At 36.7% G+C, this 138,882-nt stretch overlaps 6 protein-coding genes across 11 annotated transcripts; 4 read left to right on the top strand and 2 right to left on the bottom strand.

Annotated features, from left to right (window-relative positions):
- The first annotated feature begins 4,403 nt into the window (after nt 1-4,403).
- On the top strand, nt 4,404-9,142 carry slc24a5 (solute carrier family 24 member 5). Its single transcript, XM_034048790.3, has 9 exons — nt 4,404-4,726; nt 5,112-5,291; nt 5,504-5,587; nt 5,685-5,788; nt 6,167-6,267; nt 6,845-7,128; nt 7,268-7,474; nt 8,422-8,523; nt 8,751-9,142. Exons 1-9 carry the CDS (start codon nt 4,567-4,569, stop codon nt 9,071-9,073), a joined length of 1,545 nt encoding a protein of 514 aa, XP_033904681.3. The 5' UTR covers nt 4,404-4,566; the 3' UTR covers nt 9,074-9,142.
- Nucleotides 9,143-9,239: 97 nt separating this feature from the next.
- myef2 (myelin expression factor 2) lies at nt 9,240-18,189 on the bottom strand. Its single transcript, XM_034049762.3, has 18 exons — nt 17,962-18,189; nt 17,044-17,252; nt 15,978-16,030; nt 14,549-14,556; nt 14,311-14,404; nt 13,804-13,992; nt 13,125-13,278; nt 12,880-12,929; nt 12,384-12,444; nt 11,855-11,971; nt 11,352-11,405; nt 11,153-11,251; nt 10,926-11,021; nt 10,731-10,826; nt 10,403-10,471; nt 9,909-10,102; nt 9,779-9,830; nt 9,240-9,627 (listed from the first exon to the last, which is right to left on the bottom strand). Exons 1-18 carry the CDS (start codon nt 18,075-18,077, stop codon nt 9,464-9,466), a joined length of 1,875 nt encoding a protein of 624 aa, XP_033905653.3. The 5' UTR covers nt 18,078-18,189; the 3' UTR covers nt 9,240-9,463.
- Nucleotides 18,190-18,197: 8 nt separating this feature from the next.
- ctxn2 (cortexin 2) lies at nt 18,198-26,200 on the top strand. Of its 2 annotated transcripts, none has more exons than XM_058998696.1 (2): nt 18,198-18,250; nt 24,907-26,200. In XM_058998696.1, exon 2 carries the CDS (start codon nt 24,962-24,964, stop codon nt 25,205-25,207), a length of 246 nt encoding a protein of 81 aa, XP_058854679.1. In that variant the 5' UTR covers nt 18,198-18,250; nt 24,907-24,961; the 3' UTR covers nt 25,208-26,200. The 2 variants fall into 2 exon arrangements, with proteins under 2 accessions (XP_058854679.1, XP_058854680.1); XM_058998697.1 differs by lacking the exon at nt 18,198-18,250 and adding an exon at nt 18,591-18,893.
- A 3,278-nt stretch (nt 26,201-29,478) lies between these two features.
- LOC117429741 (solute carrier family 12 member 1-like) lies at nt 29,479-49,434 on the top strand. Of its 2 annotated transcripts, none has more exons than XM_058998691.1 (26): nt 29,479-30,081; nt 31,354-31,488; nt 31,941-32,016; nt 34,360-34,455; nt 34,995-35,134; nt 35,531-35,641; nt 36,682-36,793; nt 37,285-37,412; nt 37,650-37,734; nt 37,989-38,140; nt 38,671-38,778; nt 38,878-39,001; nt 39,313-39,414; nt 39,654-39,809; nt 40,162-40,261; nt 40,506-40,617; nt 41,589-41,729; nt 42,104-42,210; nt 42,297-42,379; nt 43,045-43,185; nt 44,577-44,708; nt 45,872-45,983; nt 46,596-46,682; nt 47,297-47,432; nt 47,532-47,599; nt 48,522-49,434. In XM_058998691.1, the coding sequence occupies exons 1-26, from the start codon at nt 29,710-29,712 to the stop codon at nt 48,655-48,657; spliced, it is 3,252 nt and encodes a 1,083-aa protein (XP_058854674.1). In that variant the 5' UTR covers nt 29,479-29,709; the 3' UTR covers nt 48,658-49,434. The 2 variants fall into 2 exon arrangements, with proteins under 2 accessions (XP_058854674.1, XP_058854675.1); XM_058998692.1 differs by lacking the exon at nt 34,360-34,455 and adding an exon at nt 33,755-33,850.
- A 1,732-nt stretch (nt 49,435-51,166) lies between these two features.
- Nucleotides 51,167-53,939, top strand: LOC131696673 (deoxyuridine 5'-triphosphate nucleotidohydrolase-like). 2 transcript variants are annotated; one of them, XM_058998688.1, is made up of 7 exons: nt 51,167-51,353; nt 51,928-52,075; nt 52,363-52,454; nt 52,821-52,865; nt 53,258-53,332; nt 53,545-53,615; nt 53,696-53,939. In XM_058998688.1, exons 1-7 carry the CDS (start codon nt 51,206-51,208, stop codon nt 53,750-53,752), a joined length of 636 nt encoding a protein of 211 aa, XP_058854671.1. In that variant the 5' UTR covers nt 51,167-51,205; the 3' UTR covers nt 53,753-53,939. The 2 variants fall into 2 exon arrangements, with proteins under 2 accessions (XP_058854671.1, XP_058854673.1); XM_058998690.1 differs by lacking the exon at nt 53,545-53,615.
- A 7,537-nt stretch (nt 53,940-61,476) lies between these two features.
- Nucleotides 61,477-133,091, bottom strand: LOC117429415 (fibrillin-1). 3 transcript variants are annotated; one of them, XM_058998685.1, is made up of 66 exons: nt 132,687-133,057; nt 131,985-132,273; nt 127,633-127,715; nt 127,227-127,325; nt 125,202-125,297; nt 124,860-124,955; nt 116,452-116,649; nt 114,103-114,228; nt 111,723-111,848; nt 107,254-107,406; nt 106,390-106,563; nt 106,000-106,149; nt 105,513-105,632; nt 105,074-105,199; nt 104,256-104,378; nt 103,003-103,125; nt 102,418-102,570; nt 101,185-101,238; nt 100,165-100,290; nt 99,645-99,770; nt 99,188-99,307; nt 98,747-98,884; nt 98,391-98,441; nt 97,883-98,008; nt 97,105-97,332; nt 96,389-96,514; nt 96,102-96,230; nt 95,642-95,767; nt 95,423-95,548; nt 94,975-95,097; nt 92,609-92,734; nt 92,151-92,276; nt 86,530-86,652; nt 86,116-86,238; nt 85,236-85,361; nt 84,619-84,741; nt 83,168-83,290; nt 82,482-82,649; nt 82,296-82,364; nt 81,765-81,890; nt 81,097-81,219; nt 80,614-80,772; nt 80,254-80,325; nt 79,651-79,776; nt 79,289-79,411; nt 78,537-78,662; nt 78,245-78,361; nt 77,929-78,054; nt 77,099-77,218; nt 76,580-76,705; nt 76,187-76,339; nt 75,961-76,026; nt 75,547-75,672; nt 75,267-75,386; nt 74,345-74,467; nt 73,597-73,728; nt 72,814-72,939; nt 72,291-72,497; nt 71,121-71,246; nt 69,723-69,845; nt 68,835-68,951; nt 66,884-67,012; nt 65,275-65,394; nt 63,577-63,808; nt 63,252-63,444; nt 61,477-62,797 (listed from the first exon to the last, which is right to left on the bottom strand). In XM_058998685.1, exons 2-66 carry the CDS (start codon nt 132,149-132,151, stop codon nt 62,417-62,419), a joined length of 8,637 nt encoding a protein of 2,878 aa, XP_058854668.1. In that variant the 5' UTR covers nt 132,152-132,273; nt 132,687-133,057; the 3' UTR covers nt 61,477-62,416. The 3 variants fall into 3 exon arrangements, with proteins under 3 accessions (XP_058854668.1, XP_058854669.1, XP_058854670.1); XM_058998686.1 differs by having other exon boundaries at nt 131,985-132,261; XM_058998687.1 differs by lacking the exons at nt 61,477-62,797; nt 63,252-63,444; nt 63,577-63,808; ... (29 more) ...; nt 86,116-86,238; nt 86,530-86,652 and adding an exon at nt 88,080-88,180 and having other exon boundaries at nt 132,687-133,091.
- Nucleotides 133,092-138,882: the final 5,791 nt, after the last annotated feature.

The following is a 138,882-nucleotide window of genomic DNA, read 5'->3' as shown; positions in this document are numbered from 1 at the left end:
AATAGCCACAGGAATCACATTAAGGGGGCCAGGTGTGACTGAGAAAGCTGGCTTTAATGTATTAAATTGCGTACAGATGGCTGTGTCACATTGGCTTTTCCATTAAACAGACTCCAGAAAGGATTTAGCTAAAAGAAAGTACCTTTGAGGGACAAAGGTTGTTTTAATCATTATATTTAAGCGAAAATTTCTCATTTCACATAATCAATTCTTAAAGCAATGGAGCATGAAATATAATACTCTCGTAAAGCACTCCGCCTCTTCTTTAGGCTCCGCTTTGCATGAAAATTAAAACTTTTCACTTAAAACCATTTATTAAAAAAAAAACACGGATGCAATTTGTTAATTGTTTTCCCATGGTTCACGTCTCACATAGTTATCTGGCACAGCTGGGCTTGTATTGTTGCCTTACGATTCTCAGGCAGGTCTCATCGAGAAAAAAGCTCAAGGAGCTGTTGTAGGCTAATCCGATCCTGGCTTTCCATTACGGGGCCCCCCTTCTTGAACTCTAAACAAAGAACAAGCTCTTAGGGCTCTGTCTGCTTCAGGTTAGAACAGTGCCAGGATAATTGCTGTAGGAAAATATTTATTTAGTCTCAGCTTAAAAACTGCTATCCTTCAATACCATTTAAAAAATAAAAATAATCTTTTTTTTGGTAGAAGTTAACTGTAGTACTTGTTTTACACAAGTACTTCAGTCATGTATAGATTAAAGTAACTAAGTAAATAAATAAACCACAATTTCTTGCTAATCTGGCAAGGCTCATTTCACAGAAATGCATATGCTTTGCACCTTCTGTGTGTTTTTACACACATACACACATTTTTAGTTCCTTCACAATGCACATTTAGCTAGGAAATCCCCAAGTTTATTTTTTTCTGTCACTACACTTTTTCCTCCTGTTTCAATTCAAGCTTCCACTAACAAATCATTTTCCTGCTTATTTGGTTTTGCCTCCTTCCCAGTTCTGCCCTGACCGGCTGGCCCCCTTACTGCAGTGTTTCGCTCACATGTATTCTGGAAGCTTTTTTGCCCTACAGCGGCTTCACACTGATATCTGGGAAAAAAATATTTTACTGATAAAAACAGTGTCCTAGGCTTTACCTCAAGCAAATACATTTACTACGCAGTATATCACATTACCTGAATATATATATGAAATAAAATCAATACCAAAGTCTTCCAGTGCTGCAAAATGGACCTTTGAATCGAAAAAAAGTGAACACCAGACTGTGGAACGGGGCAATGGGAATCTAAATCCAGGCCCTCAATTCAATTCTGTGAAAGGCATAGCTGTGTCTTAAAGACAACAATCAAAAGTAGTACATTGCTGCCATCTGCTGGTGAAGGTAGAATATTTTTCCAATTAGCCAGATGCAGTATAACAGGTGTATGTGGTGATTAAGGGTAGAAGAGTCATGGGTTTCATTATTTGTATCTTGTTTTATTCGACTGCATAGTTGGGCGTTATCCACTTTTTTTAAATGAAACCCTAAATCAGAATCAGGAATCTCCCCCAAGACACTTAAATGCAGAATACAAATGAAAACAGGCCTTAATAAAACATATACAACCCAAAACCCTATGTTTTTTGTGTTTGTTTTAATATTAACCATGTTACTTTATATTAACCATATTTTGTTAGAAGATAACAAATAAATAACTATTCTGCATTACCTACAGAGGTCGTCTTACAAATCAAAGTTATGTATTTTTCCTATAGAATCAATGTTACTTCAATGCTTCCCAGCCAATTATAAAGCACAATGCCACAACAAAAAAATAAAACAGATACAAGCATCAAATTATTATGTTCTAGGATGTTCTATCAATCTTTAATTCCGGAATTGTTATTTTTCAAACCAGCACTGAGTCAAAAAAGGCCTTATTGAAACATGCTTTCATTTCAAAGAACTGTACAAAAGCACAGCAGTTCTGTCCCAGTATGATACCCTTAACATAATAATAGGCTTTAGGTACATTGTAAAGGGGATGCCAGCATGTTAGTTAAACCATTTGTACCGTTTATAAAACACCGTCGTTTTTAATAACAAAAAATAAGCATGGTAATGCAATACGCACACACAATTGCTGCTCAGCCACTAACAATACAAATAGTTTAGTCATGTATCTGAGTGTAGCTCAGTGGGACAGAGCAAGAGATTCTGTCTACTCTTGTTAGAATTCTGCAATCCAGTGGTTTTTCCACCATTTACTTCTGAGACTGCAGAATTCCACCAGGATGTGTAGCTGTTACAGTCTTTTCCTGGGCAAGGTTGTTAATCACGTTCTCTCTCCAAACCCCACAGTTATCTAAGGCTGTATCAGCAGAACAGTAAAAAGACCTTCCCTACCCTAATAAGAACCTTTCTTATCGATTCAACTACTAAGAAGTGGTCCTACAAGCATTCCACCTAATTCTGAAAAATAATACACTTGCTTATTTACTGTTATATTTAATAATAATAAAAAATATTGGATCAACAGTTATACCTATTACTTTTGTATTTTTTTATGTCATTATTAATACCGGTAATAACAATAAAAACCACTAAATTGGCAACATATGGTAAAACACGAGATAAAGCGTTTCTTTAAATGTTAACTGGTATACATCGATTAAACACAAGAGGTCACTGCAACAAAGCCAAATTGGGGACAACTTTATTTAGAAACTCAACAGGAATTCCACAAAATGTGTGTGTTTAAGGTTGTCACTTCATAATTCCCTGTTGAAAATATCAGCTTTTTAATATGATTTTAAAAAAAAAAAAAACACCATGGGGGGGGGGGGAGGCATGTCCCGCAGTTATACCTTTTTGAAGTACACTAACGGGATTGTAAAAAGGCATGTCCCGCAGTTATACCTATTTGAAGTACACTAACGGGATTGTAAAAAGGGTATTTTTTGTTTGGAGTGCCAGTGTACATAGGTAAAAACATACAGGAAGTAAAACTACAATAAACACAGACAAACACACCATAATAGTATAACATTTACATACCTGAGTGACGCTAACTTAACAAGCAGCTTTCACGTTTCACAAATGGAGCCTTGCATGTGGTGTTTGGTGTTTATTTTAAACAATGGATCCTACCAGTCCAATACATTAAGGTGCCTGTATATGACTTTATATAGTTGTTCGTGCTTAATGAACGAGTTTCTAATCACAGAAATAAATGGTTTGGTTAATTTAAACTGATGCAATTACTTTGTTGTACTTACCTGTGCAATGCTGGTGGTGCAGCCCCTGTATAGCACGTGTTAAATGTTTCACAATATCACTATCAAAACCCGTTATCAAAACAGGCAATTCATACATAAATAAATAAATACATACATAAATAGTACATTAATCACGTAGAACAAACGTGCAAATTACCAGAGGCACACCAAGCCGAAAGTTTTAACAGTAGCCATTTAGGCTATATAAAATTAAACAGAAAACTTAAAAACACATAAACAAACACCTAGCCGTTAATACAATCTAAAATTAAAACAAAACCAACTAAAAAGTTTTAACCGCTTTACAGAAGTTTAAAAAGCATGCATAAATGCCAAAACTCACCTAGCTGCGTGACGTGAATAAAGTTTATTGAGACTTCTGTTTTGCTGATTGAGAATGTCCATAAAGATTTAACGGGTCTAGCTTGCAAAAATGATACAGTAACTAATTAATGAGCAATAAATTAGCACACACATTGCTGTGTCTACATCTGCAAACTATTTAAAGTTCTAAAGAGGACATGAACATGCCCCAACATGATACTGGGTATCAGTGCACCGACGACCAATTACAAGGGACTAAACAGCTGTCACATCACCCCAGCGTTGTGAATGTGTCTCGAGGAAGACACGGCGTGGATGCTGTATCTAACGTGCTCATTCAAACAGCGTAATTATGTATTGATCATAAACTCGGCAGTGATCATTTAGTTAGGTTAACACATTGACATTAGCTGTTTATGTCGGAGCTTGGTGTAATTGTGAACTGTAGCAATAGCCTTGGATTACTAATACAATTAGCACTTTCAGACACGTTTATTGACCTTTTCATCCAGTAGAAAGTTGGCAGTAAAATGCACAAAATGCTACATTATGGAAACATGTAGTGAAGGCATAAGCTGCAGCATTAACATGTGGCTTATAAAACCATAGCCTGTGCCAGGTTATATAGGCTATAACAAGTGTACACAGTTAATACCAAAGGTAGATCACAATAACTCACATCAACAGAAAATAGAATAGACTCTTATAACAAATGTCATTTTACAGAAGTTGTTCTTCCTTCCCCAAGCCTGTTCTTCTTTCCCATACTGTACTAGCGACTGTATTGAACAACAGCCTGATTGGTTACCTAATTGGCCCCTGGCACAGAGCTCATTAACTGGGAATGCTTCCATCTCGTGATCCCTGCTCGTCCGAGTAAAGCCAGCTCTGATCATGTTTTGTGAACACAGTCTATCCTGAAGTATAAGAAAGACGAACTACCTTTCCTCATATTATCAAGACCTGCTCTAGAGTGGGGAGAAAGACGCACATTTCTAGATTTTTGAAAACAACAATGGTTACATCTACATTTCTGGAAAGGAGGAAGAAAAGAAGAGAAATTGTGTTTTACATTACTGGGCTATTCCTCGTTCTCTACGGCACGGTTCACCTCATTTACAGAGTTTCTGCATCCTCTGTTTCCGCAAGTGGAGCAAGAGTTCGACGGGATGTAGGTCAGTTTAATTTACAAGTTTTGTCTCAGTTAAACCGACAACCGCAAATGTTGTGCCCACTTTGAAATAACGAGGTAGTGATAAAGCGAGAAGTGATTGCGCCAGTGAACGTGTTAATGCAATTAAAATGCGTATTAAACGGATACAGCCCGGATCAAAGGCTGCTTTTAAGAACAACAACTGCACTTTGATAGTCTAGATAGTGGTTGTTTTGTGCAGTATTATTCATGGTTTTATAAGCAGTGGGTGGTAAGGGCACCGTTGTGATTTACATACGGGAAAAACGCAGGACACTTTTTTATTAAAAAATACTTCTAATGTTTTATCAATTGTTCAGTTACAAAATGTTGTAATTGTATCGGCTGTGTATCTTTTTTTTTTGCAGAGAATGAAACTCGCTGCGTGCCTCCCCCATCTTCAGAGTTTCCAGAAGCGTTTTTCACACCGCAAGAAAGAAAGGATGGGGGCATTGTTATTTATTTCATGATCATCTTTTACATGCTATTAGCAGTCGCTATTGTTTGTGAAGACTACTTCTTACCTTCCTTGGAAATGATCAGTGAACGTAAGTTAACGCATGAACTCTATATATTCAATGTTTTTAAGTGCCATAACGAACTAATGTCATGTACCTTGCTTTGTTATGCTGGTGGTGATCATGCAGTAGCTTAAATACTTTGACACTGTTGCACAGTGCACTTATGTAAAATAACAGTACCAAGCTTCGTTGTTTTAATAGCTTGTATCGTGATTTACACAACAGTACTTGTTTTACAGGTCTTGGTCTGTCCCAGGATGTTGCTGGAGCAACTTTCATGGCCGCTGGTAGCTCAGCCCCAGAACTGGTCACCACATTTCTAGGTGCTGTGATATAAAAAAGAAACATTTCAATCACCTTACTCTAATTATCATTTTTAAAAGCAACACTTTATTTTGTTACCTTTTTATTTGTTTCTAGGTGTATTTGTTACAAAGGGAGACATTGGTGTCAGTACTATAGTTGGATCAGCAGTTTACAATTTACTAGCTATTTGTGCTGCATGTGGATTATTATCATCTGTGGTATGTACAATGCTAATGAATATATGCTCTGTTTTACACATTGTATTGGTTAAAAACAAAGGGTGTGCCTTGGTTTGATCTTTCATATACTTTAAATGTATATAACAATAGGATTGTTGAGTAAGGAGGTTTACAGCTACTGTATGTACTGTTACAGTACTGGAATTAACAGTTAAGTAGCTAGAGCTTTATTTGGGTTTAATAATACTGTTAAGAGTTATAAAATTCCAGAAATGTGGTTGATCTCTTCAAGAATTTAAAAGTCAAACACGTGAAAGTTGTGTTAAAATATAATGGTTGAATAATAAATAATAATAATAATAGCTTTGCTCAATTTAATGTAAATATATACAGTGTAATTTGTATTACCTTTTACAGGTGTCAAGGCTAACGTGTTGGCCATTGTTCAGAGACTGTGTGGCATACGCGATAAGTGTATCAGCAATTATTGCAATTATCTCTGACAGCAAAATATACTGGTAAGAACACGTATTTAGGTATGTATTCTTTCAAATACAACTACATTTCTACGTCTAAGTGCTTTTTGATATTATGTAAAACAAATGAACACAAGATCCATACTGTAAAGCCATGCAGAGGTTCTGTTGAAAGGCTCTCCTGAATGCTTACACATGTAACATCTGGAGAACAATAGCAGCTTCTCATGGACGCTCACTCGTGCACGATGAGAATGTCACAATGCTGGTCATGCTGATATACTGGGCTAATAAAGGTCAGATGGTGTGCTATACACATTATTTAGTGACCTACTGTGTGCTTGACTTTTGTGAATGGTAACTATTATATATACATGATGTTTGCATGGATAATTGTTATTTATTAAATATACAAGAAGCAAGTGTTCCGATTCACTCTTTTGTAAAATGTCCTGTTTCTTATCAATGTTATGATGCTACCTGCATAGATTTTCAGGTTTCATTGTTTGCCTTAAAACTTAAAGGCATGTCATTAAAAAAAAAAAAAAAAAAAAAAAAAAAAAAAGTGGATCGAAACTTCACAAATGGCATGTTACATTTTTTGTTGTCTTTTGCAAAGGTATGAAGCTGCTTCTCTGTTGCTGATTTATGGGGTGTACATTGTGGTTCTGTGCTTTGACATCCATATCAACCAGTACATGTTAAAGAAGTTTAGTCCATGCTGTCATTGCCTGACTCAAGCAATGGAGCATAGTAGTGAACAGCAGCCATTAGTTGGATGGAAGGAAGACAGTGGATTGTTGTTGCACAGGCATTCCAGAACTGACAGTGGGATCTTTCAGGAAGACTCGGGTTACTCGCAGCTTTCACTTAGTTTACACGGACTAAATGAAATATCTGGTGGTAAGAGAACATTCTGTAGTCAATTTTTTTTTACAGTGTTAATATTCATGTTTTTGAATGTGTGCCACAGGCAAAATGAACCGTTTGTGGTATATTGAAAGGATGTGAGGTAGTGGGTACTCTTTGCATTTCCTAATAGGTCATCCAAGTGTCTTTATGATACCTGAAGCAGACCTGAAGAGAATTCTGTGGGTACTTTCCCTACCCGTCACATTATTACTGTTCTTAACCACTCCCGACTGTCGAAGGCAGTTCTGGAAAAGATGGTTCTTGATCACCTTCTTCATGGCTGCAGTGTGGATTTCTGCATTCACATATATCCTGGTCTGGATGGTCACAGTAGTAGGTATGATTCGTTATTTATTTTTTTACTTTTAAGCACAGTATTTGGAGTTATTGCATTAAGAACCACTCCAAATGACTGGAAACTTAATGAAAAGCTAAGAGGGCAGTAAAAACATTCTTTTTAGATTTAGACTCAGCTATAATAAATACTTGCATTCATTTTTCAATACAACTGCAGAATCACATGTTCTCGTAAGATTTGAAATTCCTCTATTTTGTCCTAAGGGATTAGTGTATCCCCTTGTCTGAAGTCAGACGTGACTCTCAGCCAGTGGAGGAGTAAGGGCTGCTTTGCCCTGTGGGATACTCTGAGAAATCATGTGATGTCAACTGACATTGTAGAGCATAAGAGGATTATTATCCTACCACTAGTTACTCACATGCTAGAACTAGCCAATGTTTTCATGTTTGGCTGAACTATCCAGGTATAACAAAATACATTGCAGATAGCAAGTGAAAACCCATTAAGTGAAATTAGCTCAACACATTTCACGCTGTTAACCAGTATCTACATTTTTACAAAAACTTGTATCCATGTGATGGTGTTATAAAACAAGCCTTCCTAGTATGCTTCTTTTTTTATCTAGTACTTTAGAGGGGAAAAGCAAGCTAGTTGCAGAATTAAATAGATAGACCTAATAGAGTTAAGTTAGTGGCAAGTTTTTTAGTAGAAATCCTCAAAGTTAACATGGCTGCCAAAAAGAGGTTGCAATGGTGAATAGTATTTAGAGCTGATCAATAAAGGGTTACTGTGTAACTTAACCAGACATGTTCGCTTGCAGAATCCATCTTTGAGTTAGAACTGTCTCTTCAGTATGCAATAGGTTTTTAAAACTATACCCATTGAAATCAGCCCATTTTCAGTAACAGATATAACTGCTGTTATTTACGACTTGTAAAACCTACTGTATTTGAACAGAATTGTAACATTACCTAATTCTACTGTAGGAGAAACCTTGGGGGTCCCAGACACTGTGATGGGCCTCACCCTTTTGGCAGCAGGAACAAGCATTCCTGACACTGTGGCAAGTGTACTGGTCGCTAGAGAAGGTATTACATTTTTATTGATGCATTATATTTGTATAGAAAGAAATGTGTCATTGTGTAGCACCAAAACCATTTTCAGTTCTGTCATTTTAGAAGTATTGGAAAAATCATTAGATTTGGAAACCTATGTGTCAAAGTGAACCAACAACCTATACCATTATTATAATATTTTGTTTTGTGTAGATTTAGTTTCTGTACATTAAAAGCTATATCTTTTGTTTGTCTTTCAGGAAAGGGAGATATGGCAATGTCTAATATTGTTGGATCCAATGTATTTGATATGCTTTGTCTTGGTTTACCATGGTTCATTAAGACAGTATTTGTGGACACAACTTCACCTGTGGAAGTAAACAGCACAGGTTTGTTGTACACAGCTTCCGCCCTTCTCCTGTCCATTGTATTTATATTCCTGGCTGTACATCTGAACAGGTGGAAATTAGATAAGAAGCTTGGTACTGTATGCTTGTTTTTCTACATTCTCTTTGCAACATTATCTGTTTTGTATGAACTTGGAATTATTGGAAGCAATCCAATAAGAGCATGCAATGACTGAATCACTCTCTTCTACAGCAAATGTATTTTCATTAAGAGAGATGTAAACCATTAAAAGGGTAAAATACAATTTCATGTCCTACCATGTTTCCTTACATGACTGATGTGTGGAAAGATGCAACGCGCCATGTTATTTACATAGTATTTTACTTAATAAAACACTGCAATAAATTTTTTTTTTTTTTTTTTTTTTTTTTAAAAACCACCATTTATTCATTCAATTAAACTGCCACAAAACAAAAAAAATCTAAGGGTTTTAACAAGTCACAGACAGCCCTATACGTTCATCCAGTTTTAAAAGCTGGTGAGCACTGAGACATTTCTTATGGTACAACAGAGAAGACTTGCAGGAAATGCATTAAGAAAAAAAAAAGACAGCATCTCTAAATGTTTATGCGTTTCGATCCATCCGAACATCTACTTCTCTTCCGTTGATCCTTGTGCCATTCATAATTCTACAAGCATTTTCTGCACTTTCTGGCGAATCAAAACGAACCGTACCACAACCTTTAGATCTTCCATTCTCCATTTTAATTTCTGCAAACATAACTTGACCTGTGAAGTACAGACAACAAAAAGTAATAACCCTCTTTCGAATCAACTGAGTAGGTGCGAGAAATCAAATTCACCACCACCAAAACCTTCATAAAGAATCTGTAAAATTGCAATCTCAGACATAGATGAAATTAAGTCTTAAAAAGCTTACCACAATGGATGAAATTTTCCTTCAACTTCTGCCAGGTAAGATCAAATGGAAGCTGAAAAAGAACATCTGTTACTATAACCCTTCTAAGAAATACATAATGCTCAAATATATGTGCAGGTCTTTTACTTACATTTCTGACAAAAATCTGGCAACCCTTGGTACCAGATCCTCTGTCTGACTTTCCTCCTCCCATAGGGCCAGATCCAAAACCACCGAAGCCGCGATTCATATCCATACCACCACCACCACCACCACCCATTCGATCATAACTGGAGCTCATGCGGTCCATTCCCATTCCAACTCCCATGCTGTTCATTCCACTACCTAAAAGCAAAAACACGTGCATTACACATTTCCTTGTATTGTAAATGCTTTAATTCAAGAAAAAGACTTTCTGGTTTCTCACACATATTATATTGCATGGCAATATAATATCACTTTCCCAAAGTCATAATGCCTCTACGTACATATAAAAATGTGAGTGCTTTATTATTTCAATGCAGGTATATGTTAAGGGTTTTATAAAGACTAATCTACATTACACAAAAGGGAAGAAAAAAAAAAAAAGATGTGAGAAAGCAAAAAAGCGTATTAACATTAAAAATGGGAAAAATGAAGGGATACCTAATCCATGTCCCATTAGACTCATGCCAGCACTACCCATTCCACCTCCAAATCCTCCCATTCCTCCTCCTGATGAAGAAAATGAACTAACAGTCAATTCAGGGTAGATAATTAAAATACTCCCCAAAACCTATAATTTTGATGGATCAGATAAAAAACAAAATGTTTAGGTGTGCTAGCACCAATTAATACATACATATAATTTAATAATCAAAACAAGAAAGCTAGCAACAATCTATGAGAAAACAACTTGATGCTGAAATGTATGTCAAATGAAAATAATGTTGGTGTGAATCAATGAGGAGTTTTAATACCAACATTTTCTTACCCATTGCTCCAAAAGAATCTCCGTACCCTCGGTTCATTGGCAAATCACTTCTGCTGAAGTCTCTATCCATGCCACTTATTCCTGAACGATGCATATCTGAAAGACAAAATTATTTATATAAAAAATAATAATAATAATAATAATAATAATAATAATAATAATAACAACAAAATCTTTAACAGGGATACATCTTACCTCCCATGCCACTGCCCATTCTGCCACTCATTCCTCCCATACCACTGCCCAGTCCACCCATACCAGTGCCCAGGTTTCCTCTATAATCATCCATTCCTGTAAACACACAGTAATTGTTATTCAACCACTAGCTCTACAGATACTTCTAGTCGAAACATGCAGGGTACTTTCTTGTTCAATAAAGTAGCAATAGCATGATTTTATCAAACAAAAGCCCTGGAACTTACCCCCCATCCTTCCAATAGGCGCCAAGTCCCTGCCTCCATAGCCTCCCATGTTGCTTATCCCGTCCATTCCACCGCCATATCCACCACTGCCACTAACTCCTACAAAAGGCAGGATTTCATACTTAGATGTGTGGAATACAAATGATCAAATAAAAATACTTAAATAAATGCAACTTGAATATAAACAATGGTAACCCACCTGTTCCCATCCTGCTCATACCACCAAAACCAGGTCTATCCATTCCACTCATAGCTTTAAACATAGAAATTAAAAAAAAATAATAATGAAAAAGATTGAATTAGCACACAATAATTACCTTGATAAATAAGCGCTAGGAAGCAGTAAAATCTGTCATGAACTACAAAACAAGTAAACAACCTGATTCATCAGAAGACAAACATTTATTCCCCAAATCATCCTCTATGGTGACCAGTATAAAAGTTATAAAGAATAGCCCCAACATATGTGAAAACTTCATATTTGATATGTTCTTACAGATCATTCATCTAATTCAAATAGAGTATCTCAAAGCACTGGGTCAAAGTCACATGACTAATACAGAAGTGGTTATGTTTGCAAAATGAAATATGAAAGTGTGGCAGCATTTATATTAGCATATACCAGCACCTGCTATATGAAAACCATTTCAAGTCTGTAAATACATTTGTATTCCAATGTATTCTAATTTCGAATATACCTACCTCCAGGGCCCATATTTCCCATTCCTCCTCCTCCTCCTCCACTTCCTCCACTCAATCTGTTTGCATTAATTGGTTGACCTCCAGGTCCAAGACCCAATCCAATACCACTGAGCCCACCTAAGACAGCATTATTATTTTATTTGTACTTCATTTACATCAACAAAAAACCATCACCCCACAACTATCATGGGAAGAAGGACCGCGCAAAGCATATACCATTATAGCAAAAGACAATGCCCCCTTGATTACTGACCACAAAATACAGGTATGTTTCCCGAACTCCCCCACACTTACTCTCAAGAGTATAGTTTTTAAGAATGTTTTTAACAAATAAAACTATATTACTGGTAAATTGTGCTGATGCTCTGACAAAGGTCTGACGACCGAAAAGTAAGCTCTTTTCTATTTTTATTTATTTTAAACAATAAAGTGAGATTTTGCATAATGCAGCGTGCAGGATTTTTCTATTACTTCTGTTGTGCTGAAAGATAACAGCCAAGCTAAATCAAAGGAAGGCAATAATACTTACGAGGCAACTGAGGCGTCTTTTCTATTGGACGGAAGTCATCATGAGGAATAGACTTGTCATCCTAAAATCCAGAATTAAATGTGAAGGTTAAAGTTAGTAACCCCAGGCGTATAACTTTCTGGGATCAGTATTTAGTAATCTCACACTGCCTGCATACATGATTTCAGGACATTCTAAAGTACTTGGCACTGTGTTAATTTATTGTGAAATAGAGAAGAAAGGGTTTAATGGTTTTAAAAATGTGTCTGAAGATGGAAAATAAGTAAGGGAAAAGCAAAAGGGGTATACAAGGTATGATGTAAGGAACAAAAAAATAAGAATCGAAGTAGTATTAAGATTAGGGAAAAATGTATGAAAGTAACCATTTATTGAAATGTAATATTGTTGTACTATGTATGTTGTTCAAAGAGGTGAAGGGTTTAGAGTACTGTCATAGAACCTGAAAAAAGTGCGATATCTTAAGGTTTTTAAGTTATATAAAAAAAATAAAACTTACCATTTTTACATGCATAGGCCTATCAAATAAAAACTGTCCATTTAACATTGCTGAAATCATAACATTAAGGAAAAACAAATTAAACAATAACTTCATTGTACAACGACATAATCTCATTTCTATATCCGTATGAAAGAGAAAAGGTGTACTCTGATTAGGAGCTAGTCTCAATCATTGTTACTTCAAATAATGTTATTCATACACACTAATTTCTTCTGAATTCTACAAAAGAAAAGAAAGGATACAGATGGCCTGCACTGCTTCTAGGGCTTGATCAAATGTAACAGTTCCCATGCCGCGACTTTTGCCCTCCTTGTCTTCTTTGACATCTGCTCTTTTAACTGTTCCAGCCATGCTAAACACCTCCTTAAGCTTTTTCCATCCAACTTTGAAATCGAGCTTTAAAAAATAAAGAATATTTTAGTTTGATTAGTGACAAATATCACCCACCAAGTAATTCACCAAGACCTTCACTACTCAAAAGTATGGAAACAAATGGTTTAAAGAATGACTGGGAGTGGGCCAGTGCTCCCTAAATATCTTGCTATCCCTTGGTATTACCTCCAACAAATGGGTTTCTGCAATGGGTTGCTCAAAAGACTGTTTCTACAATAAACACTGCAGAAATGTATTGGGGGTAAAATGAAGAACACATCTCTCATCCAGACATTCTTCATGTTATTTCAGTGTACCAGACAGTTAGCTCATTAAAATATTTTGCCTATTTTTGAAGAGGGGACTATTACTGATTTGAGGATACCAAGATATCTGGAAAGCAAGGGGTGTGTGAGGGGTACAAAATCGGCAATAAATGCCCCACTGCCAGTCATCCCACATACAAGTTGGAAATACAGGTAGTTATTCCAAACATAAGAGATAAATGCTTAAGTTAAACGATATGAGAGGTTGAACGCATTTGCTTACATTGGCAACAAACACTGTTGTTCCAAGCCTTCCATCTTGTAATCCATTGATAATTTCAGGAGGAATATTTGGATTATTAGCAATAGAAGGTGGCAGGTTCATTACACCAGGTCCCCCATCTTGCCCACGTCCACCTGGGAACATTCCAGTTCGCTGTAGCATCCTACGAGCATGCTCGCCATCAGGATCCTGCAAAATTCAGTGCAGATCAGAGTCCAGTACTGTTAGATTTGTATTGAATTCAGCCATAGGGATCTTTTCTACAGCTCAGAAGTATTTAATATTCTGTTTAGCTGTTAAGCTACTTGCTTGTAAGTTTTTGACAGCTCAAGATGACATATTCTTGTACAACAGGACTAGAAAAGCCTCAGAAATAATGATTTGTGTAGCCAATGGAAAAAAAACACATCTGTAGTAGTAACGCAAGATCTGTGTAAACAATTTAAAATCTATGCAATATGTACTCTTGATTTATTCTATTTTCAAACAATAAGACAATTTCCGTACCTCTTTGATGTTGAGTGGTCTTCCACTGAGATCATATTTGTTCATAACATCTATTGCCTTCTTTACAAACTCTTCATCTTTGAACTCTACAACACTAAACAGGCAATATTTATTTTAGATACATACAATAAACATATTTTGACATTAAAAACTCCAAGAAACCCTAAACACTATCAACAGACTATTAGTTTAGTTAAATAATAAACACAGAAACAATTAGAAGTATATTCAAACTTACCCACAACCCTGCAGCATTATGGTGTGTTCACAAGGGTACAGAAAGAAAGAAAAAGAGAAAGTCATTTTTGTAAGCGTGAACTAACCATGTTTCTCCAAATTTGAACAGAAAATGTACCCAATTTGGAAATTTCTACAAACCATTTGAAGAACTTAGTGTACCACCCACTTTATTCTGATGTGTAGCAAACCCAGTTCATAATTCTTTCCTACATGACAAACTGTTTAACAGAGCTTTTAAACATCTTGTTCAACAGTCTTAAAAGTGCTCTCTTTTCCCTTATATTTGTGGGACATTCTGGACATTTACTTTTTTTTTTCTTTTATGGACTAACAAGATGTAAACATTTCTCAAACAGTTATATAACCAAGGCAATTGTTAGCATTAAACCCTAATTCTTGCACACTAGGCCTTACAATGGATGGCTAAAACAATGTACATGTATCAATGGAGGAGTGTGAACCATGGTTACCTTACCTCTTATTAGCATTATTATCATTGGTCACTATTCATCAAATGAATAGTTGCTGTTATTTTATTTGTTTTTTATGCAGATGTGTGAAAGACAACACTATAGTTGCTGCTGCTTATAATGGTATCTAATCACTTCAGGTGTTGTAGTTCAAACTTACAACATTGATCTAGTGCAATCAGACCATAAGATCTAATTCAGGTATCACAAATGTTTAATGTGGTATTTGAGATATTTGCATATGCAAAATGTGAAATAAGTGAAGAATCTACAGAATGTTAGTTTAACAGATGACCAGTAATAATGTCAATAACACAAAGCATATTTTAAAGCACTGGTTAACACTCCTTTAAAAAGTATAAATATTCTCATAAAACTTTCAAATGTTACTAAGAATAATAAAAAATAAAAATAATAGTAATAAAACACACACACACACACACACAGAATGCTTAATCACACACTTCCTATATCTGACATTCAAAATGATTTTTTGCTTTTAAGAACGTACACAAGTCCAACTTTTAAAAATCTAAAAGCATGACAAGATTTGTAAATTAAAAAAGTTTGTCTTATTTAAACTATGAAACAAGTTCTGACAAATTAAAACATCCATTGGAAAAATGTAACTGTAGAAGCCAACTGAACCACTAATTGAAAACTGCAACAACAAAGACTTGAATGTGCTTAATGGAAAAAACGAAATGCTTTCTATGTTGGCAAGGTTTTCTAGAATCCAATTATACAGCATCAACCAGCCAGCCCTGCTGACAAAAGCTCACAAAATACAGCCAACTATAACAGTCCCAATACCTTACCAGTGTATAAAGCAATTCACAAAATAACATGTTATACAAATAAAACCAGAAGTGTCATTACCTTGTACAGAACACGTGATAAAATGAAAACTGCCGAGGACATTAAACCCTCCAGCAGCATGTTGTCCATATCACTTACCCTTGACTTTCCTTCAGCATCCTTAAAGAGTTCCACGTATGTAACCTCACCAACTACATGAGACATACAAAGGGAAAATACCAAAAAACAATGCATTTAAAAACACCAGACTTCACTTCACTGTTGCCCTTGGCACAACTCTACAGAGAGAAAAGCCTACATTATTCACCAACAATCAATCCAGACCAACATACCACCTGACAGTAACCATGACATTCGGTTTATTTTCTGGGAAATTTATCAGCCATGGACTCTGAATATGGAAGAAAAACAGCTATATTCAGCCTTAAACATAAAAACATTTCTCTCAATGTGTCCAGCATGATATAGTTGGTGAACAAGTTACCACAGTTAAACTGCTCATTAGCTTTTAAGACACATTTTAACCCTTAACTGTTTTAAAGGTGACCTTTCACCATAAACAGTTTGCAGAAAGCTCCTTTTAAAATGACCAAATATTAGTGTAGTGCCCAGCAAGGCACACAATTCATAATTTATTTTCAGTGAAGTACATCTGTCACCTTACAACAGATACAACAAGATTTGATCAAATTACCAATTGATGCTGTTCATGTTCTGTATTGATGTTCAGTGAACATTTAGGGGTTACATTGTTATGAACCTGTCAGTACTGTAGACAAAAACCAATTTACAAAATAAACTCCAAAACACACTTAACAAAAGTACATATGCAAAAAGAAAATTAAATCCATATAATACAACCATTTTTCCCTACAGTCTAAGGTATGTACATCAACAATCACACCCCTAATAGAAAAAGTTACTAAATGAATTTCCCTAAAGAACACAATTATCCTCTGATGATCTTCTAAACACTAGCAATTTAAATACCCTCAAAATCTTTTTATTTTACTAATCCTTTGCACAAATGAATTTATTGTGAACATCAAATTTCACCTTGTTTCTTTTGAACCACTGCACTGTTCACATTTTGAACCAGGAGTAATACCAACAGAAACACCTTTAGTTAAGTGATGGACAAATACCACCTGTAGTAAGTCCCCAAAGTCCATAAATCTTTGGTTCTTTGGCCTTGGAAAGTTACCTTTCTCTCTCATAAGATCTTTAATGGCTTGCCATTTCATGTCATATGGGATATTGCTAATAAACACTCTGTTTCGAGGAGACCCCTTCTTGTCTCCAGAGCCTGCATTCTTGTCTTTGGAATAGGGTTGAAATCTGCTTTTCTTGTTCAGATTTGATTTTTCTTTCAGTGTCGACTGCTCCTTGGGGGTTTCCTCGCTCTCAGTAGTTCTGGGGAAAAAAGAAAAAAAAAAAAACATTTAGGCCATCTCTCTACACATATAGTATACACACACACACACTGTACAAATTACAGCCTTGCAGCCCATTCCCTGAACTGCAAAGAAAAAAAAAACGGACTTTATCCTGACATAGCACTGTGGGGGTTTTGTTTACAAAGCCTCATCCATAAACACTGCACAGAGGTCCTTGACCTACATTTGTACTGAACCAGTTCCTCTTGATCTGTCTTGTTCGGCGAGCACGTCAAATGTCGTAATAAATACATTAACCTAGACATATGCTTTATCTTCTATTTAAATATACATGAAGCGTAAAAAATACAGCTCCCGACACAAAACCCTAACCAAAACCACTGGATTAACCGGCTATGTAAAGAAAGCCACTCAAATTTAGATTATTCTGATATAAACATTGTGATATTAATGATATAAATGTCAAAATACAACCCGGGTCACAGCGTGCACTAGCATTACGGTACCCAATGTTACTTGAGAAAATACCAAACAATAATTTCGTCTCCTCCAGAAGTTTCGCATTGTATCAATGGCAAAGTTTTAAAAGAACAGACCATTGTATATTCATTACTAATAGTAATCACATACTATAGGCCTAAACTATCTCCTTAGAATCCACCTGAAATGCCCCCCATCACCCACTTGCTCGTAAATAAGTGCTATAAGAAAGAAGAGAAAGTTACGTTTTAACGCCATTGGTGTTGTTTTCCGGTTCCTCGTCGTTTTTTATCTCGGTTACGGTTATTTGTGTTTCTTCTTCTTGCTGTTCTTGTTGTTCGACTTCTACAATCGCAGCCATTGTCGTTTTTTTCTCTCCAGTTCTGCGCGTCTCTCTCCTTTTTCCTGCGCAGTTTGAATCGGCTTCCTAGGCTGAAATGGTTTTTATCGCGAGAGTTAGCGAGAACTTTCATAAACCAAACTCGAACAAGGCAAACAGATCTACGGATCTTTTTTCACGGAGGCGCCATTTGCGTAAGTCTGAGAGTTACGTCACCTGTCTTGACGTGTGGTTTTTAAACAAATTAAACAGCGTTGAATTTATCTTTTTTTCCCCCTTTGCATAGTTTTTTACTCTTTTATATTAAATGTTAGAAATGTATGCAAACTTTCATTGTAATAAACTACAAAATAGATTTAAGCATCATAACGTTATATTACCCTCCCTGGCTTCTGTCTTAATTTGTTTTTCCCATATTCCTCTCGTAGGGCACTTTCTACAACTGGTGTGTGTATGTTATTGCAAAAAAAAAAATAGGGGTAATATCAGTGCCAGTTTATTTAATCCACTTAAAAATAGACTGTTAAAATAGTAACAGTGGCTTTAAACAGGTTGTGTTTTTTATATTTGTTCTCGGACATTGTTTGTGCAAAATTGTTAATATCGTAAACTACCTGTTCTTTAAAATTCTGCATTAGACAGTGTATGTGTCAAAATACCACACACTGGTAGTGTTTATAGCCTATACCGATTTGGAGAACTTTATTGTAATTATTTAGTAAACCTTTGGAGTTGTAGGATATTTAAACTAGACTGTTGAGCAAAGATCTTTCAATAGAACATTTTTAGATGGGTCAAATCTGGAGAGGTGTTTTCATGGAGAAAATGCGTTCAGAGGTATGTGTTTTGTAGATCTCATTTCTTGAACAACCCTCAAAGATTTGCATAACTGTTTTATGTTGATTTAAAAAAGATATATATTTTTTAATTCCTAATTTTTTTAGAAGTAGGTCACATTTTCATTGTTAGGTCTATATTATTATTATTATTATTATTATTATTATTATTATTATTATTATTATTATTAAGACTAGTGCATTTACTATTTAATATCTGTTTTTTTTTTTTTTTTTCGAAACCTCCTCCCAGTAGATGGCACCTATTAGACACCCCACAGATATTTTCAAAATTTATAGGGGGCAAACCTACCCATTCAAACACATGCAGGTGACATTTATTAGTAATGTTACTGCAGCTCAAGATCTTAGAGTAACAGGTACAAATTACATCCTATTCGGAAAATACACAGACGTTTCCAAAGCACTTGTTCATAAGGTCATGATCACATGTCAACATGGAACCATAAGCTAAAAACAAATAACTAAATAATGGGGGCATATACAACAAAGCAACTGTACCAAATGTCATTACCAGGTGTGGATTTTAAGCAAGTACTCTGTGTAAAACTGACCTTGCTGCAGTGAATAGTAGATTACTGAATCCAAAGACTTCCAAAGGGGTTGCCTCTATCTACATGCAGTGTTTAATTATATACTACTCAACTAACACTATACAATTATGTCAAAATGAAGTCAAATGGACAAACTGCTGGGCTACTGAATAGAAACCAGTAGCACTTTGAATGATTAAATAATAATGATGCCTCAGCATGGGTCTAATTGGGCATCCTGCAGACTGAGCTTTTATGAACCTAATTCCTTACTGAGTCAATAGCTCACTTATAGCATTTCTGTAATGGTTCATTTGGAATGGCTCCAGCAAAATGTTATTTAATTTCTGAAGAAAGGCACGACGGTGTTGCTGGGCAGGGCTCTAAAGGACACTAGTGGTTCGCCAGTCCTTTTGTATTTTATTTACAAAATGAAACTGGAACTTCAGTGCGTTCGTAATACTGTTACCTAATTATAACACCATATCCTGCTCCTAATTTAAGGTAATGCAAATTTCACAACTTAAGTGTGGATAGAAGAAGGTTTGGTTTCTATCCCGCTGTTTAATATACAAAGTGACAAGCATTGCATTATGTGTATTTCCTGCTGGAGTGAAATTTATAGGAACAGCCTTGCCAGTTGCCAAAGTTAATTTATGTTAATGTACAGAGAGGATCTTTCCCAAATCATTAATTGCAGTACTAGTTTCGATTATTGGATATTGCATAGCCCTTTTAATAAAATGTCTTTTGTAGGTTCTTCTAATACAGTTTGTGTTGCATATTGTGGGTTTATTGTTATAGGCCAGTCAGGATGTGTTTATATCATACTGCAGCACAGTGCCCCCTAGGGCCATACTGGTGCATTGGTTCTGTCTAAGAGGGAAGGGATTTCTAATGAAACACAGACAGCACTCCATGCACTGCTACTCTGCAATTCTCAGCCTCAACCTTGATTACCTTCTGAGATTTTACAAGACTTTTAGAAGAGATTTTACAAGATTTTACAAGGGGGTATTTGTGTTAGCAAAAATATATGATACATGTATATCAGGCAGGGTAACATTTAAGGTATCCAGATCTGGTAAAGTGTTGTCTTTGCTGGGTGTAGTGTATGTCTGGATACTTGTCCTCTAGAGTCTGTCCCTGGATTCAGGTTTATATAAAATGGGATACATGCCAATCTGCCTAAATGCCAGTATGCTTTCAAATTCTGAACGCACAGCTGCTTATTGCTTAACTGGAGTAAACAAGGAATCTGAAACAGCTTTTGAACATGGGCTCAGCTGTTAAATGTACCTTTTAACATATTTTAGATGGAAGAGTATGTAATGTCTATTGGGTTTACGTGAAGTTCATAGTATTATGTGTACAGCAAAACTCAAACTGTTAACATGGCTTTCTTTGTAATGCACAAATAAATAAATAAATAAATATACCATTTTTCTATGACAGGTAATGTATCTATTTCAATGATAAAGTTCCCCATTTAATATATATATATATATATATATATATATATATATATATAGAGAGAGAGAGAGAGAGAGAGAGAGAGAGAGAGAGAGAGAGAGAGATAAGTGCAACTCCATCTAGTACTATACTGAACAAATATATGTCTAATGGTTCAAATCCCTGATGGAATGCTACCGACCCATAGTGCTGCACTGGCTTCATTCTCCCTCGGGAGATTAGTAGGAAAGTCAGTTAGGATACTTTCACCTTCTACACTTCAGCACTGAGGTGACATTTGAATAAGGCTTTCAAAACTGTTGAAAAAACAAGGGTAAAGTTGCATTAACAATTCAATTTCAATTTTGCATTAACATGACATCTCACTCTACTGTTTCATAAGCATTTAAATTACATAGCCGTAAGAAACAAAGCAAAGTAATGTTGACATTTGGAAATGTAACCTTTAGCACAATAAGTGGACTACTGCACAGCCTCAAGTTGTGAGCAAAAGAACCATGTTATTAATTATATTAACAATTATAGAATATGATTTAAAAAAATAACACTATTCTACACATTTGCCATTGTTTTTTTGTTATTGTTTATAATCAGTTATAATTCTTTAATCTTGTTTGTGTGTGTGTGTGTGTGTGTGTGTATATAAAATTATGGATTACAGAGAGGTTAACTCACTGGTTGACAGGAGTTTCTTAGGCTTTCAGATGGCAGCTTATTGATTGCAAGGGGCATCTGCTAATGAGCTTTTAACTAGAAATCACAATTCAGTATAAAAAGTGACTGATTGATGAAAACAACCAAATAAACAACATAAACTAGAAAAAAGCTGTAGTGCTAGTGCAGGGGTAAGTAAACACATTGGAGTGGCTGATTGTCAGCTTGCTGCTCACAGTTGATGAAAGGTGAGGGCTAGATAGAATGGCTGAATCATAATGAAGTTGAATGAGACAGGCTGTGAATCCAGAGCATCATTCGCTTGACTCTGGGATTTCTGACTTTGTGAACACAGCCAGCAAGCTGCGTCTCATCTCATTGCACGAAACACCCTTTTATCCTCCCCTGAGCACTGAAGCTCAGACTCTGAATGCCAAACTACCACAAGATTGGATCGGACAGATATTACACAACTGATGACAAGGCTATACAAGGATCAATTTAAGAGCTCATTCATTCTATTGCCTTGGAACTAATGTTTAGTGTGGTTTGCAACAAGTCTGTAGGAATTAAACCAAAATTAAGGTAAGCTGCATGCCATTTGTATCAATGAAACCAGCCATTTATATCAGATTATTTGTAAGCATTTGCTGTTACAAAAAAGCATGGCCATTTTTACATTTTCCAGTACCATTTCTAGCTTGCCATTTGCTTACAAGCAACAGGTACAGTACTTAAATCGCGTCATTTCTCATATCACATATTTGCAAAATCTTATTATTTTACTTTATTTGCATTAGCAGTCTAAAGGGGAGGAGGTTAAGATTGGAAGTTAACATTTGACTTCATTATGAGAGTTAAAGAATTACAATCACTTTTTAGAAAACATCTGTAAATGCAGTCTACACACAGATGCTACTGGTAAGTAATTTGCAGTAACAGTTTGTATTGCGTACTATAAGTAGTAGTTTGAAAGTTTTAACAGGGTTAAAACTTGATGAAATATAACACAAATTTAAAGCTAATCCATACATAAATGGTTTACCATGGCATGTCACAATTTGCACAGGCATTTCAGTTTAAAATTACATGTAACTCTTTATGTTACAAGAAACAGTCTAAAGATACTGTAAAACAAGATATATTTAATAGGTACAATTTGAAACAGGTAATTTGCAATTGTAAGCTACAGTACAGTATTATATATATATATCTATATATATATATATATATATATATATATATATATATATATATATATATATATATATATATACAGTGCCTTGCAAAAGTATTCAGACCCCTGACCAATTCTCTCATAATACTGAATTACAAATGGTACATTGAAATTTCGTTCTGTTTGATATTTTATTTTAAAACACTGAAACTCAAAATCAATTATTGTAAGGTGACATTGGTTTTATGTTGGGAAATATTTTTAAGAAAAATAAAAAACTGAAATATCTTGCTTGCATAAGTATTCAACCCCTGTGCTGTGGAAGCTTCCAGTTTACACCGATGAAAAAAATTGCCCTAACAAGGACACAATTACGTTACCATTGGCCTCCACCTGTGAACCATTAAAGTTGCTGTCACATTTTCTAGATAAAAACCCCACTGTTGAAGGATCATTGGTCAGGCTGTGAATCTGAAGGAAAATGACCAAAGAGCATTCTACAGAAGTTAGAGATAAAGTAATACAAATGCATAGATTAGGGAAAGGGTACAAAATAATATCCAAGTGTTTGGATATCCCAGTGAGCACAGTTGGATCAATAATCAGGAAGTGGAAGCTGCATCACACCACCCAGGCACTGCCAAGAAAAGGCCGTCCCTCAAAACTCAGCGCTCAAACAAGAAGGAGACTTGTGAAAGAAGCCACAGAGAGGCCAACAATCACTTTGAAGGAGCTACAGAGTTCAGTGGCTGGGAGTGGAGTAATGGTGCACCAGTCAACCATATCAAGAGCTCTGCATAACACTGGCCTGTATGGGAGGGTGGCAAGAAAGAAGCCGTTACTCAAGAAGTACCATCTGAAAGATCATCTGGAGTTTGCCAGAAAGCATGAGAGTGACCCAGCTGTGATGTGGAAAAAGGTTTTGTGGTCAGATGAGACCAAGATAGAGCTTTTTGGCCAAAACTCAAAGCGCTATGTGTGGCGCAAACCTAACACTGCCCATGCCTCAAGACACACCATCCCTACAGTGAAGTATGGTGGTGGCAGCATCATGCTGTGGGGATGCTTCTCATCAACAGGGACTGGGCATCTTGTTAAAATTGAAGGAAGAATGGATGGAGCAAAATACAGGGAAATACTGCAAGAGAACCTGCTTCAGTCCGCTAAAAAACTGAAGCTTTGGAGGAAATTCACCTTTCAGCAGGACAATGATCCCAAGCACAAGGCCAAAGCAACATTGGAGTGGCTCAAGAACAAAAAGGTGAATGTCCTACAGTGGCCCAGTCAAAGTCCTGATCTCAATCCCATTGAGAATCTGTGGCACTATTTGAAAATTGCGGTCCACAAGCGTCGTCCAACCAACCTGAACAACCTGGAGCAAATCTGCCAAGAAGAATGGGCCAAAATCACTCCGACACTGTGTGCAAAGCTGGTACATACTTACCCCAAAAGACTTAAAGCTGTTATTGTAGCGAAAGGTGGCTCTACCAAATATTAATGTGTGGGGGTTGAATACTTATGCAAGCAAGATATTTCAGTTTTTTATTTTTCTTAAAAATATTTCCCAACATAAAACCAATGTCACCTTACAATAATTGATTTTGAGTTTCAGTATTTTAAAATAAAATATCAAACAGAACGAAATTTCAATGTACCATTTGAAATTCAGTAATATGAGAGAATTGGTCAGGGGTCTGAATACTTTTGCAAGGCACTGTATATATATTAAAGTAATCCAGCCAACACTGGTATGGTTACTCCTAGAATTATCCAGGAAATTCTACTAGAGGTTATAATTAACTACATGATCAACAAGTATTAGCCTGTGTCTAACCTGAATTGTCTGAATATTTATTCTGGTCAGGACAGTGATGTAAATAAACAATGCTAATGGTTTGTTATCAAGTTTGTCCACCTAAATTTAGTAAACTGAAGTAAACATACCTAATTAGCAAATAGTAGGACAAATTAATTTCTTGTGACATTTTTTACATTTATCAGCAAGTAGAAATTGTAAAAACATTCTTACTTCTAAAACATAGAGTGAAGATGTCTTGCTTCATAAATGTCCACAATTACTTTTTGTTATACAGCAACAGCTTTGCTAATTGCCAGCTTTTGGTAAAACCTGCTCTCTTTTTTTGTTCTTTTTTTAGGTGAAGCAACAACATTACCCCACCCTAAGCATCATGAAGAGGCTTCACTCTCACTATGTGTAGCAGATACTTGAACTACTCCACGCCCATTATGAACAGCAATGAAATGACAGCTTCTTCGTTGACAATGGAGCAGAAGGCAGCCTTTGCATTTGTGGGGATGCTCTTCGTTTTCCTGGGACTCCTGATTGTCCGATGCTTTAAGATCTTGCTTGACCCCTACAGCAGCATGCCTTCATCGACATGGGCAGACGGGGTGGAAGGACTTGAGAAGGGGACATTTGAGTATGTCCTTACATAACACAATGGAAACAAACAAAACAACATTGCTGATTTACAGATCATGTTTCGGCCATTAGCTACAATAAAACACAATGCTGCAGGTTCATTAGGCTTTTAATGGACTGTGAGCTTACAACTGTATCACCATTTATCTATTTACTCACAAATCACTGGTAAGGCATACATATGCATCCCTTGTTACAGAAAACCAGGCACTATCATTCTAAGTATCTATTATGTAAAACTATCAGTACTAGTTACAGTATTTAATAGTATTCTCAGGAAAATGTTTGCTGTATTAAACAAAACAAAGAACAAAAACACAAATAATACTTAATACCTTATGGACATATGTTTATTGTGTATTGGTGTGAGGGTAAACTTAAAGGCTCAATATCTCGTATGAGTAAAAAAAAGCTTCAAACCAATGTTGAAATTATCATCTGTAGGTGTTTCCTGATATATATAAATATATATATATATATAGAGAGAGAGAGAGAGAGAGAGAGAGAGAGAGAGAGAGAGAGAATTACAGGAACATGCCTATTTGTCTCAAGTAAAATAGTGAAAAGTAGGTTTCAAGATGGGGAATAGGAATACGTGCTTATAGCTAAAACTACCTGTAAGGGATTTAAACAAACTGGACTGTCAACAAGGTTTACCTAAAAAAAAGGCTATCTTGTAACATTCATCATGATTGTGTGGCACTGCAGCTTTAACTGTTTAAAGTCTACAAAAATTGCAATCATTCTTAGAAGTGAATTCTCATCAGATTACAACTTTAATGATGACAAGTTTTTATTTGTTTTATTTTCACAGACCCCTCAATGCATGACCTTGAGAGTGGCTGCGGGTTGGGTGGGAAAGCACATTGTATTTAGATTTGGATTTCATTATGACTTGTAATATATTAGCAAACTACTTTGCAATTACCTACACTCTCCTATTTCAACAGACGATATTAGGAGCGTGTTGAAGATATATGTACTGTACTTTGCTACCGGTTTTGATGGGGCGGGGGGGGGGGGGGGGGGGGGGGGTGCCTTACTGTGAACCTGGGTTGGATGACGTGCCTTTATTATATGGTTACAAAATGTTTTCATAAGAATTGTATACCAGAAGTGTCTGGCATGTAATGGTGAAAATTATTTCTAGCTTTTCATGTATTACTTCAACAAGAAAGAACTATGTGGCTGTTGTACATTTGTATTAACTTTCGATATGTCCAATTAGATATGACTGATTTCTAAAATAAAGTACTCATCATATGCTTTATTCATGATTCAGAAAGTGCGTTTTTTTTTTCTTTTCCCAACGGTCACATTCAACTAGTCATAAAAAATTCAGTTAAATCAAATATCTTAATTATCAAAACTTAAAACTGGACCATACTAATCAATTTTATACATTTTTATTGATTTTTGTTTCCGTTAATTATAATGCGCAATGCTCTTCAGTGTTAACATTTACGAGTGGACTGTAAATCAGACTGATAACGTAAACTGCGCTGTAACGTCTGAGATGGCAGGCCATGCAATGTGTCTGGTACAGAAGTAGATTGCAGCGCATTCTTTGAGGCATTCCTCAGCCTGTCAATCATGTAATAACCAGCCTGTGTTGTTTAGTCAAGTTACACATTTTCAGTTGTCGTTTTAAAGCGTTTAATATTGATACGAAAATGTTTGCAGTTTCTTCGAGCAAAAACGTATACACCTGTACACCTGGTTTATATATTATTTAGTTTAATCCCGTTGATAAATACATTTGAAATTAAAAGATATTTAAAATATATTCGCCTACAAATAATTATTATATCAGAATCCGTTCAAAAACCTTTTAGAGGTCATATATATAGTGCAGTAAAACATTGCATTTTATAGTGTAATTAGTCAGTATGAATATACAATAATGACCTTAAAAGAAACTCATTAGAAATCTCCTCAGGCAGAAATTTCCGGTTATTTGTAGTATCATATTAACTTTTCAGAACACTCACAAACTCTTTGTACAGCACGATTTCACATAAGTACTGAGTGAACCATTAGGTCGGCTGGTTTTTTAAGCCAATGAGTCAAGAAAAGGACCTTGGGGTAAACAGGGCCTTCAGTTGGATTTGTGTATTTAAAAATACTAATGAACATGTTGGCAAATAAAGCAATACATTGTGGCCCAGGTTAACTAGCGCCCTAGGCAGAAATGAGGTGGCGCTCCCGAGAAAAAACGAAATAGCCTAATTATCTGCTGGGTGTTAAGGCAAATCACAGCGAACAGCTTTAAACTAAAATGCAGTCCATGTTTATATTAATAACTGTAATGTAATTTTCGTAGACGCATTTCAACCCCACCCTAGTATTTTCGAATTGCTACCCGACTTACTTTAAAACGAAACATCCTATGTACAAACGGCAATGCTATGGTTCTATTCAGATGTCTGGACGGACACAAGCAGAATAAATATTATCATCATATAGCATAAAATAGTAATAACAACAATAAAAAAAATAAAATAAAAACGATTAGTTCACTCATTGCTTTGCTTTTCTCTGAAACACTGAAAGCACACGTCCAGTGAGACATGCAAACTTACTGGGCATAAAAAAAAAAGTAAAATAAAATAATTACAGCTATATAAACTCCTGGTAACCCCGTTCTTTTTACTTTCGTAGGTGGTCTGCATCACCAGAGTCTGTAAATACATCAAGGACGTAATCCCCTAATACAAGGAATCCGGTTTTAGGAAATAAATAGGCTTAATAATGACGGACAGACATCTTCAAAGTCAAACAGAACAAAAGTAACAGCACGTAATGGAGATTTACAGCAGAGACTGGGATTTACTGATTGATTAAACTAGCTATATATCTAACACTATCGTAGGACAGTATTATTCATACATTGCTGTATGAGAGGCCGTTCAATTCTAAATTAGTGCTTGAATAGCTAAAACATATACAACGTTACATGCAACACGCTGCGGAATCCTTGAAGCAGAATGAATGTGCATACAAAAAACATGGTTAACTTAAGCACATAGTAAAATTGACTTAAGATATTGTAATATATATTATATGTAATACATACTAAATTAGATAAAGCCTATACTGAAATATGTACTACAATCGAATGGATATACCAATTAATGACATAAACAGAATGAATATACCATATGGCAGAATATATTTACAGTGCAATACATAGCAGAATGGATATAAAACATGACCAGAAAAGGTATATTAAAATGGATATAACATGTAGCACTGTGGATATAATATATAGCAAAATAGATATATCATATAAGAAAATGATTGAACATGAAGTAAAATGGCCATAACAGGTAGCACAGTCAGTGACTATAATACATAGCAAAATATATAGCGTCTACAATGAAATGGATCAATCAAATAGCAGAATTAATATAACACATTTTAAAATAGATCTTTTTAAAAAGTATACAAGTTTGAAAGCACTTTTTCTGTACAGGCAGAAAGGTAATAATTTCCGCCATTACTGTAATCTAACTTCAACCAGCAACCAGCTAAGTTCTTCTCCACTCTGACAGACATGCTGAAGCGACACATCAGGTGCTTGGTGACATGGCAAAACTGACATATCCAACAATGTGACACCTCTTGACAAAGCTGATAGACAAGGTGGTTTAACTTTGCTGTATGCCACATGTAGTTTGTTATACTTTCTACCCATCCCACTGTGTGCTGTACACAACGTGGTGTATGTTTTATTCTTTCAAGCACTCATTTTCAATTGAACTGCCCATTATAGTGCTGAATTATTGTGTTTTCTTTTGGTGCCCCCATTGTTTGTTGCCCTAGACAGCCACCTATGTCACTTACCCTGATCGTGGACCTAATTCAATTCACATTGGTCTGAAATTTACCAGTTCAATCAAATAAAATATCCAACCCACATTGCATGATTTTATTATCTTTGGTAATAAAAACTTTAAAACACAAAATAACATCCAATATCCATATAAACTAACCTGGTTCACTATATTAAACTAGTATCATATATACTGTATATTTGTATTATTTACATGGACTTACACAGTAATGATATTCTCAGAAGAGGTCATTTTGACTTTGTTAATCTTTAAACTGCAAGCCTGGTGTATCTATTAAATGCAGGTTGGTCATGCCCTTTCTATGAATTGTTAATTTTGGGTGTGCACCAATGGTATTTTCCAAAATCTCCTTATACAGCGGCCTCTGGATACTATAAAAGACAGTTGTTGAATAGCCTTGCCTCCCAATTCTACTTGTGTAGCACACACAAAAGAAAAAAAACACATTTTAAGGAGACGAATAGTGACCGAAGTCTAGGACAGGCTGGCACAGAACACGGTACCAAATCTTAAACAGGTATAGGATCAAGATAATGTCTTCTAGATAAACACTGCAGTAAGTTAGGAAGTGTCTGAAGTAGGCAAAGTTGTAATATATATAGATAGATATCGCATCTGTACATCAATCTAGAAAGAGAAATTTAAACACAAATTTAGTAATGGATGGAAATCATCAGAGTCCCACACGATTTCATGTTAACAGAGTGACCGACAACCATGACACAAATGCAGCTTTTCAAGAAACCAGTGATGCCCCTCCACATTATGAAGAAACTTCATTTGCAGATGGAAGAAGTGTGCACAGGATAAGTTTCAGACCTGATGAAAGAGCTGTATACAACAGCATCATTCACAATGAGGGTGGATTCCATCCTTATGACACCATTTCCAATCCCTATTATCTGCAAACATTTGGTCACAACACCATGGACCCAGTGCCCAGGATTGATTTCTACAGGAACACAGGCAGTGTCAGTGGAGACAAAATCACCAGGCCGACCCTGGAAGATCTTCATGAAGTATTCAAAAAAGTAAGTGCCTTATAAAAGTAATGTCATTTTAATTTCCACAAAATTAAGCAGAAATGCCACAATTAAGCAGAAATGCCACAATGCTGATATATAACAGTAATAGTCAATTGAAGTGCATGTAAACAACATACATAAATGCTGTTAAAGCAAACAGAAGAGGTACTGTGTTGCTTAAGAGAATGAGACCGGGGCCAGATTTATTAAGATACTTATAAAAATAAAAATAAAATTGTTAGTGCTACAGAACTTGTGACAAGCTACTTAGAAGGTTAATTGGTTTGAATCAATTTTATACTATAAACAATTGTATTTCCTTTCACAAAAGGGAGTTTAGGGCAAAATAAAAGACAATCTAAAAGTGCTACAAATATATATAAATGGGTGAAAATACAATAAATGTACTGCATATATCAATGCTAACCTTTGTCTAATCTGATAAATTCTAACAAAGTGATCTTCAACTGTAATTCATTTAATGGGTCATATTGGTCAATACTTACAGTCATGAGGACAGATCAATAGATAGACTCCATATTCACCGCTCTCCATGGTAATGTAGCTAACAAAAGAAACTCTTAGTAAATGAATAATTATCCCCTTAAGCATGGACATTGATTGCTTTTTATGGGACAATTTATGCTAATGTGGTGTGAAAACTCACATTAAATCAAAGGGCATGAGGTTCAAAGTGGTTTAGTTGAGTTTTCACATTAGTCTTCAATATTTGTCCAAAAAAAAAATCCTCATTAGAATTGAACTTCATTATATTATGTTCATACTTGAACAAACCTTCTTGAATCTATTATTCAATGTATTTCTGGTGAGACACAGTATACCTTCAAGACAGGGCTCAATCAGACTTCTGAATTAAAATAAAGACCCTTTAAACCGGTGGGGGTCTTTTTTATCCTTTTATTTTTTTTTTAAGAAAAGCTGCTTTTACCAAATACAAAATAAAGATCCGTCCGGCAACGCAGAATGTACTGAATTTAAAAATGTTGGCTTTTGACTTAGATTATAAACACAATAGGTTATTGAATACTCAAAAGTGTTGAATCACATTTGCTACACCAATAAGCATTACAGAGTTCATGATCCGAACAGCGACACATCTAAATGACACTACCCTTAAACTCATAACCCGGCTCAATCACAGGCCTTTTTCTACCATAATATTTAGTAATATTTGGCTTACTACTTATTGTACATCGTTTAAAAAGAGAAGTAGTTACTGCAAAAATCTGTCATACAAATCCCTTTTTATTACTCTAGAATGTCGCAGCTGCAGCCCCAGGTTGTCCAGATGGGGCAGCCAACAGGGATGGAGAGCCTGCTGATGAAGAAGCAGCAAAGAAGGAAGAAACCCAAGGAGGATTTGTGAAGTTCGGCTGGGTGAAGGGGGTGTTGGTGAGTAAAAATACACCTTGTGTGCTAAAAAAAATGAACTGAGCCTCAAAAACATTAAGAAAAGGTGAGCCTACCTCAAGAAGTGCATGAAGCCTGAGCAGGTGCATTCAATATGTACTAAAATCATCACTACAAGTTCTAGGAAGCAGAAGAAGATCTGTGTCAGTTTTGGGCAAACTGCCAGTGTATCAGAGTCAAGATTCAAGTGGAAAATATGGGAGTATCGTTAGCAGTGTCAGCATCATCAGCGGCCATATTAAAACTTTGTAATATAAATAGCTATAATCTAATCATGAGTTGAGGCTATTTCTAACAAGACAGCTAGGCTACCCTTTTCTTTTTTTTTTACTTGCCTACACATATTAATCAAATAACTATTGCAAGTTGAAACACTGATCTCTTGTCGTATACATTTAGTTCCACTGTATATTTTCCTAATTTATCCAATCTAGGTAAGATGTATGCTGAACATCTGGGGAGTGATGCTCTTTATTCGTCTCTCATGGATTTTCGGCCAAGCTGGTATAGGTAATTATTTTAATGTTTAAACAAAGTTACATTTGAATACATGTAAATGAATTGGTTAATGATGGTACCAATTCCAAATGTGATTTTATATTCATGGTACTATAAAATGAAATAACAAATGTATTATTTAAATATCATAATTTTGGAAATGTATTATTCAACCTATAAATACTGTAAGAATTGTTCTAAAAGGGTAGCCATAAAGGTGTCCCACACTTATGTAAACCCTGCTCCCTTAGATTTTGTTATCATGTTTGCAATGATTCTAATGGGTTTTTTTTGGGAAAGTAAGTGTTACATGGTTGTGACTGTGAGTTCTGGAGCTGCTCACATTGACTGCCATAGACATATCTAATGTAGGGTATATCAGCTAAAGTGTCTTATGTACGGCAGTATACTGCCAGCAAAAAATTAAAAAAAAGGAACAAAAATGTCTCTATGACACTGGCTCTAAGATCTGTAAAGACACTGGTGGTCTACATAAGAACATAAGAAAGTTTACAAACGAGAGGAGGCCATTCAGCCCATCTTGCTCATTTGGTTGTTAGTAGCTTATTGATCCCAGAATCTCATCAAGCAGCTTCTTGAAGGATCCCAGGGTGTCAGCTTCAACAACATTACTGGGGAGCTAGTTCCATACCCTCACAATTCTCTGTGTAATACTCTGTCTAGACTATGTTACATATATCTATGATTGCCAAGTATACCTGAATAGCAACTCCTGAACTCAGGTGAAAGAACCTCATTTTCAGACTTATGAAAAATAAAGCAACAGGATTTTAGTAATTACTAAATGTCAGAAAGCGATTGTTCGGTTGTTCGTGTAGGTAGATGTGACTCACCGACATGGGATCCAGCCAGACCCAAATAAAGCTGGGTATGTCCTGTTAATTATGAAATATTCTCAATGTTCTTCACTGGATACTTATAAAGTACTATGCAAAAAGTGACCCCTAAGCCGTTATTTAATGTTTCTTAACCTTGGAGGTTGGTTAAAGAGTAAGGTGCTGTTTAGTGGTATAATTACATTTTCTTGTGAACATTGTAGATTATTTATGCATGTGGCTTATTTGGCACAAACTCTGTTCCTGACAAAATAGCACTAAAAGATTTTTATGATGCATATCTAATCACTGTTTAGAGCCAGAGGGTGCAAGCTAGTATTGGAAGTTTCGGATTTCTCCACTGCAAAGTCTTTGCTCTAGGCTTCTGTGTACAATTAGTTCTCTAAACGGTCTATTTGGTGACCATTAATGACTTTGTTTTTAAAGTATAAGTACAATAATAGCTTATGGCATAGGCAAATTAACTCATTTAAGTGCTGTGAACTTGGGCAATGCGGCCAAAAGATTATTAACTATTTTTATATTACATATTTCAGCTCCAATGACTGTTCTCATAAAACCTAAAGTACAGTACAGTTGTAATGACTGTAAACGAGCTGCAGTTAAATTCCAAGTGAATTTCTTTCAGCCATTTTTATTTATTTATTTTTTTCTGAGGTTACAGGCTGTTGCACCAAAAACCCCTCATTATCATCCTGGTCCACAGCCATACACTGTGCTACTGCCCGTTTAATAGATACAGCTAGTAAAGCTTCCTATTTTAATTTTCTACAGGAGTAGCCTAAAAATATTCAATTTATAGTAAGGCTTACGAAGCTGTTGAGAAAGACAAAAAAAGGACGCCCCAAAATCATTAAGATGTAACTGTTTGTCTCTTACTTCATCACTGACAGGTCTTGGAGTTATTATTGTTCTTCTGGCTACCATGGTAACTTCAATTACAGGGTTGTCAACCTCAGCTATTTCCACTAATGGATGTGTCAGTGGAGGTAATATATTTAGCATGGATCCTTGCAATATTTGGAGGTCCTCTCCAAATTTTTGTTTTACTTTACAACAGTAAAGTGAGTATAAAGTCAAGCTTTCCCAAGGTATTAAAATCCAATAGAAGTGGAATAATGTACAGGTACGGTACTATACCAACTTTCTACTTTATTTCTTGTGAGTGCATTCCAACAGCAAAGCTGGGCTACCTTTCTGAAGAAAAAAAAAGAAAGGATTTTGAGGAATCAGGTCGTCACCTCTTTCTCAAACCAAAGGCATCAGTTCAAAGGCATCAGTTGGTATCTTTCCCAGGTTCCTTGGACTCCAGCAGGAGCACAGCAAGTCCCCACTATCAACAAGGAGAAATGATGTATTTCTTCCACAGCATGATGAGGGAGCATTTTACTTTAGAACAGGTATCCTAGTGACACGGAGGACACCAGGGCATGTCTGTGCACCTCATATTCCATGTATGAGGGGACTTTATCATTTGAAACACTTTTGATTTTTTCAGGTCTGGGAGTCATCGCCATTGGCTTAAGCGTGGTAGTCACTACCCTAACAGGTTTATCTATGTCTGCTATTTGCACCAATGGAGTTGTCAGAGGAGGTAATGTACTACATATGCATTTTCGAAGTGGGTATAAAAGTGACTCATCCAGTAAAAGCACAACCACTTGAAGTTCACCAAGTGGCCAGTCTTGGTTTGGGACCCACAAGGAGTGCCGCATTGGCCTTTACACTTGTGGGGTTAGAGGGTAAGAAAGTCAGCCAGTTGATGCCTATTGATCTTCAGTCCTCTAGATCGGTATGTAGGTCACAGCGGTCAGGCAAAATTCGAATAGAGCATTTTAACTTGAAACTTGAATCAAAGCATAATATACTGTCATTGATACTGCATGATTATACTACGTAATATCCTCAATGCTAGTAATAGATACAGTCGCCTGTCCATTTACTAAAGGAAAGCGCTTCATAGTTTTAGTAAATTGAAAAAGTTATCCTTAATGATTAATAAGATACAGTAATAATAAAATGTGGTGCTACAGAATTGTAATTATGATTTATTTATTTATTTTGAACTGCAAACAGTATATATCTTGACAGATTTGAAAAAGTAAAAATGGATTGTATTTGGTCTTTTTACAGGCGGTGCTTATTATCTCATATCCAGAAGTTTAGGACCAGAGTTTGGTGGGTCTATAGGTCTGATTTTTGCATTTGCAAATGCAGTGGCTGTAGCCATGTATGTCGTGGGGTTCGCTGAAACTGTTGTGGACCTTCTTAAAGTAAGTTTAAACATTGCTAAATGCATGGCTTATGTGTCTCGGCTTATAATTAGGAAAAATGAGTTGGGGTAAATAAAAAAAACATGGTACAGTAAATGGAGAGAACACAAAAGATACACATTTGGGATAGTGCCTTCATCAGTTTGTCAGAAAATATAAAGCAATATTTTATTTTTATCTAAAAAAAAAAATCAACATTATCATGAACATTATTTACTGCACACATGTTTCTTTTTTTTCCCCCAGAAATGCATTTTGATAGCAAATATATAATGCATTGGTTCCTATGCAATTACAGCTTATATTTTAAAGTTACCACTAAAAAATGTGGTCCTTTATTTAAACAATCAAGGACCTGATGAATCCTTCATAATGTATATTATTGTTATTTTGCAGGAGAGTGATGCATTGATGGTGGACGTGACAAATGATATCAGAATCGTTGGATGCATTACAGTGGTGTTGCTGCTTGGGATCTCTTTAGCTGGAATGGAATGGGAGGCAAAGGTACACTCCTCTTTCATTTGAAACTTTGGACCACTACAGAACTGGAACCATTTTCTTCTTTTGAAGTTACCTTGAAAGTCATTCAAATTTTAAGGATAATCTGTATTTTTCCCTCTTAGACAAACTCACAAACTAGGGCATGTGCAAAGAAAAATCCTTCACCGTTTGTCTGAATAAGGGATCAATTGAATAAACTTTGGACTGGGAAAAGGGGTTTAAGAAATTACTTTGACTTAGTTTTCTTTTAGTTTGACCTCAGCATTGAAAATTTGAAAGTTTGTTTTTTTTTTTCTTTGAGAAAATGTATGCTGTCTGTACAGCGCCTTAGGGATTATAACTCAATTACAGCTTGAGCTCATAATATTTCTTTATTTTAGTACAATATGCAAAATTATAATACACCAATCCACAAATGGTATGCATAATACCATACTTGTAAGAACTGTGTCAGTTCATATTAGGTTGCCTACACTCTGTGAAAACCTATTTAAAATGTGCCCATTTCTGAAACTTTTTGGATGGTACTGTATAAAAAAAAAAATAGTACAAAATGAATCATAAGCAGACATATTATTGGAACTCATTGAGAAGGTTGTCTGATCCAACAGGCTTACTATTCTTAAGTGACAGCTTCTTTTATCTTGGCCATTGCAATACCTGCACATATTTCTTCCAATAACTTCCATTACCAGTAATTGCCTAGGCCCCAGTCTAGATTTCCAAAAAGTCATTTTGGAAAGTCATTTTTTATTTCACTATAATAAGTTTGCTTGCCACACATTTTATTATCTGTATAAATACCTCTTATACATTTTCTTTGTCACCTTGACACAGTTTCTAAAGCCTCGGCAGAACTCTTGTTATCACCCTGATGGTGAGAGCTCTCTGTTTTTTTGCTTTTCCTACCTATCGTGCCCTTAATCTTCAAACTAATTTTATGTCTCAGAATGTTCTCATCCTCAATCTCTTGTTTCTTTGGTTCCTTGTTCTATAGCAAGGAAAGCAGCATTCCTGAGCTGTCTTTTCTTTTTTAATACCAGGCTCAGGTCCTTCTACTGGTAATTCTGCTAGTGGCTATTTTTAACTTCTTCGTTGGATCAGTCATCCCCACCAACGAAGAAAAGAAAGCCAGAGGATTTTATAATTATGACGGTTAGTACATATAATATTTGTTTCTATCAAGGGCACAATAGTGTTGTGACAGTACACATCAAGAAACACGCTCAGCATTTCAAAGCCCAAACAGTTAATGTTGTATGAGAATGCAGTGTGATACATATCTGAAAACATCCCTGAAAATGGGTGAAAAAATGTATAGATCACATAATGGAAATATGTTTAAATACCACATGAATTAGTACGATGTATGAAGTGTTAACAGTAATGCAAAAACGCATTCTGTAAACTACTGTATAATCCACAGGCAACGTGCATTGTCTGAGCACCTGGTCAGTCAAACTGCAGTCATTACATTGATAGGATGGTCTATTGAGTGTATAAGAGTGGGGTCTATTTTACTGATCAAAAGTTCAAAAAAGCAGTGGATTCTACACAACCCTAAAACTCATAACCGTGCTCTATTGTGGGCATTAAGATGTTCACTTCTGGACTTCACATCTGAAATAAGTGGATTTTTCCTGCAGGTGCTATATTTGCAGAAAACTTTGGACCCGACTTTAGAGATGGAGAAGGCTTCTTTTCTGTTTTTGCCATCTTCTTCCCAGCAGCTACAGGCATTCTTGCTGGAGCCAACATCTCTGGTGATCTAGAGGTAAGTTTATACAGCGCCTTATCTAGCTTTATAAAATACTGTACTCGATATCAAATAAACAAATTTAGCTTGAATAAAACATTTTCAGAAATTGTATAGAACATGCAATCACCAACTACATTTTGACCATCCACATTTCATAAGACAGAACTGGCTAGTTTTATAATATATCCTATAATCATAATATGTTCTTCCATTTCCAATTTTAACATTTATTTTTATTTTTTTACATTTAAGGATCCACAAGTCGCTATCCCCAAAGGAACAATGTTGGCTATTTTCATAACAACCATTACCTACCTTGCTGTTGGGATTTGCGTATGTAAGTATAAGTCTCTTTAGTGCCTAATCATTCAGAAAATGTTTTTAGAATATGTTTATGTCTGTTAAGTTTGTATAATACATGTATGATTACTATTGCATTCAAATAAAGTTTAAGGCAGATGGAAATTACTGGTGCATACCTCAAGTGCATCCTCATGGTCATTTTATATGCCTCATTACAGAAATTCCTCCTTGCTAAGACTTACCTTAGGGTTAATACATCTCTCATCCTTCTGCTTGGTCCTTATGTAGCTGCCACTGTTGTGCGAGATGCAACTGGCAGTCTTAATGACACCATCACCCCTGGGATGGCCTGTAATGGATCAGCAGCCTGTTCTCTGGGATACGACTTCTCATCTTGCAAGACTGAACATTGTGACTTTGGTCTAATGAACAACTTCCAGGTAAAAAAACAAACAAAAAAAAAACAGTATGAACAAAATAAGGTGGTTTACAAATGATTACACTTTATACTTTTACTATCATTTCAAAATTAGATCTTTGCTAAATATTTGAAACCTTTACTTACGCCTTTAAAGCATAAAGCAAGACCAGGCTAATACAGTGACCTTTTAAAGCCTATTAAGACCACATTCTGTCAGAGCTTTTCAATTTGGAGAGCCGAAGGTCTCTCTCTTATAAGACCACCTCTGATGTCCTTTTATTGAGTCACATGTGATGGTTGAAACAGAGAGACTCCGTTGTATGGAACTCTTATCAGCTTGGCTGAAGGAGCAGGTTCTTCTGCTGCCCTGGTAGAGTCCTAGTTTTGGAGGAAGATGGTCGTGAGTTCAGATATGAGACCCCTTGTGAAGAACTCCTACCCAGGTTGGCTGATGGAGCTGCTCCTTTAGCTCATCTGGTGAGTCCTATCTTTGAAGCCAGAGAGTAGTGAGTTTAAATACTGACCTTCTCTGTCTCCCTGCTCCTCTAGGTGATGAGCATGGTGTCTGGATTTGGTCCTCTTATAACTGCAGGGATTTTTTCCGCCACCCTGTCCTCAGCCTTGGCTTCACTCGTTAGTGCACCAAAGGTGTTTCAGGTCAGCCAAACTGCAATGCAAAAAAAAAGAAATAAATACATCTCAAGTTTGCAAGATTTAGCTGTGGTTCTGATTAGTTGCACTTTTTTTTACATGTAGGCTCTTTGTAAAGACAACATCTACAAGGCACTCCACTTCTTTGCTAAAGGGCACGGCAAGAACAACGAGCCTCTCAGAGGATATGTTCTGACCTTCATTATTGCTGTTGCATTTATTCTGATTGGTAAGTGTTTAGGTTTTCAAATGTACCTTTTAAATAGATATACTGACCCCATATCTGATCAAAGCTGTTTACTATAAATAGAAAAAATAGCGAGAAACAATAAGGACTCTGAAGAGCACAACAGCTGTGACAACTGTGACCAATAGGGCCCATAGAATTACTGATTCAAATACCAGCTAGAATAAAGTATTATTTTTTAACATTACATTTTACATTTCATATATTGAAATACATTTACTGTGGATATATTTAATCTTCATTAAAAAAATATATATATGTAATATGTTTTTTTTTCATTATTGTGTCTTTAGCTGAACTGAACACAATTGCACCCATCATCTCCAACTTTTTCTTGGCTTCATATGCCCTCATCAACTTCTCCTGCTTCCATGCTTCCTATGCCAAATCACCAGGTCAGTATTGTAATCTAAAAGATGTATATTCAGTATGTTAGAAAGAAAATATCCCATTTAAAAGTAGTTATCCTAAAGAATGCCAGGAGTGGAAAGTGGAAAGTGAAAATGGTGAGGGCGTGGGAATTGATTTCATTACAAAATATACATTTGTCTTGTTTTATTTATATAAAATCTTATTTTAAAATGATTTCAGAATTCCAGTGTTTGCATGACATGATCTACCACATGTCCCACAGGTTGGAGACCGGCTTATAAGTATTACAATATGTGGGTGTCGCTGTTTGGGGCCATGCTGTGCTGTGGTGTGATGTTTGTCATCAATTGGTGGGCAGCTTTGATCACCTATGCCATTGAGATCCTCCTCTATATTTATGTAACAGTCAAGAAGCCAGGTGAGATACTGTTTAGTTAGCATGCTGTAGTAAAAATATCATAACACTGAATCATTGAACGTTTTGTATAATATAATGTTCACAGTCCTTTACAATATATACAGTATTATACCACATTTTTCAAAAGGGCAGTAACAATATTAAGACCTGTTTTTGTTCACACGAGTAGACTGTAAAAAAAATATCATAATCAGTGACTAAGTTTAGAATTCATATTTAAATGTTTAAAATATATAAAGCCTGCACACTTGTGATCCCAAGTAGGCGGTAGATATGTGCATTAACCTTCATTATGCATGATAGATTGTTTTACTGTGTCAAGTTATGTTAACTGTGTACTTGTTTCTGATAGATGTGAACTGGGGGTCATCCTCCCAGGCTATTACTTTTGTTAATGCTCTGAATGACGCACTGGTTTTAACTGCGGTGGACGACCATGTGAAAAACTTCAGGTAGGAACTGCAACAAATCCAAAGAATACCTGGAGCTCATTTCACCTCAATGTACACCTTGATAGAAAAAGAATGTGTCTCAAAATTCTGCAGAGCTCTTTCTAGACCTTCTTATCTTGTAATGAATAGTGGCTCAGCATTTTAAGATGTTCGATAAAGAACCGCTGCTGCCCTTGTCAGGATGTATGGGTGATATATCTGAATGGCTGTGTTCTTCTAATATCTGGTCCATTTTGTTTTTCAGACCGCAGTGTATCGTGTTGACAGGAGATCCAAAGACTAGACCGGCTCTGCTTGATATTGCCCATTCATTCACCAAGAACTATGGGCTGTGCATCACCAGCAAAGTGTTTGTTGTAAGTGTCCTTTGCAAATCATCCTAAAAAAAAAAAAAAAAAAGATTATTCTGTAGTTATTGTCAATTTGTCAGACACACGTCTAGAAAATGCAACAGAAGTAAAACATTTTTAGTTAAATTAATAAACTCTTGTTATGTCTTTGCAAAGGTTCAAGAACATTCTTAATTTAGAAGTTTGAACCGGCTCCAAATGTACTTATTTGGTTGTTTCATATCTTTAGGACATTCTCATAAATCAAATTCTAAATAATAGGAGCTTTCAAAGCTTGATGTAAATGCTGAATTAATTGTTCCACAAGGACTGTTGAAATGTATCAATAAAAGGCTTTTCAATGTAATTTGAAAGTCAGTCCTGCAATGTACTGTGTAAGGAAACCTGGGGGTTTAAATTCAGATTAGCTGTTCAAGGTAAAAAACCTTAGAGGTGAATTTCTGATAGTTTCCAAACATGTATCCCTCATGTTTACATTTTCAATGTTGTTTTATCATTGCTTCGTCTGTTTGGGTATTTGCTTTTTTGTTTTTTTCACTGCCCTTTTGTTCTGCGCATTCGACTCTGGATTATAATTGTTTTGAAGCTAACTTTATACTCAGTATAGTGACAACTTTATGAGTACTAGTACAGTTACATAAATTATATGACCTACAGAAAAAGTTGTATTTTTTTATTAGCCACATCAGCAGACAAGTAAGTCAATGTACAGAATACTGCAAAGAGAATGTTGTGTGATAGAAGTTTGTGTGACAGAATGCTCCACTAATGCATTAATATTCATGTAAAGCCACTTTGCAGTAAACTATCGTAGCTAACCTATCCTTGTTGTTTACTAAAAACTGAAATAATAATTACTGGGACATTCTTTATGAAGGAAATAAGAAAACACATGTACACATTATTAAGTTGAACTATTAGCTATACTGTAATCTTCTACTGTAAGTTTATTTGTCACTTTTGTTTATCATAAACAGGGGCCACGAATACAGACGGTGAAAGAAATGAACAGCTCCATGGAAAAGAACCAGACCTGGCTGAACAGCAAAAAAAGGAAAGCTTTCTATGCAGCAGTGGCCTGTGATAACTTCCGTGAGGGAGTTAGGAGTCTTCTTCAAGTAGGTTGACATGGTTACAGAGTCTCAAATGAAATAGCAGTAAAGCTTTATATTCATGTTTATTCAAAGAATAGCATTAAAATGAATGGGTTTTTTTTCACAGACTCAAGCATTTTCTTCATTTTGGAGAGTGTTTGTAATTGTATTTCCTTTGTAATATTCTGAATCAACGCAGAGGCTGGAGAAAATATATGGTCACAAATGTATGCAATTATCTTTTCCTCTGCCTGTAAGGTAATCTGTTCTGTACAATGTGATATCAGAGGGGCTCAGCTTTTCTTTACTTCCCAGAATAATGTAATTCCAGTTTCACTGGTAGTTTCATGATTACATTTATATATATTTATATATCATTGTATGTTTTTGTTTATTAGGCTTCAGGTGTTGGTCGCATGAGGCCTAACACACTGGTGATTGGATTCAAAAAAGACTGGAGAGATTCCAGACCCAAGGATATAGAGAACTATGTTGGTGTTTTACAGTAAGTCCTTGTTTCTTTTGATTTTTTTTCAAGTGGGTGAGTTTGCCACAGTGTTGAATGAAATATTTGTTTTGTTTGTTTTTCAGCGATTCATTTGATTTTGAGTATGGAGTAGTGATGGTAAGGATCAGCCAAGGGTTTGACATCTCTCAGGTTCTGCAGGTGCAAGGTAGGTGCCCATCTGCAGTCAGATATAGTATGATATAATAAAGTTTGTCTGCATCTGAGAGAGACTCCTCGTTAAAAAAAAATGTCAGCAGCAAGTGCATATTTCAAATGTAGGTTGATGAAAGTATTCTCAATTAAAAGATTGTAATCCAGCAGTGTTATTAAATATATCAAATTTGTGCTGGTCTTCATTTGTTTTGAAAGCCTCAACATAGTGTGAGAATGTATCATCCTATTGCTATTTGTATTAATTATATGCAAATGAGGGAAGTGCTTTGTTGCTTTGTCTGGGTCATGAAGAGTTACCAACTAATTGTGGCTTCTTCAGTGTACAGTATATGGTGACATCAATTGTAAATGGTAATAACTGAAATAGCGTAACTAAATAAACTGCATAAATAATAATAATGAAATACATTTCTGCACTGTATACACCTGGTCTGAATTTTTATTACTGAGGGGATGTTAAAAGAATAACATAAAGAACAAGGAGCCGTGCTATGTTATGATGAAAAAAGAAATGTAACCACCCCACTTATTTTTATCATGAAAATTCCTTGAATGAAGATGCTTCCTGTTTAGACTGGAACACGTTTTGCCATGTTATACCACTGCCCTTTTACTCAGTTTAATCATGCATTTATACTCCATTTATATTTATTGCAGAAGAGCTGGAGAGGCTGGAGCTGGAGCGGCAGGCACTTGAGGCTGCCATTAAAGAGGAGGAATTTAAAGAGGGGAAGCATGGAATCCGTGGCCTGTTCAACAAAGCCAGCAAGTTTAAAATGTCTAAGCCAGATTCAAAAGGTACTTCAAACACAAACAGTACAACCCAGTGCTTGCGGCAGTTTTGTGGTATTGACTTCACTTAAATGGCTATTAAACTTATGATATGCAAGTGTTAGTTCTATGACCAGGGTTTGAAGCCACATTCTCCTATACAACAGGACAATGCAGCTAGAGATACTTACTCATTTACTGTATTCATCCTTCACATATGGTTTGTCCAGATGGAACAAACAGCAGTTGGTTTTGTCATTTGAATTCCCTTTGCAAAAGACTGACGGAATCAATGAGGTATGGCACTCAGCAGGTTGTCTGGTAATTGTTAAAAGAGTATTCTCTCAGGCTGCATTGCAGCTTTGTAAAAGATAGCATGCAGTAGTGTTGCCTGTGAGCCTTTTAGAACTCAAAAGGGTGTCTCAGGAGAGAGCTGTCTAGCTTCTCTTATCTTGGCTTGCTCATTGAAAGTCTAATACAAGAATACAGCAGGGAGACAGTTTTGTGGCCTTCAATTTCATGTCCAGACGCTGACGAACGATGAATGAAGCCAGTAATGAATTTATCTTTTTTGGAAGCAAATCTACATTTAGAAAAACTAAAACAAAATCACTTAACCTTTTTTTTTTAAATGGCACATTTAATTCAATGTTCTACATAATACTGTTTCTGCTATAGACAAATCATGTAGATTAACTTAATTTAAAGCAAATGGTCTGGCTTACTATGAAGCGTGTCCAATATATCCCTTATTGTACAATTAAAGTGCTTTAATTATTGATGGAGCTGGTCGAATGGATTGTTTAACTCGATTGGCTAAAATAATCAGACAGGAGGACACAACACTTAAAACACAATAGTTACGCCTAGTCCCACATAAAGAGAAATCCATGTGTATGTCAAGCTGAGTGAGATGCAGCATCTTGTTGGTGCAGCTTATTCCCTGTTTTACAGATGATTGTCTGTGGTACTTTGGGAACTTTTAGGGATCTATGAGGTACACTGCATTTACAGTGATCGAAAGATAGAACATGCCCAGTTCATCTTAACCAGACTCTCAGAAAATGACAAAGAGCTCCATTTCTCCTGAGCTAATCAATGGTAGCTTTCTCAGATATATATACTGGTATTGCTTCTGTGTTAAAAATATGTTCATTTGTGTATTAACGTTATGAAACCATAATCTATAGTAGCGCTTGTGATTGTCTGTATTGTTTTTATTAAAGACATAAGAGAGGACCCTATTTTAATTGTTTCAAATGCTGTCTGTATTTAGATCTGCTGCTGTTCAGATCAACTGAATAGAGCCCAATGTCTTTGTTTATCCTCCAGCTACATATGCTTATTACAACAATCCCTCGGCAACACCAGAACAGATTTGTTGTCTGTCTTTACTGTACATTTTCTTTTTTATATAGAGACCACCATGAACTCAGCTCAATCAATGCATGTGGGAGACATTAACCAAAGGCTTATGGAGGCAAGCACCCAGTTCAAAAAGAAGCAAGGCAAAGGCACCATTGATGTGTGGTGGCTGTTTGATGATGGTGGTAAGAGATGAACTATATCTTATAACAATCTTCTACCATGGATGCAGCATCCCTCAATGGGGCTGTGAACTATTTTATGATTCAGAAAGAATCGTATTCTGTAACCATTTTGTCAAAAAACAAATCCTTTGTGAAGTTAAGGATTTTGAAACGTGCAGTCTTTAGTAACTTTCACAAAACAGGTAGGAATCGTTTAAGATTCAATCTTGTATTAACAAACACTGGGTTTTGCTAACAAGAAGTTTTGAGACTTCTTAAACCGGTTAATCAACTCCAAACAGGTTACAATGCGTAAATGAAATCAGGATTCTCATTACCCATCTGTCTGTGACTTATAGGTCAATGGTATGAACTGGTAGTACTCATTCATTTGATAACTAGCTTTAAGATTAATTTCCTTTTTCAAATTTGCTGAGTTTTGGGAGCTCTGCTAAAGTGAATAGCTGAGTCGAGTATTCTCTTACACATAATTATCTTATTAGTTATGCACTTTATTGATTGCATGGTTATCTCTGTATCAACAATAAAGTACCTTCACAAGATTCATCATTGATAGTTTAACGCCTTTATGCCAAGACTTGCATTTGATTCCAGCAGAATAATTGTATAGGAGGAAAATTATGCTTTTAAATTGCCATAGAGCAAACATATATTTTCTAGTATAATACGACAGCATCCCCAGCTTGTATGCCACTCAGTAAGTACACTGTACAATACAAAAAGCCTTCTACAGACATCTGGGGTCGCAAGAGGATGTAACAGTAGTTTCTAAAAGGTCTGAATTACTGGACAGATAACAGTGTTCTGTATTCTCCGATAAAGGCAATTGTGCTGAAACATTAAATTGTCAGTGTGCTTGTAAAATAAAATCCTTTCTGTATAATATCTTCAATCAATCACATTTATACTCCTTTGCAAGGTTCATATATACAAGTGGGCTCCAGCACGTTGTCGACTCTTCCACAGCTAAATACTCCAGGAACATCCACACTCCCGAAAGCATCTACACATAAATCAAGTGTGATATCATCCCTAGTGAATGTCTGATGAGTGGCATACAGACTTATCAATATAAACTTGTAATATAACACATATTTATGTTTAGTTGTTATTATAAAAGACAGCAAACCAGTTGGCTATTGTAATTTGTTCTGCTATTTCAGGCTTGACATTGCTGATCCCTTACATCCTAACAACAAGAAAGAAGTGGAAAGACTGCAAGATTAGGGTCTTTATGGGTGGAAAGGCCAATCGTATTGATGAAGACAAGGCAGCGTACGCAACAAACATTTATTATTAGTATCATATTATCCTATCAGCTTTTGGTTACCAAACTTGTAAGGATTTGGTAAATCTGTTGCCACAGCATTATTGGAATTACATTGAGAAATCTTTATATGCTTGGTTCAGTTCGGGGTGGTTGGGAGTTTGACACTGACTAAATATTTCATTCTGCAATACTGTAAAATAATACCAGCAGGCCTGCTGTATGTTTCATTTTCATAACTTAATTTAGACTTGAATTAGCAAGGGGAAAGAGTTACTGACTAATGCAAAATATCCATTAAGTTGTGATGTATATTATTTTAATTAAAACTGAATAAAAATGTTCTGGTAGCTAGATAAATAAAAATGCTCTTAGCTGCTGGCTAACGTTTTTTTTTTTTTTTTTTTACAAAATGTAATTGTAGTTATGTTGTATTCGGTCACGCAGTTTCAAATATTTATTAATCCTTAAGACCACTGGAGCAGCCATAAGAGATAAGATGGAACAGGATTATGCTAAAATATGAATGTGTAATTGTTTGAAATATTTCTGAACAGTAAATACAGGCCAGTCAATATCAGAAGCTTCACATTTGAACTATTCTTGTCATTTTCTCCTAGAATGATTTCACTCCTGAGCAAATTCAGAATACAGTTTGTTGACCTTTATGTTGTTGGAGACATCAACACTAAACCAACTAAGGAGAGGTAAGAAACGAGTGAATTATTCTACGAACAAAAAAATCACATTCAAATGACAAAACAAAACTCAACCACACCTGCTGTAGAGCTCTACCTTGCATTCTACCTCCAATTAATTGCCTCATCTTGCATTCTAATATTTGTAAAATACATTACTGTTGACACTTTTTTGTAATAACTACCCTGTATACTGTTAAAGTTTAATTATACTGTTATTCTTTTAAACCTAAGTAAGTGATATATTAGCAGGTATACGTGGGCTACTTTATAGTTTACAGAAATGAATCAGATCTCCTGACTATATTTCTTATTTTCTACATAAAATATATGAACAATATTCCAAGACTGTGAGATTTGCTTACAATAACATAATTGTATATCATATTTGGGGATCTATAAATAGGCATGTATAAGACATTATCAAAAATGTGTTTTACAATATGAGATGTATAAACTGAAAATGCTACTTTTAGAAAGCTTCATATAGAAGGGTCCAATGGTGAACGACATCTAAAAGTATCCCCAGTTTACGATGATAAAAAATAAACCGTACATGTTTTAACTTAGAAGTTTCGCACCGCCTCAGTTATAAAATGTATTTGTACACCTTCGCTTTGCAGCTGGAAATTCTTTGAAGAAATGATTGAGCCCTATTGTCTCCATGAATGCTCCAAAGACCCTGCAACAGCTGACATGCTGAAGAAGGAAAGCCCTTGGAAAATCAAGGATGCAGAGCTGGAAATGTGCAAGGAAAAGGTAAACCATTGTCTAATGAATAACTATTTGTAAATGTAGTTTATCATAACCATTGCAACAATGCTTTTGTTTTTTTGGGGTTTTTTTTTTTCAATACAGAATTACCGGCAGGTTCGTCTCAATGAACTGCTCCAGGAGAACTCCAGAGCAGCTAACCTCATCATTATGTAAGTACAGGCACGGAGAAGGTTTATAAACTTCATGGTCAAAACGGAGAAGCAGACATTCAGTCAAAATAAATATTATAGGACCCAAAGGACTACATACCACTTTAGAGGTATATACAGCAAGAGGTGTAATTTTACATTATTTAATACTGTTCCTGAATGGATGTTTATTAAAGCATTTATAACAACAACATATTTGCTTTGTCTTGAACTCGCCATCAATCACGAGAGCTGGGCTCCCCTTCCATAGCCAAATTAAAGAAAGTTTATTCAACAACTTGCAACTTCTTTTATATATATATATAAAAAAAACTTTTTAAAGCTAAATAAAATACAGATTTTAAAAAGCATCCTTTATACTGCTTAAAAACAGGTCTCAACAGATGTTCAGTGCTCATGTGTTTTTCTTAATTCAATGTAAATGTATGTCATGTAAAGAAACTACGGGTCCTTTTTTCATGGCCTCTTTTAAAAAAGGGTAAGTAGGTTTAAAAGTCATTGTATTTATTTTTGAACTTTTCCAATACCTTTTTATGATGTTTACATACATAGCTCAGATATATCATTTTTATAAAGTCTCTCTGTATCAGAATCGACCTGTCATTATCTGTGTCTGTAGAAACCAATAGCCAGCTCATTATAAGAATTTTAAAAATATATATTAAAAAATCACACGATACAGTGACCTTTCAACTATGCTGGCCCCACATACCAGCCCAGACAACACCATGTGGATTCTGATATAGACAACACGTATTTAAATGCCATATTAGAGGAACAGTTAAGGTAATGAAAAGGTGGCTTAAATTTGAAGCTACTTAACCTTTAAACCTTGTTTTGATGAACTTCTAGGTTGGTATTGCTCACAGTGTATGTATATATGTAATAACTATGGTAACACATCATTTTCTTCTATTCCCAGGAGCTTGCCTATAGCAAGAAAGGGGTCTGTCTCTGATTACCTGTACATGGCCTGGCTGGAAATTCTTACGAAGAACCTGCCTCCCATCATGCTGGTCAGAGGCAACCACAAGAGTGTGCTGACATTCTATTCTTAACAAATGCACAACACATTTAGACACATTTTTAATGTTTAAAACAAAATCTAATCAGCTGTAATAATAAAAAGAATTCTGACAACAAAGTGAACAACTGGCATCTACTGCCATCTAGTGATAACCCTGTTTTATGCACTGTATTGAAAACTAAATTGTCAAAAAAAAAAAACTGGTGCTGCAAAGATTATTATTATTTGTTTATTTAGCAGACACCTTTATCCAAGGCGACTTACAAAGACTAAGGTATGTGAACTATGCATTAGCTGCAGAGTCTCTTACAACAATGTCTCACCTGAAAGACAAGGAGCACAAGGAGAGGAAGTGACTTGCTTGGGGTCACACAGTAAATCAGTGAGGCAGGATTTGAACCAGGGACCACCTGGTTACAAGCTATTTTCTTTAACCACTGGACCACACCTTATACCAACACACAATTGTATTGATCTTCTCTACACTTTTGTAATTTATCATATTAAAATTACTGAGGTGATGTTCCAAACAAACTCTTGAAATGTATTACTTGTTCAAATCCTATTATTATACATAGAGGCTAACTCCATAACTGGTGAGCAAAAAAAATGACTTTGTTCCATTTGAACTAATATTTTCTTCAAGCCTTTTTTTTATTCCTTGTAATATTCCTCCTCTAAACGTGTCCAGACATAACTTATAAAATCAATGTATATCAAAAATTGTCTTCAAATATGCCAAGCCATGTTGTGCAACTTTTCTTTCAATAATATTTCTGCAGTGTGATTTTTAAATACTTTAAATACTTTGTACCAAATATATATATATATATATATATATATATATATATATATATATATATATATATATATATATAAATCAGATTTTATTTTTTGTTTAACCCTTTCAGTCCTGAATTATTTATGCCGAGCTTAATAATAAACTCCTTTATTAAATATACATGAGAACAGGACAAAAAAAAACCAAACATGTACATATATTTATACAGTACCTCAAACTGGGACCTAGGAGTCCCGTGAGGTTCCAGCATGATTTCCCACCACAGCATATGTTAACACACAGCGCTAAGGTAAGACTGGACCTTGAGGTCCTGCCAGGACTGAAATGGTTAATTATTGCATTACATTGGATGGCATATGATGACTAGGATGCACTCTACCTTTTCAGATGCTTGCAATTATGTATGGGTAATAAACATTTCATATATTACATTTGCATGTCTTGTTTTGCTCAATTCTTAGTAGTTTGTTATTATTTTTATGTTCCATACTGCCCAGCCCTTGTACAGTTTACCTGGCTAAAGGATGTATTTATTCTGTTTGCATTTAAACTTCACTTGGTTATGCCACTATAGCTGTACAGATTCAAAATAGACCCATTTAAGTTTATTCTAGCTGCTTTATATACAAGTTGAAAAAAAAAAAAACACAAGTGATTAAAAAGCTTCCTGTATATTTTTTTTAACAAACTGCTGCAAGAACTTAGTTTAACAGTGCACAGCAGAAGGACACAGTAAGGGTAATAAGGGTATTTAGGGTTAGGGTATTTAGGGTTAGGGTTAGGGTATTTAGTTTGTGAGTCTGACTTATGTCTATAAAGAAAAAAAAAATGAATGTAGATGATTATTCCAGTATTACATTAAGCTTGCTAACTTTTCCTATAATCCACACTAAACATGTATTAATAAACCTATCAATGCTGCATCTTCCAAACTAAACGGGGATACTAGATCAGTAGCTTCAAGGCAGATCATAGACCTGTGAAAAAAGAAACTTGGTACGGACATTCATTGCCATAAATTATTGGTGACTTGTTGTCTTTTCCTTTTTAACCGGTCACTCAGACATTTTACCACACATTCTTATCTTAAGTTACAGCTTTAGTTAGCAACATATTGCATTTCATGCAGGCCATAGGTGGCATTACTTTAACATGAAATGATAATGTATTCTTTCAACAAAACACTATGTATTTTTAAAAATAAAGACACATATTATTTATAAAGATTTTCCTTGGAGCCAATTGGGTTTAAATTATTTGAATGTTATTATCTGCCATTATCTAAATTAAGGGATCTTTATCATTCGGATTCGACCATACAAAGAAATAGGGCGAGTACAGTTGTAAAGGGTTGGGCACAATCCAAATACTGAAACATGAAAGAAAATAAATGTTTTAATTGGAATTGATGATGATGATGTTGTACCGTATCTGGATGCTCCACTGGTACGTGATTCAGGTAGGTTTGGAGAATACCGACAAGTGATATTCATCTGAAAATTATTATATTAATTCAATTCAGCTTACTTGTGTCCACGTATGTATAATTGTATTTAAAATATACGACTTGCAAAAATAAGTGCATCTGGAATGTTATTAAAAGAAGTGCGTGTCTTATGCAATGTTATAAATGCAATACCGTTTTATTTATTTATTTATTTATTTATTTTTATGAAACTCAGTGCAGCCAGCATAGATTAATTGGGTCTGCACGTCTGATTTGACGGAAGGAAATCGTACAGCCATTTCAGTAGCACAACCCAAAGTGCATAACAAAATGGCTCTTCTCTGTAAACATCTTTACCTTTGTAGATATTTTCTCCTAAACTGTCGTATATTCAAATCTCCATTACTTCGGAGTAAAAGAATTCTACATCAATATTTTCCAACAATGAAAATGCCCAGAGGGAACGGGAAATGTAAAGGTAATGTAGAGATTAGATCATGACTGCATCAATTAAGCATGCACTGTAGACCACAATCACTAATTGTATGTAAATATGAATGGTTTGTGTTAGTTATAACACTATTATTTGTATGTATTATGCAGTCGGGTACGCAGTGTGACGTCGGAATACTGCTTTACTATGAAATTGAACTTCTAGAAACAAAACGTAAAAATGTGCATAGCACGCAGGCTCGCTCTCGTTTTCCTCTCGTGAGATGAGAAATTTTTTTTAAGTGCTTTATCTGTAGTCATGGAGACCGCTTTGTCAATTGATTCGTAAAATATATAAATTTAGACCTTATAAAGTACATTTAATTTTAGCTAGTTTCGTTTTATTAAGAGTGTTTTATATTTTATTTTGACAAAAACTGTTTGTTTTTATTTTTTTTAAAAAGGGGGCGAGGTGTATGTGGCGCGAAATATCAAGTTCAGTTGGTTTGGCGGGGTTCTAACTTTAGGGAGTGCAGCTTACACTAAGCCAGAATTAAATACTGGTAATTAATTTATCTGAATTAACGCTTAATTTCTGTTTAAAATGCCCTGCTCTCAAGTAACCGAAGTGAACGGCACCTCGCCTGCAAAAAGGCTGAAGGAAATGCATCCTGAGGGGAAAATGCTGCTGAAATTTGCCAAACTTTCTGAACATGCTACCTCTCCAACAAGGGGGTCTACAAAAGCGGCGGGCTATGATTTGTACAGGTTAGTGTATGGATACAGTAATATAAATTAACTTTTTGACATGTAGATTTATCTACCTGCAAGATGCCAGCTTGAAACGTGGCAAACCTGGCTACATTAGTACATTTTCATAAAAATTATTAACTTCTGTGTAATTGTCAAGTACTTTTATTGATTATTTAATTAAGGATGTATTACTTTTCTCGAGCTGAAATGCTGAGAGAAACAAAGGTTTCATACAAATGTGAATATTTGTACATTTTACCGTAGATATTATAACCCTCTTATTGATAAATTTTTCTTTTTAGTGCTTATGACTATACCATTCCCGCTATGGATAAGGCCATCGTGAAAACTGATATTCAGATAGCTCTGCCTTCGGGTTACTACGGAAGAGTAGGTGAGTAGAATTGAGCTTATCTTCTGCATACAATACTACACCTAGAGAATTATAAATGTGCCATTCTGCACATTTTCAAGTATTTGTATCCGTGCCCATGTAAAGTGTTGTGTACAGGCTTGAGTCTGCAGCCCTGTATTACTGCCCGCAAACATGATTCAAATTAATTGATGTCCATAATATTATTGAGTGGTATTTCCAGTAGGAAAGTAAGCCACTGATGCGCTGTAAATTGAGTTTTATTCCAGCTGTTTGTTTTGTTTCTTTACACACTGTATTACTTTTGCACAAAATTCATGCTTGTAGATCTGTATAAATTGCTCTTTGTGGATTATTCATTTAATTTGATATCTTTTTCTCTCTTAGCTCCAAGGTCTGGATTAGCAGCAAAATATTTTATTGACGTTGGAGGTACATTTTTTAATCATTTTATTTTGATATACACAGTGTCATTTTTAGAGAGAGAGAGAGAAACTTGCTACTCATTAATTCAGTCTCTCAATACCAAACTCAAAATTCCAAACATTTCAAGCTCCCCTCCTCCACATCCTGGGTTGCTCAACTCTCAAAGCAGAAATACCTCATTACCAGTATGTGTGGCTGCCATTAGAGCAATTTAATTTGCCTTGTGATTGGGGTGGGGGTTGTATATTTATCCTCCAAGGTCACACATGCCTGTAGTTAATGGTCTATAAAGGCTTGGTATCAGTTTTTTTGTGTATCGTATAGGCTCAGTTACTGTATTAACAGTATAGTTCTACAGAAATTCTTTATAGTAACATTTATTTGTCTTAATTGTACAGCTGGTGTTGTTGATGAAGATTACAGAGGGAATGTTGGTGTTGTGCTCTTCAACTTCAATAAAGACAGTTTTGAAGGTGAGTCATCAACCCCTAATATATAGAGTGATATTAATGGTATTTTAATCAATCTCTGAAACTTCTCAGGGATTAGGTTGAATCTAGTTTTAATGGCACACTTAGGTATGGTCCAAAACTATTGTTGAAATGTAAAATGGCAGGACCTGTTTTTTTTTTTCAGCTTCATAAACTGATTATATAGTTTATCTAATTTCTTTTTTTTTTCTCAGTTAAAAAGGGTGACAGAGTAGCACAACTAATATGTGAAAAGATTTGCTACCCAGAGCTTCAGGAACGTGAGGCAAGTTGTATTTATATATTTCAGTGTGTGCTGTGATGTGCAGATTAGGCCCTGTTTTAATTATTCTAACTTTCTTTTAGACCCTGGATGAGACTGAACGTGGAGCTGGTGGCTTTGGATCTACTGGAACAAATTAAAGTGGAAGTTGCTACATTTTGTTGTGTTGAAAAATGGTCCTGTTCTAAAGGGCTAATTTATTGCCTGTTTAATAATAATAAAAGTAAGCATTTGCATAAATGTATTGGTGTTTATTGTTATAGAAGGGAGTGTGTATACCCATGATTTATAATAAAACATGCTCCAGTCTAGAGTTATCATTCGGAATTTGTGTGTGTCTGTTTTTGTTGGACATCTAAATGTGTCCCAGTTTACTTTGGTACCTTTTACCCTACATGCTTTGTTCCTCTGGGTGACCATGCATGCATTCAATGGTGCCATTTATGTAATAATGGCACCCGTTTACCCATTTAACTATGATGAGTTGACAGAACATTGTGTCCTGCAACAAAATTGTCTACACTGCAAGAGCTTGTTAAACTGTAAGGCTTTGATTAGAGTTTAATTTTACTTTTGAATACTACATTCTTAGCACTGCAGGGTTTACATTAATTAAAATGTGTGCTTCTGTGTTGTGTGCAGTACTTGAAAGACTAGACTCTTCCGGATTGGAAATATGGTCAGAAACAGCTAATTGGCTTTTTTTTTTTTTAGTTATATATTATTCCAAATACAAACCTACTTCTAACATGGAAATTGTATTAAGTATGTACATTGGGAATGTACAGTACATGTCACCTGCTATCCTGGAAAAAGTAGCTAAATATGACATATCCACATTATGTATAAGTACATGTTCTAAGAATAGCCAAACCAAGTTACTTTTTATTCAGTTGAACAAAGTTATATTGTCCAATGTTGCATGTTTATTTTGTCATGTTAAGTTATTTTTGGAGACCAAGTGAAACATCTTCAGTATATTCACAATGAAAGTATATTTAGGAAGGTGTGGGTGTGCACTTTTCATATCGACCACAGTGTGGTGATAGAGGTTCATATTGCATTTAGTTTTGTGGTCAAATCACTTTGGAAGTGCTACTCTGACTAGGCTAGGGCAGGGGTTTTCAATCGCTGGTACGCATACCCCTGGGGATACTTCTAAGGGTCATAGGGCGTACGTAGGACGACTCAAATGCACAAATAACAATGAAATGTGTGTTTTTTTTGTTTTTTTTTAACAGTATTATATAGTATCTCTAAACCAATGTGCATAAATATTACATGTTTGTATAGCTCAAAGCGAACTGCAGATAAAATAAAACAAACAAAAAAACAACAGAATATATCACGTCCGTATTTACGCATGCGTGATTTCGATTGAGGGGACAGGATTTCCATTAGGATGGGTGAAGCAGGGGTCTGGCGATTGTGCCTAGGCTATGGAGAGCGTTTTGTGGTGCTTGTGAACTTTGCTGTTTTCAATGTCATTTAGTCATTTAACAGACGCTTTTATCCAAAGCGACTTACAGAGACTTTGAGGTGAACCTCCTGGTAATAAGCCCCTTTCTTTAACCACTGGACCATCAAGCCGCCTAATCAAGGAAGCGTAATCTTTCTGCATTTTTTTTTAGAAGTAGTGGTATAAATGCTCTGGTAAATATAATTATTAATTATAATACTCATACTTTGACGGTTTTTGTTTTATTTATTAGGCGCGGCTGCATTTTGGTAACAGCAGCAGCGTCTGGTTGAATTTGTTTTCGGTGTTTGATGAAATTGATACATTGTTTACTGGCAAAACAAAGGAAGAAAACACGAGTACAGAAAATGCAAAGCGACAGAAAGTTATACCGAATCCCTTTGGGTAATTTATATGTTGGATTTAATAATAACGTTTATCATTGTTAGTAGTTATTATTGTTTTATCTTGAGGTAAACATTTTAAATGCCACATAATTATGCGGAGATGGGAAGTAAACGTTAAAAAACATTTACAATGCACACTATTTTGTGTTATTTATACTAACTTTGCCGAATAGAAAGCGAATACTACTTTTTCCAAAGAGATTACTAAATACTCGTCTTTTAATTCTGTGCATCCAAATACTTGTAACTAAAAGTTTTAAGAATTAAGCCTACTGTTTGTCCTAAACCAGCAGTCACCCAAACTGTTGTGACATAAATTATTTATTACATAAACGGGGAGGAAAACAAATGTGTTAATCAGATTATTGTCCATTTGATTGCAACTGTTGTGCCATTCAGTAGAACGAAAATTGTAACGGGGTACTTGAGCTGAAACCTCCAGACAGAAGGGGTACAGTTTCAAAAAAAGGTTGAAAACCCCTGGGCTAGGCTACTGAACATTGCCAGAGCGTTCAAGACTAGAGCTGAGCCCAGGTTTTTATTTATTATTATTTTTTTTTAAATACAGCCTTTAGTCCATTTTGGCAAGTAATTAGAATTTGTAAGGTGCGCCATCAATAAAAATAAATCATCCCAAGAATTCAAAGCTGTGGTATATTACTTTAAATTCGGTATTGTTATTTAGCTTTAAAGTGGTCAAATCTCTAAAATCAAAGGTAAAATTTGTAAGGAGAAAAAATCAGGTGGGTGCTTCATGATGATATTAATTGATATAGCACTCCTGACTTCTATAAATGTGTGATCTTGAGTACATGAAAAAATGGCACTACTATAATTTACTGCTAAGTGCCCACAGTACGGTGATACAGTAGTCTGTCACATATCCGCCCTAACCATCTATCCGCCATGATCAATCTTGTCAGCAGCATTAGTTTATTATTGAACAGAGAAGGTTAGTTTAGAGATTGAAGATACTACCAAAGTTTTCTTACATAGTGTTATATGTACTCTGCACAACCATTGCTGGTAGTGTCACGTGAGCTGTTCAGTGTGTTGATATACAAATAAATCCTGTTCGCCTGCGGGGTGTATCATCTTCAACCTCCGTCTCGATCTCCTGCCTGTCACTAAGCAGCGAATGCACGCACCCACACGGCAGACGGCTACTCTGTCACAAGCATTAATACCCTGTATCTTTCTAAACAAGGGATTTAGGGGAGCTCCCTAATAAAAGCTGAATCTCAAAACAATAATTGTGTGAATATAGTAATTGTTACAGCTGTGTATAATGATATTTAAAACAGGGTTCATTCATCCAGCTTTTTACATATCTGCCCTTACTTTTGTCCCACCGCAGTTGGATATGCAATGGATTACTGTACTACTAATAAAACCAGAAGTGTTGCAGAATGGCTTTCATTTCCTTTACTATAATTATCTTTAAAGCAGTAGTTATGCTTTTAACATTTTCAATACATTAGCAATAAAAACTCTGAATGTTCATGAAAAGCTGACCAGGACATAATCAAATCTCTGACACCCTGACTACTGGTACCCAAACGTGCAATAATGTGGACTCGGAGTTAAACCCATGCTATTCAGAGCACACAAACTAATAAAACTTCATTTTATAGAATGCAGTTTTAATGCTGCATGAATCACTGGAACGCAGGGAGTTAGAAAGTGGGAGGTGAGGTTCTCTTGGAATAAGAGTGGCATTACTCATCAAAAATGAGTTGGAAGATTGGATACATTTGGTCATGTCCAAAGGCTTTGATGCCAGTCATTAAATGTATCTGAGAATAAATTTAAGAGGCTGTTGGCTCCAAGTACACTAGTACCTTGCATGTGTCCATCTATGTAGCTATTATATAACAAGTGCCTTGGAATTTACTTTTAATTAAAACAAACAAAAAAGAAGACAGTTAAATGTTATTTTCTCCCTGGGTTTGATTCAGCCCAATCAGTCATTTGGCAAGAGGTTGCTCTGCTACTCTGTCCATGGAAGACTTTAACAAATCCTAATGTATGAAAGTCAATGGCAAAGACAAACCACTTGTACATGTTAATTATTTGATAAATCCACTAAAATGTAACATCTAGGACAGATTTGATCTATGGTGCAGTTTCGCTGGGTCGACCCCACCCTGTTCTAAATAGTAGACAGGAATTCAGCTTAAAGTTTATTCCAAAACTCCAACCACATAGCTGGCACACAGGAGAGGAGCACCTACTAACCCATCATCACCACTTCCTGCAGAAACTGGTATTCTTTTGAAGGTTTCCAATCCACTTACCAGTACATCCAGACCCAACTTTCCAAGTTGGTACAGCTGTTAGTTTTATTTTACTGAGGTGCATTGACTAAATATTCCTTGAACTGCTGTCTTACTAAACTAATTTTGGGAAAGGGGAAAACTTACAGAGAATTTTAATTGTGCGTGTTGAACTTTATTGAAGGCATCTTTATATCAAATTTAAAACTGTCTGGCAAAATCCTGCTCATTTGTTTTCATTGTTTAATTTCATTAAACTGATAGAACTGCAGATAATGTTGTCTAAAGGATTGAGAACATGTCTTGTGATTTATTCTAAATCAGCCACAGACTGACCTGGGGCAAGTCACTTGATCTACTGTAGATTTGTATGAACTTCTGGTTTTAGTATGATGAGCACACACAAGAAAAAGCAAAGCTTCCCCACTTTGGAAAATACTGAATGCTACACAATGTAACTCAGTTTTCATGAATTTCTGGACAAATAATTGTTACCTTAAATGTAAGTTTGTTTTCTAATGCTTATATCAAATATATGGGTCTAACAATTATTTATTTGCCACAATAATAGCTGGTTGTGAAAGGCAGGAAAGTATTGAGAGGAACAACTTTTTTTTTCTTTGAATTGTATTTTTGCACAGTACTCAGTGGCCTAATGTTACAAATGCAGTTCTTCTTAAAAGGGAATTTTAAACTGCAGAATTAAAAAAAAAAAAAAAATGGGGGACATTTTTATCTGTTTTGCTCCAATATACACAGCCTATTCATCCCAATTTCTAGAGCCTAAACTGAACAGTCCAAGTGCAAAATAGCTTCAGAAATGGAGGCTGCGGACATCAATCGGTCAGTGAACAATTATTCTCATGTGAGATGAGCCGGTTGGTAAAATGATTAGGTAACAGAAGTAGCTGAGGAAGCTACGGATTTGGACCAAAAAGAAGATTCAGCCATGCTAGAGCTTAATGAATCTCAGTTAGAAGTTCAGCCTCATATATTAAGTCTTAACTCATAAAACAAAGTGTGATCACGTCTAAGTAAGTGATTTATCAGCCTTACTGCTGCCTGAACAAGCAGTTTGAATCTTTATCTGGCTGTTGGATTTTGGGCTTGTCAGAAAAACACATTTTGATGTGCAGTTTGATGTGAAACCCACACAATAAGTGTAATAGAGCAAAGTATGGAACTGATCATGGTGCAGTTCTTCGATGGCATGGTCATTTAACATAGAAGTAACTGCCCTACATATTGAAACATTTTCCTTAATACTGCAGGCATGGTTTAGATTAAACAGTGGCACACTATGCATTAAGCTTAATGTCTTTTACAATCACATTGAAAATACTGTACTGTTGTATGGGTTTAATATCAATGAATATAGCCCTAAAACAAGGTTATGTTTTAAATGAACCCATTTACCAGGGTGGCAAGTCAACACCATTTTTTTTTTCTTTTCTGAAAAGCAAAAACATTGATGTTAAAAAGGTTCATTTAGTAGTTTCCCACACGATAATAAATCTGATGATAAACAAGGACACCTTTTGAAACAAAAGAATTTCGAATTCTGACACACGCTGGAACATCCCAGCCCATTATTTTCTTTAGCAAAGATTTCCTGACTGAAGGAAACTGTTGCTGTTGGATTGGTTTCTGGCTTTCTCTTTACATGTGTCATGCTTCCCATGAGCTAATGAAAGCTTCTGAAGGTTGTTTTTTAAAAGTGAACATGTACAGAATACACTTGACATTTCACTCCCCCACCCCAATGCAGCATGAAAAATGTGTTTCCCACCAGGAGGATTTCCTAAGTTTAAAAGTAATGTGCAATAATTATTATGGGTAGGGCATAAGAAAACATGTTACCAATTACATAGAAACGGACTGGACTATGTATTTTATATACTGGATTGGATTTGACTTTGAATTCCAATATGTGCAGGAACTACTGTAGCACCACTCCCTGGTATTGTTAATGGAACTGGGACTGCTGTTGTCATTCTTGCTACCTGGCTCTAAATAAAGTTCTGTTTACGTTGAAAAAGCATAACTCCCATCTGGCAATAGTATCAAATACCAATGATTCATTAAGACAAAAAAAGAAAAAACAGACATTTTTACCTCTTCAGTTCGTTACATGGCAGACTTCTTGCTACAGGTAAATGTACTCGCTGTCAAAAGTCCTCCAAGCTTGAGTTTGTCCTGGGTTGCCCTCAAATGCATCTGTCTTCCATCTGTAGAATTGTTTTCCAGCTTCCTGGGCCTCGCATCAAAAGTATGGTCACCACCAATTAATCATAACTAGCATAGGAAGTACAATACAATGGCAATAGTTCAGAACAAGAGTGATACCTATAAAAAATATTTGGTCAGATACAAAGTCCATTTGTTCTGATAAAGTTTTTGGCCACAAATTCTGTGGAAAGTGGAGCTTGGAACCATTGGTGTATAAAGTATTAGATTAAACCAAAAACAGGTACCTTCGCGTTTCTTTAAACAAAAAAAAAAAAAGGATTAAAAAATAGTTTATAATCTGCAAAACAAAACCGCAGAACTCTATAGCAGCATAGGAAAGACAACTCCATTCAAAACCATTAAATGAATCCTGTGTATGTTCCTGTATTATTTTATAACAAGGAACTACTTTAATGTTTCTAGTTTAGTTATAGTAGGATTCTTTTTTCCAAGTTAAATATGGACCTAATGTACAACACTGTACATTTGAAATGAGTGGTGTAATACAAGCATATGCAGATTATTTTGTTAAATAGTCGATGTCAACAACTGGTTTGTAAGTTGAATTTACAGCTTTAAGAACACATTGTGACTTGATATCACATGGCATTCCAAAAAAGAACAGAATATTTATTCAATGCCAAACCTTATACAGACAAAAGACGTTCAAATTGAAGCCATGTGTATTAGAACAACAACTTTGCTGTCTTTGGCTGGGGCTGCTAATAACTAGCACAGATATTTAGGACGGCCTCACTGGTTTCATGTAAAGAGCAGGCTTACTGACACAATTATTTGTCTTTATTTACAGGAACGTCACGGGTGTCTGGTAATCAAGTATGCCTGATATTGACATTTGAAATCCCTTGAATGACTACATGTAAAGTGCAGTATGGTCGTTTGAAAGTAACCAACCTGTTACGTTATCTGTATGGAAAGTACAACCACCATCATAACAAAGTATGACCTGTTGAACCAGCCCTCATTGATCTTTTAATTTTATAGTAAAAGCATCATTTCCTGTGATTTGTTTTCTGTGCTTTTCTAGAGTTTAACTTTCTGTGTAGTTTGTTTACATTCCCCAAAGCCTACTTTAGCAGAGGAGACACAAGCTTCCTCCCCTTTTCAAACCTGCGTGCCATTGTCTTGTTCTGTGAGACAAATGGGATTAGTCCTACTTCTACATGGCAGTAGCAGGTTGTAAAACAACATTATCAAGCTCTGTTGTCCATCTGACACGTTTCAAAGTGACTACTGGTCTGTGGTACAATTTACTTTCTCTTTAAAAATTACAATATGCCCCGAATCACTAGTGCTCCAGTATTACTAGTCAAGAAAAATGATTAACTCAAGTAAGATTCTTCCCTATGACAGTGTTATGTTTGAGAATGGCACACTGTTGATCTGCCACACTTGACACTTGCAATACACCTTCTTCAAATACTTTTATGGTGAACAAAAAACAACTGAAGTGAACAGAGCAGATCAACCTGTTAAACCAAAAATATGATTTTATTGTGATATTACTGACACTAAACCCTCATTGATGTGTACTGTGCAGATGTTGTCTTTAATGTCACCTTGTTGACAGCACTGATTGTCATCTGACTGCTGAGAACCTTTGTGGCCCTATGCTGGCCTCAGTGCATAATTTGGAAGGAAGTCACATATTTTGCATCATCAGGATGGTGTATACAAGTAAAAGAAGTAGTTGGTCGTTATAAGCACCATTACAAAACCCTAACATATAGGGTTTTCAAAAAACTAAAAATCTAGCTTCCATGATTAAAAAAGTAGCATGATTACAGTATAGACACACTTAATTTACATGTATTATAGGTATAACTGAGACAACTTTGGTTGGTCTGCAAAGTAAATGAAATATTTAGACTGAATAGTAATTGCATTCTGGCTACCAGTTTGTAAGATATTACAGTGCATTCATAAATCTAGGATGTCAACGTAACTAGCACCACTTAATATAATAAATTGCTGCTCTAGTAGTAGGGAGTCGGAAAATTGGAGAAGCAAAGTTACAGAAAAGTCCTTCAAGGCAGAGCAAAATCGTATACTTCTGCTGAACTGATGAAATGCCTCAGCATTGGTGCCTAGCAATAATAAGTCCCAGTAAAGTGTTTTAAGATTCAACATATCATTATACAACACAACACCTGCATCTTCTTAAAGAGGCTGAGCTTTATTTATATAAAGCCTGAGAAAGTGGTTGATTTTGGCTAGGGTTTGCATGCCGTACCTCATATATATTTTTAATTTTTTTATTTTTTTTTTATTCAACACGTAGCAGTGCTTGCTCATACTTCAAAGTAATAGGAGATTGTATCCATGATATGTAGAATCTGCTTGGGAATCAACAGCAACAGCTGAGCCTTTTCTTTGGCATAAGCAATGTCATATTCTTCTTCACTTGCTGAGTTAATGAAGAATAATTTGGATTTTCATTTTAAGGATGTCACCAAGCTCACCAGTGAGGTAGTCTTTGTCATGTTTGTCCTCCAGATTGTCAAGTTCCTTCTTTTTATACAGCGGGACGCTGCTGATTTGTAACGAATAGGCTCCAGGTATGGGTTTCTTCTTGGTCAGGTGAAGATAGCTTATTCCTTCTTTCTGGTTGATTTTGAAGAAGCCGTCCTCGTTTCCAAAATCAATCAAGTATCGCACGTGGTTAGTCAGTGCGGTGAGCGCTGGTACCAGCTCCAGGATGTGGTCTTTTTTGTCCAGGTCAGTGATGTTCAAGCTGAAGACTAGAGGTTCTTCAATGTCCACACTGGCAAGGCTGATGCTCTCATTTTCATCCTGGAAATAGAAAATAGAATCTACTTAATATGCCTGTACACTTACACGTGTGGCCTTTTTTCTTTTACCCCCATTCAGACAACTCACTTACTAAATATCTTGACATTCAGTGTGATACTTGAAATTGACAGTCACTACTGCAGAAAAACATTCTCGGGTAAAATTAAGAAAAAAATACGCCACTTAGATGTTCTGCTTTGGCATGTTTTTGTTATGTCAGGCCCCAGTTCCCAAAGCTTGAAAGATTGGTTTTCAAATTGTGTTTGTATGAATAAAAAATTGATATTCTTCAAGATACAATTTGTTATTCTTATTGTATTCATAAAAACACAGTTTGACAAAACAAAACAAAAAAAAACCTCAAGTTAAGCTTTTTGAATAGGGTGTCCTTATGGTGGCTAGATTGGAACCCAGTCCCAGTGTAACATTGCAAAGAAAATCCCAGGACAGTTACCTGCGAGTCGTTCTGAGATTCAGCTTCTGTTCCATTGGTGCTTCTGCGTTTCCTGCCCTTCTTGGGATAGCCATTAATCTTGCATTCATAACAAGCTTCTGGTGAAAGTGAGTTGTCATCTGTATCTCCTCCCACTCCTTCTACTGCCAGTGCTTGGTCCCCATTTCCAAATCCGACTCCAGATACACAGTGCCTAAAAATATGTACAGATAGTTCTGATTCAAATTCACACATAACTCTTCAACGCAATACATTTTAAAGGCCTTTAGAGCAGTTCTAATGGACATCATATAGTTTTCCAGTGCTAATAAGTGAGCAGTCTTACCCTTGTCCTACTCTGTAATAGCCAGTTGGACAGGCACAGAGGTAACCACCGTCAGTGTTGGAGCATCCATAGCTGCAGGGACTCTGAGAGGAAGCACACTCATTGACATCATGGCATGCTCCGTGGAACTGTTCAAACTGGAATCCTGTGGGGCAGATACACCGGAAGCTTCCGAGCGTATTGTGGCAGGAGGCTCCACCGCAAACCTGAGAGCTGAGGCATTCGTTTTCATCTGTGGGCAACAAATACTACAGTTTTTTATTTTTATTTTGTTTTATGAATCCCGTGCATTTATAAGTCAAACTGTCAGTTACGGGTTGCTCAAGATTTTCAGTGTAACTTATCCTGTGTACAGATGTCATCCTGTGCACGGAACATAATAGAACCTAAGCCTCAGTCAACACACTCACAGTAGCTTGTTCCACCTACACAGTGTGCATTGTTTTAGTGAGTGAGTCACTACCTGAGAGAATCTTGAACCTATTAATTTATTAATTGATTACAAATTGTTATGAACAGGGATAGCTCATTTACAACATATCATTTAGAGGAGCACAGGGTTCAGAGACTGCTGGGAGATAGTTCCTGGGACCTATACTAACATTTAACCATCGATATTATTTGGTAATGTGTATTTGCAGTTCTAAAGTGTACATAAACCTTATACATGAAGGTCACTTCTGTTGACTTCTGTTGACAATATGGTGATCAAATAAGGTAATTTTTGTAAAGTTCTAAAGAAACCCAGCTGCTGTAGAATGTAATATAGTTGGTTTATTTTGCATTCATGTTATATAATGAATAGATTTTTGGCACACTGTGGTAAAAACACATAACAATCTCAAAACACTTTTAATTTTTGAACGTGTATCAAGCATCTATTCTCTAGACATTTTTTCTTTGAAGTCTTGTTTTGGTTTGTTATGTACTGTACTGGAATACTCTATGGGGAACATCTCTTTGATTCATGCGTTATGTGTCAGCACAGGCTGAGTATAAAACTTCAAACAAAAGGGGGGAAAATTAAGTCTCTTCATGTTACAAGTAAGGTTACACTTTTGACAACCGCTCACAATGCAGTCTTTCGGTTCCCATGCTTAAAAAATGGATTAAGACCAGGAATGGATATGTCTAGACTGCCTGTCGAGGACTGTATAAAATGTCAGAAGTTTTAGTAAAGGTTAGTGCAATTAAAAGCAGAATCCTCCCCTTTAGCAGGAAGTGCTGGGAGTTAAAACAGTTTTATATTCTGTTAAGTGCACGTTCCAGAGTTTGCCAGTCCAAATCCTTCAACTCATTGTTATTTTTAACAGTCACTGAATATTAACAAAGCTGTGGTCACAGCTCTAATAATATGCATGTTATAGGTGTTGGGACTTTTCTGGATACATTTACCCCCTTGTTAAATATCCTGAACCTGGGAACAATAAAACCTGCTCAACCGCTGATAAAGAACAGCATTTGCATGCCTCAGTGCATTCCTAAGATGAAGCTCAACTACAACCATGAAAGGCGAAAGTTTATTTTTTTATTTCAGATCCTGGAACAGCATGTATTGACCAAATCTGAGCAGCGTATTTCTTAAAATGATTCTGAAGAATGTATTAATTTCTACCTTATATTTTATAGCACCATAACACACACAGCTCTACCTCAAATACTTCCACTAGACGGTTCTACTGATAAAAAGCTACTTGCCCACACACTGGTTCCACTGGTAATGCTGAAGATACCCTTGAGGGCAGCTGCATCGGTACCCTCCAATCATATTCTGACAACCATGCTGGCATCGATGGTTCCCGTCACACTCGTCCATATCTAAAAGAGAAGCCATGGTTACAAGAAGAGGCTGGAGACATGGTTAAAAACGAATGGATTAAAAGCCAAAAACAACATTGCACTGAAATAGGCTCAAATAAAATATGTGACTATTTCTCAGTTATTACCAACCGCTGGTTCCTTCCAACTGAATTTTTTTTATTGTGTTATTCTTTTGGTTTACGTGTCCTGCAGTCCATGAACCACCATTCCCCGATACTTAATACCACATAAAACTGTCAAAAGGGCATTCAAATTGTGTACCTTTACAAGATATTTGCTTCCTAAAACTTTTAAAACACACGCCCACTAAACCAACAAAATCCTAAAAAAACCATTTAACTTACAGTCCTTAATAAAAGACACACAAACCCATTACATGGTAATGTTGTAATGAAGAGTGCTGTTAAAAATGTCCAACAATGCAAGTCTTTGGCCAATGCCCTGCTGAGCATTTACTGCGAGCAATAAAGTTCACATCGGTTACAAAGTTTCAGCTGTCATGTGGGTGATTTTGGCAGAAGATGTAATAAGACCAGCAGGATTAGGACTATTCCCTAGCGGTGTTAGCTGGATTCAGATGTTCTTTTTTTTTTTTTTTTTTGACATAACATAAGTAGTACGCTGAAAGCTTTCAGTCTGACCTGATGGCGATAACACCCTAGGAAAACAAATTCTCTCTTTTGATTTTTAAACCTAACAATATTGACAATTATTTTATTCAGCCTTGTTGAACCACTCTACTACTTGGGCAGCAGTGTGGAGTAGTGGTTAGGACTCTGGACTCTTGACCGGGGGGTTGTTGGTTCAATACCAGGTGGGGGACACTGCTGCTGTACCCTTGAGCAAGGTACTTTACCTAGATTGCTCCAGTAAAAACCCAGTTGTATAAATGGGTAATTGTATGTAAAATTAATGTGATCTCTTGTAACAATTGTAAGTCGCCCTGGGTAAGTCTGCTAATAAATAAATAATACTACAATTAGAGCAGCAAGTCAGCAAAGCCAATCAACTGGATGCGCCCCCAAAAGACATTTGTAAAGAACAGGATGAATGTATAGAAAGTGTATTGAAGCATAATGAAAGCAAGCTAACGCATTGGCAAACAATGCAAAGCACAGCTAAGCATGGCAAACCTTCTTATTATACATTATTCATTTTGCTAAACAGATTGACTTGTGAAGTATCTTATCACTCATACCGTCCATTAACCAGTTTGCAGCAAGAGATATCAATGACTGTCATTATTCAGCAAACATACTGGACACCCATTAGGCCTGTAGCTCTTTGGAACAATGGCAGAAAAAAAATGTGCTGGTGCAGTACAGGTTACTATCAAATCCTACTTCTTGAGGTTTAAAACACTGGACCATTAAGTAACACATCCTACTCTTGTCCAAAGCAAAAGGGGTGGGGAGACTTTATCCCCCCCTAGTGGGGGATTAGATGATGCATCTTTCCAAATAAAACACACTGCAGCATGCCGTACCTTCACAGTTCTGTCCATTTTGGTCCAGCAGATATCCACGCTGGCATTCACAGCTGAAGCTTCCTGGAGTATTCTGGCAGATTCCCTTTGCTCCGCACAGTCCAGCCTCCGACATGCATTCATTGTTATCTAGATAAATACAAAAATCCACACAAATAATCATATAAGTCTCCTATTATGACTAAGTGTGTGTTAAACTCAATAAGCTTCAATACTAAGTGTATTAATAACAAATCATACTGTACATACATACATACATACATGAACATATAAACAGTATTAACATTTTTAAAAACCATGACTTATTGTACGGTAGTCCATTTGTTTTAAATGATTCAGCAGAGGTAGGGTATAAGTAAAGACTCTGATCAGGTTACTGATTTGGGTGTTTTCCTGCCTTGATTTTGGCACTCTCACCTAAAACACACTTCTTTAGGTTGCAAATTCATTTTCCAAATGTCTGTGCAGTATAGTATATCAAATCTGCTATGTCTCCCAATGTGAAAAGGAGCCTTCCAACTCACTGCAGACATATTCACGCTGCAACCTGGCGCAAACATTTAATCTGGCAGTATATTTTACTGTTTAAACATCTGAAAATCAGATCCATTTCCCCTAATTAAATAATCCTGTGTTAAATTCTTCAGTGGAGACTAAACCACATTTTTGTGCTGATAAAAGGCTTCTTTCAAGCAAGCTATACAGAATGTATCTTCATTTTTGCAGGTTTGCATATTGCTCATTTTTTATCAAATATGATTCTTCTTGACAGTGTGCCCATTTTCAACAAATCAATTTTTCTCAAGTTTCTTATAACCCTACTATAACTAGTCAGTTCAAAGCAGAACATATTTAATCATAAAGATACTAAAGGAGCAGAGTCCCTTACTGGGATTTCCAGCAAATAAAAAAGTTACAAAATGAAAAAAAAAAAACTAATGATACTTAAAAGACCTGAAATTAAACACCCAGTGGTTTTCCTTTTGAATAAATTACTGTTTTACATTTTGAAAGATCTGAAAGTAAAAAGCTTAGGAAAATGCTTCCATTGCAGTAGCATGCATGAACCACACAGATAAGCAGCAGCTAACAACTGGTTGTAATCCTGCTGGCTGCATATTCTACATGCCCACTCTCAACTGGTATAAGCTTCCAGGCTGTCAAGGGAACAAACAAGCAGGATATTTAGAGAGCTATTTGAAGTTAATATTCAATTAAAAATAAAGCATGCACACACTACAAAGCCTTCTTCATACTTAATATGACCAGCTTTCTGCCTACATCTTACTATTAAAAGCCCTCAGTTATTCATTTGTTTACCTAATTTCAAGTGTTTAACAGTTAGGTCATGGGAGCTGTAGCACAACTTGGCAATGCTCTGTGTATCCATGGCAACAGACAGATCCATAACAAGGTTGCTATAACTACAAATGAGGCCAGCTAATTTGTGCCACTGTAGCATGTTGTGCAAATGTTCAGCTTTGATCGTTTTCCCTTATCTGAAAAGTTTTCAGGAGCCAGCGAATGCATGGTTGCTGTTAAAACAAGTTTTAATATAACAGTGTTTTAGGATTTTCCCTCAATGTCCTCTGTTTGAACTCACTCTACAGTGATTCTTGCAGGCAGGAGTATTCTTGCTACAGCCTGCTATTAAAAATACAGTGATCATCCCAGCATAGAAGTGAAGCATTATGCTTGTTTTCACTTAACAGTATCCCAAAGTGACACCCTGATAAAGACCCCGAGAAGTAACAGGTATTGGGTGCTTGGTTCCCATGCAGACCCAGCTGGAAACATATGAAGGCAACCCTTGGATTTCTGTGACTGTTTTTCCATCTGACATGTGCAAATTACCAAAAGTACAGCACAAGGGTGTCATATGGGTTAGGTTACAGTACATCAGCATGCATGACCCAGCCAGATGTACTATCTGAATGGGTTTTGTACTTACCGATGCATGCTGTGTGATGTTGTGTAAACCCAGGTGGGCATTTGCAAGTGAACCCCCCAATTGTGTTGACACACAGAAACTGACAATTGTGCTGTTTGGTTGAGCACTCGTCAAGGTCTGCAAAAAAAAAAAAAAAATCACAATTAGTGTATCAAATACAGCTGAAACACTTATCTTATTTAATTTGATCAACTTAAAACCTGACAGGGACAGCTGGACTTTAGAGCACTGGGGAATGCCCCTGGATTGCATTAAGCACTTATTTCTACTGGCAATCCAGGGATGATGACATCATTTAAGCAGATTTACCAGAGCTCTAAAATGCTCTACAAAATCCAGTTTTGGCAAGCAGGTTATACGTTGATTAAATCAACCATTTGGTTTCTTATAGTTCCATTTTTTATGTTTAATGAATACTGTTCTAATAAACCTCAAGGAGGGGAACCACCAAGCATTTTGCAATTCCCTCGTTTTTGGTCACCAGTAAGTTGCTGTGCTGGAAATTCCCACAAATTATTTCCCTGAAGCAAATTCAATTATTATTTTTTTCTCTTATCAGACACAGCAAGCTATAATCTTTGTGCAATAAACAAGTATCTGGCCAAAGGAAAAATAAAGTGAACGCCAAGTGTAGCCACTGAAGTACTGCATGCTTTCTGAAGAGCAGGATATCAGGCAAATAGCCCAGCAACCCTGCTGCCAAATGTAAACCTTGAAATTTAGGTCAACTTAAGCTGTCTAGAAAGGGACCTCTGTCTGCAGTGTGCATCTTTATTATTAACCAGACTGGCAAAGCCAGTTCACAAGCTAAGCCAGCTCATTTGTGTCCATAATGTTAAAACCACACAAGCCACACCTAATTGCTTGTTTAAAAAGGCAGTCAGTTACCTCTGCAACTCTTTTCATCTTCTTGGAGGATGTAGCCTCTTGGACAGGAGCACAGGTAGCTCCCTTCAATGTTTTTGCAGATGAAATTGCAAGGCTTTGGCGCTTGAACGCATTCGTCAAGATCTGCAATTTAGTCAAACGTTGTTTTACAGCATGGATATATAAAGAGTGACTACAGCTCATGATTTAGAGCGCATGTAATCCAATATAGATTTCATAATTCTTCAAATCTGTATTAAACCTGTATTTAAAAAAAACATAACCACGAAAGGATCCCGTTTATAGCGAGCTGTCTGAAAAAATACTTGTGTAGAAGAGAACATTTCCATATGATTATACTGGAACACTATAGCCCCTCGAATGTACTAATTGTGCCAGCTTTGAATAACCAGACTGACTAAATACTGGATATAAAAGGACAAGTATATACAATTGGCAGACACATATACAGTATTAATATGCAAAGCTCTACAGTGCAATAGATTAAACAGATGCTCTCGGCATACATTTTCATAATTTGTTTTTTTTTTTGGGCTGCAATTTACATCTAGCAGGCAACTGGCCCAGTATTTAACCAGTTAAAGATACCAGCCCCATTGTATGTATTAGGTGTATTAGGTCAGTAACTGACTCCCGCCCTGAAATTTGTTTCGAGCTGGGGGAGATTATTGTGCCCCTGGGATGCATTAACAGAACTAGATGTACACTACCAGTGATATACAATGGTAGCCTGTTTTTTAAATATGATGGTGAATTTAAGATGGTGCCCATTAGCTAGATACACGTGAAGGTTACAGTTTTGTGATCATGAGTTGTGGCTACAGTCTTTTAACCTTTAATGAACAATTGTTCATGATTCTAATGGATTTCTTTTACAAATACATTATGCTAACTGGTAGCTGAATGTTGCTTGGGTAATATTGTACTAGATCCTCTTGTTAACGCACTCCAGGATCTTAATTGGAGTTGCGTCAACATTGATGAGAAGGATACAACATTGATGAGAAGGGATGCAACAATGATGAGAAGGATATAACATTGATGAGAAGGACTGAATGCCTAGAGATGAGCAGCCTTCTCCTAACCAGCCCATTCAATTGAGGACTAAGTAGGAGCAGAAACACTGTCAATGTTAGAAAGTGCTGAGAACACGTGCACATATTCTGAGGACAAAAAATGGATCCCATTTTCTATAGATGATCCAGTACACATTGCACAGTATAGTCAGTACCCAGTACTGTAACTAAGCCAAGAGACTGAGCAAAAAAAGAGCAGTATTTTGAGCCAAGCTGGTTGGATTTCTATATAATAGTCTGGTCTGAACCCTGGAGATTGTAACAAGGCTGAAGAGAATAGTCATTATTTCTGCTGGCATTCTAAATGAATTGAGGCACTTACCCACACAGCCAGTCCCTGTTAAATCTGTAGTATATCCAGATTTGCACAAGCAGCTATAGGATCCCATGTTATTTATACACTGTCCGTTTTGACAAAGACCTCCTATGACACGGCATTCATCAATGTCTGGAAAAAAACACACGCAAAAAAAACAACACATCAGTTTTTAGATTATGCAACAAATCAAAATCGACAATGTTTTCTTCCTGAATTTGAAACACTGTCTGTATGAAAATGTTATAATTTAAGGATTTAAAGTAATAGGTAACACACTTGGGTGCAATTTGGCAAATTCACATTCAATTACTTTTCAATACTGAACTGGTAATGAAGTTTTGTGTTACCACACAGCTCGCTTCATGATTGACTTTTTACTCTCATCTTTACTTTGCACGGCATTGCATTTAACAGTAATTTAAATATTCACAACTGTACAGAATTATACTGTACTTTCACCTTCCTTTCAATAGGACCCCCTAGAGGTGGGGCTTACCTAAACCTAAAAACCTAAAGATCTTTTTCAATGTCTTTCTGTTCCTCGAAACGTTGAAACGCTTGTGTTTATTTAGTTTCTTTTAGTATTTCCTAATTTAACACGATCTAGTGTTTTATAGTTACAGATTTATTATTATTATTTTTTACATTTATTTAACTAGGACAGAACCCTTGAGATAAACATCTGATTTAAAAGGGATCCTGGTAAGAGAAGAAATAACATTATACAATCAATGGCAAAAAGAGACAAATCATTCAAACAGGACAAAAACACTTAAAACAATCATAAAAACAACCATACAAATTAAAACAATTCCAATTTACATGATCCTGGTCATAGTCAGTACTTAAAGGTATCGTAAAGAGGCCATTTTATGTTCGAAGGCAATGAATTCCAAAAATGAGATAATATCCAAAGGCACAATTTAGGGATTTTAAAAGTTGACACATCATTGTATCTTAGTGCATAGGTTGTGTTACAGGTCTCTTAACAGAGATGTAAGGTAACTTGGAGCATTTCCAGTGTACACCTTAAATAAATCATAACACCAAACATAACATGTGTACAGTTATCCTCAGTGGCTTCTTCACACCATAGAAAGAGTGGTATAGATGAACCCTTTTTCAAAAGAATTTGACTCATTTCAGAGTGTTTTATACTTATGGATGACCTACCTTTCCCATCAGTAGTGTACCCGGGCCCGAGCGGGCACATCTTTTTGAACTGTCCGGTACCAGGCAAGGGGCAGATCTCGCAGTTCGGACCCCAGCCACGCCCTCCGTCACAGCAGCACTCAGACTTGGTGACGGCGTTCTGGCTGCTAGACGTCATCTGGCAGAGACTCTGCAGGACCTCAGTGAAGCAAAACCCTTGCCGGTTGTCTGAAGAAAAGAAAATGAAAAAAACATGCGACTCTCTCTTCAAATATAGTATCTTCTTATATCCTATTTTTTTTCTAGAAAGGTCTTTTCAGCAGTTGAGTTCATTCACAAAGACACCATTTTGACCCTGTCCTGCTGTGTGACTTTAAACAATCTTTACCTCAGCATGTCATTCTCAGATAGTTTTACTTCTATTTCTCTCCAGGTTATTATTATTTTATTTGGTATTCAGACAATACATTTCTTTACACATACTGGAGTTCTATAGCATGAATCACATGAATCACATTTTACTATGGCAATCCGTAAGCCTTACCAATGCATTCAGTCTCAGAGGAGCTGGCACTAAACCCTTCATGGCATGAGCATCTGTAGCTGCCAACTGTGTTAATGCAGCGGCCGTTCTCACAGATGCCCGGTTTGGCTGTACATTCATTCTTATCTGTCCAAAAACACAAGAGATACAGTCAGACACAGTAATAAAGAGAAAGAAACCTAATGAGACTCCTGTGATAAATTAAAACACCTTTTCAATGCAAAACTGTTTTCAACATGACAGAATTGTAGTAATCTTGTCTGTTTTTATTACTCCTCACTTAACTGCATAGTTTTGCTAAATGAATTTGCAGCTGCAAACTATTTCAGAAACTTGCTTTATTTTTAATGCCCCACCCCCAAAACTAAAATATGGCAAAAGCCCACATTAGCTTTTATGAATATAACCCCCTGTGTTTTTTTATTTTCCATTTCATTATTTTTTCCATTGAAGACTCTTTACACTTTTTTTTGTAGTGCCAAAGACTTCTTGTCATGCTTTCCACTGCTAAAATAAAGGCTGTATTTTATAATAAACAAAAAAAAAAAAAAAAAAAAAAAAAAAGGCACATTACAAGACAACCGCTTTTTTTCTGGTCACATACCTGTAGGTATCTGTTTGCACCTGGCTGGTGACTGAAATCTTGTGAGACTTTCTACTAATTTAATAGGCGCTTCACAAATGCAGTCGTTTGCAGTAATCAAAATTGTTGTTGATAATGAATTACTATTCATGGCAATAAACACCCTTCTGCACACTTTTGAATGCCAAATTCACACTCACCAATGCAGCCGTCTCCATTCGGCCTGCGCACATACCCAGGTGGGCAGATACACATGTAGAGTCCTATCAGGTTCTTGCAGAGCATCCCTCTGGACTCACAGTCATCAATTCCATCTTCACACTCATTTTGGTCTTAGACAGAAAACATATATTGCAGTATTTATATGGAATGGACATTGATGCTGAATGACATACCTATTTAATGAGATTAAACTCGTTTGGGATATTGACAAATGTAAGGCACATATTAGACCACTCCATAATTAATGTATTTTTTCTTGGAACTTCTACACTTGTTAAACTGTGTTCTAGTACAACCGAAATACTCAGAGGGCAACTAAGTAGCCTGAGTGACATGATCAGGCATCAAACGTTTACTGCGCCCCAAATAATCCATTCTTGTAGCTGTGTGCTATTGCTCTTTGTCTTGTGCATAAAGTAGCTTTAGACAGTGTTTCAACATGCTACAGCACTACAGAATGCTAACCATTACATTTTATGGTCTGTGCCTCACCTAAACCCTCTCTCACATTTTGGAATAGACAGGTGCAGAACATTCCTAGATCTCACCTACAATGCTTCATTTTGCAAAATCTTATGACAGAAAGAGGACAGTTTCATGCACAACAGTACAGTATAATTCATCTACTTCTATACTAGGGGTGTAAAAAAACAGCCATGGCATAGCAATCACTGAATTCACCTTTACCAGTGCAGGATTAGCATTATCCTTTTTTTCTATCCTCACCTTTGCACATTCTTTTATCTTCTCTGAGAACATAGCCCGCAGGACATTTGCACTCATATGAGCCCACAATGTTCACACAGCGAAAAGCACAGAGCAGGCGATTCTGAGCACATTCGTTCACATCTACATGAAAATAAATCAAAAGTTATTGTTAGTTATTGTTATCAAAATAAAAAAATACCATCACAGAAAATATTTGGTACAAGTTAGAAGTGAATTACTTACATGCAGCAGTCCAGATAAACGGCATATCTGCTGTTTTTACGCATTAAAAAATAATACGCACTAAATTTAAATTTAATGTGTAAAAATGTGCATAGCAATTATGCTGCACAGCTTGTCTGTCTCCCCTAAAACTTCCACTAACAACCACATCTCCCAGAATACAATGTCTTCAGTTACTAGGAAACTACACAAACCAACCCAACAACATTATCCAATCTCTGGCTAGCCCTGTTGTCTTTGCAGCCAATCACAGTAAGACTAAGAACATTTTGAAGCTACACTGGTTGAAGTGTAAACACCCCAGTCCAGCTACAAATCCAACTGGAACCATCATCAGAGGCAACCGCTAAAGAAAGGTGCCTATAATATTAAACAAATTGTTACAGAACTTATGAATGCATTTCCTCATTTTATTTATCTGTATGGCTTAATATTGAAGTTTTAACATGTTCACTGAGTTTAAGAATTTAATGTTAAAATATAAGTAACGTAATTAATTTGCAGAGTCAGTGTGACACCTCGAAAAACATTTTGCTGCAAGTCGTAGCAGTAGCAAGCCTATTTGATGGTTGTGTCTCGTCAGCTAATCTTTGAGGTTGCAAACATGAAATTCTATTATAGTGTGAAACTAAACATTTATATGAGACATGATGTAAAGCGTGCTTTATTTTGACAAGAGATTTAAGCAGGTTTGTACCTTCACAGGACATCATGGGTCCAGGCTCAAAGCCCTCTTCACAGGCGCATTCGAAAGCTCCAATCACATTTGTGCATGTTCCATTGCCACAAGGATTACCCACAGAACACTCGTCAGTATCTGGTGCAAAAAGAAAACAACACAAGCAACCTTTGAAACCCCCTGTGAAATAATACAGCTATTTCTCTTGAGCTTTAGTCACTTGCAGATTTGTTTTTCAATGCCATATGACACCTATTGGCAAGCTTTCAGGGAGAAGTATTTTCTAGTAAACCCTCACCTTCACAATTTATTCCACTGTAATCCAGACTAAATCCAAACGGACATTCACACCGGAAGGAGCCATCTGTATTAATGCACTGCCCATTTTTGCAGATACCTGGGTCTGATGAGCACTCGTCCAAATCTGGTTTAAAAAAAAAAGAAAAGGTTTGAAATAAAATGAAATAAAAAGAATTGAAGAAAAATAACAATGAAAACAAGAGAAATGCATTTAAATGAACCCTTTCAGTCCTGGCGGAACCTTAAAGTCTTATCTTAGCACCGTATGTTAAAATATGTCGTGGGAAATCATGCTGGAACCTCACGTGCATATGTAAAAAAAGAAAATGGTCCTGTTCCGATGTATACTCCTTTTTGAATTATATAACTTAGTTATATAAAATAATTCAGGACTGAAAGGGTTAATGCCTACCAACTCGGGAGTCCCCATTGTCAACATCGTGGCCATACCCTCCTGGGCAGAGCAGAGCGAACGCCGCTACAAAGAAAAACAAAGCATACCGTTAAAGCACATCCTGCAGGTGGATTTCATATTTCAAATCCTTGCTCTTTTTTAAATCTTGTTTGCTTCCAGAGCAAAACACAGTTGCTATAGTTATTTGATGGCAGTGCCTGTTTTTTGTTTTTCTTTAACTCACGTTCATTCTGTTTAGGGCAGATTTCACACGGGCTGCCCCAGCCCTCCCCTGGCATGGCACTACAGCAACACGCTGACTTTGTGGTGTTCTTGGCTTTGGCAGCAAAACACTTCCCGTTCTCAAACTTAGTAAAACAGAAGTTTACTCTTATATCTGTAGAAGAATTGCAAACAATTATAATTAAAAATTACATTATACAGCTGTATTACCGTCATTTTATAATTACACAAATGTATGTGTGGGTCGCATGTTATATCGATAATGCACAGTATACTTGGGTTATAGTATTCTATGTAGTAGGCAGCAGGCACAATATTAATTTAAGTATTGCCTCTCAGTAGTAAATACTGATCCAGGTATAACAATAATCAGAAAAATAAGCACAGGACTCACCATTACATCTTCTCCCAGTTGATGACAATTGGAAGCCTTCTGGACACTTGCATATAAAACTACCTTGAGTATTTGAGCAAGTGCCGAATACACAGATATCCGGACTCTCTGCGCATTCGTCAATATCTACAAGAATGAAATGAGCTTGTTAGGTAAGACAAATAAACACAAACCTGCGTAATGGGAGACTATTTTACTGCACTCTTGCTTGGAAAGTATAGTGGATTCTCTGTCATTCACTTTAAAATTGGACACTGTACATTTTGGATAAGAACACTACAACACTCCCAATCACAGCAATGCAGACTTTAACTGTTGAAAAAAGTACCATTAAAAAAATTAAATACATGTTTATAATAATGTGTGCATCTTTCATCTAGGAAATTGTGAGACCTCTGAAGTGTTTGTTATGTTACTTAAGATAGGAAGCCACATCTTTGCAAAGTGTGACATACTGTACAGAAATAAGAGAGTAAATCCATCCCTGTCCCCAACAGGAAAAAAAAGTAGAGTGTATACCTTCACATCTCTCCTCTGTCAAGTAGTATCCAGGTGGGCAGATACATCTGTAGGTCCCGTCCAAATTCTGACAGGTTCCAGGACCGCAAGTACCAGGATTCACCACACACTCATTGATATCTGATATTAAAATTGATTAAAAAAACACGACTTCAAATTGACTTAAAGTCTCGGCGATCCAAAATGAGCGATATTTTTGTGATTCACATATTTGTGTTGAATCAGTGAAAACATTTTTGTAAACCCTTAAGCACTGAGCTGGTTATGCAAACCAGAAAATGATTTTCTTGGAGACAAAAGCATTCTGGGAAAACAGTGGCGCTTTAAAAATAAATAAAGTGATACTTAGGAGTACACATTGTACCAATTACCATATACCATTGTAGAGCACAGAACATAAAGGTCTACATTTAAAACATGAAAGGTATTTTATTATTTACAATACATCATTCTTACATCAGATACCTATACATACATAAACAACCATCAACACTTATCTTAACATAAAAATGTATCTTTACAAATGAACTAAATATATTGCATGTATCTTCTGATGCACAAGAGCGCCAAGTCTGATGCAGTAAACTCAGTTAGCAAGAAAAGGAATCCTTTTGAAAAAATAAACCATGGCACTTGCGTTTAGATAGGAATTTGTTTCTACAACTGAACTAAGAACAAATATTTTCAGTCCAAACACACTGAACTACCACTCCCTCCTCCTCCTCCTCCTCCAGTGTGCTGTTGCTGTTTGTCGATGATATGCTATCTATTACTGTTATTAAGAGGTGCTCTGTTCTTGTTATTACTCATAACAGCCCTTTAGCACTTACCAACACAGCTCCTGCCATCGGCGGTGAGTTCGTAGCCATCCTGGCACACACACACGAACGAGCCCACAGTGTTTATACAGTTGCCGTGCCTGCAGAGCCCCCTATTGGTTGAACACTCGTCCACATCTGAAAAACAAATGGCATGCACACTCTGTAGCCTGTTCCTATGGATAGACAATGATATGTTACATGTTGCCTTTCACCGTTGGCCCTGTTTGAATTTGAACAAGTATGTTACGTCACCGGAAAGTAAAAAACGTACGTGAACGGTTGCTATAATCAGGCCTTCATTAATCTGAGCTGTGATGTAACTTACCTATGCAGTCACTGTTGTGAGAAAGATCAAATCCAGGATAACACAGGCAGTTGTATGAGCCAACGGTATTTTTACATGTCCCATTGCCACACGGTTGCCGTTCGCATTCATCAACATCTGAAACACGCACAATGTCAGTTATTTTCTTCATATTAATCTTCATATTAAAATGTTTTCAAAGTAATATTCTTCACAACTTTTCTACTGGGCACTTATATATAAACCTCTTCTGCTAACATTCCTAGAACTACTATATGGCCATGAACGATCATACTGTAGTTTTATTACCTACCTATACACATAGTTTGATCTGCAGTTGCTTTAAATCCATTATTGCAGATGCAACGGAAGCTTCCAACAATGTCAATACACTGCCCATGACTACATGCATTGGGCAATTCCAGACACTCATTGCGATCTGCAGGAGGAAAACAGAACAACTTGAATACTCTTTTCATTCAACTGCATCTCAATCATTAACACAATGCTGTTTCTGATTTAGCAAACGGTGTGGAAAATGTAAGAATGGCTTTAAATATTTATCAGCTAGCTTCACTCATACGGCATATCCGTTTGCTGCATTGTGTTCCATTTTTATATGCAACAAAGAAATAACAGGAAGCAAAGCATACCCAGTATTAAAATGAAATCTTTTGGTCCATATTATAAGATTTTCCTGTCTGTACATGTGGTGTAGTTTTGATAAAGAGATTAAAACAAAAGGCTTGCTAACCCTGTACGTAATCAATCAAGTGGACTGTTTATTTTGTAATGTGCCTTTGTTTTTTAAATACATTTACACCTTTCCTCCTAATGCCCCACAAAACCATACAGGAGCTTTAATTGAACATAGTGTAAGTAACCGACAGTAGATTGCCTTCAGAATAGTACAATTCAAAGTGTAATATACTGTAGTAGATTCTTCTTTTATAACACTGCAAGCTTTATGTGTGTTACCATTACTAGACCTAACTGTAGCATGTATAAAAGATATATGTCATGTGGGTAATTGGGGGTATAGAAAAGCTGCATTACTGAACATACCAATACACTGCCCAGTAGAAGTGAACCTGTAGCCTGGTTTACATTCACAGCGATAGCTGCCTGCTGTGTTCAGACAGTCTGCGTTCTGTTGACAAACTGGTCCATTCTGACATTCATCAATGTCTGAAATAAATCAATAAATAGATATGATAGCATTTACAATACTAACTTTAATACAAGACATGCATTCAAATGAAAAGGTTTTCCAACCACAATGGAAACATGTATTATTAAACCAAAAACATGCAAAAAAACCCCACAAACAACAACAAATATAACGATTACAATGAAGAATTGGCAGTTGGTGAATTATTTTACCAGACACGCAAAGGGCATTGTCATTTCTCAAGAACAAGACGTACCTTCGCAGATCAGTAATTTGTCGTTGTACACAAAGCCCACCGGGCATTCACACCTGAAGCTGCCAATCATGTTGATGCAGACTCCATTCTCACATACTCCTGGGATATCCCTGCATTCATCAATGTCTGTGAAACAGCAAGGAACTTTTAATGATCTAAACTGAGTCAGATCCAATCGATTGTCATTTAAATAAGAGACATCAGTAACACACACAAAGATATCACAAATGCATTGCAGCTGACAGTATCATGCAAGGCCAGAATGTAACCTACATCCCCAGTATGTACAACAGAATCTGCTTATGCATAACTGAAAGAAATTGCAAGATACAACTGTAAGAATGTGACTTAGTGAAGTTGACTTGAATTGAAAAATAATGAATGCGACTTATTTTACATACAGGCAAACACAGTACATTTAAACAAACATGTTAAAATATATAACTGCTTACATGTTTATCTAGTATAAATCATTCAACTTACAGCTATACTGGCAAGATTAAAAGCCTTCTATTAAAAGCATTTTCAGCCTGGTGTAGGTCTTCCCAATTCTTGTATAAGTCTGTGTTTTTTTTATATCCTGTAAAACAGTAAAGGTCTTACCAACTGGCTGCCCTGTATAGATGTCAATTACAAATCCAGGTCTCTGGCTTCCACAGAGGATCGCAAACTCATCTGAGAATCAATTAAATCAATATTGGATTATGCATGTTTTCTAACCAATCAGACAGCAAAAACCTATACTGTATGTTTATTAGCCCATTAAACGTCAGAGTCAGAATCAGAAAGCTCTTTTTGAATAAACTTCTAGACATGATAGTAATAACAAGTATGGGTCACAGTGTTTATAGCTAAATAAAACAGGTTCTATGCTTCTTTCATAGAGAAACATTTTTAGCGCAGCTTTATTCAGCTCTATAACATATCACTTTTCTATATGTTTAATAGTGTCTGTATACTTACTGGTGCTCGGTATAGGGCACTGTTCACAAGGCTTGTTCCAGGCACGTCCAATATTATAGGAGCAGCAACACATCTTCTTGGTCATATTGAACGGTAGCTCACCATCGCAAGTCCCATTGTCAGAATGAAAATTCCTGTAGCACAGACTCCTCCTCATATCTGAGGTTTAGCAAGAAAATATATTATGAGGGTTCAGCTTACCAAACCACAAACATTTAAGGGATTATTAAAAAAAAAAGAAAGCTTTTTCTTATGCTTTTCAACTTTCTAAATTCATAGATATGGTACGTATCTTACATAACATAAAAGGCATATAAGCAGTTCTGGATAGCTTGTATTAGGCAGCACCATTGTAAAAACAGCTCCCCATGCCATAGATGTAAGCCATCAAAAGACTGTGGTAAGGAATGTCCAAACCAAGTTTCCTGACATCTGAATGAGCGCCTTTGTGAGTGAGTGCTAAAGACTGAATGAAAATCTTACCCATACAGTTGTTTCCACCATTGACCTGCATGTAGTCTGGAGGGCAAATACAGGTATAGTTTCCGACTGTATTGTAACATGTTCCTGGACCACAGATACCAGGTGTTTCACATTCGTTAACATCTGTAAAATATGGGAAAAACAAGTTTATACCATTACATAATTATTAAAAAGGTCATGTATTGGCAAACAGTGTAGATAGTATGTCATGTGAGTCTCAGTACATGCAGTGGGTTGCCTCTGCAGCTGTAAAATGTGATGTCTTAATGTAAGCAAAAATAAGTAATACTGTTACTTTAATCTACAGTACGTGGCAGGATTATGTCAACTAATTAAATACAAAATTAAATGCCAAATTCATATTTTTTTCCCCCCTAAAAGGGCTGTTGATATTTGTTTGCTTTGAAACAGGTGTGTGTAAATGACATCACTGGAAGCATGTTTCCAGTACACTTGGGAAGATTACCGAACACAAAATAGAAAACTCTTCTTTCTGATTTAATCCACATATGGCACTAGGCCATGCACGATTGCAAAAAAGAGTGCAAATATGCCAAATGCAGTCTAGGTATGTATTTTCAATGTCCTTGATATTCACAATAAACAAAAAACCTAAATAAAACCCCAAGGATGCCTATAGCTAACAGTTAGTAAATTAAGATTCATACCATCGCAGACTCGTGTTTCTACATTTAGGTAAAAGCCAGGGGGACATTCACATTGGAAACTTCCAAATGTGTTGATGCAATTTCCTCCTTGGCAAAGCCCCGGTAGCTCCTGACACTCATTGATATCTGCCACAGAGAACATGTGTTAGATTGAGGTCTTATATGAATACATTACAGCATGCTACATTATTGAGGAATCAATTATTGATACTTCCAGCTACATCTAAACGAGATATAGTTGGCTTGTAGAACTCATTTATAAGTGAAGCAGAAGGATGAGTAATGATCAATATACTGGGCAACCCTGAAAAAGAACATTGGCCCTTTTCCACTTGACTTATACAAATGTTTAACAATAAACACTTTGATCAGTGTGAAATATGGCATAGGGGAAGTGATGTCTACCTATAGTACCAACAGTGCATTAAGTACATACTAACATATCATTTTTTAGCAAACAAGTTTCAGTTTTATTTTTTCTGGGCCATCCTGTAATGAGAATTGGATATGTAATTTATACAAAAGACTTACCTTCAAGAATGACTGTGATGGGGTTGGGTCTGAAGCCTTCTCCACCCGGACATAATATTTTATAATGAGCTGTAAGGAATGTTGAATCCCATGTTACATGGCGTATTCACAAGCTGTTACCAGCATATTTATATTCTAGATATAACACGTGTATTAAAATGAAATACAGAAATGTGACAGACTTACAAGAGTTAATGGGCGGGCACTGCTCACAAGGGTTGCCCCAAGCTTGACCCAACGAACAGCAACAAGAAGCCTTTGAAACGCCGACACCGATCTCATTAGAACAGGACAGAACATCAGACCCGTCTCCACGTGGCTGGAATTCCAGGTAACAATTGCCAGAACGTGTATCTACCAAAAACAACATGCTAATAATAAGTAGATTACCACAGCACGCTATATGGATTTAATGGGCCGCTCTGGTAATTGCAATAGAAACTAGAAATTGTTCGGTTTAGAACATGTGTATTAGTTCATGCGTTTGTGATTCATTTATCCAGGACTACTCCCAGTATGAAATCACAACTCACTCCAACTCAGGCTGCTTTATTGTAACCTTGTATGTTACTGCTGCTGTTTAAACAAAAAAAAAAAAGCTTAATTATGCACTTATAAAACTATAACATCCCAATCCCAATATGTTTTGTAATGCTTTATATACTTTTTAAAAGCTCCATTGCTTTTTTTATGCAAGTTATAAAATCCAATACAGAAATAATATTGTTCGTCCCTTACTGGTTTTAACACGTTTGGCACAGACTTGTGTCGAACAACTGCTTGAATAGAATCCTGTTTAGAAGATGATTTCTTAATATGCATGGTGCCTCTAAATTACCGAGTGTCCTGAAAATGAAATGAGCAAATCTCACCCACGCAGCCAACCCGCGTAGGGTTGAGCTCAAAACCTGGAGGACAGTTGCAGCGGTAGCTGCCAGGGGTGTTAACACAAATTCCACTGATGCAAGTCGTCGGATCGGCGCACTCATTGACATCTGGAAAACAAAATGTGCAACACACCTATGAGAACGGGGGTCATCTGTATGAGTTCATGCACAGCTCCCAATTAAATAAGACTTCAAGACTTGAAATGTATTTGCTTACGATTGTAAGTCACCCTGGATAAGGGCGTCTGCTAAGAAATAAATAATAATAATAATAATTAAGAAAGGCTATTTCATCCTCACACGTGCGGAGAGGGCAAGGGGAGTGTGTGCCATAAAGCAGTGACTGTCAGCACTCATTGAGGGGCTGACTAATTTACAATGACATCATTACTGGGGTGGGTGGGGGTGATGTCACAGTTTCCAGTCTAGCACAAGCTGAGCTAAGTGTGGTCATTAATCTCAGGCAGGAGCTGCCATCAACAAAGAAAGAAAGACAGAATTCTTTGGAGCACTTAGTGCAAAGTGCCAACTGGGCAGGCTACGTTACTCAACAGTACCCGTAGATCACCGGCCTGAGCAAGCCCCTTCCAGTCAAATTCATTTACTTGAAGACTTTATCAAAGATGAAGGGGAGGGTCAACCACTTAACTACAAAGGCTTACTAGAATCAAACAATAACTAGAAATGGGGATTTGTGAAGAAAAACAAAGCAGCCACAGAGGAATAATATAATGGCATGGCATCTCTAATCAAATGGTTTAGAAACATGAAGTAAAAATGGGTGAAAAGTCTGTATAATTTAAACTTGCAGAGGTTTAAACAGTGTCAATGACAAGATCGTCAACACATTTAGCATGCAGTGTTTACATAACCTGTGCAAACATGAAACAACCTGAAAGGTTATTTGAGATACGAGTCACTGACAGTGTGGAGTGGCATGCTCTGTAAATTGACTGCCACAAAAGGATTCATTTTTCTTATGCGATCAGACTTCACCTAGAGAATCATAGATTACAGTTGTGTATAGACTATAAAGCCACTAGTGTTAGGGCTTTAACTCACATGACCACAATATGGCATCTAAATTAGGTCACAGGTCAAAGTGAACGGTGCCGTTAGATTTATCACTAGGAGTTTCCATAACATTAAACATGTAAAGCTGTCATTTCAAACTGTTCGAAGATTTTAGCAGTTCAAAAGGAGGTTGGTGGCTGACTTATAAAACATGTAAGTTCTCCTCATTTGGATGGTTAACAACACATAGCAAACTTCCTGTATTTACTGCATCACGTTTTGCTAATGATGGTATGCAGCACTTCTCCACCATCTGATACAGCATTTTTAGAAGGATGTCCCATTATCTTCCCATATACTCATGCATTATCAGTTGGATATAATGAAGGAACACTGTTTGCTTATAAACTATGAGTTTTTACCTGTACAGTTGCCACCAGTCCTGTCCAATTCATACCCTGTGTCACATTCACATCGAAACAGTCCTGGAATATTGTGACAGGTTCCATAGACACAGATATCAGGGAATGCACATTCATCAATATCTGTAGTAGAACACAGCATGTTAGTTTTATGATTACTGGCAAAATAAAAAAAAAACATACAAAGGCAATGGTGACAATAACCATTAGGTGGTCATTAACCCAGTGTCTGGAAATGCTGCATTGATTTCCACACAGGGATTGGGTGTGGGATGATAAAGTTAATGTTAAACTGTAAATAATATTTTCATCCATATTCAATAATATAAATAATGAGTCAACAAAATTAAATCCTAGAATGTGTATGAGTCTACAGGAACACCTTTTTATGATCTCTGGAGGTTAATGTGTTTACAGATATTAGAAGCATGAACTAAGCTTTTGGTTTCAACATTTCTGAGCCATATAAAATGGTTATTAGCTGTAGGAGAAATCTTGCAATCAAACAAGCTAGCAGTAAATATGTTACACCATTAACTTGATATGGGGTTCAGTCTTGAGTCACATGTGATTATTTAATGTGTGTTTTATCACAAAGATTGGATGAAGTAAATTACCTTGACATGCTTTTCCATCCACAGTTGGTGAAAAGCCCATGTCACAATCGCAACGGTATCCACCAGGAATATTCAGACAGTGGCCATTCTCACACAGATTGACATTATCTGCACACTCGTCACTATCTGTAACAGTGTGAATAATTATACCTCTTTACAAAACATACTCCTTCCAAACCAGGCATTATAAATACATCACAAGACATGTCACAATTGGAAGCTATTAGCAGCTATTACACTTATAATTCCTGTTAGATTTAACAGAAGCTGGCTCTGAAATATGAAAGTGTACCGTTAACTGTGATGCGTTTTATTCCACAGCAGGGTTTTGACGACTGCTTATTGAACAGGTTTTGCCTTTAAAAAATCAATGTGGTTTTGTCAATGATAATCTTACACAAAAGACAGTTGGTCATTTGTTATTCAGCTTTTTCGGCAATTCTGGATACTCCCTATAATTAATTGCCTTTTGCAGTATTTTTCTAGCCGATTTTCTGAAAACCCCATCTTTGTGGTTTTGTCTGAATCTCTTCGTTCCCATACAAATTTTATTTTATCAAACACGAATGTAATTTTAGGTTTCTTTGTACTCCAAACAGTGTACCAATCTTGTTTCAAAATGATGCACTATTGAAAATGTTAAGTAAATGCAGCTTTATGATTCTTCAAAAATATACTATTTAGCGATCCAACTGTGACTGATAAAGAAGTTTGCATCTTTGCATCTGATAAATAGTCTGCTTTGCTGTATCAACTTGTGATGATTTTGTGTAACCTTTATTATTAGATATAGTATATATCAAATGTAATTAAAAAAAAAAAAAAAAAAAAAAACATGCACCATGCCCATTATCATACACGACATGGAACTACAATTCACCTGTACAGAAGAAGCCATCTCCAGAGTAGCCCTCTTTACACTGACACCGGTAAGACCCCATGGTGTTTCTACATTCTGCATTAGCACTGCACATGTGAGTTCCATTAGAACACTCGTCCAGATCTGTAACAATGAACAGGTTCCAAGTTATTATCTTCAAACAGAGCCAAACGAATATGCATGCATGCTGGAAACTACATGCATTCTGGATAGGCTTAACACAATAAAAAGGTGTGGTTTAACTGTTATTTTGGGAAATGTTACAGGGTTTTGTAGAACTGTAGCAACAAATTGTCAGAATTCACAGGTAGTCTCATCATTTAAATGATAGATTCTGCTAGACCACGTCAGGCCTCATCCAACTATATATGTTGTAGTAGAATTTTAACACTAGAAAACCTAGTGAACACTTACCAACACATTTAATTCCATTGCCAATCCATCCTGGACCACAGCTGCATTTAAAGCTCCCTGCTGTATTAGTACAGGTAGCGTGTTTGTCGCAGTTGTGAGCCCCAATCTCACACTCGTTTATATCTGTAAAAAAAAAAAAAAAAAGTTGTGAATACACAGCATTAAATGACATCAAATACACACTTATACCAGATCTGTACAATATATTTATAGCGGACCTTATATTCCTATAACATGAGTCATTTGAATGTACAGTAAGCCATTCTACAAGTCTTCGATTCAGTTCAGTGGTGGTAAGAACACAGCACCATCAACATCAATGTATTTATAATACAGCCTTAATATCACACACAACTATAAAACACTTCAATAAAGTAACCTATCTCTTCAGTGATTGCCCAATTGTATTGGTTAAAAAAAAACAGGGGTTTAAGTGCTGTGCTTGACATATATCTGTGTCCTTCGAGGAACAGCGTTGCCTGTCAAACACGGCTCATATGCGGGTTACGGGGTTACTTCAGTTCATAAAGTGTGAGCAACAACCACGTGTTGTATAAAAGTCAAGCTGGTAAATGATATGTTTTACATGGAAACTCTCACTCTCTGTCTCATGCTGAGAGAGCAGAGCGGCCTTTATACAGTATCTATGGTTTGTTTGCTCTGTAATTACTGTCACCAAACCAGTACCTTTGTTAAAGGTTAAGCTAAAATGGCCTAACATATAAAATGCCAAAGCAAGAAAGTCATTTTAAGCCGTTATATTTCCCTGGGCAATATGTCAAGAAATCTCGCCATGGGACTCTATTACAGCTCATGTAATCGCTCAAGTATGCAATATATTTATTTCTTAACTGGGGCGGAGCAAAAAGATATGTTATACCCTGTACCGTTTACACTGGCCTGAAACAACTAAGAGCGAGCATTTAAACATTTTCATGCAGCAAATATTCCCATGCATGCCATGTCATCATAACAACATCTGGCAATGTAGGATCACTCTCTCACGACATTGGCCTAAAGCCTGCCACCCAACTTCAGTTGCACAGCCCTAACACCACACCCTTAGGGAAGCCAAATTTCAATGCAAAAGAGAACACCAACCTACCTATGTTGTACTACAGCATTGACTAGATATACTTGTCCACATTATTACATACAGAAAAGCCTTAAAATAAATATTATATTATTTTACTGGTCTTCCTTCTGCTTAAAATGCCTATTTTTTATCAGTATTCCTTTGAAATCTATATTTTGTGGTTGAGATCAAGTACATGATATTTCATTAAATAAACTTTGTGTATGTGTAGTGACTAATTTATATAACAGGCTTACAACCAAGCTGTCAGCATGAAAGCACTTGGGGAACATTCTGTACATTTTGGACAGATGGTTGTGTAATGTGCTTTCATTCCTCATTGAGATCATTCTCACCATGAGGTTTTCTATATGGTGAGGACACGTGTTAACAATCAAAAGGATATTGCCAGGTTGTGTCAAAGTGGTTAACAGTGTGCAGGTGCAGGAGTGCTGCGATGATCAATAAACAGACAGACAACGATAATCCAGGTGCAATGGTGGTTTATTTGTATAATCCAAAGTCTGATGACAGCTGCGTGTATTGCTCCGTTTTAATCCACGGGTTGGTCCCGATCTTAAACCCCCACATGTAACACAAAACACAAACACAAGTCCACAGTGAGTGCTATACTGCTTGTGGTACAGTTATTCGTGAACAATGGTGCAGTGATGTCTGGGTAAGTGCTGGTTAACGAGTGCAATCGCGGCTGCCACATCGTTTCCCTACCAGGTCGATGATTTAGTGTACCGCCCCCTTTCTAGGTGGCCGACTTCCATCAAACCCTGGGAATGAATTGTCTGGCCATCCAGTCCAGGGCACTCTGTTCCTTTTACACAATGCCCTCACAGGTCGGGAGAGAGATTTATCACCAAGAATCATTGTGTCTCTGTCACACAGGGCAATAGAAAAAGGTCTCACACTCGTATGAAGGATTTTATCACTATTTTTCACAGAGGTCAACTTGACATGACGGTCCTCCAAAATGCTGGCGTTATTCCCCATAGCAGTCAGGTATTGTTCCGAGTAAAGAACATACTGTACTGATAAGAGAGTAGGCCTCAGGTTACTCAACCAAAAGTCGAGAAAGTTGTTGAGTATGCACCCTAACAGCAGACATTTAGTTAATAAAGGAAATGTATTCTCCAGCTAAAGTAAATACATTGGTACAAAAAGTCAAGCGATGTGAGATAATATCATACTATGCAGGAAACTAAGACTGTTATAGATGTTCTTGGGGGGGGGGGGTGAAAAAAGTTAACTTTGGCTTAAAGCTTCGGGAAAGGTTAACAAGAGTTTAAGAAGGGTCGCATTCATGCAGACACGAAAGGCAGTATAGATGAGCAGTCCACGTTTTTATCCCCTGCATAATACGTTGTTTTGCTTTAACATGTGGGAAAACAAAGGGTGCTCTGTGTTTGATTACAGGATGCCTTCAAATATACATGTGATCGCTACTTCCTACTAACCTTTGAAGCAAAAACAAAACAACATAAAATCAAGGGGCTTGTGCCAAGAGTTTTCAAAAACCACAAATAAACAGCAAATGGAAACTGTTTCATGCAACAGTTAGGTTACAGAGTCCCACACTGTTTAGGTTCAGTAATGACAGACTTACAGATGCATCATCAAAACAGGCTAACATGGAACACATGATGAAAAATGGAACTGACAAGACAGGAATAAAAACCATTATTTAAGGATGTTTAACTTGCACTCTGGGTATAGAAGGTCATGGCATCATTCTCAAGCATAAGCTTACACAAGCTATATGTTGCCAAGAACGTCTTTATGTCTGACCACACTAATGGGTGGTATGTTCACTGTTAGGGTGTATTACTGTTGCACTATATAACCTACATTGGAAAGTGGGAACAAATATACCCACTGGTGTCCAAACAAACACTGCAGAAGAAGCCACAGTTATTTTGTCAGTGTTTTGGTTATTCATAAATCAATGAAATAATCTGAATACATAACAGCAGGCTTATGCTTGCAGAGCACAGGCCTATCTGACATTAGAATTAAAGTCATTATTAACTGACTGCCAGCAAGGATTAGTCCAAACTTGAATGAACATCTCTCCATTGTCAGGGCCTCGTTAGTGGATGCCATTTAAAATAAATATTTTCACATATGTTCACCAGCTTTTTTTTTTTTTTTTGATGGGCTGGTTTGAGCAAGTGTGATTAACTTTCATTCTGGGAACCTGATTGGCTGGTGTTATGCAATAACAGATCTTATAGCTGACTCCTGCTGGAAAGGAGCCTGGCACAGCCTGCAACAAATGATCACAATGAGGCTATGCAGGCACGTTAGCCCACAGCTGAAAATACTGTTGAGTCCCTGTGTTGCACATTAACGACCCACAACACTTTAAAGTAGATTTTATGTATAGAAATGGAGAAGATAAGTGCAGGCATATGGGTCATCATACATTTCAATTAAACCATGATGTTGAATTTGCAACACTTGGGGTTGTGACGAGACAGGGCCTTTTAAGTACCTGGAATTAATGGTGTTTAATGGTGTGCAAGAAAACCCCTAAGCTGTAAAATTGTTTGTTTGCTCTATGCCAGGAATTACTTTTATTACCATTTCGGTAGTCGTGGGCACTTTCAGTGTTTTTCTAAAGACTCCACAATAACATATTGAACCACACAGTACATTTGGGGAAATATATTGCACTTACAAAGTTGCCTCACAGTTCACAGTTCTGGTTTTGTCCCATTTATTAGTGCACTGTTCTCCAGCAGCGTACTTTTTAACAAGGGAAAAATGTTAAACATCTGTGTGGGATAGAAATGTGCAGAGAGCGGGGGGGGGCTTGTGATTCTCAAAACTAGTTAATGGTTTGGAATGATTTGTTTATTTATAAAATTGGAAACAAAATCGGCGATGACAAGAGAGTTCAGTTATGTAGACAAAACCTTAATAAAACCCAGAAGACACCATCTAGCCTGTTCTCATGAAATGTGTACCTTCAAATCCATTATTTTGCATAGCCTTTTATAGTAATGGCATTTAAACCACAAATCTTCCATAAACTAGGCAAGCATTGTTTGCCTGGCAGTTTTGAAGGTATGAGAGGATTTTCACTAGGAATGCCCTGTCCTTTATTACAAACCCACCAAGGCACAGTGCAACACTGTCTACATTGTTTACAAAATGACATTACCAGCACAGTAAAGAAAAACATCTGGAACATGTGGAAAGGCTGAAGTTAATAAACATGGTTGGTGATTAAATTAACGTGTTCAGGATCTTAGCACAGATCCTGCTACAGCCCAAGCGGTTTGTAAAACCGCTGGCCTATCTAGCTTGGCCTGTCCTACTGTTCCTAAGAACCTGACCCTTATTACTAATTAGATCAAATCAAATGGAATTCCCTTCCTTCTGAACCAAATCTGTTTTCCTTCTAGGTTTTTAAAAGTGTACTGAAAGACCTTTTCAAACTTCAGTGTCATTATTATTAACAACATCAATTGTTTACTGCTCTGCATCTATCCTGTTTGATGAAATCTCGAAATCCTTGCTGCTGATGTAGACCCTAAACTCTTCAGTGTATGGCAGGACAACCTAAAACAACAAAAAATAATCTACAAAAGCTGTGCTATTTCTGTAATGTTACATCGATCGGAATGTTGGATGACGTATTATAATCTTCAGAAACAAACGCGTTTACCACAAGGTTTACGCAAGATCCTGGTCTATATTTTTCACTACAAAAAGACCAAACAATGACCTGCATAGAAGAACTGAGCAAGAGAATTCAGAGGTGAAAATGAGAAGAAAGATGAAGACCAGATCAGTATTGTCTCTTTAATATGAAGTCACAAAGGAAGAAGTAAGAGGAAGGACACAACCTGGCACAGAAACACCTCTCTTGTGAAAGTAAGTGGATAACACCTCCTGTGAGTAAGTAGCTATGTATATTTCTAAATGCCTCTGGTTTGCCAGGGAAAAACACTGCCTAAATATATCACAGACTAAGAATTACCATGCTTTATTAAAATTAAAAGCATTCTAGAAAATGTGTTATTCATAAAGTGGTTAACGGACAGACTCAAAGTCTAAACAATCTAAAATTCATTAAGTATTTGCCGTGGTGTTAACCAAATATGGCTGAGCATTTTATTGAGGCATTAAAGCCAAGTCAATTTTGCCACCATAAAGAGCTTTCATTAGATTTCAATTATGATGTGGAATTAAGTGTTCAGTGTTCTCCATGGTGAAATGCAAATTACAATTAATCCTGTAAATGACACAGCTGGTTTTAATGCAAAACTTGTGCACAGCATTATTGAAAGGCACTTTAAAATTCCAACCCATACATGTTATTACATATATTATGTGATATTACTATCTGATTTCAAATTAACCTCTCACTTACTACACTTGCAAACACAATCTAGGGATACAATTGTTTAGAATGTGTAGTCATCAGCCAGATACCCAGCACAGTTGAAATCTATTATATTGGACCTTTAAGAATACATGGAAATTGTATCTCTTACAGATCATGTAAGTTAAAAAAGACCTCTACCTGTACAGCCAGTGGTTCCCTTCTTCACTGAATATCCCAGGTCACAGTGGCAAATGAATGAGCCTTTTGTGTTTTCACAGTTCCCACTAAGGCAGATATTTGGATTGAGGTCACACTCATCAACATCTAGAAAGCAAGAACGGAAAATATTTGCGGCTATACTTGATAAACTTCATTTATTTATTACAGTAAATGTATAATAATAATGGTAGCATTGACTCGTGCTAGAAATGTTAAGTGAAGCGCTCAACTGATTGTTAAAACGGGATTCAATTTGACATCAGTATCTCTGGTGTCATTTCTTCTTGATAGCCACACTGCATTTTGGATATACCTAAATAACATACCTTCATGACAATTAATGTCTAAAATTCACCCATGCATGAATGTATTTATATACGTTTTCATTTTGACCTGCTGAGTTATACAAATAGTGCCATCTATACACTATGAATTACCTAGGCATGTCTTCATATCCTCAGAGGACATAAACCCATCGTAACACAGACATCGATATTCGCCAGGGATGTTGGTGCACTGTCCCCCATCACAGATATCAGGATTGTCCTCACATTCATCAATGTCTAAAGGAAAGAAAGTACAGCATTAGGAAAACAGCCAGCATCGCTTTCACATAAGCAGCAACACATTTTTGAATTCTTTTCTAACATGGCAGCTTGCTTGTCCTGAACTCCAGTCATGTGTAAAACTGCATGACAGTACTGTAGGCACTGGGAACTGGAAGATAGTTATACAAGCTTCAACAAAAATTCACTTAGTAGCTATAACATCCATACATCTTACCCATTTTAGCAAACCTGTATTTTCATTGTAAAGGTTAAAGAAAGTTATCAGTTATTTTGCCTTGCCTTCCAGCAAATCTGTTACTGCTTGTGACAGGGTGACTGATGGTCTGACGTCAGGCAGAAGCAGGAAGGGAAAAATACTGATACCACCAGGCAAGTACTGCAGTTTAAAGTTGGCGTTTGCCGTTTTATTTAATAACAAAAATAAATAAAATATTTAAACCAAAAAAACACACTGTGCTCACCGAGCAAAATGAAAGGGTTAAACAAAACAAACTCAAGAACACAAAATAAATAACAAAACCGGAGGGGACTCCGTTCTAAACTAAAATAAACAAAACAATGTACAGGGCTGCTCGCCCTGCTACACTGCTTTACTTCCTTGGTCATTTCACCCAAGACATGTCTTCTAGGTCAAATCATGTTACTTGCTGACAGCATGTCAGCCAACAGGGGAAGCAGCTGATTGGTTATTGACAGGAAAGAAGCCATTGAAGGGGTGGGGACAATTTCACCCTCCAGGTAAAATGACCCAGGAAGTACAAGAAAGTCTAAAAACACGGTATGCAAAGCTTTCTTTAACCTAGTGTTGTACCAGTTATCATGCTTTAAAATGAAAATGTGTTTGCTGATCTGCATATTTGAGACCAATATAATTAGGGCTTCTGATTTCCTTTTTTAATCAATAAAACCTGATAAAACACCCCCTATACAAAGAAAATGAAATCGGTGTATATCCAATAAACACGGAAAAAACACTGGAAATGGTTACTCAATTCATGTTGACTTCATCCCTTTCCCTGTAAAAAAAATAAATACAACAACCCATAAAAAAGCTTTCCCAGTGCAGTTGGCCCGCCTTCCTGCTTGTATCTCCCATTGATTTGTTCTGAATACTTTAAACCCACCCCAACTACTAAGTGGCAGCAAATTCCTACATTTCTATTGGAAGATTATACACACTTGCGAGATTGAAAACAAGATTACAATCAGAAATGGTTCGATAGGGAGTATTTAAACGCTTGTGTAAAAAAATGCTTAAACACACGGAAACCACAGAAGAATATGCCCGTGACCATAAGGATTTTGTTGTGGAAGACAGCAAAGGAAAGAAGATACAATTGAAGTGTGCAAGTACTGTCGAGTTACTATACATATTGTGACAGAAAAAAAAGCCCAAGAGTGTTGTAAAGTAACCAAAAACAATAATTTCATAGAGTATATAAAAAGCAAAAGCCCAGAAAAAATAACAATTGACATAAAACTCAAAAACAGCTAAAAAAAAAAAAAAAGCCTAGAAAAATTAAATTAATAAAAAATGAAAAACAGAAGCCCTAAATATAATGAATGAATGGTCACAGTGGAGAACATTTATGGGACTATTTTGTCAGCTACAATTACTGTAACTAGACCAGAACTTTAAGTAAACACACACTGGTATGCTTTAAATATGTAACTGTGGATCTCAATCACTTTCATGTGGTACTGAGAAGTTTACTCTTACAGGGTTACATAAAAATGTTGGGGTCTGATGAGCCTGATTCTCCCAACAGAATCATAAAGACGAGCATTAAGAATCCCTGGAAGTATTCACATTCAGACTGCCCTTTTGTGTTTTCTCCAACCCTCAGATTCGCCCAGCCAGGAGAGTAGAATGGCACAGTGCCACCGGTCCCACTTCCTTATCTTTCAAGAATTGTTCGGCTTGCTGAATTCTATTCTCAAGAGAACAGGAAATCGTTCCCCTGCTCTCCCTCCCCTGGGTTTGGAGACAATCCATTTAATGGCTGGGTGTGCTAGCAGTTCTAATGCCTGATGTCTCCCCCGATGTAGGTGTTCTCCACCTGTGAGCTATAAGGAGGTGGTAGCAAGTCATGGAGGCCTAGCTTTTTAAAGGAGGCTGTAGCTTTACTGACAGCATTAGTATCAAGACTTCCCTTCAATATGTCTTAACCAGTGCAGGTACGTTGCCTTTGAGATAGAGCCTTCTGGCTTTAATATATAAAAATATTCCACACCTGTGCAGGTTCTTTGATCTGGCATCAGTGCATAGCCTGCTCTACAGCTGCACTCATAACTTCCTTCAGAGTTTGTACAAAAGGTTTCACATCCTCCGTTTTGTATGGTGCACTCATCAATATCTGCACAGAGGAAAATTTAAAAAAAAACACACAGTGAATAAGAACCACGACAAAAGACCTGAAATGTGCACTGACAATTTTAAACCATATGAGAAACTGTTGAAGACTATATAAGCAGAAAACATTACATGAATGTTTAGTAATAAAAGGCCAAATATTTTACTTTTGTTAAGCTAATTAAAAACTAGAGTTCTGAAACACTGGTCCTTCAAGGACTGCAGAATATAGCAGGTTTGTTTTATTCATCAAGACAGGTAGAGCATATAACATTTGAAATAGTATTGTTTGTATATAGTACATGCATACAACTGTATAACTTCCTTACCAACACAGGCTAATCTGTCATCAGTAGATCTATACCCTGTGTTACAGGCACACTGGTAGCGCCCAATCATATTCACACAACGGCCGTTCCTGCAAAGGTTATCGCTTAGCTCACATTCATTAACATCTGTCAAGGAAGAAAGAAGAAATTAAGAATGAATAAAAAAAACTGTTACATGAACTCATGTATTATAAGATGTCTGGCTCTTAGTCACTTCACCTAAACAAGCCGACCCATCCGTAGCAACCTGGTGGCCAGTGGGGCATTCACAGAGGAAACTGCCCTCCGTGTTAATACACACCCCTCCGCGGCACAGAAGAGGGTTCCTTTCACACTCATCGATGTCTGAAGGGCGAAGAAAAAAAGACATTTCATTACTCCGTTTTCTTTATTTAATTAGCTCAGTCATAATTACATGTGCAGGGACATCCTTGAATATTGAAGTATAGAAACACAATTGTCAAACTGAATTCTTTGGCTTTTTCGTACAACTTCACCTGGCCAGACGACACAGAGTGGATCCCAAACAAGGAGATTAGGCAGTCGACTCTTTTAATGTTTAGGCTGTACATATATACATATATATATATATATATATATATATATATATATATCTTGTGATTTTTGCGATTCTTTACCATAGAGAGGATTTTGAAAGCCACTCTTTTTATCAGCTTACCCATGCAGTTCTTCATCATCATAAATCCACTTTCGTAGCCCTCAAAGCATTCACATGCAAAGTCCCCGGGAGTGTTGACACAAGTTCCCTGTCCGCAAAGATCAGGAGATATCCGACACTCGTCAATATCTGTATTTGAAAAAAACCTGGTCAACTTTCAGAAACTGCTTTTTTTTTTATAGAATGCTACTTATATTTAGTGTAAACTAGTTAAACAAAAGAAAGTTTTACATGTTTCTGGTACAAATTGAGTACAAGCACTCATTATAAAATAAATTCCATCTTACCAGTGCAATTCCTTTCCTCCGAGTCAAGTGCAAAGCCACTGTCACATTTACATTTGAAACTGCCGATTGTGTTCCTGCATTTGCCATTACTGCACAGGTTATGGATCATTTTGCACTCGTTGACGTCTAAAAAGGAGACAGGATAAGAACGTACATTTCAAATAAGGATCCATGTGTTTTCATGATTAGTATGATTTTAAGGTTAAACAAAAGTTCAAATAAATTTGCTGACATACTGTAAATGTCCATATTTGGGGGAAAATAACTTAACAATTTATGGGGGGGGGGGAGTACTGTGGTTCAAATGAATTCAAATAAGAAAAATAATATTTAAGTACACTATAATCCAACGCTACAAATTAAAGCATGTAAGTAAAATGTGAAAATCTAGTCTGCAGTATATGTATGCGGTCATGTGACATGCCATGTGATCAACTAGACCTATATACAGTAAGCTGTATGAGTTGTGTTCTCCGTGACTGCAATCAGGTCGTTCCAAAACACAGTGACTGCAATGACTTCTTGGGGTTCCCGGAATGGCAACAGAGAACCAAAGCACACATCCAGTTGTAAGCAGGCCACAACTGGTGAACTTGTGGAACGTATTGTGTTCCAAGCAACAGAATTCTTTAATAAGTCACGCCTGTTTCCAATTGAATGTGCCGGGAGATACGAATTTTGAGCATGAGGCTAATCGCAGCAGCAGGACTGGTTACCTTTCAAGAAAGGCCTTCCGTTGATGAAATCGCCTCTGTGGGAGAAGCCTGGGCCTCGAGGGCAAAGCTGATCATACTCTGGGGTGCGTTTCTCGGGGCACTCTTCACACTCGGGTCCCCAGGCAGCACCCACGGAGCAGCAGCACGCATCCACGCGGTGTTTGCTGGGGATTGGAGAGGAGCACCTCTCATCTTCATGGGTCAAATAACAAAACTCCATACGCAGATCTGTAATCCCAAAACAAACATGTTTTAGTTTGATTTTTTTATATATATATCGTAATCAGCACATAAGTATCTGGAACTTAAACTGTTCTTGTTCTGCAAGATAGATCACATGGCAGTAGTGTAAAAAATAAAATGTGTGAACAGGTTATTTTATTCTGCCTTCAGTTCAAAAGCACATTTTTCATTCAGTGGATAAAAATCTAATAGAGAACAATAATGTGCATTGCAATTACTGCGCCCCCTTATTATACCGCAAAACCAGTTATAAGGCATTCCGATCATGGCTACCATTTGCCCCATAATGTCATTCCAGCAGTACTTGCACTCTCGTTACTATGCGAAACACAAATAGTACAGTCTCTTAACTAGGGTTCCCAACTACAGTATTATAAAGACTCTTCATTGCCTCCCATTAATTATTATGAACCTCTAAAACATTAAGTGACAATCTGTATTTAAAAACAAGAAACCGTTTTAATAAAAAAAAAAAAGATGATGTGCTGAACATGATATAAATCTCATAAAACACCCATAGATATGTTTTACATACCAACGCATGTTCGACCAGTGGCATCCAGGGTCATTCCACTGGGGCACTGACAAATAAAAGATCCCACTGTATTTACACACTTTCCATTGGTGCAAACTCCAGGAAATACTTCACATTCATTCACATCTATTACCAGAAAAGAAAATTAAGAAAGCACCCTGACATGTATCATTAGAAAAGTGTTAATATGGCTTATTACACTATATCATCCATTATGTGACCTTATAATAAAGGTTTACTACATCATCAAAGAACTAAGCTTTGGACTGTTATACATTACCAAAGCAACTTCAGTCACTCAGAATATTCTGAAATGAGCAGTGCTATGGATATTATTTTTGTTGTTGTTGCTATGAACTGAATAAATGACAGAGGACTGTTTCCTTAAGGACATCATTGCTGGTTTCTGTCTTTTAGGATAATCCTCTCTTTCAACATAATCACATATACTTAACAATATAAAACACTGATAACTGAATGTTGTAATGTCAAGTAGCGACATCCTTACCTTCACAAGTTGTCCCTCTAACTCTCGCATATCCCTTTGAACAGAATGGATCTGAAACAAAGGCACAATTTATCTGACACTGAAAGCTCCAGAACACACTACCTGTAACTCTTTAATCTGGGGATCCATTCCATACAATCTATAAACATTTTATTGATAAAGATTTGAAATAATAACACTAAATGGCAGTGAACTTTAAATATATGTATTTTTGTGCTACAGCATAAGAATATGTAGCACACTTGTTATACAAACTTTTGCATGTCATTCAAAGTTGTTCATGTGTAGTTTTGAAACCTGGTTTTGTGTTGCATGGTTGCTAACACTTCATGCAACCCCACCATCAGCTTTCTCACCTGGCTCACACGGGGCACAAGGGCTTCCCCAGGCCGCCCCCATTGTGGCACAGCAGTGTGACTTCAGGGTCTCTCCATTGATATTGACCTCACATCGCCCATTAATGATCTTCAGCCAGCAAGTCCCCTTGCCTGTTTCTGTAATCAAGGGGATAATACAGTGTGACTATGATCAGATTAAACCATGCATTTTCACAACGGGATGTATTTTATTTCACTCTTGCTTAAATGTTAATTGAAGTTTTAAAAATGTACTACCCATTTACGTGCGATAACAGTAAAGAAAGGGGTTAAACAGTATGAAACGTTCTTTTACTCTTTTCAACTGAGGGAAAAAAACAACTTAACTTGGACAAATAGCTGTTTCAGTGAGTTTGCAGCTAGTAAGGAACCCCCTGTAGATATAATGGTTTTGAAAACACAAACAAATAGCGTACATACCAACACAAACAGTTCCAGTTGTATCTAGTGTGCTTCCCTGGGGACATTCACAGGAGAAGGAGCCAGGGTTGTTCCTGCAGTTTCCATTAACACAAGGGCTGGATTCACACTCATTAACATCTACAAAGAGAGGTTCCATTATCTTACAGCTTCATTACTCAGTATTTTTTGACTTTTACTGCATTCTGTCTAACTGCTAATTGTCGCAGTGCTGCCCTGTGTACTCGTGTGTACATAGTATTGCAACTATCTCTTTTTAACACAGCTGCAACTGCTTTTATTTCTGTTTCAAACAGTGGAAGAGAGTGACTTTTTTAGACAAAAGCACACTGGAATGCGATTGTGTTTAAAAAGAAATTGCATTTAAATTATATAAAACTTTCCAACAGAAGTAGAAAATGTGGAAATATGAAATACATTAAAGTGTAATATATTGTAATATCAAAAAAGAGATTACCTTCACATACGTCAGTGTCCGATTTAAAGACATATCCCTTTGGGCAGAAACAGGTGAAGCTCCCAGGCGTGTTTCGGCATTGTCCATTTTCACACAGCTGCCTGTTTATTGCACATTCATCAATATCTATAGAACAAAGAAACAGTGACACCTCCATTAACCATTCCAAGGTTATTACCTTATATAATGTTCCTACCATTTTATTTCTTACCTGTTTATTATGCAATTATGTAGGAGTATGATGTAATAATGTTGTTTCAGCTTAGATCATTATCTGCCATTCTTGCTAAAAATTCCAGCAAAAAATGCTTCTGGAAAGACTCACTGAGACTCCTCAATAGCTGGAACTGAAGCCCCATAAACAGCTAGCCAGTCTTTTCAGAAATCGTTTTTGCTGGAATAGTCAGTGAGCATGGCAGTTACTGATTTAAGCAGGATACACAATACACACATGCTGTAATAGGATATTAAACAGGTAACACATTCAATATTAATCAAATGTGTCTGAAGAAAAACCTACCAACACAGTTTTTGCCACTTGAATCTATTTCATATCCTTGGTTACAGTTACATCTGTATGTTCTGTGCAGGTTCTCACAAACTCCATTTTGACAAAGGTCAGGATCCAGGGCACACTCATTTATATCTATCATAAGAAATGAAAACAAGCATGTTAATACAATACAGCACATCCCCTCCCAGGGCTGTATTTTATATGCTTCATACACGGACTGTCTCTCAATAAAGTTGCATCACCGTACAGAGATTCTGTACTGTGTAAGCAAGACTATAAAGACGGACACACAGGCATCTATCACCCATATTCCCAAATTCTGATGCTTTCAATAACATGTGCTAAAGAATGCTCTAACCTATGGCAAGCCAAATTATCATTTAGAGATATCTCGAAATGCATTTCAAGATATCTTAATTTGAATTGCAGATATCTCAAACTAACTCAATCTCAAGATATCTCAAACTCATTTCGAGATATCTCCAATTCAATTTGAGATACCTCCAGTTCAATTCAAGATATCTCAAATTGACTTCCTGTCCTGTCTGAGATATTTTGAAATCAAGTTAGTTTGAGCTATCTGCAATTCAATTTAAGATATCTTGATGTGCTCTTCGAGACATCTCTAAATGATAATTTGGCTTGCCATCTAACCAAGTTTCATCACAATTACATACGCCATTCTCTTAATACATGTAAAAATGTACATATACAGTCTGAACCACAGACACATGTAAAAACAGATGGATAGGGTTATCCTGTGTGAATCGACACTGCCACTATATCCCTGTCACCTGGGAAATTCTCTGCCAGTGGTGGAAAAAAAACATTTAAAGTAAATACTATTTTTCATGAACTGGCAATGTTTCAATAGGTTAACACTGAAATCTTGCCACTATAACCAAGTGAGGACTTTTTGGACTAGTGCCAATTCAATATTCCAATATAGTTAGACTGCATAGCATGCACTGTGACAAATACATCAATACATCCATAAATTGTATGTCTCTTTAAGAAACTACATACCTCTCCCATCAGAAGCAATACCAGATCCTTTACTGCACAAGGCATTGAATTCAGCTGAAATGGGAACACATTTTAATAGCTTAATAGGTACACACAGGGGTCAGTATTCGTATACACAACACAACTCTGCCTGTTCCAATTCTTTAAGTTGGAATCTATAATGGCCTAGCCACAGATTCTGTTCTGTTCAGTATAAAATGTTCTAAAACAAAAGGACAATTCTCTTTCAGCTTCCGCTAACCCTTAGGCAGTGATTAACCAATGCTGGATACTGACCGGGAAATGAGTTCTTCTCATGCAGAAATGTTACAAGGATGTCAGAAGTGCTTTTGTTTATACGAAAATGTCAGCTAGCTGCTGTTTAATCCAAAACGATGATTATGCAGCAATAACACACGTGTGCAACGTTAGTTCTGTAGCAAGCTGTTCTCTAGTTATATGCACAACCTGTAAAGGGTGACATAGGTATGTCCGGACATCTGGCTAACCACTACATCCACAGACAATAATGCAGATCTTTCAACTATACTTCTCTGAAGCTCATTTATTCATTACATCAATTCAGATGGTTGTGTTTTGTGTTTTGCTATTTCTAGAAAGCTAGAGACTGATGTGGCAAATATCTCGCTCACCTAAATGGTTTGTGAAAGCATGCTTTTTATAAATACTGCTAGCGGGTCTTACTCAGGTCCAAGAAAACACTGGCGTCAAACATTGCTTTGTCTTACTTGAATGTAACAGTTTGCCGAAGTTTCTTACATTTACTGAAGCCTAACTGTTGAAACGGCTGCATTAGAATTAGTGCGGGCAAGCACAGAAACAGACATTTCTATTGAAGGGTCTGTGATCAATAGCTTCTCTTGAGCGTCACATTATTCCCTGCTACAGCTGTGCCTTGTGGAAGCCATTGCTGCCAATTTTTAAATCAGCATTATCATCTGCATACGCCGTCTCCACGGAAACAGTAATGAGTGGAATAATAAGGATATTAATCACAGATGTATCAACACCTTTATAGGGCATTTAAATGTATTATTTACACGTTTTAATTTTAATTTAATTTAGCATTCACTGAACTTTTCCATTGCCCTCATGATACAGCTATTCAATTACATGAAAAATGGGGGGGTATTTGGTATTTGCCAGATTTCTGCAAGGTTGATTAAAACTGCAAAGTAACATTATACCTCTGTTGGAGGGGGGTTGGTCTACCCTATTTGGCAAATAACTTACCTGAGTTTAGTGCTGGGCAAGGTTGACAAGGCTCCCCAAAGGCATATTCAATGTTGGCACAACAACACTCCGATTTGGTCACAGCTCCAAAGAACGGTTTAACACATTGCCCTCTCTTGTAACCCCCATAACATGTGCTGCGCATGTGTGTATCTAGAATTACATACAAAACATTCCATTCAAGAGAGTCCTGTCACTAACACAAGATGAAGGATTCAGAAAATACACTGCATATTCTGGCATCACACCAAAGAAAACTCATCTCCTTCAAATATATATGTTTGAAATTACAGTGAAATTGCTCCAATTTACTGCATGAAGCCTACAAATATGAATCAGGTCAAATATTTTTGCAGTCTTTGGATTTATTTTAGAATCAAATGGATCGTAATACAGGCTTTGCTTTAAGGAAGATAATTGTTTGCAGCGAGCTTAAGTTGACAAATACTTCTCTGTTTTAAATGCATTCTTTATTGAAGCATTTGTGCATCTTGTACACCTATCAGGAATTCATTTTGAATGTCAAAAGAATACAGTACCTTTGCCATCCAAGTCTATATGAGGTAATGATTTATGTTCTCTTACCAACACAGACCCGCCCATCCAGTCCCACCGCCAGACCAGGGAGACAGTCACATCTAAATGAGCCTTCCGTGTTTACACAGCGTCCATTCATGCACATGCCTGGTGTCTCACACTCATCAATATCTACGAGGAAACAAAAGAAAAACGGTTCATCGCCGAGACAGTAAGAAACAAAACAAACTTGACAGGGTAAGCAGAGGAGTTGTATTTCCTTGAACAAAGAGCTCATGGGATATCTATTGGAGGAACTGCCTTTTTATACATCCTGGACAATCACATACTGTACTGTAGATGTGAGTGGCTTCATGGTGATGGGGATCTTTCAGTAGATGGAGGCAGACAAAAATGGATTTCTGGAAGTAATTTAGACCAGCGCTTGCAGAGTTGTTTTTTTTCTTTGAGGCAGAATACGTCTATATGCACTATTAGTTTGTGTCTCTGCAGACTTTATGCCTAAAGTAATGGAAAACTACTAAAAAAACAAAACAAAAAAACAAACAGATAATGGCTAATATGTTCCATTGTTCCACTCCTAACCCCTCTGAGAACTTACATTGTTTAAGCTTGCATCCTTCACTGTCGTGGAAAATAAACTAACAAATGTGCTAGTCCGAATTCTTAAACTCTACAAATAGCTTTACTTTGTACAATGATTATTTATACAAGACTGCTTAGTCACGCTTAGATTCCCTAACCAAGCCCACCATCTCCAAGCCAAAATGCCTTTATGCTTGTACATTGTTTGGCAGGAGCTTAAGTTAACAAGACCAACACCCTAACAGGAACTATGCTTGTACACACTACACCAGGGGTCTCCAACCCTGGTCCTGGAGAGCCCCTATCCAGCAGGTTTTATAGGTGTCTTTACATCATCAATGGCTAAAGATCTGGAACACCTGTTAATCTTGACTAATTAAGCCAATAATTGGTTCAATTAAGTAACTGAGAGATTGGTTGAAACGAAAACCAGAAGCCCCAGTAGCTCTCCAGGACGAGGGTTGGAGACCCCTGTGATGAACTAAAGAAACAGCTATTGTGCATAATAAAGTTACATCTTTATTGGCTATTTGATTGGTTGAGTTGTTAACTGAGATGGAACTTCTTTGAACTGCATGTCTATGCTTACTGTTTAGAATTATTTTAGTTTTCAGAGACCCTGATATAACATGTTAATAAACATGCAAATAACAGCTTCCCACAGCTGATTTAAAACTTTCAGTACAAGTACGTTAAAGAAAAAAAAAAAAACTTACCTTGGCAGAATCGTCCATTTGGTGCTAACTGGAAGCCAGATTTACATATGCATTTAAAACTCCCATCTTCATTAATGCACATACCATTAAGACACATGTTTTTAATAAGGCATTCATCTTGATCTGAAACCAATAAACATGTTGTATTATTTCAGACCCATTTTAATGGCATTTCAAGAAGCTATTTGAAACTACTTTTCAGAAAGTGTTTACATGAGCAGCACAATCTCAGAAATACATCACAGAGAAGTGATTTTTATAATATGTATTTCGTTTTACCTGGGCTTTTAGATCCCTTCCCCAATAACTTGATTGTTATTTAAAACTGCATATTTAGAAACTGTTTTCAAGCCAACATGAAAGAACTTATGAGGATTAGATGAAGAATCTGCCTCCAAGGGATAGTCAAAATTAAATGTCATTTTTGGCATGTAATATATGGTTAGTGTAGTGTACTTTCATAGTTTCTAACAAAGCAACCATTTCCTGTCGCCATGTCTGATAATCATGTATGCTGCTCATCAATATAACATTGTTTGGTTACAAGATGGCACGCCATATATATAAACCCCAACTGATTCATCATCATTATCACTGGTACACCAAAAATGCCAACAGCTGTACTTGTGGAAAAAATATGGATATATGAAAATAAAACAATAAATGTTAATTGTCTAAACAACGCACATCAATATTTTCCTCCATGTTAATTAATAATGTCTTTTTCTAAGCAATGGACATAAGGACGTTTGAAGCTGCAGGAATCAATGCATGTACGTGAATATTAAAAAGAAAGGAGATTAAGCGGATGGAATTACCTTCACAGTTGCGCCCGTCTGATGTTACCTCGAAGCCAGCATTGCATACACAGTGAAAGCTGCCATCTGTATTAACACAGCGTCCATTGTTACAGATCCTGCCATTCGCCAAACATTCATCGATATCTGAGGAAATGAAGGAGAGCCCGTTAAAGACAATATGAGCTAATCTCAATATGGTCATGTTGCTTTCTTGTCTGTGCATGTCCACTGGAAACAAATCTCTTTCATACACAGTATTAGAGATGCATTAGAAGCTAAATGCATTAATGAGGTATAAACGACCACAACCTTTTTTGTGGATCACGTTTGACCAGATGTACAATGGGGTGAAACAATTTACCATCGAAGCTCCATGTGCTATAACACCCCTGTTTCCTGATCTGGGGGCAGCCCCATCTCGGGAGCAACCCCTATGAGATATACTGTATAATCTTACCTCTGCACTCTGTCCTTGTTGCTGTGCTTTGAAAACCAGCGTGGCATTGGCAGAAATAAGATCCTTGAGTATTTACACAATCGCCACTGACACAGGGGTTTCTGTCACATTCGACATCATCTGTAATAAAATGGCAGATTTACATGAATCTCCATATACCTGAAGCAAGAGGAATTGATATGTAAACATATTAACTCTATATAATCATACATCTCCATCGTAAGGCCTTGATGTAAGCCTATTATAAATAAAAAGGCTTTAACAAAATATTGTGACCGAGATATTTTTATAAGTGTCATCATGAAATAAACAGATTTTCAATAGTTTTTTTTAAGATTCAGCAGATCCAGATATAAAAAGTCCTCTTGCTAAGACTTAGGAAATATTTATTCTTGATATTTAGAAGATATTTAGAGGAGACAGTAGTTTAGTTGAATGATTTTGTTAGTACAATAGACTGACAAATCTGAGAAACACTTATGCTTACCAATACATTCTCCCCGGACATCGAGCATGAAGCCCATGTTACACTCGCATCGATAGCTCCCAGGAGTAGGGATACAGCGTCCATTAATGCACAGATTCCGGTACAATTGACAGGTATTCACACCAAAAGTTATATTTTGTGTAAGAATCACTGCAACAAAAATAGATATAAAAAAATTCAGAAAGCAACCATTTTCAACAAGAAAAAAGTAGGCATTTTTTGTAAAGTTTTAATTTGTCTGGTTCTACAAGAAAATAATTGCAAATCAATAGAAACATATATGAAAAATGTACAAAAGTATATTAAAATGACATTTGGATCTACTCGCTCTTTAAGAATGTAACTGTACATCCCACAGTTTCACTTTGTTAACAAGAATGGTTAGCATGCCTGGAGGTTGTCCATTGATTGGGGGCCTGGGTAGTCCACCATCCGGTTGCACAGGAGGCCGCTCTCCAGTCACTGGGGAAAAGGGGAGACCACCTGGTCCAACTGGCACACTAGGAACAGGCCATTCTGAGTCTGGGCCTGGGATCTGAACGGAGCAGAGCTTTCTGTACTCATCTGAAACACAATGACAAATGAAATGCAAACATTTGACTAGCTTTCAATAATAACATTCAAACTTTGAGTCCCTTTAAAAAACAAAAAGGATAACATTGCTGAATACCATAAGCAATACTCTGAACAGGCTGGAATTTACGCATCTGTTAGCACCATCATGCTTTATCTTTTGTTGTTTCACATTAGACTGTAACTGCAGATGCATTAATAAAGTACGGGCTAGATTGGGGGGATAAGAAACAACTTAAGACTACTTACAAGTTCCTAAGGTAAAAGTCTTAGTTGTTTATATCTGGTTTGGTAACTTTACTTGGTGTGTTTCTCCTTTTTGATTTTTTTTTTTTTTTTTTGCTATTGACAATTCAGAGTAAATAGCTTTCAAAATGTAGTCCTATGTGTTTTGAGTCCTGTTGTGTGCTTTAAAGAAATGTTTTAAAAATACCCAGTAGTGTAGGTAATGACATACAATGATATGCAGTGTGATCCTGAACAACATCAGATAATACTTTAGTAATGAATTCTGTTAAATTTCACACTTGTACCAAACCTTAGATTAGTTATTTTATTCCCATCAATCTGCCATGTCAATACTGTTGCACATTGCTAAACAGAGGCCATGGTCTTGCAGAAATATTAACCTAGGCCTTCATTTTGGGTCAGGGAGCTAAGTAACACATTGTAAAAGCATACCAGTTCCACGCATTGGGCACATTGCTGGAGCAGACCCATCAGACCAGCACCGTCCACTGTCACAGCAGCACTGCATTCTGGTGAGGAGTTGGGGGAGCTGGTTGGCACAGCGACCACTCACTAGGCTTGAGAAGCAGTATCCAGCTCGTACATCTGGAAAGAAGCAGCGTTTGCATTTATTGCATTTTATTTACAGTTTTGGTGGGCCTACATATGAGCGGGATTATTCCATTGTACTTAGGAAAAACACTTTTACTTAAAAAAAAAGGTGAATTATTTCTTTAAAAAAAAACAGATTTGATACACATTTGCTGAAACCTTTACTAATGCAGACACAATTATTAATTTTTTGTAAATGCATGCTCTGTGATGACAAAAAACAGCGTTTGGATTGTTTAGTTTGTAATTTATCTTCTTCGGGCCTTGTGGTATATAACGCGGAACGGAAAAACAAGTACAAGTGATATATCAATGAAAGGAGGAGCTTTTCAAAATAGAATTCCAAAATTGACATGTTATTCCCTTCTAGTATTTATCTATTGTCTGTGTTTCCGGGAGTCCTGAATTTAGTAGGAGATGAAAAACCTGCTCTGTATGGTTCCCAGACATATTTAAGAGTCGATTTCCAAGGACGACACGATTCCTTTGTTGGCAGCGTGCGGATTATGGAATGAAATGTAGTTCTTAAAACAGATGTGCCAAAAGCGGCCAGGCAGCAAAAAAAGCAAAAACATAAATAAACAATACAAAGAAAACAGACTAAAACGAACTGTCTAGTCAAGGTTACTTTGTCAAGACAGCCTCTGAAATTAAGCCAAATATAAACTGGAAATACAGAGGAAATACGTCTGTAAATAAATGCAGCAGAACATTTAACAAACAAATGTTTATCAGGTTTCACAGTGCAAAATAATATAGCTTATAATATTTTCATGCAACATCACAGTGTTATGATTTAAAAAATAAATCTGTAAGATTGGTAAACATATAGCAGATGGTCAATAGGTTTCTCGGCAGGTCATTGCTTCAAATGTACTACTCATAACAATGAACAGATAATAATTATAAAAGCATGAGCTAGCTCGGCTGAATATTAGGGTATTCCTAATGACACAGACAACCACCCAGACTGTTCTTCAGTTATCCTCATAGCAAAAATTAAACAAGCACTTCCTATGAACTCTTTATCTTATACAAACAGAAACAATGTTCAGAAAAGACTGCACAGTGACTACATTGCTTGGCAATAGAAAACTACAGCACACAATGAAAAATATCAAAATGAATATTATGTGAGCCAGTTCTACTCGTATTCTGTGTAGAAGGAAAACTTGATCTAAAAGAAGCAACCAATACACCCTCAGATACCATGAAAACAACAGCAGAAAAAATGATGAAAGATCATTACTAAATGCATTGCCTTTTAATTTGCATCGGTATACTGTAGTCCAAATATCATCCTCTAACCCAGCATCCACTATGTTTTCCATCAGACTAAATAATCTCCATGTGGCCTATGCATTTCAACAAAAGCCACATTACTGGTAACGATGCACCCAACTTAAAATGGCTTTTACAAATGCTGCCAAGCCATGATTGCAACACTAGCTTATGTATTGACCATTGGCCATAAAGGTAACAATTTGTTTTTTGAATGCTATTAGACCAGCAGACACCACAAAAACCCATTACTACCAAAAAACAACAGTTTATATTTCTAGACCTTTTTAATAGTAATTTTGATTTTATATTACAAACATAAGGAATGATGGCTTGGTTTACTGATGCCGCTATTAGAGCTTCTTCAGGTGAATATTCCACAGAATATTCCACAGCTCTCTAAAGCAGGGGTGTCCAATCCTGGTCCTGGAGGGCCGCTGTCCCTCCTGGTTTTTGTTCCAACTGTACCCTAAATTACTTAATTGAATTAATTAAGTGCTTATTAGAAACTTAATTGGTCCAATTAATTAATTTAGGGTACAGTTGGAACAAAAACCAGGAGGGACACCGGCCCTCCAGGACTAGGATCGGAGACCCCTGCTCTAAAGCATCCATTGGTACCACCTGATCCAACGCTCTATGTGGTAAGTTTATAAACATAACTTGGGTTACCTATACCATTACTGTAGGTCCTCAAGTTGGAAATGCCTTTCGAATAGGAAAAACACAGACTCCAATTAGTGGATCATTTAGTTTACAGTAGTTCTTTAAAAAAGGCAAACGTCCTGAATCTCCAAATCCAAATCCAAAGCTGGGATCTCCTGTGGACTCTTTTGCTCTCTCTACTCTGACTGCCAACATGAAGGGGAAGTCACTGCACAGATGAACTATTCTACTAGTCTTTGATGATGGACTAATGTAGAAAATGAATAAAGACAGGGTCTCAGCAACCTGCAGGGGTCTCAGCTTTAACTGCCAGCGGCTGGTTTTATTTCTGAATAGGAAGTGAGTCAAGGGATTGTGCAATTAATTTTATGTCATCACATATCCTGATATCTTTACTAAAAACTAAAAATATGAATTATATAAAGTGGAGACATTCAGAAATGGAAGTCAAGAAGTTGTTCCATTTGAAAAATTGTTTCATTATTCAATCAAACCACATACACTGTATAAGCCCAGACACTAAAAAAAGACATGTATATACCTCCCTGTGATTGAATTTCATTATAATTAAGAAATATAAGGTAAGCGATGGAGCTGCGTATATCCCAAAGACTTGGGGTGGGTTAGCACAAATCATATTACCTTCTGAAAGACAGAGGGATACCAAAATGCCTTTACATATGGTGCTTTGGGAAATCTATGCAGATTTTGGCAAAGCAATCTGCAATATAAACTGCAATATAAACTCAGGGCTGTCTGAAAGTAAAGTTACTCTGAACTCCAAACTGATTTAAAGAATCTCTTTGAAGAGCAGTCATATTTGGGTTATATTTCTTTGCAGAACACCTTCTCACAGGGTTGTCAACCCTGAACCTTGAAATCCTTGGTGGTTGCCCTGACTTCTATGTTTTTTTAATGTCTAAAAACATGATTGTGTCATGATGGTAAGTATGAAGCTGGGACACTCTGCAGCTCAGCTCAGAACATACAGAGGTTCTTTGGAACAGGAACTTGATATTCAGGTGTTTATTACTAATTAAAAAATGTGAGAAAGTGCATATTGTGATATTATATCTGTCTGCATCTCGTCGGCTCACTCTGTTAAAACAGAATAGCTATTTCCTGTGGTATTAAAAAAATGACTAAGACTACTGAGCTAAATTCTTCATGTTCGATTTCTGGAAGGGTAACAATGGTTTCTCTGCAGGATCTTGCTGCCTGGAGAGCTCTAGGAACTGGGTGGTCATTTTCAGATGTCTTAATGCTAAGACCTCAGATATTCTTATTTTGATTCAGTAAGTGATTCAGCTTTGTGCTGTAGACACTTTCTCTATTATTCTATAAGAAACGTGCATACCAAAACCTCTTTCTTTAATCATAAGAACCTGAAAGGTCTTCCCGTAACTCCAGACTTATTTTCGTTTATTAAAGGCATTATACAATACAGTAGGTATATAGGCAACATCTCTAACTGGTGTACATATCTAATTGGAACACCAATCATCTTTGAAAGCCAAACAGTAATTCAAAGCAGGCCCTCACAAAATAATATATATAAATGAACATAATGTGCTGTACGAGAACAACACAGAACGAAAGTGCCTAATTAAATCTTGCCCTATTAGGGACAAGTCACCATTGTACATGGCAATTGCTGCACGTTTTGATGCTACAATGTCATGGCAGAGGTTGTAAAAGCCACAAAAGCCACAAACATGTTTAGTATGTATTTCAGAAAAGACCATTAGGCAAGACAAGACAGGACATTGGGGCTCCCAATTTCTAGCACTCATAGCTATCACAATTATGAACAGTCTCCTTATATTTTGGTTGCATATGTACCAAATCAATGCAAGATTACACTGCTGACAGAACAGGGGAAATATGACTGGCTGATCCGATACGTTTTTGAACCCTGACTGCTGCATTCTGAAACTGAAACGTTAGAGACACACGATGGTACAGGGTAGATGGTATTCACAGTGGAATCCTTCTATTCCGACCACAAAAGTGATACAAAATAGTACTTTTTTATCACCTACATTTTCCTGTTATTTAATTTCCTGCCTATTAATATCCCATTGTGTGTTTGGTATGATTCTTTGCTGTTGTTTCAGCTTAGATCGTTATTTGCCGTGCTTTCTAACTATTCCAGCAAAACCCTCTTTCTGAAAAGACTCCTCAGATGTGATTTCGGGTTGTGCACTGATGCCCCTAGGCGATGCATTGTGCAAGGAAGCCCGCTCAACACTGATACGTTTCCCCACCTCACTGCCAACAGTCAGCCTTGGGGAAGTCCATTTTTTGCAGGAACAGATAGCTAAGCATGTCAAATATTATGTAATATAAATAATATTTCTTACCTATACATCTTGAGCCATCAGGGGGTGTATAATACCCTTGAGGACACTTGCAGAAGTAACTTCCCTTTGTGTTGGAACATTCACCTCCATTACAGATGCCAGGAACATTAGAGCATTCATCAATGTCTGCATGAAAAACACAGGCAATCAGTTTAATTGCAACAATTTAATTGATGATAAACAATGGCAGACAAACCAGCCAATGTCACCGCACACAAAAGTACCAAAACTGCAATACTTGAAAATGTTATACCACATGAAAGCTGTAACCCCATATTTGTAACCCCTCACTCTACTGCGCTGGGCATTGACTGCAAATTATTTTTGCATTTGTTTTGCCTGTAACTTATATATTGTTATATTTTGTTTAATTTCTTTAAGTCGCTTTGGATAAAAGTGTCTGCTAAATAATTAAATAATATATATTTAATGGGACAGGAGCCGGGGCTGCGAGACGAATGGAGTGTTTTTTGCAACTTATGATTTAAGGCTCGGCCTCTAGACAAGGGAGAGAGAAAAGGACGGACCAGACTTCAACCGAGACAGCCTTCCCTATGGAGTCGAAACTAGCCCTAATGGCCTCTGACGGCCAACTGGGTTCGACCCTCAGAGGACGGAACGCCTCATATGAAGCCTTGACGTAAGGAAAAAAGAGAATCTGAAAGAACACAAATAATTGTTAGTTATGGGACTCGAGCACTAAGAGTATGAGGGCCACATCCCAGGAGGATAAAGAAGGAAGTCAGACAGAGCATTCTATCTTGAGGCAAGATAAAGAGCTGCGAAAGAATAGTGTAGCCGGTGGTCCCCTCTGACCACACAAAGAACCTGCAGAGTTACTGGAACTCCAGGTTGGGGATGTGAGACTCACTATCCCCCCAGAGGGGACCAACACAGAGGCATGCGGAATATGAAAAAAGTGAGGAGGAGGAGGGAAAAAGCAAAATGCAAGAGAAAGTGCTGAGCTGTGACTGGGTTTAAATTGGGAGTCAATGATGATAGACAGGTGAAATTAGTCAATGATGATAGGCAGGTGAAATTAGGAAGGGGCAAAGCCCTGGCTCACTCCCTCTGAACTCCACTAAAGTTAACATATATAACATAACATAATCTTGTATGAAGGTTACTTACTTACAAACCAATACAACCAAATATTTGCTTGTTAGCATATTTTAATTTTGTTTTAGTAGGGTTTCTTTGGAACTGAAAATTGTTTACTGGGAAAAATGCTACATGGACCAAATTCTGCTAATTATTAATGTAAATATATATTTTCTTACAGTTCAAATTAAACTCTCCAACAATGTGGCCTGTCTGGAAGTCATCACACAACTTTGTTAATAAGCCAATACTAGAATAAGTCTTTTCTTTATTTAAGTACATAAAGAAAAAAGTTGCTGAGACTAAATTTTTGTGCAGCCCTTGTTATTTTAAAGCCAAAAATGTTCTTATAATAACTGTAACATTTTAAATGGCTTAAAACATTAAACCAAACCAGATATTTCAGAAGTGCTAAGTGATGCTTTAAAATCCCTTTTCCAGTGTTATTTGATCACTCCATTCACTCATGCAGCAGCATCTGCAGTCAAGGACTGAACTCTAACACTACTCAGACACCAACATACTTCCTTGTCTCCTTGTATTCCCTCAGGGAAAGAATGAGTGCCAGTTTTATCAGCTACAGCCAAGGAAAGAGATCACGTGCAAGGCCTGCTAAAGCGGCATAGTAACTTAAAAGAACCATAATTAAAGGAAGCTAAAGGTTTTTATACTGTACAATAGCTGTATACGAAGGTACCCTGTCTATTTGGGTCACTTTCCCATGAAAAAATAAAACAAAATCTACAAAACATCAGAAAAAAAGAACATTATAATTAGCTATAGCTACAGGAAACAAAAGTTACACAGAATAACACATATTGTAAGAAACTGAAAGAGATCTACATGTAACCTTGTAGAAATTGTAAGCCTTCGCAGTTTTTTCTTTACTCAAAACTCTCATTATTAAGGGCATTTTACAACCTCATTGTTAAATTCCCCCATAGAAGCATTGCACAGTTAGTATTATATCTTATTTTACCCGATGATTAAAGGTGGTTTTATATGGTTCTTGAAAATATATATAATGTGGTACAGATAATTGCAAACATGTTTTTTTTTTTAACTGCTATAAAATGAGCTTGGACAAATTTACCAGAAAATTGACCTGAAATGAATACGTTAAATATTGAGTTCATTTGAAATAGGATAACCAACAGCAAATATAAAAGTGAAAACGTGTTGTGAGGTTTTGTTTAAACAGGCAGGATAATGTTTTTTAATATGTGGCTCTGGGATGCTTTTCCCTCCTTCCCAGATGTAATTCACATTCAGTTCTTACCTTCACATTTTTGTGTTAGTTCGTTAAATCTGTGTCCGGCTGGGCATTTGCACTCAAAGGATCCCACAGTGTTAATACAATTTCCTCCTTGACAGAGCCCTGGAATGGCCTGGCATTCATCCACATCTATCAACAAACAAAAAAAAAATCACATTTCATTTGTTCTCCAAGAAAGCACTCTTCATTGGAGTAATATTGCTTTCATATGGGAACAGTATAAACCACTGTGAATAGGATATATGCAGCTGTTAAAGTTCTCTACCAAAGAATCCACCATGTGGCTTGCCTGTACTGTTCCATAACTTTTAAAGAGATTGAATGTTTCTGATAAGCAGATGACCATATTTAACACATGGGCATCTGCTGCAATGTATCCCTTCTGGATGTATAAACTGTGCATTTCAAAAGGAAATATATCTGCAGATCAGCAACTACAGATTGAACCCCAGTTTACTAACACAGTGGGTGAGAGGCTAGTTGTTGAAGAGTAAGTAGCGGGGTGCACTGATAGTGTAAGGATTATTGCCCACATTGTCAAACAGGTAACACAGCAATACCATGATGTGGTATGAAAAAGGAAAGCCAGAGGGTTTTTATGTTTTTTTTGTTGTTTTTTTTAACCACTCTTCCTGCAGTGATTTAGAGGACAGATCTCAAACCCCAGGGCACTATTATTTTTAGTTTCATATAATGTAGTTATTCTTTTATGGTATAACCAATAAACCAGAAATCAGTCTGAGATTGCACTTTGAGATTACTACCGTATTCCCCTGATGCCAAAGAATTATGTTCAGTAATGGGAAATGGTCGTTAACAGATCTGGCACATTCTTCTGATTGTTCTGGTTGGTACAACGTGCAATACATACAGAAACCTTGCTGACGTTGATTGTGTTATTACAGAACCTTTCTTTTCCACCAGGGTATTAGATTTGTACAAAACAGGAATACTTCTGAGGAGTTTGGAGTAGTCTACAGGTGGGAACACCATCAATTCCTTTTCATATTATGGCATGAAAAAAAGCTTTATAGACCAGTTGTATTTCTATTATACGTTAAAGTATCATCTGGTGAAAAAATATATTTAACATATATCACTATGGAAGCAATGAGTTATAATCTGATGTATAACTGACCAGGACTGAAGCACACTGCAGTTTTAGTGTGGATCTGCTGTAGTACTGTATTTCGATTCTCATAACTCTGTTAGTAGGACATGCATACCAAGTCTTGAGGGAAAAATACAGCAATTAGAACCATAATGGGATGCCTTTGGCTTGACACAACTTCTCCTGGGTTCCTAAATAAATGGACCAAGCCAGGGGATGACAGTTATAAAAACAAATGCAGAAAGAAAGAAAACAGTGACGTGTCATGTTTACAGCCTTTAAAACTGTAAATCACAATACTGAGAAACAAATCCAGGGCTGCACAGTGCATACCTACCCCTGCTAACTTTCTCCTGTTTCCTACAGACAGCCAGACAATAAAATCATTTATACAGCTAGAAGAATTAGAATAAAAGCCAAATGCAGCCGAAAGGCTTTCCAAACACACTGGGAAAAGTCATAATCCACATCTGGGAGGACCTCTTAGTTAAGACCCAGGGTGGTGAAACTATTGTTTGGGAGGTATTATAAAATCTGAAAAAAATCATGGCACCACAGGTCTCGCTTGTTAAAATACAGTGGCGCACCCCAGACTTTTCCCATTCTTACTCGCTGAATAACAGCAGAATTCTGTCCTGTTGGGATCTTTAAAATAGAAAAGACTGCAGTTGTGGTCTGCAGATGGGGATGGGTGAACCATTCATGTCATCTGAGCCTTGAAATCATATAGGCAAGCTGGACAACGTCATACACATCATTTACAGCAAACTAAAGGAATTTATAAGTCAAATGTTTCAACAAGACATTGAAAAAAAGGCACCCCATGAAAATGAAGCACTAGTCATCAATACCTGACTGGCTAGCCAAAGATAATGCTCAAACCTCTGTGTTTAGACCCAATCTCCGTGGAAATACTGGGATTATCAGTAATCTGATTTACTGTAACAGCTGTTTTCTTCCCACAGTTTAATACTTTTGAAACAATAACATCAAAGATTCGTATTTGTGACTGCTGGCAAAAAAAAAAAGATTCATTAGAATTTTGGCACTGAAACGTTCTATTAAATATGGTTTATTAATCGCAGAAGCATCGTCAACTCAATGAACCGGGAATTAAGATACCTGACAGTCTGTATCACAGAATTCCTGTGGACAAGAGGACCAAAAGCAATTTAACTCAATTAAGATTAATCCCTTGTTACATTTCAGCAGCCCAGGGTGTGACCTCGCTACCAGCCTACCTTGACAGGCTCCTGTTCGGATGTTTGGAATGAATCCCCGGCGACAGGGATGGGGCTGGGCTGGACACATCTCACAGGGGTGCCCCCATGCCCGCCCCACTGTCGCACAGCACAAAGTCTTGGTGCACACAATGCCACTCAGTTGCCCCTGGCACATCTGGTTGCTTACAGAAGAGAAGCATGGTCCGGTCCTGTAATCTGAAAAGTAAAATGTATCAGTGGTTATACTGAATCTAAACATGTCAAGTTTAGTAAATGTACACAGTGCATCTGCAGTTAGCCATGTTTTCCCCATTTACTTTTCATTAGCATAGCATTTTTCTTTTAGTTAAAACCTTGATACTGCCATGGATGATGGCCAGTCACCAAAATGTGCAAACACAAACCATACTTTACCATGGTTACTGATGATGTGTGGTTTAAGCACAGTGGATTTTTTATAAATCATGACAATATCAAACAACAAACACTCATTTTAATGAAAAGTCGTGGCTTACGTTCTACCACCTATTTTTATATAATTAGAAGAAGTACCTAGTAATAGCTAAGATCATAGGAATAGGAGCCAATTTACACACCACTACAGATTCCAGGTCCCTTCACAAGGAGACAAGCTGTACAGTGCTACTGTATATGTGCTGCCTGCTGCATGGCACACTTTACTGAAAATGACTACAATCTGACATTTGACACAGATGCAAGGATGCTATTTAAATTCTCCTTGATCACATATGTCCTTCTTGAGCACAAGACTAAATAACAAATATATTTCAGAATACATTTAGAAAAATCAGTTCAGACAGGAGGAAATATAACCTCAAATAAGCCAATTAAAAAATAACCTTGTTAAAAATATCAGAGGAGGTCGACCAGCAGTTGAAAATGGAAGAACCTGTACTGCAGTTTATGCATGGATTAAATGTAGGGATATAATTTAACAACCAGAACACTTGCACTATAATAATGGACTTTTTATGGTAAAATTTCAGTTCTATATCATGTATACTATATGTCATTAAAATAGCAATTGTGAGATAATGGAAGTAAGGTCCTTTAAAAAGTAGATGTGTTTAACATGCTTTCAAGTAAATAGAAACTAGGATTTAAATCAACTGCTCCCAATTATGTATGGCAGCAACCCAAATACACAAATTGCTTCCACATTTGTCTGCATATGAATACAATGGTCCCTGTAAGCAACAGAGTAAATTCATTTAAAAAGGCTCTAATTTTATCACCATAACTTACTTACATCTCACCTACAGTTTTTATTGATGTCTGGTTTATGGGGTCTTTCACACAGCACATATACAGATTTTCTGTAGTTGGCAAACATTTTGTGTTCATACAAAGTAATCAGGTCATCCTTCAAGTATTTTTTCCAGCCAGAAAATACTGAGCAGGATTAGGCATACATTTACTGTCAAGCAAGGGTCATTATCTAGCAGTTTGTGCTCATTTTAATTCAGCCGAAGTTTCATTTAAGAGACACATTGACTCCAGCTGAATTCAGGCACTAATTTATTAAAACAGAAAATCTGCCACGTTGAGAAATCCTCAATGCTCTACCTATTTGCACTGCAGGAAAACAGCATTTCGATTTTGTCTTCAAACACGCTACATAATCTATTACTACACAAAGTAGCTTCATAGTGATTATCTTATACTATAATATTCTAGCAATGCTTTCAGACAAATGTGAGATATTTTCCTATTCATGTCAAACAGATTCAATTTCAATTGATGATAGATGTTAATGAATAATGGTTAAATAGCAACACTTTTCATGTTTTGACATACCAATGGTATCACAAAAGTACCAACCAACATACACACTTGCCACCTAATGGTTCTGTTAGGATTTATTTGGGTTAACACACTGGTATTATATTCCAAAGGCATTTTCTGTAAGTTGTTACCATAATATGTACCATGTACAAATAAAACGCTATGGGGGGTCTTTTTTTTTTGGTGTCTACGTTGCAAGGAAAAGTAAAAAATAGGTGAAAAACAAAGAATGAATATATCAGCTACGATTAGAAAGGACTGTTAATGCTTTAGCAAAACATGTCTGCCAAACATTTCCAGAATGTACCTCCAGTTTAGAAGAGAAACCCAATACATCCTTCATTAAGCAACCTTGAAACATGTTTTCTTTTTTTTTTATCACGCTCTCTGAATACAGAATGTCCTACATCTCTGCAAGCAGCTGTGTCATTCCAGCGCTCTGGGACCTTCAGAGTCATCAGCATCTGGAAACCATCTTCTCCGCATGGCCCACATGCAATATTCTAAACATTAAGTTGCAGAATCCTACATTCGTAGCCTAGAAGAATACAAAAACACCCTTGTTTTGCACATCTGGGACTATATTCTATTGTTCAAAATGGCAGCAGGTCTAATTATCTAAAAAGTAACACCGTCCCTGGTGTCTGACATATACAGAGAACTACATTAGAGACCCATATGCTTTGTTAAATGTTTTAGTTTCATAATCTTGGTTAAAAATGGGCCCTGTTTATTTTGATGATCAATGGCAGTGTTTAGATCCGCCAATGATAAATGGCTAGAACAGCATCGAGTTTAGCTCTAAATAGCTTTGTTTTGTCCTTAATGTCACCATTGATTATGCTAAATATGGGAGGAAAAAAATGGATCCAGACAAAACAAATAGGTTTTTGGTAAAGGTAACATCAAAGCAAGATTATTACAATATACTGTATTACGTGTAAAACTGTTGCCACTAACACTATGGTTTATAAATCCTTCTGTTTCTACTCTATCTTTGCTACTCACATCATATCCATGAAGTATTTATAGTTTAGTTTCAAATGACCAAGAGTAATTTTAAAAGAAAGCCTTGACTGAACTGTCATAGTTCTTCTCACAGAACAATGCCGAGCAGTCGTTGCTCTTAACAGACCCATGCATTTGTGAAGGTAATCCACTGGTAAATTTGTGAACCCACAGCCTTTTCTACTTGCATTAGCTGTAATCACAATATTTGAGCTTCAGTTTAGTAATGCACAGCTGGAGTCTTACACTAGTACTAAAACTCCAGTGAGAAACTGTGAATAATATAATGAGTAACTATCAAACTTCCTAAGACTGCATGGCACAAAATGTGCACAAAATGATTTGAAAGTGTTGCTCAGATTCCTTTGACGAAACCAAGCGAAACAGATTATCTCATCAATTGTTCAACTCATTGAGTACTAACTTTAAACATCAAAGCGACTTACAACACTCACATACTGTTTCAATGTATTTCATAACCTAACCATCGCTTTCGTTTACAGTGCTGGAAATATGTACACCCTTTTTATAGTATTGTGCATACACAACTGACTCAACAAACATGGAAGAAGTAACATACCACACATTTGATTGTGACAGCTGTGGTATAAACTTTCTAGTGGAATGGAACTCAATGTGGTGGATTGCAGCCAAGCTAGACAGTGTGTTGGAGGTTCTGATTTACAGGAATAGCAAGACTCTGGGTGTGCTCAGAAAGTGCCTACAAAGGAAGTGGAAGCTTGCTGAAAGTGATGTCAAGTACCAACTATGAATTAGTTCCAAAGTGTCTCAATTAAACTCTCTAGAACCAGCTAAAGGCATAGGCCACACTACTTAATAAATCTAATGCAAATCCTCTAGACAAAGAAACAATGAAGTAACACAGTAGGACTGAGTTAGGGTGCTTTACAAAGCAGTTATAGGTAACAAGTGGTCTTTTGAAGCGAGAGGGGAACTGTATGACTGACAGTGGAAGCACTACAGCTTCGGTTTGGATAATGTAAGAGAAAGAAAGTAGTTTGTAGATCCATCACAATTCAAATCTTTAACATTCCTAGTTTGACAGCTATGGTAAGGACCATAAAGAAATCTCCTGATAGGATACAACTCAAATAGGAAGTCACCAGCTGGAATGTTAAATGGCTTACATATTTTCTTATTGAATGTACTTGAGAAAAGGAAACTCTGAGAATAGTTAAATCTCCTGGAAGATGTTCAGTTTTTTTTGTTTTGTTTTGTTTTGTTTTGTTTGCAAGCTCTACCACATTACAAAACCCGAGGCTTTAGTCACGGGAATATACAATTAATGTGTTCTGCACATTAGGTCAATTGTTAGTCACTTTTCTTGGAGACAGACCAAATAGCACCACCCTTAAAAGCTCTTTCTGTATCCAGTACTGGTAAGAGTGGGGGAATGTACTGCACCCAACGCATACATACAGATATTTATTTTTTGTTTGGGTCAGTTGTTGTGTTTAATTTCAATTCCCAAAAGCCTGTTTAGAGTACTAACCGCATTCAATATTACACACCCACATAGGCTGTAATGTGACCACAAAAGAATAGGAGGAAAAAACAACAGGCAAACTTTCATTATATTTTATTTTTTTACAAATTAACTGTTCTAAGAAACACTTTTTTAAATACTCAAAACATTCCCTGTATCTGAAAACAACTTTTATTGATGAAGAAAAAGTTTGACTGCTACTCAAAATGGGGTTATTTTATGCAGTGCTGATTTATTCCATCGGAAGGTACTGTTGGTTTATTTTACAGTTTAACTCTACTGTACACTAATCATGTTACAATAAATCAGTGGTAAGAGGTTCACAATGGAGTATGTTAACAAGTTTCAGGGACCAGGAATTATTACTTTCCACTGTTCGTATCATTAAAAAAAACCTAACTGTATTTTTTAATGTGCAAACCATTCCTAATTCGGCATCAGGAATCTCTGATTTCTCTTATGTACAATTAAAAGTAATGACATTTATTGCTGGCATGTTTGTCTCTCTGGCTACCTGAGGAACCGAATAAAAAGGTCATTTTAGACTGTGCAGGGGTTAGAGCAACGAACTGGGCCGCCAATGCAAGCAATGATGGCCTTCTCCTCCACTGGCATGTATTGTGCAATGCCAGAATCCACTACAAGCTCTCACTTATCCTAGCCGCTCAGGAAATGAGATAGGAAGTTTTTGATTACACATAGCCGTCTGCTAAAGGAAACCATTAAACAAAATAATGACATAAATGAGCTGTCTGATACATAGGGAGTGGACCAACAAGACAGTGGAAGAAGTCATGTATTTATATTGAAGATTTTATAAGGAGACAATCTAATCTAACACCCCAGGCTCTGACTAGTTATGTAAATGTCTGCTGCTTAACAGTCTCACAACCTTGGTCATTTTGTTTTTGGTCATATCAGTGTCTTGACTTTGATCTATTTGATCTACATAGTTAAAGCTGTTAGTAACTTTTCATGGGGCCAAACTGAATTTATTTCCCTAATATATATCTGGGTGAAAGCACAACTTCATACCTGAAACCCAGGAAATGGTTTCATTTTTAAAAATACAAATAGGAAAAGAACTACAAAGTAAAAAATCTGCAATGAGAACTACGGTAACACAACAATGGCAGGACAATTGCTTTTTGTATCAGAAAGGGCTTGGTCTGAATCCATCTCTTACAATGTTCCCTCTTCACAAGCATACTTTTCTTTCATGGCATGTAATTAAATACGGTAACAACCAGAACCATTGCAAACCATTTACAGAACTAGAGTCCCCTTTCAAATCTTGAACCTTATCAGTCAAACTGGTACAGTACATATTTTCCTAGATGTATTGAAAATGGATACAATTAAAAAGGAAGACTGAAAGACAGTTATGTATTTCATTCCAGTAAATGCTTCCATGCAAGTAAATGTAAATGTACCATATGATGCATCAACCATAAAATCAGGAAATCTTAAACACACTGGCAAAAATGTTCCAAGATGTTTAATATTTGTTTCTACCTGGTAAAAATCTCATACATGTTCCAAGAATTTGATGACATTCAATTAATCAACGCCATCTATAATCACTCGCTTTAAATCACATACTTTTTAAATAATTTGATATTTTAATGGTTTCATGAGCAAACATTCAACGGCAAACTAAATCAAAATGTACTTAAAGGAGCACAAAGGAATGATGGCAACATGAGGACTGAAGAACTAAGACATTCTCGCTCTGACAATTCCGAAATGGTCTCATTAAAGTTGCAGTCGTTAAGTTTCTTCTTGTGAAGTTAGTGACATGGAAAGGTGCAGAACTGGAATTCTCTTAGACAAGTAGAGCAAAAGTAATTTGGTTTATAAAAAGAAAATCAGAATGCTTGATTTGATGAATGCCTGTAGTCCCTGCTAGTTAGCACTCATTTTCTGCTTGTGTTCTGTTAGTATGTGCTACTCTTTATAATCCAACTCTGTCCTTGATAAGGTACAGAATAACAGGTGACCGGTCCGCTCGTGGATATCAGAGAAAATTCATATCTGCAAAATTAATTTTTGTTTATTATAAACACAATATGTTGATTAAAATGGTTGGGACCCAGGGTTTCGAATACTGCAGCGACTATCAAATGCCTTCCTGGTCCTGATGCATGTCTTTGTTTGTGCCTGAAAGCATTTCTTTAAATTCCTGAGATTGAAAAATAAAAACTACTAATTGAAAATGCCAACAGTATTGTCAATGATGTACATAGTTGTACTGTACATAGTACCAAGTTCACAATGGTTTTGCTGCTTTGTTGTCTTTTTTTATTGTCCAATTCATTTAACTTTATTTAATTTCTCCCCAATTTGAAACAGGAAATTTGTCAACTAAGTGAGATTGGGATTCAAATTAGAATGCCTCACCCTATTCTCCACATGGTAGTGCTTTAACCAGAAGAGCTACTTACAGGTAATAGAGCTCTGGTCTGAGCCAACATTTCAAAGAGCAACAAACAAAATGTCCAGAAAACAAGCAAACACAAATCTCTACAGCACGATGCAGTTATTTGAAAAAGAGGTAAGACATGGTTTAAAACCTTCCTCAGCACCCTCTTGTTTAGATGTCTCCCCAAACGTGGTTCTGTTTGCAAATAAATGGATAAGCAACAAAGAAAAGGCTCGAATGAAATGAAAAAAGAACATCTAATTGTTACAGAAACAGATTCCAGAATAAAGTTGCAAACAGATGTGAAAACAAAAAAATGATTCTCCATTTTTTATATTTGAAGAGCTTGGCTTGGCATGTTCTCCTGTCTGCTCTTTCCCTGGCACACCACCTCCGGAGTGCAGTGCGGCTTTAAGTTCTTCTATTCTCCAATTAACGCTGTCAGAACGACGCATGCAGATTTTTTTCTAACAAACTAATTACTGATATTTTCTTGTGTGGCCCATTTTATTGTTGTAGTTTAGTGTTCCTATAGCAAAACATCACTTGGAATCATGCCGTTGCAGGATTTGGTGAACGTAATTTTTTTTAGACGTCAGCACGTTTCTGCAACCTGCATGCAATTAGGTAAACTATAACAAGGCATTTTTTTATTTTTTATTTAGTCGTTGCCAATTATTTTTATTATTTTCTCCCAATTTAGAAAGTCCAATTATTTTTTAGGCTCAGCTCACCGCTACCACTCCTGCGCTGACTCTGGAGGGGCGAAGACGAACACACACTGTCCTCCGTACCATGCAGCCACCTCAGAGCTACAGCAGTGGAGGACACCGCAGCTCTGGGCAGCTTACAAGCAAGCCCTCTGATGCCCGGCCAGACTACAGGGGTCGCTGGTCACCCTGGCCGACCTAAGCCCTCCCCCCCCCCCCACCCCCACCCCCCCCACCCCCGGTTGGTGCTCTGCCAATTGTGCGCCGCCCCCTGGGAGCTCCTGTCCATGGACTCAAACCGGCGACATCCGGGCTATAGGGCGCATCCTGCACTACACGCGGAGCACCTTTACTGGATGCGCCACTCAAGAGCCCCTAACAAGGCACTTTTTGCCTTGTATGTAGAACATCACTTTGATTCAGACTGATAGGAATGAGAGATGGGCTTGAATAAAAGATGTAATTTAAAGCATTGTAATAGACATCTCCTAAGCAAAACAGCTATAGAAACGCATCTTTTGAAAACAACATGTTTTTTTCAGACCGCTATTTAAATGCCAAATTTCTACCCGGGACTTAAAGACTATCTGTCATGCCTTGTAAGGGAATCTGTCAAGGCTAGCTAGCAAATCTGTCATAAGTAGTTCGCAAATCTGTCCAAGCAGTAACTGCGATGGAAGCATGCATCCTCTTTATAGAAATCAGCTTTAACGTCTTCAGGCCTGGGTATGGATGGACTCCCCTGGTTTAGACCATGTCTTGTAAATTTCAATCTTAACAGCCGATTGTATAAATAGACTGAAATACTACACTGGTGACAAGGCTATGCTTTAATATTTATCTTCCTCATACAACAAGACAGTAGCAGTTCAGGCAACACCCTGGTAATGGCATTTACCACTAGCCCAGGGGGATTCAGCCCAACTTTTCTTTAATACTTGAATGCATATTATAATATGAGAGTTAGCAATACCTCTTTCACACTGTGCTCCGGTAAACCCATATGTGCAGGCACATCGGTTAGGTCCAACACATCTCCCTCCATTTATACACCCACTTTCACAGACAGCTAGAAGAGGTAAAAGATACATGTATTTGAAATTATTTAAAGAGGTAAAATATTCCATTATTTGAAATGATTTAATATAATTGAAAGCTATTGTATTAGGTCATGATTGTAACCATGTGAAGCAGAGCACATTCTGGAACATTCTATTGACATCTTAAGGTAAATGGAGCCAGTTATTTCACCATTATTTTACATGACCAGATCAGTGGTTAAAAGAGGTAAACCAAAAGAGAATACGGTACTTACGCTGACCACAGTGATTCCCAGTGTAACCCTTCTGACACAAACACTGGTCTTCAGCACACGATCCCCCATTCATGCATCGAATATTGCAGTGTTGAACTACAAAAACAGAACACCATACTCTAGGTTAACATGTGAAAGGTCAAAAGCATTTACTTTTATTACAGTGGGGCATAGCACCTTCTCCGTTCTTGATCAGTTATCCCTGTCTATATATGACCATTCAGGTATTATGATGACAGTTCTATATTTATGTACCTTAATTCAAAACAACGTCTGGGCAGGCTGTCGCTCTTCATTTTGTCATTTTTCACACTCAACTCCTAGTTAGCAGTTAGCAGTTAATGAGAGGCTTATATTAATTAATTAGGCAACTGATTGAGTTTCTCGTTAACCCCTGCTATTTTTAGGGTCTTGAGAAGCTTGACAAGAAAGGCACTATACACCAGTGAATTTTATTTTATTGTATGTTTAATCCAGGTAGGAGTGCCAGTGTGAAAGGGGCTTAACAGTATTGTTAACACAATTGAAACACTTCTCTTTATCACTGACCAATTTGACAAGCAGTTCTTTAGAGATTTGTAAGTACGTATGTATGTCTATCTCCACTAATCCATGCATATCTCCAGAGTGGGGACAGTAGTGTTTATATTACTAATATCTAGCTCATGCATATAACATTGTAATTTGTTTTGCAAAAGTGAAGTTACAGTAGATACAAATCCTCACAAATGAGTATCAAAGAAAGTAAAAAGTATGATACAGTTATGTGCCGTTTAACAAAAACAGAAGGGATTAAGGCAAGGCACGGGAAATGATATCATCTGTCAAGCAGGGTAGGAACTTAAAACCACAAACTGATTTCAATTAGACTGAGTCCTGCCAAAAGCTAATTTCACATCCCACATGAACAGAGAAGCCATTTAAACCGTGTTCTTAAGGAAGACGTACACAATAACCTACGCCATGTTCTTTCTTTTAAGCTAAATATTTTAAAACAATCTGAAATAATTAGGGCACACTTTCCACACCACCCCCTAATGTATCTCCTGAGGCTTCCTATAACGTGCAATAACTTTTTAAAACTCTTCTGTGGCACAGTGCACCCATGGGATACAGTAATTGCTAGTGAGAAGTGTTTGTTGAGTAGCTTGAATTAATGCATGCAACTGAAACATCTGTCCAGCTGTATCAGGAAACATCCTGTAGCCTGTAGTCACAGTACATGGATGTGTAATAACTTCTTGTACATGAACATGCAAAGATTACTAAAATCGAGCGTTAATTAAGCCAGAAATAAGTAGGTTACCATGACATAGACTGAAACCCTTGAGATATATAAAAATGTAAGTATGACACATGAACACAGAGGATATTAACTTAGCAGATTTTTTAAATACTATTGCTGCTTTGTCTGGCCTAGACACTAACCCCCCCAAAATAATCTTTCCAGACAGATAAAAAAAAACAAAAACAAGCCTGTTATGTTTACCTACTGGCAGTGCTTCTATAAAAATACAATTCCAAGTACCAGAATAGTAATGCCAAAGAATGTAGCTAGAGGGAACACTGCCATGCCACATCTCAAACAGCTATTTCACTTTGCCAACCGATTGCATGTGATCAAATGTAATGCAATTGTGCAATACAGGTATTTAAAAAAAACGTTTTAGAATCATTTATGTCATTCTTTATAGCATTCATGATTAACACCCCAGTAAGCTATAAGATTGTTAGTAATACATCATACACAACATGGCTGTATGTAATGTAAATTGACATAATTACTGACAGGTTCCTCCAGATATCCCCAATTCTGGATATACTCAAACGCTTGTGCTCTAGAATGTCCTAACCGAGTTTCATCACAGTCGTATTAACAGGTCTCCAGATATAAGTAAAACTCGAAATTGTGACCTACATACAACTCAACTACACCCTCATCACCAGGGGTGTGTATTCCCTATGGTGGGTAAGAAACAGTTAGGGCATTATGCACTATTTGGTCAAATATAATGGTTCACTAACCTGATTTGGAACCACAAGAGGGTGCAATTTGACCACTTGGGCAGGTGCACATATTTGGCCTGGAGCAAAATCCATCTCCACAAGAGCTTCGGCAAATCGCTGCAAAATATAATAGAGTACATCCATAAAACAAAATACACACACACACTTATATTTATGTTATTAAAATGAACTCTAACCACACCCACCACTTTTACTTAGTCATTAAGGTGAGGGTTGCCAGAGCTAACTAAAGGAACTCATATTCTCTGGATCCCAGACAGTACTCTCATATTCTCTGGGTCCTGGACAATGTAAGATTACTCTTCCTTACAGGCAAAGTGTGGCAGCCGTGGACTAGTGGGACCTTGCGCCAGTGACTGGCCTCACAGCTTTTGGCTTTGAATCAACTTCAGATTGTACTTACGGACAATGCACTGGTTTCCCCCAGACAGAGTCTTCCATCCTGGGCAGCAGTATGCATTGAACCGTGATCCACAAACATTCGGTCTAGAAAAGAAAATGAATGAGACGAATATATCAGCATGCTTGTGTTGTTGAGTTTTCTTTTGTTAGAGCTGTACTGCAGAGCAGGTGCCATAGTTAATCATACAGTACTCTTAAGCAACACAGAATACAATATACAACAGTCTACGTTAAACCCCACTTTATAATACTCTCAATAGCCTTAACAAGTGTCACCACAGTATGAAAAGCGGTTCTGTAGATAAACAGCATGCAAATATGTAATGAATGGACAGAAGAACGACAGCCAGCACAGGAAAATAAACCTGAATAAAGAGGGAGAATGAAGGAGGTTAGAAATATTCTCACACCAGTCAGAAAAGACAACGCAAAGCCTTTTCATCCAGGCACTGGGCGATTCCCACTCATGACTCGGGACAAACACTGTTTAATAAGACTCTGGCCTTAACTACTGGGCCAGTTCTGGTGGTCTCACACATGGGTCCACAATAAAAAACAAAAAAGCTCCATAACTCTTAGGATACCCTGATACACAGTAAATGTAAAGGTTAACAATGCAAGCAAAATGTGTTTAAACTAGTGTATACTGTATCTAATAATGGTAGTACACACTGCCAATCCATTACTGCACAAACATTTACTGTACAGTGCAGGACTGATTTTGCTATCAATATAAACATGGTAGTATAAACATTACATCCGTTTAAAACATACCTGCTACCAGCTGAGCTGTTTTGAATGGTCCCCTAAGGGTTGGGAGCGAGTGGCCAAATTATATTTAACCCTGAGTTGGATTAGGAACAATAGGCACATTTCATTTTCTTTCATATCTTTAAATAAAAGGCAAATATTGAATACTTTTGCTTGTTTCCAACAATTTTGTTTAGTTTACTGGAGGTAATGATTTTTACTGCAACAAACATAAATGATATTGTAAAATGGACTCCAATGCACAAAAGCATGTTTAACTGTACACTAAATTCCAATTCCTTGGTGTCTCTTTACCACATCTTGTGTGCACTCTACTTTATAAGGAAACAGGCACGGTTGACTGCCCAGTTTGTTTCTATTCCACCTTTAAACCACCTTTCTATTTCATTCTGAAAGCCAAAGAGACATGTTCTTGTTACTACTTGCAGCAATAGGCTGTTATAAAGGAGAGCTGAGACAACACTGACTCAAATAACCTCCTTAATGATATTAAATTTGAATTATGCTGGCACCAATCTGACTCAGTTTGAGACAGGCAGCTGTTGTCAGTCACTTGTATTGAACACAAAAAGACATCCTTATCTGTGCTTGGTTTGAATGGACTGTAAAAGCAGGTGTCGGTTTAGTTTTTTACTATAGTGTATTGTTATGTTGGATTAAATAGTTTACTGTTTCACTTTTCTGCTGGCTCTAAAGCAATATGTGATGTTTGCGTTGTGTGGTGTTCTGTTTGTAATCTCTTATTGGTTGTGTGAGGTATGTAGTGTTTTTTTTTTTCTTATTGTACCTCAGGCAAAGCATTTGTACAGCATTTAGCCCACTTTGAAGATTTAACATGTCTTGAATCCGCACAAACAGCTAGATATTTTAATATATTGTGCTTCCCTATATCTTGAAGATTTAAATCCAAATCAAGGAGACAGTTACAACAATTAACCACCGGTGGCACTGTGTGTCTACAAAACACCTAAAATAATTCAAGGTCTATTTAGCACCATTGTTTCTCAGTTTTGTCTATCTAAAATACTGATGATATTGTAACATTTAAGCTCAGCAGCTGTGATTCCTAAGGGGCAGGAAAGCGACATATTTATTCTGCCCCACCTCTTAAGGGGGTTCCGACCCAGATATGTCACAGAAGCCTTGCTAATCACTGCAGAAACTACAAAGCTCTTGCAAGGATTGCCCATATAACAACTAGCAACTTCCTTGTGCTGCATTTGCACACATGCTTTATATTAAGCATGCTCATTCCATTCCTGAGGTAGTGAAGTGAAGCAGGAATTGCCAGCTTTGTGGGAGTTTATTGATTAATGAATGCTTAATTACATGGGGTTTGTGTCACTACTGAAGAATCAAGCATTCATAAAGATCAAACTAAGCTGTAACACCTACTTAACTAGAAAGGATATTGTATTGAAGATGTAGTGCCCTTTACAGTATATTGGACATGTATAATGTCCTGCTGATGCATGAAATAAAAGGTGTATGGCTATTTAGCTCACAGAGTGGCACAATGTCAAGCAGGTTTCAAGGTGGAAAGCGTGGGTGCCCAATACAACTACACAAAGGCTACACAATAGAACAACTTAACACACAAGAAATGTCATATTTGTGTGCACTGCAGCTTTTAGTTAACCCAAATAAATACTGTGCTATATTCACTGTATTGCTAGTTCACACAAATGCCTTTCCCCAGGATAGTGGTATTGTTCTCTATGTTGATATATTTTGCAGTCTGATTCTGTAACTCTCAATCCTGAAGTGTTGGCACATTTTCATAAACTTCAGTAGAATTCCTACTTAAACAGAAAATATGCTTTCCTAAATCACCTGCACTTGGAAAAACTAACACAGCCCTTTTTCCTCCACACACTACCATATATTCATTTAATCACCATATCCAGATTGCTCTGATTCAAGCAGAAAAAGCAGACTTTTCTCTAAGCCCCATCTTGGCAAATGCAATGATTATCAAGACACTGAAGAACAGCAGTGTAAACCACCCTAATACTTCCTACCACGACCACAGGTATGCACAGAGACAATTCTGTCAGTCAGTAAGTTCCCTGCTTCCGTTTCATAGAGGAAAGCACTAGCAACAAACTGCTATATTTAGTCTAATCGTTGATATTAAGGCTGATAAAAAGAAAGGTCAATTAGTATATATATATATATATATATATATATATATATATATATATATATATATATATATATATATATACTTTATACTGTGGAGTTATACAGAGAATGTATTGGTTTTAGCGAAACTTACTTTAAAAGCTTACTCTATTTAGTAGAAATTCATTTTAGAAATGTTTATGTTACAAGTTACTTTTCATAGTTTCCAAGAAGTGTATTTTGTATGTACAAATGAGCTGAAGAGAGGATAACTTGCATAATGTAAAACTGCCAGTGCTGTATTTTATAGAACATACAGAATACACCTCGAAACACACCAATGATCAAACTTCCCCTTAACATAAAACTTGAGCTTATTTCGGAATTATTCTGAGCTCTGGCACAAGTTCAGTTGGGACCGCCCTTCACCAAAACATGGGATGTGTTGGAATCCTCTAGCAAATGTGGCCCAGTAAACAGTCAAGTAAAGTTCGGTTTGTCATAAATATCTGGTTTATTATTACTGTGTATGATTGTTTAACGTGTGTACCTTACAAAAAGCAGACTATCGTTCTGTTTAGGAATGCTGTACAATGGTTGAGGATTTAAAAAAAAATTGTACCTCTACGGTAATGTATTTGTGTCATTATTCTTTTTTAATTATTTAAACTGCTTCACAATAAGGTCCCCTTTGTTTCAGCGAATATTGTATATTCTCCAGCGCGACTGGAATGTGCTAACTGTGCCAGTACTTTAATTACAAAACTTTCCGACAGAAATGCTGCAGCTCCTTGCTTCCATTATATTACTCACAATACCTTATTACAACTATGACATTTTCTTTACATGTATTTAATTGTTCCTTCATCAGAAACCTAAAGTGTATAATATGCAGTCACGTACACTGTGGGCAAAACTATAACAGCAATCGCATAAGGTTTTTTTGTTTTTGTTTTTGTTTTTGTTTGTTTGTATGTTTACTGTAATAAAATAGCCAATTTCGTGCATTCAAAATACGATAACAATACACGTATTTATAAATAAAATATACCAGGCTACGTTATTATAGAATTGTCTCTGCTTGCATGAATCTGTGGGAAATGGCAAAGATGTGAATGCACCATTCATCTTTAATTAAAAAGACGCAGATCTGTACACGTTTTTCTAAAGAACCATTGCCAAGAAAATCCATCACAGAAAATAATATTTGTGGGCAACGGAACAACATCTCCAAATGGTTGGCTGGGATAAAAGAAAATGAATGCTATAAACACAATAAAGCCCAATTAAAAGCAAAGGAATTTGTACATTTGATGTTATCAAAAGTGTGTGTTCCAGCCTAACTATGGAAAATTGTACACACGCAGTTGCAGCAGTAGTCTATCAGTACATTTTTGGGGTAACGAACCACATTCAAAGCACTTAATTAATGCGATTATAATTGGTGGACAAAATTACCCCTTCAGCACATCTTGACCGCCTCCCCTTCTTTTTGACCTGCTGGCTTTCTGTTCGCTGTATCTGTCAGCTTCGGTATCTCGCTCAGCACCTTCACTCTCCTTGACGGAGAGAGATGAAACAGCTGCAAATCCCAGAACAAACCTCAGCAGACACCCCAACCTCATACTGCTCAGATTCACTTCTTAAGTGTTACTCCACTTTTTATGGTGATAACGGCGTTTATTTCCAAAGAGTCCTCTCTCCCCAGCCCAGTCCAGCTTTCCACGCTCCCGACCTGAAGGCAAAACTGCGATTCAAAAAACAAAAAGAGCAATAAAAACTGCAAGTTATATGTTTAGTAGCAGCTGACATAACCAGATGCTATTCCAAAGTTATCTAAGTTGGGAAAAGTTTCAAAAGTAATGCATTATCCTATAAAGTAAGCTTCATTACTTATATCCCCAAAGAAACAAAATAATTAAGGCTGTCACAAGTAATTTTGCCTATATCAGTTATTTTTAATATGAAAATGTACGTACACTGATGGAATATATCAAATAAATACATATTACAGTATTGCAGCTTTGCAGAACACACACACAGACACACAGGCACACACACACACACACACACACACATATATATATAACTATGTTTTTAAGCATGCGTTTTATAAAATATTTTTGGAGAAAAACAGACCATATCCAAAAGTTACTGTACCTTCTCTCCAATAGGAGAAAAAGGCTTCAAATCCGCCCAAGAAAATATGCTAATGTTTTTTTTTTTGTTTGTTTGTTTGTTTTTGTTTTTGTTTTAAAAATATATATATATGTAGATATACTACAGCTGCTACAGTACAGTACTGAATGAAAGTCTTGCAAAAAAATAATAATCCTGGATTGTCAAAAAGGAAAATGTGCAGAAGTGCAAAACAAGTTGAACAAAACTATTTGAAACAATGCATCCTGTTCATTGCAAGTTGGAAAACAAAAATATATATTTTCCTCTCTTAATACATTTCAAGGCAGTTGGAGCATTCTACCGCGGAGGGAGTGAGGATGACAGTTCCAATGAAATGTACCTTCCCTCAAACTGCTACCTCCCTTCTTCCCAACAACTTCAAATCTCGCCTCTCCAATCGCTCGCTCTCGCGATACACAGCAACTGGCACGAAACTGTCCATTTTAGTCCAGTGAGTCACACATTTTATATTAATAACCCTTTTTTTCTCCTTGCGTTCCCGCAATAAAATATACAGCTTTTCATTTGTTTAACAGTCTCGACCATTTATGAATTTACTTCTGTATGAATTTCTATAACATGCAGTGGTGCAAGACTGCACAAATATACCAGGTCTGGAGTGTGATGGCTTCCTAACAGATTCCTGTACAGCTGGAGGGATTTGACTGACGTAGCACCATGCATACTTTCTGTTTTTCAGCGTTTCTCTTAGACACTTGTTGAAATACACTTTAGTAACACACTGCAGTAAAGAAGGAACTATCATAAAGTTCGATTTGATGACTTCCATTGTAACGCAGGTACTACGGGCATATTGGTAGTCAAATTATAACGCGATAGTAGTCTGTATTTTAAAAAAACGAAGGTATTGTTAACTGTCTGTACTGGATTATATTTAAATGGGTAATGGCAAGCCATGTAACTACAGACCACTGATTGCATACTTTTAATTATTAATATACGTTACATGTTTAAAATAATATTTAATTTATGATGAATTGGGCCAGTATGAAACAATGGTCTGTTTGTTGCTGCCTAACCATTATTATAAACAGCCATTTTATTTTGTGAACATAAATAAATAAATAAGTAATATAATATTATAATAATAATAATAATAATCATGTTTACCACTACACAATAGGACTCCGATACAGTGACCAGTGGTCTCTTTATACTTGCTAGATAAGATGAATCACTGCATGTATTTAAAATAATGTAATCCAAAAATAACAATTATGCCTCAAAAGTATAGAAAATGGCTATTATTCCCCACAAACTTTGCTTTTGTGACCAGGACAGTGATATTTTGAAATTGACCTATTTCCAATGAGAAAACAGGCGAATTTGTGTCTTTTCGTTCACATAAAGTCAGAAAAAAACAACATATGAATCCAAATTACCATGTATTTATACTAAAGTAATACAAAAATGACTACAAAAGATTTAGAAGTGAGTAGTTTTTCGAGATTTACGATTATACTGTAAATCACTTTCACGAATCAGCCCCCAAATGTAGTCTCCCATCATGTTCTCGTTATACTGTCCTTCATTGACAGCTCATCCAGGAGCCTCAAAGCCGTGCTGCTCCATAATGGTAACAAGTACCCGTCTCTTCCCCTGGCTCACTCGGTGCACCTCAAAGAGGATTACAACAGCATCAAGACCTTGCTGGACGCCTTGAAGTGTGATGAGTACGGCTGGGACCCCCGGAAGGTGCTGATGCCACCACTGCACATCAAATTGGGCCTTATGAAACAATTTGTCAGAGCTCTAGATAAGGAGTCGGCAGCCTTCAAGTACCTTCAAGACTTCTTCCCTAAGCTGTCTGAGGCAAAGGTCAAAGCCGGTGTCTTCGTCGGACCACAGATAAAGAAGATCCTGGAGTGCAATGAATTCCCCAAGAAGCTCACTAGTAAGGAGAAAGCGGCTTGGAACAGCTTTGTCGCAGTGGTTCGGGGCTTCCTGGGCAATCACAAGGCCGAAAACTATGTGGAGCTGGTTGAGACTCTCGTGAAGAACTACGGCACAATGGGCTGTACGATGTCCCTCAAAGTCCATATCCTTGATGCTCATCTTGATAAATTCAAGGAGAACATGGGAGCGTACTCGGAGGAGCAAGGCGAGCGCTTCCACCAGGATATACTGGACTTTGAACGCCGCTACCAAGGACAGTATAACGAGAACATGATGGGAGACTACATTTGGGGGCTGATTCGTGAAAGTGATTTACAGTATAATCGTAAATCTCGAAAAACTACTCACTTCTAAATCTTTTGTAGTCTTTTTTGTATTACTTTAGTATAAATACATGTTCATTTGGATTCATACTGTATGTTGTTTTTTTCTGACTTTATGTGAACGAAAAGACACAAATTCGCCCGTTTTCTCATTGGAAATAGGTACATTTCCAAATATCACTGTGCTGGTCACAAAAGCAAAGTTTGTGGGGAATAATAGTCATTTTCTATACTTTTGAGGCATAAGCAATTAGGAAATAACACTTACTACCCAGGAACCAAAAAAAAAAAAAAATTTGTTACACGGTGTAATGTATTGCAACAGGATTGTTGCAAAATAACTTTATTTGTCTCAGGGTACCATTTAATGGTTACTTCATGAAGCTTTCATAAATCAGAAGAAAAAAAACTAGCGTCATTTGCCCTAATTGGGTTTGGATCCCTTCCACTGAGAGTGCAGATCCACACCCAGGCTAACCTACTCCCCAGAGCTTCTTCCTGTCCGTTTCCATTGGTTCGGTTTCTCGTGTGCACTTTTTTGTTTCAGTTCTTGGCATATGCCTGTGATTGGAATTAGTGATGGTTAGTCTAGCATAGTAAGGATCTTGGATCTGATGCACCACATGAAAACAGTTGGTACTGAGCTATTTCCTGGTACCTTCTGTCTACGAGTCATGAGTCAGTCTCCCCAGAATACATGTTGAAATGGAGTCATATTTTCTATTCCTAGGCCCTGAAGTTGAAAATCACTGGCTTGGCAATGCACTGCACTGAAAAAGGAATCTTATCAAAGGTTGTCAAAAAAAAAAAAAAAAAAAAAACACCTTTGCAGTTGCTCTAGTATCAAAAGTGTATATGTGCACAATAATGCAATAATGGTTCATTATGCCTTTTTAGCATACAGTATCAAGCTACAGGATAGTTTATTAATAATAATAATAATAATAATAATAATAATAATAATAATAATAATAATAATAATAATATGTTTGATGCATTTTTATAGGGGGAAAAAAGCGTTTTATGTACAACGTAATGCTTTAATGTACAAAGTAGTTGTGGACCAAATATATTGTTGTAATGCTCTTCTTTACACCTGTCAAAATCCCACCAACAGAGGTCACAGAGTAGAGTCCCATAAAGCTGGTGTTAATAATTGAGCATTTTCAATATGGGAATAGCTGTGTGAGCCACACCCAAGACTTGCTTAACCAGTGTGTTAAACTGTTCCATCCAGCTATGGGGATGTTAACGTTGCACTAATAAAAAATAATCAAGCCAAATCTCAGGACTTTACATTGAGTCCGTGTCTTATTTCAGTATTGCCAGATAGTATTCAATACCTCGTAACCAACATCAAAGAGAATGTACCTGTGTGCTTTATTATTTCCTATTAATAGTTCATTAATAATGTAATATTTAGAGATAAAAGGATCAAAGTGGATTTTATTAGCACAGGATATAATTGGGTGAATCATGATATATCAAAATAGCACAACCATCATACTTGTTGTTGTATCATAACCAAGAACATCATGTCATTATTTTGAAGACCTATTTTAATGTCTTTAAGATGACAAGTTGCCATGGCAATGCACTTGGTGTTGCCACAAGTTGTTTATATAGTAGTTATCGTCGATTGGGCAGCAGTTACATATTTCACAGAATGGTCTGGGGAGTAAAACTTTTACTTTGAGATCAATTCTTGAATATTTTATAGGAGAATGTGCAGTCATCAGCTGAATTATTTAGGAATGCAAAGATTGAAAGTTGGCAAAGGGCATGGATCATAATAATGAAGATTAAGTATAAAAGATTAGGAGGTGTTCCTAATATACAGTGGAAACATTATTTTAAATAATTACTTATCCCATAAACACAAGGTTGCAGCATTTAACAGCTGCTGGACAGTCATGCAGAGGATGGCCTGATGTGGAGTTGACCATGCAGTGTTTGAATTGTCTCTGCCTCAGGCTCAGGAAGCTGACCATAATTACTGCAAAAAAGAACACAAATGGTTTTTCGATATGTTAATTGTGAATACATAATCTTTCCTTAAATTCACTGTGTTTCCTTAAAATAACTTTTGTAGTATACATGTATAAAAAATTTCCAGTTTATGGATTTAAATATATTTAATAATGTCTACACTTTTCATTTAATTGATGAAATGCAGTGTGCTTTTGCACGCAGGCGTAGGGTTGGTGGACTAGACACCTGTTGGTTTTTCGATGATGGTCCCATGGAGGAAGAGTCACATAAGTATGTTTCATACGGACTTCATAAACCTTGGGATTCCCAAGCGAATCTCAATTGCTGTGATTTCAGGAGTTTGGTTCCTAATCGAGGTAACCTGTCAAGTGGCAGAGGAGCAAGGGCTCTCTTATTTATCCACAGCAGTATAGGATAGGTGTAACCATGGTGATGATGTGACTTTGACTAGATAGGGGTCTGGTAAAATACAGCGCCAGGTGTTACATACCTTAAGATGTAACACAAAAATGTACAGTTTTTACCATGCCAACAAACAGTATCTAATGTTTTATGGTTTATGGTCTTTTTTGTAAATGTGCTTATATAAACATTCTTAAAGTGGGTGACTAAAACAAGGCCTAATGTTTAATTTATTTTGATAACACTGATGACATTTCTATTTTTATATGATATTAAAATAAATACATTAAGCTGCATATTTCTGAAAATAAACGTAACCTTTAGGGACTCAGGTCAATGCCCTTGTGCTTAAACTAGCCATTTCACTCAAACTTTCCCACATTAATTGTTTTTCTTGGCTGCATCAGAGTTATTTTATTTCCTTTTGCCTTTTCTCAATAATGAACTGTTGCCAATCGAACCATAGGCTGCCAGAACAATTTAAGAAATAAAGAACAAATCAACAAAACATATGTGTGCATTCCTTTTTAAAACATCCAACCTCTATTTATTACTGAATAGACTTTCTAGCCTTGCCTGCATAATTGTGATTGTGGTGTGCTTTTCTTAATTTGTAAGATAAGTTCATAATGGTAGAAGTATAAAGTATAAAATGGTTCCAGATTGGGCTTTTTTCTTTACAAGACACATTTCTCCACTTTAAATTTCTCAGGCACTGATACTTTTTTCCTTTTCTTAGTTCCCCAAAGAGTTGGGTGGCTCCCTATTGCCTTCATGATCTTTCAGTTATTTAGAAAAAAATACACTTGTAAGTTGGCGCTCTAGTAAAATCAGCAAAATACTTTTAATTCATTTTGGCATTGAAGGGTGTGGTAGACGATTCTTGGACTATAACTTGGGTTGATATACAGTACATCATTTCCCTTTTTCCACTCGTTTAAGCCCTTGATGGAGTCCTTCCATAGCGATAATTTGAAACTTAAAGCGCTGTGCCCTCAGAAACACCGTACTCCAGTAGCATGAGAATCAGCAGACTTAAAACATCAAGAATGTGGTCAACTCCAGCCCAGCTGTATGTACCTCCCTGTCTCTTATATAAAGCACTCCCTGCTGTATAAGTTGGCAGACTTCCTTCTGTATCCCCTTTAGGCACTCAAACAAACATATGGCACTTTTGCTCTGACATCATTTCCTCTGTTTTTTTTTCACCAAATACTTTTTTAAACATGCTGGCTAGATTCATTTTGCCCCATTAAAAAGAAAATCTCTGCTTCCACACTTTCATACACATAATAAAAGACACAGTCACTACCACTGAGCATCTTGTTTTAGAATGAAAAACTCTCTGGGTTGTAATCCAAGCTAAGCCACTTTAGTGTGTAATTTTGGGAAAGTCATCAGTCCCCTCTGTCCCACACACCTCCCATCTTAACCACTGGAGAACTGAAGGACCCAAAAAATAAAGTAGATGCTGCATCCAGGTCTGGCTATCCTACTTAACATATTCCAAAATACATAGTTTTTTTTTAAATGTGAGCTGT

The sequence above is a fragment of the Acipenser ruthenus genome, chromosome 24, assembly GCF_902713425.1.
Source record: "Acipenser ruthenus chromosome 24, fAciRut3.2 maternal haplotype, whole genome shotgun sequence".
NCBI lineage: Eukaryota > Metazoa > Chordata > Actinopteri > Acipenseriformes > Acipenseridae > Acipenser > Acipenser ruthenus.
This window is presented reverse-complemented; position numbering and strand designations above follow the sequence as displayed.

Coding starts and splice junctions, on each gene's coding strand:
- slc24a5 (XM_034048790.3), top strand. CDS start 4,567: ATGGTTACATCTACATTTCTGGAAAGGAGGAAGAAAAGAAGAGAAATT. Junction 4,727..5,111: donor AAGAGTTCGACGGGATGTAG/GTCAGTTTAATT, acceptor TTTTTTTTGCAG/AGAATGAAACTCGCTGCGTG. Junction 5,588..5,684: donor ACTGGTCACCACATTTCTAG/GTGCTGTGATAT, acceptor ATTTGTTTCTAG/GTGTATTTGTTACAAAGGGA.
- myef2 (XM_034049762.3), bottom strand. CDS start 18,077: ATGGCTGCGATTGTAGAAGTCGAACAACAAGAACAGCAAGAAGAAGAA. Junction 17,253..17,961: donor AACACCAATGGCGTTAAAAC/GTAACTTTCTCT, acceptor TTTTTTCCCCAG/AACTACTGAGAGCGAGGAAA. Junction 12,445..12,879: donor GGCCTATGCATGTAAAAATG/GTAAGTTTTATT, acceptor TCTGGATTTTAG/GATGACAAGTCTATTCCTCA.
- ctxn2 (XM_058998696.1), top strand. CDS start 24,962: ATGTGTAGCAGATACTTGAACTACTCCACGCCCATTATGAACAGCAAT.
- LOC117429741 (XM_058998691.1), top strand. CDS start 29,710: ATGGATGGAAATCATCAGAGTCCCACACGATTTCATGTTAACAGAGTG. Junction 37,413..37,649: donor ACATCTCTGGTGATCTAGAG/GTAAGTTTATAC, acceptor TTTACATTTAAG/GATCCACAAGTCGCTATCCC. Junction 43,186..44,576: donor GTCTAAGCCAGATTCAAAAG/GTACTTCAAACA, acceptor TTTTTTATATAG/AGACCACCATGAACTCAGCT.
- LOC131696673 (XM_058998688.1), top strand. CDS start 51,206: ATGGCTCTTCTCTGTAAACATCTTTACCTTTGTAGATATTTTCTCCTA. Junction 52,866..53,257: donor ATATTTTATTGACGTTGGAG/GTACATTTTTTA, acceptor TTAATTGTACAG/CTGGTGTTGTTGATGAAGAT. Junction 53,616..53,695: donor CAGAGCTTCAGGAACGTGAG/GCAAGTTGTATT, acceptor ACTTTCTTTTAG/ACCCTGGATGAGACTGAACG.
- LOC117429415 (XM_058998685.1), bottom strand. CDS start 132,151: ATGAGGTTGGGGTGTCTGCTGAGGTTTGTTCTGGGATTTGCAGCTGTT. Junction 72,940..73,596: donor GAATGGAGACGGCTGCATTG/GTGAGTGTGAAT, acceptor GTTTTTGGACAG/ATAAGAATGAATGTACAGCC. Junction 69,846..71,120: donor AACAGGGACTGGCTGTGTGG/GTAAGTGCCTCA, acceptor ACTAAATTGCAG/ATCTTGACGAATGCGTTCAA.